The sequence below is a fragment of the Lathyrus oleraceus genome, chromosome 5 (genome assembly GCF_024323335.1).
Source record: "Lathyrus oleraceus cultivar Zhongwan6 chromosome 5, CAAS_Psat_ZW6_1.0, whole genome shotgun sequence".
In the NCBI taxonomy this organism is placed as follows: domain Eukaryota; kingdom Viridiplantae; phylum Streptophyta; class Magnoliopsida; order Fabales; family Fabaceae; genus Lathyrus; species Lathyrus oleraceus.
The window spans coordinates 2,135,866-2,280,044 of NC_066583.1; the positions used below are offsets into that span (position 1 = coordinate 2,135,866).

A 144,179-nucleotide genomic window follows, 5' to 3' on the forward strand; every position below is an offset into this window, starting at 1 on the left:
ATCAACCTCGATTCCTTTCTCACTTACAATGAACCCCAGCAATTTACCGGACCGCACTCCGAACGTGCACTTATTCGGATTCAACCTCAGTCCGAACTGTCTCAGCCGGTCAAACAACTTGGCCAGATCTACCAAATGCCCCTCTTCTGTCTGGGACTTTGCTATCATGTCATCAACATAGCATTCAATTTCATGATGAATCATATCATGAAACAAAGTCACCATGGCCCTCTGATAAGTAGCACCGGCGTTCTTGAGACCAAATGGCATCACCTTGTAACAAAAAGTACCCCATGGTGTAATGAACGTTGTTTTCTCCATATCATCTGGCGACATTTTGATTTGATTATAGCCAGAAAAGCCATCCATGAAGGAAAACACCGAGAATTGAGCTGTATTGTCTACCAACACGTCAATGTGAGGTAATGGAAAATCATCTTTTGGACTAGCTCTATTCAGATCTCGGTAGTCCACACACATTCTCACTTTCCCATCCTTCTTCGGGACTGGCACAATGTTTGCAACCCATGGCGGATAATTAGTGACAGCAAGGAAACCAGCATCCCACTGCTTCTGCACTTCCTCTTTAATTTTCATTGCCATATCAGGTCGAGTTCTGCGCAATTTCTGCTTCACTGGAGGACAATCTGTTCTCAACGGTAGCTTGTGCACAACAATATCGGTATCCAACCCTGGCATATCTTGATAAGACCAGGCAAAGATGTCGACATACTCTTTCAACAACACTACCAATCTGCTCTTGACACTTTCCTCCAAAGCAGCCCCGATTTTCACTTCTTTCTTAACCTCGTCGGTACCCAGATTTACCACCTCAATATGTTCCTCATGCGGCTGAATCACCTTCTCCTCTTGTTTTAACAACCTGGCTAATTCCCCTGGTAGTTCACAATCTTCTTCGTCTTCTTCTTCAGCAAGATAGATTGGATTGTCGAAGTCATATGAGGGTGTAACAGGATTGTTATCAATGAGATCCGGAGAGGAATCGCATCTGCATGAATGTTGATTCATGCATTGCTTTAGAACCGGTGTGAGGAAACAAAAAGAAAAATGAAAGCATTGCCATTTTTATTTTGTTTTTATTTTTAAACTGCAAAAATAAATGAAAAACAGGGAACACCGCTTTTAACTGAAAAAACATCCTTTTATTAATGATGCAAAATTCTGCAAATTTAAACATGAGGTGGCCCTTACAATGGACCATTACGTGTCGGGCAACACGTATGGCTTTCATGCATATAAAATGAAAACAAGAAAAATATTACTCTTCAAGGAGAGTGACCCGGATGATTTCTTCGGCCTTCCAGTTCTGGATTCCCATCCCTGGTGTGCACGGCTTTATCCACTGGTCAATGTCGCAGTCGCTATCAGCATCTTCACCCATCATGCAGACATGGTCCGGATCCAGCATCCCGGCGCTCGTGAAGGTTACCGACGTACGACGTCCTCTTCCTCGCCCTGAGCCTCGGCCAGGTTGATACCCAACCCCAAATCTGTCTTTCTTCTCCGGGATCTCCATCATTCTGCCCCAACCAGGAGCCTCTCCACTCTTGACCACCTCAGCAGCCTGCTTGTATGAAGCGATGGATGGTTTCTCTTCTTCCTGCTTTGCGAACAGAGCATTCTCCACCTTGACGGTTTCGAAAGCCTGACTCGGCGTTTCCCAGATTTCACCATCCATCTCCACGTACTTAAACGAAGACAAGTGGCTGACAAAAATGTCCTCCTCTCCACAAACCGTGACGACTTGACCTCCCCAGACATATTTCAGCTTCTGGTGCAAAGTCGAGGTAACTGCTCCCGCAGCATGAATCCATGGGCGACCCAACAGGCAACTGTATGCCGGCTGAATATCCATGACATAAAATGTGGACTTAAACACCTCTGGGCCAATCTTCACCGGCAATTCAACCTCCCCGAACACGGCCCTTTTAGACCCATCAAATGCCCGCACTATCAAATCAGTCGGGGTCAAAATCAGCCCATCACAGTTAAGCTTTGCCAAGGCTTTCTTTGGCAACACATTCAATGAGGAGCCGGTATCAACCAGCACATGCGAAAGCACGGCCCCTTTGCATTCCATTGCAATGTGTAGCGCCCTGTTGTGGTTTCTGCCATCCACTGTCAGGTCCATATCCGTAAAGCCCAACCCATGGCTAGCATGCACATTGGATACGACCGTCTCCAGCTGATTGATGGTGATCTCCTAAGGAACATAAGCCTTCTTCAAAATTTTCAATAAGGCCTCCCTATGCCCCTCTGAGCTCACCAACAAAGAAAGAATTGAGATCTTGGACGGAGTTTGCTGTAAATGATCAACCAGTTTGTACTCCGACTTCTTGATGATCCTTAAGAACTCTTCGGCATCATCATCAAGTTTGCCTTCCGACCCCGCAGGCGTCGATGTCACCACAGGAGTACCTCCATTCTCAACCACAGCCTTTCCCTTTGCCCTGGCTAAAGCCTCGGCCTTTTCTTTTTTCCCTTTTTCTTCTTCACCTCTTCTCAACGCATCAGGAGCAAACAGCCTCCCACTGCGAGTGAAACCGCTGGGACCGGAATTATCCACCTTTAGCACGGTGGTTTCACTTGCAGATTGTTCCTCCAACTTCTCCCCGTTGCAATACACCTCCCCACCATAATGCCATGGCACGACATCATCTTTGTCATAGGGAATCGGCCCAGGTACCGTGATGGTAACTGGAGCCTCCTCGCTAAGGTTTGACAAATCCACCGGATCATAATAAATTGTTATGGTGGAGACCTCCTCTATCCCTTCTTCAGCCCTCTCAATCATAATAACCCCTTCGTCCATCAGCCCTTGGACACACTTCCTCAGAAGCTCGCAACCGTTCTGAACAACCCGACATCCAACACAATCAACACCACAGCCCGGGTAAACCCCATTCTTCAACAACTGCCTCTTGACCTCAGCCAGAGGCGTCTTCAACTGACTCACATCAGACAGCCCAACTCTATTCTCCTCGGAGATTGCATTCACCCCCCTCTGACCATGCGCGGGCATGGGATTTGCATTGACGTTGGGAGATGGAGCAAAATTAATTGCCTTTGAATCCACTAAATCCTGAACTGTGTGCTTAAAAGCTTTACAGTTCTCAATATTATGCCCAGGCGCACCTGAGTGGAATTCACACTTGGCATTCTCGTCATAGCTGGCTGGCCTTTGATCAGGTCTCAAAGGTGCCAGGGTTCTGGTTTGCACAAGGCCCAAATCCTGCAACTTTTTGAACAGGAAAGCATAGGTCACCGGAGGCCTATCAAATTGTCTGTCCTGTGCTCTGCCCCTGACCTGATAACCAGCCCTTTGCTGCCTCTGCTGAAAGGGTTGCCTCTGTTGTTGTTGCTGCTGTTGCGGTGCAGATTGAGGCTCAACAGGGATTGTTACCGCAGCAGTGTGCTGGAAGTAACGGTCCCTACTGGGTCCACGTTGAGTATAAACGGCGCTGGTGTCTCCTTCCTTCTTCCTTTGCCCACCATTACCGAATGGTTTCTTCGACCCCGAAGAAGAAGAAGATGCATTACCCTGAATCTTACCCAGCTTCAACCAACTTTCAATTCTTTCCCCTGCCACCACAATGTCAGAGATATTGGTGACAAGACAACCCACCATCCTTTCCGCAAACGGCCCCTGCAGGGTCCCCATAAACAAATCAGACATTTCACGATCAACGAGAGGAGGTTGAACTCTCGCAGCCAGTTCTCTCCACCGCTGGGCATACTCCTTGAATCCTTCATTATTTTTCTGAGACATACCCTGCAGCTGGGTACGGCTCGGAGCCATGTCAGCATTAAACTGGTACTGCTTGAAGAAAGCATCCCCAAGATCCTGCCAGTTCTTTATATCAGACGATTTCAGCTTAGTATACCATTCCAGGGAGCCTCCGGACAGGCTGTCCTGGAAGAAGTACATCCACAATTTCTGGTCCATCGTGTACGCAGATATCTTGCGGACAAAAGCTTGTAAGTGCGTCTCTGGGCAAGAACTCCCGTTATATCTGTCAAAACTGGGCGCCTTGAACTTCTGTGGGATCACAATCCCCTCTACCAGCCCCATGTTAGACATATTCACTACTCCGGGCGTGGCATAACTCTCCAAGACCTTAATCTTTTCAGCCAGCAGCTGAATCTCCTTATTCTGAGGTGGAGCATTATACGGCACAAACGGCTCGTTCTGCATCGAGAACTGGTCAGCCTCCCTGTCTTCCTCCTGATCTTCGTCGAACCCGTAGAACGGAGGCACAAAATTATCCTTCTGATTCTGACCCGGTTGGCCACCCGCACCACCAAGACCACCAGCATTATTCACGAGACCCACAGTCGTCCTCTTTCCGCCGTCTCGAGATCCCTGCCCCTGGTTGGAGACTCCATCCAGGTTAACCCCACTGTTTGCTGCAGAAGCCCGCTCGAGCTTCTCGACTTTGTCTGCTAACGCTTTCTGACCAACTGCGAAACCTTGCATTATGTTGATCAGCTCGTACATTTTATCTTTTAGCTCAAGCATATCTGCGCTGGGAAGTTCCATGAGTCTGGGAGTATTTCTTCTGGTATAATATCTGTGAGGGCGTGTTGAGTGCAAGGGTACTGTTCTTCGAGCGCGAGCAATGATTCCTGTCACAAACAAGCACGTTAGTAACAAACACCTGCAAAATAAAACACAGTTATTATGATTAATGCATGGATGCAGTGTCTATCCATATGAAGGACACTTTGTCTCTCGATCCTGGTATCATTGAGACAAGTAATAATCCGGTCATCAATATTCTGATATTCAGCATCTGATTTTATCGTGCAGATCGGAGATATGTGATTTAGCATGATACCCCCAACCCTGTGTGTGCTTGTGTGAGTGCATACGGTAAAGCAAATAAAGCTTGAAGACCAAATACTGAATGAAAAGAACCATCACATAACCAAAAGCGCACAAACAGTGCCATAGTCATACATCAAGTCAAATAAAGTCAAATACAATCCTCCAGAATAGGAATGAAATACAGACAAGTGAATTCCGTCAACAAGCCTGACGGTAATCCAATACAAATGAAAGATCTAGCTAGACGAGGGTCCCACAGATGGCCCTATCTCATCTTCCATCCTCGCGAACTCTGCGGCGAACCTGAGCTCAGTGTTCTCCTGCTGCAGTCTCCCCACTTCCTTCTGATGAATCTTCATCTGCCTGAAGTAGTGGTCTCTCTCTGCCATGTAGTGATCTCTCTCAGCGGTGATCTTCAGCTTCTCTGCTTCCTTGACTTTCAGCTTTGCCTCCCCCTCAGCAATAATCCTCAGATTCTCTGACTCCTTAACTCTCAGTTTTGCCTCCCACTCAGCAATGAGGACTCGGACTCTGTTATCCCTCTGATCCTTCACCAAGATTTGCCTTCTCTTCTCATCTTCAATGACCTTCGAAGCTCTAGCCAATCTCTCTTTGGTGATGTCATGCTCATTTGCTGAAGATGCCAAGGCCTGACTGACCTTCCCATAATAGGCAGTATCCATCTCGAAGCGCTTTGCTTCCAGGGCATGCCGCTTGTCTTGATCTTCCATCTTCCCCTTGAGCTCCTGATTAACCCTCTGAACCCGAGCCACACTCATCTCCAGTTCAGCTTTCTCTGCAAGTAGCTGATCTCTCTCCCGCTTCATCTCTAAGAACTCGTCCATACTGACAGTAGAAGGAGTCTCTTCAACCAACGGATACCAAGAATCAACCATAGGAAACGGTAGACAAGTAAGCTCCACTCTCTTACTGAGCCAGTCATCAAATGGAGGAAAAGATCTGTTATTAGCTTTACCCCAAGAAACCTTGCCTTTCCTTTGAATGCTGCGCCATGCCTCAGCTACCTGCTTCACCCTGGCTTGATTACCCTCAATTGGGAAGTACACAGATTCCTGAACATCACTCTTGTACGGAGGAAGCTCCATAGCAAATCCCATCTGCCTCTTAAGAAGTGTCGGGTTATAATTAATGCAACCCTGAACTCCTATAAGCGGTACATTGGGAAAACCCCTACAGCTGCAAATGAAATCCTATCCAACTCCATTACTGTGAGTCCAATCTATGTCCTTAGCCCTCAAACCCATCAGCTTGGTCGCCCAATTAACATTCTGACCTAGAAGAACAAAAGCACCCTTGGATGGTAAGTAACCCACAAACCACTTGAATAATAACTGCGCACAGCATCGAATCAATCCCCCACGCCTCTTCTCATTCCGGTTATGAACCGAATAATAGACATCTCCGATCAAGGTAGGGATAGGATTCCTTCGAACAAACAAGCGGATGACATTAATATCCACAAAATTCTTCTGGTTAGGAAACAAAATGATCCCATAAATGCCCGCAGCAACTAGAGCACAGACAGCTTCCCAATTCCCCATCTCTGACTGCTCCTTAGCCTTAGCCTCCAGGAAACTCAGATGAAAACCAGGCAGCTTCCCCTTTTCTTTCAGATTACCCTTCACCACCTCTGGACTCAGATAGAAAGCACGGGAAATCCCATCAATATCAGGTTCTTCCTTAGTAGCATAGAAAGGAACCTGATCCCTGATTTGGATACCCAAAATATCAGCATAATCCTCCATCATAGGCCCTAGCACGTAATCCGGGAAGACAAAACACCTCAGCTCGGGATCATAAAACTGAAGAAGAGTATGAACGGCACTCCTGTCTCTGTCAGTGAGCCTGAAAACCATCCTCAGAATCCCCCCATACATCTCACGAAACAACCCCACATGGTCGGGTGCGATCAATGCAATCATATCCTTCAGCACACTGATATCTGAGTCGAAGAAACTGTAGGCCACATCATCCTTCAAACCGGGTCTTCTCATATCTGGACAGAAAATCTCTCAACCAGGATCTCGATCAAAAGGGTCCCTGCATATGGGTAAACATGTGTTAGATGCAATTAATGCAAGATGTAATGATGCTGATGAATGAATGCAATGCGTTGCCATCCTCCAAGCCATCTGATCCTCTGCACTGAAACTGGTCTCTGAACTGATCATAACCATCTGAGGAACACACAATCACACATCTGATCCACGGGTTCCGAAATAAACGGAAGACAGATACATCATCATCATCACCAGTCTCTGAGCAGACATTCACAATCCTCTGAATCGGCCCGGGGAATCCCGAAATAAACGGATCCCCACTAATAAATAACTCGGCCCGGGGAATCCTGAAATAAACGGATCCCCACTGATAAATACCACGGACAGCACTCCGACATCTCTGAAATAAATGGCCATAAATCCGACTTATAAATATGACTCTGATCCATGGAACAACAAGTCACCATCTGAGTCACTATCTGAACATGCATCTGAAAGAACCACCCTCCCCTCACAGGTAAATTCTAAACAGGTCATCCTAAGGCGGATAATAGTCTCGACAATCGGGCGGAGATACTCAATGGGTTTGCCCTTTCGGGTGTGCCATTGTAGCTCTCCTGAGATCGTCTAAACCAAAGATCCGGGAAATGATCGGTTACCAGAGTCAATAGCTCAAAAGAGATAACCCAACCAAAGTGGAAAACCCCACTGGAAGAGCACTTCTCAGATGAACCTCGTCCGGCTTGTGGTATGTCACGTAGCAACAATATGCCCAACCGGCACATGAGCGACGTGAGACCACGCTAATCCTAGGTGTACACTCGGGCCTGGGTTTTAGCCCCACTCAGAACACCTACCCCACACAGAGGAACCACCTGCACAGAGGACGGCAACAACATGATAGTATGATGCATGCAGACATTAATGCAAATATATATACAGGTTAGAATAATAAATGCAATAAATCACACAACAAGCAACCTAAACTAATCCTAGAACGCTAGGAGAGACTCGCTTAGGGAAGATGGACCAGCACAGGTCTACATCCGATAGTCCCCAGCAGAGTCGCCAGCTGTCGCATCCTGCGAAAAAACAACCGGCGAGGCTCAAATAAAAACACAACACAGAGCCGCCACTGTGCGTTATTTATCCCAAGATAGGGAAAGGAAACGCTCAGAGAAACCTGGAAAGGAAATGGTCTTGCGACCAAAGAGAAAGGGTAAGGGAGTCGGTTACGCAAGGGGAAGGTATTAGCACCCCTCACGTCCGTCGTACTCGACGGGATCCACGTTCTAAAATAAAGAATAGGTTGCTAAAACATCACACACACACGGGAACGCAGGTGGGGTTAAGAGAAGGGAGCTCGATAGGACATCGCATCCTATGCCTACATATCTTGTCTGGAACAAGAATCAGAGCCATTGTAGTTCGGCTTACGCACGCCAAACAACACAAAACATACAAACAAGCAAGGGTGGCAAACATGGAGCCCGACAACCACTGGATGGAATTACGTCAGCATCCGAACCAAAACACGCACAAAACGGCAAACGTGGAGCCCGACTGCCAATCAATGGACTTACGTCGGCATCCGAACCGAAACACGCAATCAGATAACAAGTAAACACACACAAAAAAGAAAAAGGTTGCCCGGAGTGGTCTCACACGACCACCTGCCTACATACCTCGTCTGGAACGAGGATCAGGGCGATGTAGTTCCCCCTCAAGGGAAAGAAAGAACATGCAAACTAGTAGGGAGTCGGGAACTCGAGCCTACAAGTCATCAAGCAAGCCAGAAGAGACGCTGAGACGTCAGAAGAAACGGCACACACAGACTAACAGGGAGTCGGGAACTCGAGCCTGATAGCTGCCAAACAAAACACACGCAAAAAAGAAAAGGGTGCCCGGAGAGACCTCGCGCGGTCTCCTGCCTACATACCTCGTCTGGAACGAGGATCAGGGCGATGTAGTTCCCCTGAAAGGGACTGAATTGCTAGCCAGAAACCAGGGAAAGACACACTACTAGGGAGCTGGACTCGAGCCTAGTGTTGTCATGCATCGTTTACCCTAAGTTCGGTTTTCTATCCTACTTGCATAAGCAAACTACTCCTATCCAGGAAAGAAGCAAGCACACAAGCATACAGAATAATTCAAGCATACATCCAATGAGAACAAGCATCTCAAACAGATATCCACATAGCACGCACTATAACCAAACAAGTGGCTCACACAATAGGTTTGACTGCCTCAGCAAGTCGTCTGTACGGGCTGTGTTTGCTCTTAACCTTGCCATTACGAGGCTAAGGTGAAGCAGATGAAAGGATGAAGTGAGGATCAGACCTCACAGCTCTTATCCCTGACCAGGGAGAGCTTCTGACAAATGAGCATGGGTCCAGAATGGGGGAACCCTTCTATACTCAGAGACTCTGACACAATGTGCACTGCACAAGATCTTGGGCTTGTGATCTCAATGCTACAACCATGTAATGGGAGCAAGGAGAAGACTCAACTGAATAGTGGGGGATAGATTGCATATCCCTACCTTCCACCAATTGCCTTGATTAAGAACTTTACCTGCTTAGGCACAATATTAAACAATCACAATCATCGCCTCTTAAGGAGGACTTCAGACATTTATTTGCCCGGCCAAATAACAGACCGGGTCTCCAGACTACATGAAGTCAAGAGGACCTACCTCAAATGGTTTACACAACCAAGCAGCGGCTAGCAAGCAAGTTCTTAAAAGAACTAGAAGCGGCTAAATGTACCTGGAATGGCAGTGGTGATGTTGATGCTCTTTGCGCATGGAAGTCCAAAACAGTTGTAGTAGAAGGTTTGGAAGAGTGAATTCAACTTGCAGTTTGATCCAACACGGTTCCACGCATGAGCAATCTCAATTCGCCATTGATGAGTGCACTTTGGACAGTCACGATTGGTGGTGAATTTGAGGTGGATCTTCACAAACAGATGAAGAAGATGATGATTAGAGACCAAACCAAAAAGAACTTCACCAATTGATCAAGAATTGGAAGAGATTGAAGGCTTTTTGTGTTGTGTGTTCTTGAGGGATTCTTGGAGAATTTGAAGAATTTTGATCTGATTTTGGGGAATTGTGTATTCTGTTATGATTTAGATGTGATTAGGATTATATACTCAAGCTTAATCCATGTTTAATCACACTAAATAATCAAATGCCAATGATTAGTAAAATGGTTATTTTTCAAGCAAGGGGCAAAAGTGTACTTTCACATATAAGCCAATGCCAGCTCATTGACAGCTCACACACTCTCAAAATGACATGTGTGAGCTGCTGCAACTTGTTTCACCTTCATTGGATGAGTATTTTGGAAATTCCACATGTGATGGCTATGTATTCAATTATTCAAGTTCATTTCAAAAGCCATTTTCCAAACCATGAAGCCTTAGCATATTATGATGATTCCAACAACTTTCAAATGCCATTTATGAAGTGTTGCAAAAATCCCCACTCAAAAATTCCAATTATTTCACAAGTTGGACAATTTTGCCCCTGGTTCATTTAACTGTCCAGTTGAAATTTGACTTTTTGCATTGACCATTTTTGGGAAAATCCAATTATGCACCATGAAAGTACATGTCAAATGGAGTTTGTGCATATAAAGAACTTCCACTTTGGACACTCCATGTGGAAGTTATGGCCTCCTGATTATGGGTCATTTCTGAAATTCACTGAGCCATAATTTTCCAACCATACATGGGAATTTCAAGTTCTTGGACTTTTTGGAAAGGTGAGAACAAGATCTATAACTTTCATGTTGAACAAATTTTCATTTGAAGCTTCCTTGGACACGTGGTCTTGAGGTCAAAAACTTTCCATTTTTGGAAACTTCCATTACAAGTCACTTTCTATTTTTGGCAGTTTTTGTCCTGACTTGATTTTCTTCATTTTTAAGCTTTGAGATGTCAAATAACACTTGTTCCAACATGAATGAAGTGCATCTAACTCATTTCCACCTCCAAATCCATCAGATTATGTACAGTTGACCGCAGTTGACTTTTCAACTGATAGATGAATCTGGCCATGCATAGATCAATCTGAACCCCAATTTTCTGATGAAATGGCTCAGGGATGAAACCCTAGCTTCAATAAGCTCCATATAATCATATAATGAACCCCATAGCCATCATAGACCCCATCTCCTGATTATGCCCTGACTGGCCCAATGCAACTGATTAGGGTTGACCAGTGGTCAAAACCCTAATCTCAAGGAATCTGCCTCAACACTTGATGAAATCCAACCATGATGATGATGATGTATCACTTCAATCAAGATGAAGACCAACATCCATTGAGAACCATGAAACCCTAATTCACAGCCCAATCCTCAGATGGCCAATGATCAGTCAATAAAACCCCAGCTTTGCTCTTTGACTTCCTCATCTTCTGACCAAGACTTGGGAGGATGACTTGCACAATGTAACCACATGATATGCAATATGCAATGCCTAATGACCTAAAAATGATATGCAAATATGTTAAGCTAGTCCCAAGAGAGGATGGCAAATTTTGAGGTGTTACACTGCCCCTATTCAATCAACTGGAGACCTGGAAAGAAGATATCAGCGGCTTTCGTGCTTTCGAGGTATCAAGGGATTGAATACAATAAAAGCCCGAAACTTTGCACTGAAGTGAAGTGAAGTAACAATGCTTGTCAGAATCGGCAAAGAGGTGGTCTTGAAAGAAGAATCTGTCTGGTACGGTGAGAGTCAGTCTGAATACCGAAAAAGAATGTTAACCTGGATACCAAAATAAATGGTAACACAGAAATAACCATGGCCTGAATGCTGCTCATCAGTCTGAATACCGAAAAAGAATGTTAACCTGGATACCAAAATAAATGGTAACACAGAAATGACCATGGCTTGAATGCCGCTCATCAGTCTGAATACTGGAAATAACTTCGATCTGAACATCGGGAGATATGAGATTATTAATATCGGTCTGAACACCGAGAGGCTGGCCTGAATGCCACAAGTTGTGTCGACCTGAACGTCGGAAACTTCTTCGATCTGAACATCGGAAAATTGGCCTGAATGCCACAAGTTGCATTGACCTGAACGTCGGAAACTTCTTCGATCTGAACATCAGAAAACTGGCCTGAACGCCACAAGTTACATCGACCTGAACGTCGGAAGCTTCTTCGATCTAAACATCGGAAAATTGGCCTGAATGCCACAAGTTGCATCGACCTGAATGTCGGAAACTTCTTCGATCTGAACATCGGAAAACTGGACTGAATGCCACAAGTTGCATCGACCTGAATGTCGGAAACTTCTTCGATCTGAACATCGGAAAACTGGCCTGAACGCCACTTCGGTCTGAATACCGGAAACTTCATGCCTGTCAGCATCGGCATAAATAGGGAACGATAATAGAGGCGGTGTATGGGCCAATGACACTTGTTGGGGATAAAAAGGTAAGTCATGAACAATCTTCAGTCTGAGTACTGGAAACAACTTCTGGCTTATCACTTGGGATACCGAGAATGTTTTATGCTTACATGCGTATGTTTGAATTTTCAATGGCGTAATGCTCCATGAAAATGGAAATGCTACGCGATTTGGGAGGATGCAATGCAATATGATTCTACATGCAGGGATGCGAAATGGTGGGTAGAATGTCAAGCTGAGACAAGGGGATCTGCTGGGGAAATGATCACCATCTTCTGGACCCTGGCAATGCTGCTGGAGATGCACAGCGCAAAGAATTCTGTGGGGAAATGACCCACCACACGGTGTTCTAGCAATGACGAAATACCGAGATTCTGACTGGGGAGAGAACGGCACTGAAAACATGCTGTTGGGGAAAGCGATAGTGGTTCTGGCAACCACGATCTGCGAGAGATGACTCAGCAGGGGAAGCAAACACCGATACGGTACCGAGGTTCTACTTCAAGGAAAGAAACCATGGATCTGGCATTGGGATTATCGATCTGGCATCGAACCCTGAGGAGTAGCCGCTTCTGCTGGGAAGATACAGTCTGGCACTGTCAACTCTGCTGGGGGTATATAGTCTGACACTATCAACTCTACTGGGGAGTGTATAATCTGAAACCACCGCTTGGGAGGAGGTACAGTGGTGAGAACCTGCTGGGGATTGAAGAATCCAACGCTCTGATCAGCTCTGCAGGGATAAGATACCGAATTCGTCTGTTGGCGGAAAAACATTCACGATCATCTGCAGGGGATTTTAAGGAAATGCCCTGAGGGTACCTGTTCTGAATAGACGATCCAAAGCACTTAAAATTTACAGCAATTTTAAATGTTTATTAAGCATGTACCTGTAAAGCTCTTATGTGTCATGATGAAATGTTTATCAAAAAATTCGGACGTCATTTTTGCAAACAAAACAGAAAAATGAAAATGAAAACAGAGATACACTGAATAACATGATTTTATTGACTGAACGGCCTCTGAATAGGCATTTACATCAGGAAGCAATCCCTGGAAAGAGGTAATCGCACAACAGATAAAAACAGACATTAATCTAATGGCAATGTGAAATGGATTTCTATTGGGTTCCAATTCTGCTATGACTTGCTCGTCTTCAAGATCCTCCAGATGATCAGCTTTCTGAAAGAGTAATTGGACTGTTTCCTATCCTTCAAAAGTTTCCAGTCATTGACACAAGATGAGATTCAGAACTACTCAGAACGCAGTCATTCGCTTAATCCCTAACTTTTGCCTGGATCGCCCTTTTCGGGTTTTCAATCCACCGGGATACCCATTTTTGCCTAAGTTGCCTTTTCAGGTTTTCAACTTACCGGGTGTACAATCTTTTCACTTTTAATCCCTAATTTTTGCCCGAACCTTTTTCATTTTCTTGGTTCGCCGGGATGCCCATTTTTGCCTGGACTACTCTTTTTATTGTCCAGCGGGTCTATTTCATGCGAAGTATTTTTTAACTGCGTCTGAGTTCACCGGGGAAGTGAAGTTTTCACCATCCATCGTTGCAAGCATTAAGGCCCCATCATCAAAAACCTTGGTGACAATATACGGTCCATCATAGTTAGGAGTCCACTTGCCCCTGTGATCTGTCTGAGGAGGAAGGATCCTTTTCAACACCAAATCTCTGACCTGGAAGCATCGAGGATGCACTTTTTGATCAAAGGCTCTCTTCATCCGACTTTGATACAACTGCCCATGATAAATGGCTGCGATTCGCTTCTCTTCGATAAGACTCAACTCATTGAACCTTGTCCAAATCCATTCAGCTTCGTCTAACTTGACATCCAACAGGACTCTTAGAGAAGGAATCTCCACTTCAACAGGTAGGACTGCTTCCATACCATACACAAGGGAGTAAGGGGTTGCCCCGGTCGATGTACGTACTGAAGTACGGTACCCATGCAAGGCGAAGGGTAGCATATCATGCCAATCTCTGTACGTAACGACCATCTTCTGCACAATCTTCTTTATGTTCTTATTTGCTGCCTCAACAGCGTCGTTCATCTTAGGGCGGTAAGGGGAAGAATTGTGATGCTGAATGTTGAAGTTCTAGCACAACTCCTTCATCATTTTGTTGTTGAGATTAGAACCATTATCAGTAATGATTCTTTCGGGAATCCCATAGCGACAAATGATTTCTTTCTTGATGAATCAGGCAACCATAAGTCTAGTGACCTTCGCAAATGACGTTGCTTCGACCCACTTGGTGAAATAGTCGATGGCAACAAGGATGAAGCGATGCCCATTGGAAGCGGTCGGCTCAATCTTTCCAATCATATCGATGCCCCCACATAGCGAAAGGCCACGGCGAAGACATCACATTCAAAGGATTTGGCGGCACATGCACCTTATCAGCATAAATCTGGCATTTATGGCACTTCCGAGCATATTTGAAACAATCAGATTCCATGGTCATCCAGTAATAATCTGCTCTCAACAATTTCTTAGCCATTGCATGTCCGTCGGCATGAGTACCGAAGGAGCCTTCATGAACTTCCTAAATTAACATGTTTGCTTCGTGTCTGTCCACGCATCTGAGCAAAACCATGTCGAAGTTCCTCTTATACAGAACATCGTCTTTGTTCAAGAAGAAACTGCCTGCCAATCTTCTCAAAGTCTTTCTATCATTGTTGGATGCCCCTGCAGGGTACTCTTGATTCTTCAGAAAGCACTTGATGTCGTGATACCATAGCTTGTCATCAACTACCCGTTCAGCAGCAAACACATACGCGGCCCTATCAAGGCGCATCACGTCGATCTTGGGAGCATGGTTCCAACGGATCACCGTGATCATGGAGGATAGAGTAGCAAGAGCATCTGCCATCTGGTTCTCATCACGAGGTATATGGTACATCTTTACTGTTGTGAAGAAAGTCAACAGTCTTCTCGTGTAATCTCTGTAGGGGACCAGAGTAGGCTGGAGAGTGTTCCAATCACCACTCACTTGATTGATTACCATAGCTGAATCTCCGAAGATGTCCAAAGTCTTGATTCTCAAATCAATGGCTTGCTCAATACCCAAGATACAAGCTTCATACTCAGCTTCATTATTGGTGCACTCGAAAGTCAGACGAGCGGTGAAAGGCATGTGGGCACCTTTCGGAGTTGTAATGACAACACCAATTCCACTTCCTCTGGCGTTGACGGCCCCATCAAACATTAAAGTCCACTTTTTGTCTGGATCAGGTCCCTCTTCAACAACTGGCTCTTCACAGTCTTTCATCTTGAGGAACATGATGTCTTCATCTGGAAAATCAAACTTCATCGGCTCATAATCTTCAACCGGCTGTTGAGCAAGATAGTCTGACAGAATACTCCCCTTGATGGCTTTCTGGGAAGTATACTGGATGCCGTACTCTGTCAGTACCATTTGCCAACGAGCAACTCTTCCAGTGAGAGCTGGCTTCTCAAATATATACTTGACTGGATCCATTTTGAAGATCAGTAAGGTTGTGTGAGACAACATGTATTGTCTCAATCGCTTAGCAGCCCATGCAAGTGCACAACATGTTTTTTCAAGCATTGAGTATCTCGACTCGCAATCTGTGAATTTCTTACTTAGGTAGTAGATGGCATGCTCTTTCCTACCTGTCTCGTCGTGTTGACCGAGAACACAACCCATGGAATTGTCCAGTACTGTCAAATACATAATCAGCGGTCTCCCTGGGACCGGAGGCACAAGGATAGGAGGATTATGCAAATACTCTTTTATCTTCTTGAACGCCCTTTGACAATCATCATTCCACCTGATAGCCTGATCTTTTCTCAACAATTTGAATATTGGCTCACACGTGGCTGTTAGGTGAGAGATGAACCTTGCAATGTAGTTCAACCTCCTAAGAAACCACGGACTTGTTTCTCTGTTCTTGGCTCAGGCATTTCCTGTATCGCTTTCACTTTGGCCGGATCCACCTCAATCCCTTTTCCGCTAACAACAAAACCCAGTAGTTTTCCAGATCTCACCCCAAAAGTACACTTGTTCGGATTAAGCCTCAGCTTGAATTTCCTCAAACGCTCAAACAGTTTCTGCAAATTCACCAAATGTTCTTCTTCTATCTGAGATTTGGCAATCATATCATCAACATAAACCTCGATTTCAAGATGAATCATATCATGGAACAGAGTCACCATCGCTCGCTGATATGTTGCTCCGGCATTTTTCAGACCAAACGAAATCACCTTGTAGCAGAAGGTGCCCCATGGGGTTATGAATGTTGTCTTCTCTATGTCTTCTGGTGCCATCTTAATTTGATTATAGCCAGAAAAGCCATCCATGAAGGAGAATACCGAGAACTGAGCCGTGTTATCCACCAAAACGTCAATGTGAGGTAAGGGGAAATCATCTTTAGGACTAACCCTGTTCAGATCCCGGTAGTCAACACACATTCGTACCTTTCCATCCTTCTTAGGTACCGGAACGATATTTGCCACCCATGGCGGATAATTTGTGACTGCTAGAAACCCTGCATCCAACTATTTTTGCACTTCTTCCTTTATCTTGACAGCCATCTTTGGTCTTGTTCTTCTGAGCTTCTGCTTGACCGGAGGGCAACCTTCTTTGAGCGGCAAGCGATGTACCACGATGTCTGTGTCAAGCCCTGGCATGTCCTGATAAGACCAAGCGAAGATGTCAACATACTCTTGCAGCAATTCAATCAACCCCTTCTTCACATTGTCTTCCAAAGCAGCCCCTATCTTGATTTCTCTCTTGGCGTCCTCGGTGCCGAGATTAATCACTTCAACAAACTCTTGATGCGGTTGAATGACCCTTTCCTCTTGTTTTAATAACTTGGTAAGTTCTTCAGGGAGTTCACAGTCTTCATCACCCTCTTCTTCAGCTTGAAAGATTGGATTTTCAAAGTCGAAGCGAGCCATAGCAGAACCATTATCAATAGGATCCTGTGATGTGCATCTGCATGAGTGATGATATGTGCTTATGAGTGTGAAAAAAAAAGTGGAAACTAAACAAAACATTGCCATTTTTTTTGAAAAACTGCAAAAATAGAAAGACAGGGAACGGAATATTTGAATGCAAAAAGACGTCCTTTATTTATGATAAAAAATGCAAGTGTCACATAGATGAGCCCTACAATGAGTAATTACGCCCTGGCGGAACGTAAGACTTGGATATGCATGAACAAACAAAGAAAATTACTCCTCCAGACAAGTGGCTTGGACAATCTCCTCAGAAGACCAATTGTTGAGAACTTCACCCGGGATCCTCGGACGCACCCAGTTATCGATGTCGCAATCACTATCCCAGTCTTCATTGTTGACCGCAGAGACTACTTTGACTTCTCCTTCAACCATGTTAATGTTGGCTCCACCATGCTGGGGCATGGGATTGTTGACGACATTAGGAGCTGGTGCAAAGTTAATGGCCTTTGAATCAATGAGGTCCTGAACTACGTGCTTAAAAGCTTTGCAGTTCTCAATATTGTGGCCAGGTGCCCCAGAGTGGAAGCTACACCTAGCGTTGGCGTCATAACCCACCGGAAGCCTACCAACGGGAGGAGCCAGAGTGTGCAACTGCACAAGTTGTAGTTGTTGAAGACTAGAAAGCAACTGAGCGTACGACATTGGAAGAGTGTCGAAACGCCGGTCCATCGTCCTTGGCCTCAGTTGATAGACGGGTCTGTTACCCAGTTGTTGCGATTGGTACTGAGCTGGTTGACGCTGTGGTTGTTGTTGTAGTGGTGCTGCAGTTGGAATGGTCACAGCCGCAACATACGGTTGCTGATGATAGTTCTGAAAGTTATTCCTCCGGTTATCCCTGTCCTGATAAGAAGATATGGCACTTGCATCCCCTTCTGTCCTCTTCTGTCCCTGAATGAACGGCTTCTTCACCCCTGATGATGATCCACCTCCACTCTGGGTCTTGTATGTCCTCAGGTAATTCTCCACCCTCTCTCCGGTAGAGACTACATAAGTAAAATTGGAGGCATTGCAACCCACCAGGCGCTCCAAATAAGGTCTTGGCAGAGTGTTCATGAACATGTTAGCCATTTCCTTCTCCAACATAGGAGGTTGAACACGGGAAGCTGTTTCTCTCCAGCGTTGAGCGTATTCTCTGAAGCACTCATTGCTTTTAAGAGACAGATTTTGAAGTTGAGTTCTGTCCGGAGCCATGTCTGCATTATACTGATACTGCTTCACGAAAGCCTCAGCCAAATCCCTCCAGCAACGGATGTGGGCTCTGTCCAGTCTCATATACCATTCCAGGGATGCCCCAGCTAGGTTGTCCTGGAAACAGTACATAAGCAACTTTTCGTCATCGGAGTATGCAACCATTTTACGGAAATAGGCTTGCACATGGGTCTTCGGGCAAGAGTTGCCATTGTATTTGTCAAATATCGGGACCTTGAATTTCGGTGGCACTCTCACACATGGGACCAGCCCCAAGTCAGCAACATCTACTCCCAGAGGATTCCGTCCTTCCACTGCCTTCAACCTCTCTTCCAATCTTCTAAACATGGAATCCACACCATGACCCATACCAAAGTCTTCCTGCAGCAGGGGGAACTGATCGTCCTGATCATCATGAACGGGCTGTTGACCGGAGGTGACATGTAGGATTGGGATAGGCCCCGGTCCATTGGGTCCATTAGCCTCTCCAGCTGGAGGATCAGTCACCGTCTCTGGTTGAGCAGGGGGATTCCTCTGTATCATCTGCCTGAGCTCTTGTTGTCCCTGAGCCACCCCTTGAACCACATCCATGAATTTATTCATGCGGATTTTCATCTCGACGAACTCTGCCTATAGGCTTTCCATTATTCTCTGTTGGTTTCTGCGGGTACCGTACCGGTGAATGCCTGGGTCAGCTATCCTGCTGATGGAACACCAAACAAACTGAGAACACTGTGGCGGTACCTGTTATGCAAGACATGCTAATGAATATGTAAATGCAATGACATGTTTATCAATCCCAAAGGTATTCTACCCATTTGATTCCAGTCTCTTAATAGATAAACGATGTAAAAAAAAGACTAAGCCGTTGATGAGAACAGAGAAAATTCCGACTAGAATCAAGTAGAAGATATAAACCCCACAGAAATGGATAAACATGTGTGAATGATTATGAATGCAAAATGATGTGATGCAAAATGATGTGAATGCAGTGCAGTGGCATGGGAATCAGGATCGCTGTATCTGCTTGAACATCTGTCAGGTTGCACTATCTGGAGAAAAATTAAGAGCACACCAAACAAAGGTCATGGGATGGATCATGTTATCCTTAATATCAACCACCCATTTTGGTGGATTATGGTTTACACCTTATCAACACCCAAGTTTCATTGATATTAAGGATACCTGATCGGATCAACCATGAATCAAGGGTTTGTTGCAAGTCACGAGCATGGAGTTTACGTTAAGAACCACCCAAAAGGAGTGTACTAAGGTTTAAACCTGCCAAACATGTTCTACAAAAGGTTCCCATAGTCATAATCCCATCTTTCGGATATTATCGGAGGAACGACTACTCGTATTCCAAAAATATTCTCAAGAGAGACTCTTATGAGTGTAGTATCGCGTAACAATCGTATCAAATCTTACACTTGAACGACTTTCGCACTACGTCCTACGAATAGGCCAAGATGGGTTTGGTAAACTAAGGTCCTCGGCTTCTAAGGTCTATATTGGAAAAAGTAATGTCTAACCACAACTTACTTGTGTGACATTATTGATCTCAACATGACCTCCACCAAGTGAATGGGCTTGCAAGTCAACTTACTAAGGAATAACTCCACACAAGTCGACAAGACTATGCCATTCTCCTATCCTAAGTGCACTCGAGTTCGGGTATAGAACTCATCTCACAAAGATCACCAAGCAGCCATAGCCAGCCAACAGATACAGCAATGATATGTACACCATGCAATAAGGTAAAGCAGGTAAATAAATAACTGTACAAAAGCATGAACACCCAATAAACAAACAAACTACAAAAGCTAGGAGGGACTCGCTTAGGGAAACCGTTTTCCCCAGCAGATTCGCCAGCTGTCGCAACCTGAAAAATACAGTGTACGAAAAAACAACCGGCGAAAGAAAATGACAGAAGAGTCGCCACCGTGAGTTATTTATCCCAAAGGAGGGAAAGGAAACGCTCGAAGTAAACCTGAAAAGAGGAAAGGAAAAGACAAGGTCTCGCAACCAAATCTTGGGTTCGGGAGTCGGTTATGCGAAGGGAAGGTATTAACACCCCTACGCATCCGTAGTACTCTACGGGATCCACTTTTATAGTTCTTGTCTAAAGGGTGTGAGTCTATCTTGTGTTGTTTACTAAAAAAGGGGTTAAATGAAAATGACTCGCGCGGATGTCGCATCCACTGCATACGTATCTCATTTGAATATGAGAATCAGAGTCTTCGTAGCTCGGCTGACCTATGGGTTGGGGGGATGTGTGCTCGCTAAGACATCGCGTCTTATGCCTACGTATCTCATCTGAAATGAGAATCAGAGCAAGCCGTAGTTCGGCTAACTACGGGGTTATGGATTGGGTTTTGGACGAACGACGTTACTACGCAATCTACCGGATGCTCGACCTTTGAAGACTTACTCGCCTGTAGTAGAAGGAATAAACGTGTGTTTAGGAGAAGAAAAATCAATGAAGGGTTAGAGTTTGGTAAACTCATGCAAAAAGGCAGTCCTTGACGAAGGAATCGCGCTACCTGCGGGGATACGAACACATACAAAACAAACATGTAAAAAGTAAATGTGCCAACAAGGCAATCATAATAAATCTCCCAAATGGTATCCCAAAAGCAAAGTTGAATATCCAGCGAGCTATACCTCTAAAAGTCATGTGAGCCTTCACAAAAACTCAACAAAAGGGTTAGTGAAACAAGATAAGGATTAGGAGAAAACATGCTATGACAAACGTAAGTCAGATTAGAGCAAAACAGTATGGTTATTCATGGATAACAGTATGGCTTCAGAAACCTCAAACCCTGCGGCATATACTTCAGAAATTAAACGATTAAGCATTCAAGGCATTATTTATACATTCATACATAATTATGAACCCGTGGGCAAAAACCTAATGAAATTCATCCATCATACCTCAAACATTCAGAGTATTCAACTTCAAAGCACAAAGGTAATGGGAATAAAGGCAAACCTGATTGGAGAGATCAGTTGAAGTCAAATGGCACGGCTGGATTTGCAAACCAATGTTAGGGTTTGCTTGAGCAGAAAGTGTGTGAGTCAGAATGAACCTTTCAGAGTTGCCTGGAGGTTGCTCTGAACTCTGTTAGCTCTTCTCTCACTATCTTTTTCCCCATGGTTCTCCTCTCACTATCTTTTTCCCAGACAGGGTAATAGGAATAGAATGCCTTTTGTTTCACTGAAACTCTGAATTTATAACCTGATTTTTGTGGACCTGTGGGCTCAAATGAGAGAGGTCCAAGTCCAAGATTTTTTCTTTTATTTATTTATTTATTTATTTATTTATTTATTCATTTTCCGTTTTTTTTCAAAACACGTGGGCTTCGCCTAGCGAGCATGACAGCTCATGAACAAACCTTTGCTCCTTCAAGATTAACGTTTTGACTAACGAATAGACCCCTGTTGGAAGTAACTCAAGTATTTCCCTTGTGTTGACTGATCATCTAAATAGAGCCCACAAAGTGTCCTGGGCGATGTTCAAGCTTCTTGGATCCGATTCCGATTGCCATGATGAAATGCAAATGCTAAATGACCTAAAAATGAATGCATGCATGAGGTGTAAAGCGTATGCTTCCAGGAAAATGAAGGGTAAATTTTGGGGTATTACAGTCATCGGAATTGGATCGAAGGTGACCCTCTTCCTCTCGTAGCTGGTACTGGCATTGTTGTTGTTGTTTCGAGGCTGGTAGGCCTGCTGTTGTGGACACTGTTGTTGTTGCTGATATTGATGACTTTGTGGTTATTGTTGATAATGTTGAGCTTCCCTAAAAACGGGTGCTATATGAGCCACCTGATGCTGACTGTTGACTGGGCGAGCAGTCTTCCTCTTCACAGAGGGTCTTCTCTTGATATGGGAGGACACAACATGTGCCTCTCCCTTCTTCTTCTTTGCAAAGCTTCCATATCTGTTTGCTGAAGATCCTTCATCTCGGGTTAATCGTCCTTCACGGACCCCCTCTTCCAGTCTCATTCCCATATTCACCATCTCGGTGAAGTCTGAGGGAGCACTGACTATCATTCTCTCGTAGTAAAACGAGCTCAAGGTCTTCAAGAAGATCTTGGTCATCTCTTTCTCCTCAAGGGGAGGCACTATTTGAGCTGCCAATTCGCGCCACCTCTGGGCGTACTCTTTGAAGGTCTCCTTATCCTTTTGCGACATTGCTCTCAATTGGTCCCTATCGGGAGCCATATCCACATTGTATTTATATTGCTTTACGAAAGCCTCGCCAAGATCGTTGAAAGATCGGATGTTTGAACTCTCCAAACCCATGTACCACCGGAGAGCGGCACCGGACAGATTGTCCTGGAAATAGTGGATGAGCAGTTGATCATTATCAGTTTGCGTCGACATCTTGCGAGCATACATCACAAGATGGCTGAATGGGCATGTATTTCCCTTATACTTCTCAAAGTCAGGTACTTTGAATTTAATAGGGATCTTCACGTTGGGCACAAGGCACAACTCAGCAGTACTTTTACCAAAGAGGTCCTTCCCCCTCAAAGTCTTCAGTTCCTTGCGAAGCTCAAGGAATTGATCCTTCATATCATCCATCTTCTCATAAACGTTTGGCCCCTCAGATGGCTCAGAATGATAGATGGTATCTTCAACTCTTGGTAGCGTGTGCACAACAGGAGGTGGCACTGACATGACCGGGCTAGATGCCGGCAAAGAAGCAAGAGTTGGAGCAAAACCCTCTGGCACAAAGTTGGCGGGCATTCCCCACGGGAACCCGGCTGGCATAGATGGTGCAAAGTGAGCTGTTGCAGCAGGCACAGTAGAAGTTACGATCTCAGAAATGACCGTCCTCTGGGGAGGAGTTGAGGGTGTTGGAGAAGACTGGCTTTGGGAAGCTAAGAATGACTCCATCAGGGCAGTCAATCTGGCTACCTCCTCCTTCAGCTCGCGGTTCTCTTGCTCTAGATGATCCATCAGTCTTGAAGAGTTGGCTCGAGTGTAGTATCGGTGAGTCAGCTTGTCTTTGAAATAAATGAAGAACACAGAGTTAGACCATAGGACAAGAAGCCTGGAGCAAAACCTGCTTATGCATATGATGCATGCAATGTTTGTGCATATGATTAGTTTTTGTTTCAGAGGAACTTTAGAGTTCTATTTGCAAATTTGGAAAATATTACATTTTTATCACATATGGAAACATATCATAATATCTGGAAAATATTCTTTTACACCAAAGAAGTACAGTATTGGTAACCAGAATACAATATAAGAGAAAAGGAAAATGATCATCCTATGGATCCCTAGAAACAATCATCTAAAGCTCGGGACACAGGAAGATATGATGCATGAAGCCTCTTCACCTCCTCCTCATAGGCTGCCTCCATATCTGCCTTCTCTTTGGCGAATCGATCGTACTTCCTCTTCCAGAACCTAGAAGACTGAGGAAGTAGAGAAGTCCATGCATCATCAGGATCATCAATAACTTGATGCTCGAGAAACTCTATCAAAGCATCCTTCTCCTTAATCTGCTGAAGCAACTCTTCTCGCTCACGGATCCAAGCACGTGAACGGTCTTCGTCTCTCAACTCCTCTACTCCTTGGTCAGGGAGGGTTGATGGCCCAGCCACAACCAAAGGTGTAGGTTTCGGATACTCGTACGGCATGAGGTACTCAGAAGCTCTCCTCCTAACCCAAGCAGTGTAAGGTTCCAAATCGATGCAATTCTTTGGACCCAACTCCTTCCTTCCTTTCCTATGAACCTTGCGCCAAGCGTGGACCATCCTAGCTTTCAAGCCTTGGGGATCTTTACCCTCCTGAAAGAACACACCCTCTAACAAAATGTTATTGGGTTTATCCTTTAGGGGGAACCCAAGCTGACGACGTGCCAAAACAGGGTTGTAGTTAATCCCACCACATGTACCAAGAAGAGGCACATTGGAGAATTCACCACAAGAGTCGATAATCTGCACGCCATCATACACACGGTTGTACCAAGAGATATCATCATTAGTGAGAGACATAAGTCTCGTGGACCACCGTAGACATCCCTTATTCTCCTTGAAAGCGACCGTCTGCGGTAAGTGAGAAATAAACCACTTATACAACAGAGGCAAACATCACACAATGGCACCACCACCCTTTGCATTCCTCATATGCAAAGAAAAATAAGCGTCACCCAACAGAGTCAGAACGGGATTAAGAGTAGAGAAAATCCTAATAGCGTTCACATCCACAAACTTATCCATATTGGGGAACAACACTAGCCCATAGATGAGAAGTACAAATATGGCCTCAAAGGCGTCCTCACTCATGGTCTTCCCATACATAGTAGCTTGAGCAATGAGGAACTCAGAAGGGAGACCTCGAATTCCACCTTTGGTAGTCATATGAGCACCAACCAGAGATTCATCTATATGCAACATATCAGCTATCTCTCGAGAAGTAGGAATACTCTCCAAGCCACTGAACGGCAACCGGTCTAGAATAGGTATACCTACAAGGTAGGCATACTCCTCAAGCGTAGGCAAAAGCTGAAAATTCGGGAACGTGAAGCAACGGTACAAGGGATCATAGAACTGTACTAATACACTCATCAATCCTTCATCCACCTGAGTAGTCAGAAGAGGAAGAAGCTTCCCAAAACGAGCTTTGAAACCCAAAGGATCTAGTACATAGGATGTCAAATTCCTTAGCTCTTTCAAATCTGGTTGTCTGAAGCTGTACTTCTTTGTATTCCTTCTTTGTCTTTCCATGTCTGAAAATTTGCAAATAGACCTCTTAAGTTCCTTGAAAATTTTCTTATTATTTTGATGATATGGATGCAAATGGGTGCATGAATGCATGAATGCAACAACCACACTCAAGGATCAAACAAAACACACCAAACAAAGGTCGTGGGATGGATCATGGCATCCTTAATATCAATCATCCATTTTGGCGGATTATGGTTTACACCCTATCAACACCCAAGTTCCATTGATATTAAGGATACATGAACAGATCAACCACTAATCAAGGGTTTGTTGGAAGTCACGAGCATGGAGTCTCAGTTTAGAACCACCCAAAGGGAGTGTACTAGGGTTTAACCTGCCAAACATGTTCTACAAGAGGTTCCCATAGTCATCATCCCATCTTTCGGATATTATCAGAGAAACGACTACTCGTATTCCAAAAATATTCTCAAGAGAGACTCTTATGAGTGTAGTATCGCGAAACAATCGTATCAAATCTTACACTTGAACGACTTTCGCACTACATCCTAAGAATAGGCCAAGATGGGCTTGGTAAGCTAAGGTCCTTGGCTTCTAAGGTCTATATTGGAAAGAGTAATGTCTAACCACAACTACTTGTGTGACATTATTGATCCCAACATGACCTCCACCAAGTGAATGGGCTTGCAAGTCAACTTGCTAAGGAATAACTCCACACAAGTCAACAAGACTATGCCATTCTCCTATCCTAAGTTCACTCGAGTTTGGGTATAGAACTCATCTCACAAAGATCACCAAGCATCCAAGGAATTAATATTCAAGCAATTCAATCATTACATACAATACAGTAATCCCAAATTGCACAAAAATATGTCACAAGACAATATACAATACAATACAACAATATGAAAAGTAGGCAAAACCCACTAGGCAAATCTTCCCCAGCAGAGTCACCACTTTTCTGTAGCGGGGTATTCGTTACCCTTAGAGATATTGACTAAATCTAAGGTAAACCATACAAGTCGAATCGCCACCGCACTTCTATTTATCCAAAGGAATGGTTAGAAAGCGAACAAAAACCTAAAAGTTTTATCGAATCAAAAACTAGTAAAAATGTCAGAGATCTGGGTAAGGGGGTTGGTTATGCAATGGGAAGGTTTTAAGCACCCAAAACATCCTAGGTACTCCTAGGGATCCCTTTTCGTACTGGTTGTAAGGTTGGTATTTGTGAAAATTTATTTGTGCAAACATGATTGAAGAGATGAGAAAAGAATATACAAGTTAATTACAATTTGTGTTTGGATGGATGAACCCATTGCCTACGTACCATCTTAAAAAAAGATTAGGATCAAAACCTCGTAGTTCGGGGTAAAAATCTTAAAAGAAGTTGGTGAATTGATTGGTCCAAAAGCCTTAAGGTCTTTTGTTATCCAAGGGAGAAAACTCAACCTAAAACCACAAATCCACCATGTGAGGATAGCTTCAACATGCTAGTGAGGGGTTAACCCTATAATAAACATGGAAGACTCATTGTTCATCACTAAGGATATAGGAGAGTATTAAATCTACCTCAAGGATAACTCAAACCTAATAGCTAAAGGTTATGAAAAAGTTTGATTAAGAAAATGGCCATTGAAACCACAAAAAGATATTTGGATGAGTTATATTTACCAATGAAAAGTATGTACAAAAATGGTCAAAGTTGACTTAGAAGTTCAATTCAAAATAAGTGTTAAGAAGAGAAAATTTGAAAATCAAAAGCATAAGGCTTAGGTTTCTAATGTTTGAAAAGAAGTGATAAATGTTTGCACAAAAGTTTTGGCTTGGGTTAGAATGGAGAGAAGAAGAAGAAAGGCTAAATCCTAAACATACAAGAGGTGAGGGATAAGAAGTAAAACCACAAATGGAGTTCCTCTCTTGAGATCATATTGATGATCCAAGTAGCTCCCATCCTTTGGAATAAGCAATCACATAAGCATAAACTCAAGCAATCAACGATCAAATGAACTCTGGAAAAGCTCCTCAATGTAACTTGGGTCCCTCTCTCTTAGAAGCTCATGGTAATGATTCCTCAATTTGAATCAAGTTGGAATCCCTAGCACAAGAACACACACATTAAAAGATTCTAGCATACAAACAAGGAATGGACAAGAAGAGTTTAGAAATTGGTCCTTTCAAGGTTATCTTCAACATTAAGCATTCTAAAGGCCCAATGCCTAGTTGCTCTTTGACTTTTATAGCACTCTAAAGGCCCAATGCCTAGTCGCTCTTTGACTCCAAATTTGCATAGGGAAAGTCCTAAAGTCTAAGTCCATTTTGTCCAATTCTTTGCATTTAGTCAACAACAAACAAACAAAACACAAGCACAAAAGTATATACACAATTATATGCTCAAGTGAGCAAAAGGAAAATTGCATTAACATAAACATGTGCTCCAATGAGCAAAGGAAAAAGCAAATGAATAATATGTACAAGAATAATAAATTGCATAAATGTAGAGTGCAAAAAGTAAATGTTGATGGTTAATAGTTAATGTTAGTAGTTAGTGTGCCATAAGGCAAATTTAGCGCTATGTTAAGCAATCGTAATTGGACTTATGTAGAAGTCACAACTATCTGAGGCCGGTCAATAATAATGTAGGCAACAACACAAGTTAGAAGTCTTGATTAGTGAACCAAGTTCCCACAACTTGCCATGCCAAAAGAAAAAGAGAATTGATCTTGTATTGGTTTAAGTCCTTTGCATGATTTAGGAAGCAACCTATCCTTAATCCAAAGCCATTCACTTGATCATTTAATCAAGATGAATTAGATTTGAATCAAGGAAGATTAAGCCTTCCTAATCAATGCTAACTTATCAACCTTTAACTCATTGATCAAAAGGAAAAAGAAGAAGAAGAAGAAGAAGAAGAAGAAGAAGAAGATGGATAATGGATAATGGAAATGGAAAAGAATGAAGTGCATTAAAGGAAATAGAATGTACCAATCAAGTGTTGACCAATGACATTGAGGATCATGGTCAAACAATCAAAAACAGAAGTGAGATGAATATTGGAAGTCAAGAAATGAACAAAATATTTTTGGCATTTTTAATATTTGAAAATAAACTTAATTAAAATATTAAAGAAAGGTCAAACTTCAAAATCACTTCAAATCAACTTTGAAAAGTTCAAGTGATTTATCCTAAGTTCAACAAGGTCAAACAAAGTTTGACAAAAAATTTCAGCATTTTTAAAAGTCAGAAACTATTTTTAATCAATTAAAAATGAATAAAAATGACTTAATTGAACTAAAATCTCAAATAAATCTCAAATCAATTAAAAAATTGATGAGAATATTTTTCATAGATCCATCATCATTCAAATAGGTTGAGAAAATATTTTTGTATTTTTTGAATATTAACAACTAATTAAAATGAATTAAAAATAACTAGAAAAGAGAAAATTCACAAAAAATATCAAATGACAAAATAAAAAATGTTAAAAATCATTTTCAGAAACTAGAATTTAAATGGAGAAAAATGCAATTGGTCCCATATTTTTTGGATTAAAAATGAAGAAGTTATGAATTTTTGAAAATAAATGGAATAAAAGAAAATAAAACAGAAATTAGAAAAAGAGAAAAATCCAGGAGCGTCTGATCCATTTCATTAAATGACGTGGACATGATCAATGGATCAGAAGCGCGCGCGTACCGTGTTCATGAGTCAAACGCGAAGCATTATGAATTAAAATAAGTCAGCTGAATCATTGGCCAGGATTAGAACGCTGGAGCCTCATCCAAGGGCCAGGAAATCGTCCACGTGGGGACGGTGGTGGAAACCACCATCTTCTCCGGTGAGACTCACTGTTCCGGCCAAAACTTGCAGGTTTCAAAACCTTCACCAAAATGCACGATCTATACACCGTTCGAAAGAGGAAGTGATGTACATCACTCCTGTATCACCTACTTCCACTCTAGATTTCTATTAAGAGAGAAATCAGAGGTGGAATTTTGGTGATGTCCAATTGGACTTGCTTGATTTACAAAATTAAACACTCAGCAATGGTGCCTCTATAGAGAGGACTTCAGACAACACATTATCAAGGCCAATAGATCAAGGAATAAGGAGTTTTGAGGAAAAAACCAGTTGATGAGCACCTTTGAATTGTGAAGCTTTGAGTCACTTTCCTTGCTTCCTTTTGCCAAACAGAACTTCAATGGACTAGATGATGAAGGTTTAGGAACTTTAGATCTGAAGATTCAACCAAATTCAATTGAATTTCAGATCTGAAATTTTGAAGAAAAATGAACTTAGTTCCTTTGGTATGGTTGGGAATTGATTTCTGCAGAGCTTTAGGCGCCTTTAGGTTGAAGAATAATGAAGCTGGGCTCATGTATTTATAGCAAGGCAAGGTGGAAGCATGGGAAAATCATGTGCATGAGTGGAGAGGGCCTCCATGCATGGGCCTGTACAGGCGCATGGAGGGCCCAAATCCAATGCCAAATGCAAGCTGAAGTATAATTGAGCTGAAATGGACGTGTACATGCAATTGGTTTGGAGTGTGCATGAAGTTTGAAACAAGTTTCCATATTTGCACATAAACCTTCTCCTCTTCGAAAATGCCAATTAGAAAATCCAAACATAAGCATGTGGGTAATGGTTAGAAAGGTCTTGACATAAGGGACAAATGTTATGTTGGCCCAAAACTTATTTGAAGTGTGGAAATTTATGAAAACAGGCCATGAAGTTCATAGTACAAAACATGCCTTTGAGAATTTTGCCAAATTGGTCCAACTTTAAGCCCCTTTGTTTTGATGATTCAAGCCTCAAATGAAAACACCTACAAAATCAAAGTTGTATATCTTTTCAAGACAATTAAAATGGACTTAAATTTTGCATAATTTGTATTTTTTATGAAGAAGTTATGGGCACTTGAAGTTGGACTTTTTTGCCTTTCAATGCATTTGGTCCAGAGTGACCTATAATGTTTTGCATTATCACATGTATTTACTTTGAGATTATGAAATTGTTTTCAACATAACATTTGAAGTAGACACAACAGGATTTCCAATTCATTTGATCCCACCTCAAAATCATAAAAAATGAATGAGTTATGTTCTTGGGAAGTTGACCCAAAATTAGGGTTTCAGTCAAAATGACCTATAATGTCTTGGAATGGGAGATGACCTTCCAAGCTTCAAATAAATTTTTGATGAACATGAAAGTTGTTCATATTGTCCTTAAGAATATTTTTTCATTTGGGATCATCTCCATTTGACCCACACATAAAAAGTTAGGTCTCAGTGCATTTCAAAATAGTCAGGTGAATTGACTGATCAACTTCTTAAGTCCACAACTCATATATTGATGAATTGATGGTTTATGACACTCAAATAAGTTCAAATATGCATGAAATGATGAATTAAAGAACTTCCCTTGATTGTATTTGACCATGGGCTGAGGTTGCTTCATGAGCAAGGCACACTTTGTACACAGATGAATTAGGGTTTCCTTGGGAACAAACCTCAAACCCTTTGACTTGTTTTGATCAAAATGATGAATTGAGATACTAGGGAGGCATATTTTATGGATGAGAGCTTTGGGAACCATTACCATGCTTGCTTTCATCTTCTCTTGGCCATATCTTTGCACAAAGGATCTCCTAGAAGCTTTGGACCTTGTGGTTGCTCAAGCTACAAATAAGAGATGTTAGTGACATATTTTTGTGTGTTTGGTTAGTAAATAAAAATGAGAAAAGCAATAATATACAAATCAAGCATGCTTGGTGACTTCAAACCAATCACAAGAGATCCCACCCAAAGGCAAAGGGAACCAAGATGCTTATGATCCTTGAGGCTTTGCAAATGCAATATTATGATGCCATGAGGGATCTTAGGGCCAAAATTGGGGTCTTACAACAAGCATTTATATTTAGAAAATTAACGTTTTTCTGAAAATCAACGTTTTTCAATCAATTTGCTAGATTATCCCAAAATAAAAAGAATTTGAAAATTGTTGTTATCCGAAGCGATCATGAAGGTGAGTTTCAAAATCATCTCTATGAGAAGTATTATGACAAACATGGCATTGAGCATAACTCCTCCGCTCCTAGAACTTCACAACAAAATGGTGTTGTGGAGCGGTAAATTTGTATTTTAGAGGAGTTGGCTAAGGTTATGCTCAATGAAGGAAATCTACCTAAGTATATTTGGGTTGATGCCATTAGCACGACATGTTATGACTTGAATAGGATACTAATACTGAAGGAGAATAGCGATCCAAAATGCAGCGGAAATAAAAAATTTCTCCTTTAGTGATCCTTACGAATGGGCATGATCAGTGATAGAAATCGTTACCTCTTATGGTGATTGAAACCTTTGATGCAGATCTATGGAGTGATCACGAACATTGAATGGTGACAACGCCTCTACTCAGTCCACACGAACGGATTCCTTCAGTCTCAATGCTAGCTGCTACGAATGAAGGCTTTGTGTATGTGTGTGTGTGTGTGTGTGTGTGTGTGTGTGTGAGAGAGAGAGAGAGAGAGAGAGAGAAACAAAATTTCATCTAACCAAATGCTTCTGCACAAGGGTTCTATTTATAGAACCACTTGTGTGAGCTGCAAGCTAAAAAGCCCACTTAAGTGTATGTGGCCCATATCTTATGATATATCAAAATCACTTAAGCGTGTGATACCTTACCATATTTTACATTCTACTTAAGTGCATCCGACCTTACGATGTTCTACAATTCACTTAAGTGCACTATACCTTACGGTGTTCCTTATTTACTCTATCTCTCATCAAACCGTCATTTTATGTGTGAACCTGTAGGTTTTCACGATATTGGCAATTATATTAAATCATGTATTTAACATAATAAACAGTGAGCGGTATCTAGCAACACATCACTGCTACCCAAGACACGAAAATTTCATATAATTTGACAAATCCTTTTGTGATAATACTTATGTGTACAATTATCCTTTTGCCCTTATGTCTATATTGAGCACAAGGCATAGACCGTGTCATCCTTGTCCAGTTCAATATTGGGCCCTTAGACATTTATCCTATCATGTAGGATGGGAAAATTCCATCTAGGTCACTCATGTCCCTCAGCATGCTTCGTGGAGTACCCATCAACTGTCTTTATGGTCATCCAGTTACGGACAATGTTTGATCAGCAATAAAGCCCTCGACTCTACATCTAGGGTCCATAATGGTTTCAGGTCGAAGGGTGGTATACACCAATATCACCATGAGAAAAAATTATGAAACTTTGCATAACATTATATATAGTATTCTCATAGCGGGTCCATCCAGTATAAATATTACTCCTAATATTCGTACCTATGTTTAAGACTTGGTAACTCCTTATCCATGATCCATGAGATGTGATCATCAGTCTATATACATAATAGTCTTAATGCTTTAATGTTATCCCACTTCATAACAAAGCTCGACTATGGATACTTTAAGAATAATGTCCTTATGTTTAATGGGATCTCATGATTAAGTCACACTTGATAGATTAAATGGACTAGCTATTCTAGAGACTTTATTAAACAAACATGATAAAGAAAAAAGCCTTTTTATTATTAATAAATAATTTAATACAAGTACCAAAAGTATTTGCCTCTAGGGCTTACACCAACAATCTTCCACTAGCCCTATAGTCAATCAAGCATACCCTTTATACCCATAGATTTAGTATGGCCATCATGCTTCTGCTGCGCAAGAGGCTTTGTCAGTGGGTCAACAATATTGTCAAGTGTAGGTACTCTTCATATTTTCACGTCTCCTCTATCTATTATCTCTCGAATTAGGTGATAACGCCTAAGTATATGTTTGGATCGTTTGTGAGATCTAGGCTCCTTAGCTTGTGCGATAGCACCATTGTTATCACAATAGAGATCAATGGGATCCACAATGCTAGGAACTATGCCAAGTTCACTAGTGAACTTTTTGATCCAAACAACTTCCTTTCCTGCACTTGAGGCAGCAATATACTTGGCCTCGGTTGTAGAATTAGCAACTGTATCTTGCTTTGAACTTTTCCAACTCACAACGCCACCGTTTAAGCAGAACACATAACCATATTGCGATCTAAAGTCATCCTTATATCTCTGGAAGTTAGCATCGGTGTATCCAATTACAGCAAACTCTTCCTGACCTCCATATATCAAGAATGAGTCCTTAGTCCTTCTCAAATACTTAAGGATATTCTTTATATCTACCTAATGAGCATCACCAGGATCAGATTGTTACCTACTTGTTGCACTTAAAGCATATGAGACATCTGGTCGAGTGCATAACATGGCATATATGATAGATCCTATTGCAGATGCATATGGAATCTTATTCATGTGATCCCTTTCTTCCTTAGTTGAAGGGGATTGTGTTTTTGATAGACACGGGTCATGTTGCATAGGTATGAATCCTTTCTTGGAATCATGTATATTAAAGCGTCTCATCACTTTGTCTATGTATGTACTCTGACTTAGGCCAAGCAGTTTTTGTGATCTATCTCTATTGATCCTAATTCCTTATATATAGGTTGCTTCACCTAGGTCCTTCATAGAAAAGCATTTCCCAAACCAAGACTTTACTTATTGCAAGGTAAGGACATCGTTTCCAATGAGTAATATGTCATCTACATATAATACCAGGAAGACGATCATGCTCCCACTAACCTTCTTGTAGACACAAGGCTCATCATCATTCTTGATGAATCCATATTTTTTTACTGTTTCATCAAAACAAAGATTCCAGCTTCTGGAAGCTTGCTTCAATCCATAGATTGATCTTTGTAACTTATATATCTTTTGGGCTTCTTCTGGTATGTCAAATCCATAGATGCCATGAACATGAGGTTCTTTTATTTTATGTTATTTTACTTATGCCAATATTATTTGGCCTATAATGTTGCAACTTTCTATCTCTATGTACACATTATATACTCATGGAAATTTTATTATATTTATTTTTTGTTTTATGTTCATTTCACATTGAATTGTCATGATATAGCTTCTGTTTTGGGCTGCTCAAAATTGTCCCAAGAGCAACTTATATACACGATTCATCCATTTAAATTCAACTATGCATCTTTTTACAAAGATAAGTGTCGCATCTAGAAAAATACGATTTCTCGCGATGGTCGCGGAAAATATTTATGTTCGAACAGAGTCGCCACCGAACTTTATTTATCCCAGTGAAGGGATAGGAAAATATCGATAAAACCTTAAGGAAATGGAATAATGGTCGTCGCAACCATATTCAGGTTCGGGAGTGGATTACGTAAGGGGAAGGTATTAGCACCCCTTACGTCCGTTGTACTCAACGGGAACCTTTTAGTTCTAGTGTACGTTTCGTGTGTTAATTTATGTTTGTTTGTTATATTTAGGTTATTAAAAATAGAAATGGATGAGAACCTCAGAAAGGGAAAGGGGAGGTTTTTTATTAGTGTGCTCGCGAAGATACAGCAATCTCCTGCCTACGTATCCTTATGGTATAATAAGGAAATCAGAGCATTCATAGTTCGGGGAACTACGGTTGGTTGGTGTTTTTTAATGGACAACTATTTATATCGCATCCTAAAGGCTAAACACTGGCTTGTCTACTCTCGGCGGAGGCTTAAGCATTGGTTTGTTATGCGCATTAGAAAGGATTAAATTGTGTTCTTTTTGAAAGGAGTTTTGGTCATACGAAAGTGACAAGTTGAATTAATATGTTGGATGTTTTGATTGGTTGATATGTTTTTGGTTGGATGACGATTACTCGGATAGTCGAGTAAGACAACTCGTATCCTAATAGTCGGGAAAGGGAATAGAAGACTCTAAACCGCTTTCTGTTTCATCTGAGTAATTATGAAAAGGATTGGATAATAATTAGGGTGTTTTGAATGGATGAAGATTACTCGGATAATCGAGTAAGACAACTCGTATCCTAATAATTGGGAAAGGGAAAAAGACTCTAGACCACTTTCTATTTCATCTAAATATTTATGAAAATAAGGTTGTATATAGTTGATGTTTTTTTAGAATAAACGACAAGTACTTGAATGACTGAGTAAAACAACTCATATCCAAGCATTTGAGGAGAGGAGTTGAAAGCTCAAAACCATCTCCTTTTCGTATATTTCGTTGTGAAAATAATTTGATTAAGTTGTAAGTTGGTGGAAAAATGACAATTGTTCGACTGACCGAGTAAGAGAACTCGTATTCAAACAATTGAGGAGTGAAATTGAAAACTCAAAGTCAACTCCCTTTTCATTTAGCTTATTGTGAAAATATTTCGATTTAATCGGAGTTTGGAAGTTGGTATAGGAACGACAATTATTTGACTAACCAAGTAAGAGAACTTGTATTCAAATAGTCGAGGAGAAAAATGGAAGACTCAAAGTTATCTCCCTTTTGGTTTCTTGTTATAAAAGGATTTGATTTGTTTGTGCTTAAATGGATTAGAAATGACGACCATTTGACTAACCGAGTAAGAAAACTCGTATTCAAATAATCGAGGAGAGGAGTTGAAAACTCAAAACCATCCCTTTTTTCGTTTTCAAATGAAGTATTGTTTATATGTGATTAGGTATTTTAATTTAACTTTCGATGTCGGATCGAGGTTTTAAAATTTGCATTCTTGTGAATGAATTGAATTTATTTGGTGAATAATCCATTTAATCGATTAATTAAAACCGAATAGGTCTCATTGTAAGAAAGCCCAAGAGTAAGCCATGTGAGGTTGATGGCGATGCTTTTTCAAGCGATTGACTTACAAAGGCATTTAAAATGGGCTCAACTTTGAATCGAGAAGTTTTATTTGTTTTAAAAATTGGTTTGAATTGATGGCATGGGAATTATAATCTTTTTGTATTTTTAAGTCTTTATCATTTGTAGGTTCATTTTAAGATGAGATGAAGAATGTACAATGATATAGCATAAAGCGAATTAAAGTAAATATACAAAAAAAAATGTTAGAAGCGGAATTTAAAAGAGTTAGATGTAAATTGCAGAAATTAAAAAAAAGTTAGAGTTAATCGTTAAATGTTAGGTGTTAATTGAAATCAACATGAAATAACAAGAGAATTGCAATAAAATATTAAATCTAAAACAAATAACTAAAGTTTAAACAATTAACAAAAGTATCATTAAATTAAAACTCAAAACAATATTAAACAATCGAAAATCTCAATTCTAAACTATTATCCAAAATATTAATTTTAAAATATTAATAAAGATTAAATTCTAAAATCATTCTAAATAAAAAATTCTAAAATAATTCTAAATCAACTTATAATTCTAATTAATCTACAATTATTTCTAAAAAAAAGATCTAATTAAATTCTAAAATATTTTCAAAGATTAAAATCTAAAATCATTCTAAATTAAATTAAAAAATCTTAAATAATTCTAAATCATCTTATAATTCTAATTAATCTACAATTATTTCTAATAAAAAAAAAGATCTAATTAAATTCAAAAATATTTTCAAAGATTAAAATCTAAAATCATTCTAAATTAAATTAAAAATTATAAAATAATTCTAAATCAACTTATAATTCTAATTAATCTACAATTATTTCTATAAAAAAAAGATCTAATTAAATTCTAAAATATTTTCAAAGATTTAAATCTAAAATCATTCTAAATTAAATTAAAGATTCTAAAATAATTCTAAATCAACTTATAATTCTAATTAATCTACAATTATTTCTATAAAAAAAGATCTAATTAAATTCTAAAATATTTTCAAAGATTAAAATCTAAAATTATTCTAAATTAAATTAAAAATTCTAAAATAATTCTAAATCAACTTATAATTCTAATTAATCTACAATTATTTCTTAAAAAAAAGATCTTATTAAATTCTAAAATATTTTCAAAGATTAAAATCTAAAATTATTCTAAATTAAATTAAAAATTCTAAAATAATTCTAAATCAACTTATAATTCTAATTAATCTACAATTATTTCTAAAAAAAAGATCTAATTAAATTCTAAAATATTTTCAAAGATTAAAATCTAAAATCATTCTAAATTAAAATTAAAAATTCTAAAATAATTCTAAATCAACTTATAATTCTAATTAACATATGAAATTATTCTAATATAATCCTAACATTAATCAAGATAGTGTCCTAATTCTTTAAAGTGATACTAATTAATCCTAAGATTATATCTAATACATTTCTAATCATGAGCCTAACAAATGGACCCAAAAAAACAAAAAAAACCATAGGATGGGCCTACTGCCACTTACTAAGCCCAATACATGGGGTGTATGGACAATGGAGTGGGTATGTGAGATAGCAAACTCACTTGGGCTTGTGAAAGCCCGAAAGTGAAAAATGAATAAACAGATACCCTAATCCTTTCGCATGCATTCAACATCTTCACTAAGATGAAGATCTGGTAGCGACGATGAATCCGGCCGCGTTGAGTCTCGTCACCGGCGACGGAGACTCGAACCTCCGTGATGCTCTCCGCTTCTACTCTCCTCCACCGTCGTGACTACGTATTCCACAAACCAATCCCCGACGTCGGGTTGCAACGATATCAAAAAAATCGGATTAAACGCGAAGTAGAGAAAAGTCTTACTAATTCTGATGTGGAGGCGCTTCGATTCGTGCTCCCGTGGCTCCGGTTTCTTGCTCTTCCAAGATTTCACCGAATCGTGATGAGGAATCGACTAAGATGTACTGAGTGCTCGCGTTGGTGTGGGATTCCGCTGAATTCGCCCTGCCGTAAGTTTCGTCTCCACTTATGCTCGGTGCTTTTCTTCTTTCTTTTGTTCTGTTAAGCGTATGTATTCTCTTGTTGTTAACTTGTTAGGGCTTTCAGAAAAATTGCTTTTGTTCTTACTGTTGTGTTTATGTTGTTCTGGTTTAAGGTTTTTGTTTTTGAGAAAAAAAATTGCTTTGCTGTGTTGTTGCTGTTTAGGTTTTGAGAAGAATTCTTACTGTGTTGTCTCTTTGGAGTTAACAAAGAAAAAATTACTTTGAAAATTTCTTCTGGATTTTATCAAAAAAAACATGTTACTGTTAATTAGTTTTATGGTTTATATACATGAATGTTGGTTTCTGTGAGATAACTTGTTGGATCCTATTTCCAGATTTTGTGGGACGATTAATCTATGGATTTAAAGTTGTTTATTTGGATAATACAGTGTGTTTCTGAGCGCTTCCTTTGATTCATTGTGTAACATATTAATCTGCTCTTTCTATTAATTATTTTTCAGCTTTTTAAGTGCTTATTTGATAAGCTGTTTTTGATTTTGAATTGGTTTTTGCAGGTGAAGTGATGTTGATGTTGATTGATTGAAAAAGGGGCGTTGTTATTCAACAGGTTTTTTTGAAAAAGTACTTAAGAGTTGCTTTTGAATTGGGAACTTCCAAAAGAGCTTTTGGAAGAGTCTGTGAAATTTGCTTCAAACTGCTGTGTTTACAGCTTATTCCAATTTTTAATAAAATTATTTCTGATGTAACAAAGACCTTTTGGATTATGAACTTAGGGATTGCTTGTAACATGTACAAACTTAATTTGGAATTTCTCTTTTTGGCCAGTTATGCAATTGTTTTGGATTATTAGGAATTTTTGGATTAGTTAGGATATATTAAACTCTAAGAAAAATTGGGTTAGACGTGTAACCCTTTGGATCATTTGCAAAATTTACATAATTTTAATTTAAGTTTTTTTGTTATTTATGTGGATACTTTTGGGTTATTATGTAACATTTGAATTAAATTGGAATATCACTTGGAGCATTATTTGGAATATGATTTGGGAATATTATTTGTGTAATTAGTCTCTCTTTCTTTTTTTCTTTTCTTTTTAAAATTAAACTTTGTCTTAACAATTTAATTGTATTAACCAGAAGAATATTTAAATTATAATTCAAACCAAAAATGAATTGGGCCCTACAATGCAATTTAATGGACTTTTAATTTGATTGATTTTAAAACATTAATATTATTGAAAAACACATTAATATTATCGAAAATAAAATATGCCAAAAAGGCCTAAGATAAAAACATGTCACAAAATGTTGCACTTTCAAACTTTGATCATAGAAAACTAATTAAATACTCATGCACGCAATATCTTTATCCTAAACCAACATACTCACTTAGCTTAAGGATTTTTATGAATGGTTTAAAGATTTGGCATATGTACTTGGGACGTGCAAATAGGTTTAATGATGAGTGATCATAAAAACATTCATGGCTCTTAATACCTTACTAATAATCAAATGCATTTTGAATTAGTAGTGTAAAAAGGTTCAAACCACATTTTAAATTATGGACACATTTATGCAAATGGGCTTTTGAAACAAATAGATCTCATGGGTAAACCACAAATGGCCGGACAAAATTGGGGTATGACAGTTGCCCCTATTTAATTACCTCAAACCGGTAAGTGATAATGACAGCAGTCTTTACGCATTCACGGTGGGAGATAATTAAATACAAGAAAACCCAAATTTTGTCCTAGGCAATGAAAGGAAGAAAATACAGGAAGAAAATGCGGTGAGAAATGGCAAAAGACATTATCCCACAGTAAAATGGAACAGTCAAGACTTTCTAGGAGTCGTCAGAACAGTATCTTGGACATCTTAGTCGAGATATGTTAGAAATAGAATGACATCCCTAGCTAAAACTCAAGATTTTTCAAGATGCTAGAGCAATATAAAGAAAATCTGGCATGAGACTCCTCATATCGATGAAGCAGCATCTCAACAGTAAAAGGTGAGATTCTCTGTATCGAGTCGAAACAGCATCTTATATGATAGAATTAAGGTGTTCCAGTAAGGGAATGATACCTTAATTGAATCTAAGACTCTCTGAGGATACTTAGAGCAGTATCTCTAAAAAATCTGAAATGAGACTCTTCATATTGATGAAGCAGTATCTCAAACAGTAAAAATGAGATTCTCTGTATCGAGTCGAAGCAACATCTTACATGATAGAATTAAAATATTCCAGCAAGGGAAAGATATCTTAATTGAATCTAAGACTCTTTGAGGATACTTAGAGCAGTATCTCTAAAGAAAACCTGAAATGAGACTCTTCATATTGATGAAGCAGTATCTCAAACAGTAAAAATGAGATTCTCTGTATTGAGTCGAAACAGCATCTTATATGATAGAATTAAAATATTCCAGCAAGGGAAAGATACCTTAATTGAATTTAAGATTCTTCGAGGATACTTAGAGCAGTATCTCTAAAGAAAACCTGAAATGAGACTCTTCATATTGATGAAGCAGTATCTCAAACATTAAAAATGAGATTCTCTGTATCGAGTCGAAGCAGCATCTTACATGATAGAATTAAAATATTCCAGCAAGGGAAAGATACCTTAATTGAATCTAAGACTCTTCGAGGATACTTAGAGCAGTATCTCTAAAGAAAACCTGAAATGAGACTCTTCATATTGATGAAGCAGTATCTCAAACAGTAAAAATGAGATTCTCTATATCGAGTCGAAGCAGCATCTTATATGATAAAATTAAAATATTCCAGCAAGGGAAAAATACTTTAGTTGAATCTAAGACTCTCCGAGGAAACTTAGAGCAGTATCTCAAACAGAGAAATGAGATTCTTCAGATAAATGAAGCAGTATCTCGAATATTCGTCTGTTGGGGGAATTTTTTGAAAAGACTCCTTTTGGGAGATTTACTAGAAATGCTCTGCAGGGGAAAAGCTCATAAGAGACTTTTTAGGGTAACCTCTGCTTGGAGAGAAATGACTATAAAGAAAAATGTTGGGAATATCATTTTTTTTAAAATGTTGAAAAATGATTTACTGAGAAATAACCCTACGAGCCTATGTAGGGTAATAACTTTATTTGGAAATGAGGAATGTCTGAGACATATACGAATGACCTTGGATCCTGTTATTTTATATTTATTTATTTTTTGTATAATGTCCCCACTTTAGGTGGGAATTCCATGTATGGGATGATGCATGGGATGTATGCAAGTATGCCATTGTTGGGGATATTTGGTTGTGCATGTAGGAATGCGAATGATTTTTATTTTGTTGAAATTCCCATTTTGTGGGAGTGTTATGCATGAGTATGCTGATGATTGATATGACTGTGTTTTCTTTTGAATTCCCTTATTTGGCAGGAAATTATGCATGAAATGATGCATGTGATGCATGTTGGAATGCAACTGGGGAATTGGATATGCCCCGGTTAGGACATTTCGCTTTGAGGTATGATGCCAACATCATAGATTTTTTTATCATTGGGGCTATCAATGGATATCAAATTTTAATGCCCCTGCTCGTTTGGTTTTGGGAATATATTTGGGTTGTTTCGAGTCATTGAAAGGTTCATACTTTTCGACACGCGATACTCCATCCATGATTTATCAATGTTTCTGTTGGAAAGGTGATGGAGCCTTGCCCCGGTTTGGCTATACCGTGAGTACATTTATGAGAGGTATGAATCAGTAGTTGAAAGGAACATAATTGTGTGAAATCAGTCCTACACCTTTATGAAAGACAAGAGTGAATCTTGAGGACCAAAGGATTCGTCCGCTTACTGTTTCAAAAGCAATTTTACCACTTTATTCAAACATGCATTTTATTTTCTCCAATAGTTTTTAAAAGTGATGTTTATAAAAAATAAAAGGTTCTTTGCAAATAAACAGATAAAATAAAAAATGATTCGGGCACACTTTGTTGAGAAAAATTCTCTTTTATTGATTTGACCCTTAAATGGGTGATTGTACATAAAGACGCAATTCCTTAATGAGGTAATTGTTGTGCATAGAAAACAAAATGGCAATGAGAATTGAGTTCTTATTGAGTTTCCACACTGCTATGATCCTTATGTCTTCGATAGCCCGAGCACTTTATTTTGAAAAGTGAGGTAGATCGATTCTTTGTCTTCGAGGGTATGTCAGATGTCTGTAAGTACAACTTTTGCCTTGGAATTAATCCCTAACTTTTGCCTGGGCCGCCCTTTCGGGTTTTCGATCCACCGGGATACCCATTTTTGCCTGAGTCGCCCTTTCGGGTTTTCAACTCAGCGGGTCGAATTCTTTTATTTTTATCCCTAATTTTTGCCTGGATCGCCCTTTCGGGTTTTTGATCCACCGGGATAGCCATTTTTTGCCTAAATCGCCCTTTCAGGTTTTCGATTTAGCGACTTTTATTATTCCACTTTTTTAGGCGAAGTACTTTTTAACAGCATCAGTATTGGTGGGAAGCGGCAACTCATCACCGTCCATAGTTGCTAGAATTAGAGCGCCTCCAGAAAAGGCTCTAACCACCACAAACGGGCCTTCATAATTTGGTGTCCATTTCCCTCTAGAGTCTTTGTGAATGGGCAAGATTTTCTTCAGTACTAAATCTCCTTCTTAAAACACTCTGGGACGAACTTTCTTGTCGAATGCCTTTTTAAGACGCCTCTGATAGAGTTGACCGTGACCTAACGCTTTCAAGCATTTCTCCCCAATGAGGTTGAGCTCGTCGTACCTTGATTGAACCCATTCTGCCTCATCTAGCTTAGCCTCCATCGGGACTCTCATCGAGGGGATCTCTACTTCTATAGGGAGAACTGCTTCCATACTGTATACCAAGGAATAAGGGGTTGCCCCTGTTGAAGTTCGTATCGACGTGCGATAGCCATGTAACGCAAAAGGTAACATATCGTGCCAATCCTTGTACGTAACAACCATCTTTTGGATGATTTTCTTGATATTTTTATTTTCAGCTTCAACAGCCCCATTCATCTTAGGTCGATAGGGTGATGAGTTATGGTGCTCGATCTTGAATGTTGCGCATAACTCATCCATGGATTTGTTGTTGAGATTGGACCCATTATCAGTGATGATTTTGTTGGGAATCCCATATAGACATATGATGTTATTTTTCAAGAAACGGGCGACTATATGCTTTGTGACATTCGCAAAAGACGCGGCTTCCACCCATTTGGTAAAATAATCTATGGGCACCAAGATAAATTTGTGTCCATTTTACGCTTTGGGTTCTATCATTCCAATCATGTCGATGCCCCACATAGAGAAAGGCCAAGGTGATGCTATGACTTTTAACTGAGTAGGTGGTACATGTATTTTGTCAGCATAGATTTGGCACATGTGGCATGTTCTGGTGTAATGATAACAGTCGGTTTCCATCGTCAACCAGTAGTAACCTGCCCTTAGAATCTTCTTGGCCATGGCATGCCCATTGGCGTGCGTACCGAAAGAACCTTCGTGTATGTCTCTCATAAGTTGATCTGCTTCATGTTTGTCCACACACCTCAACAAAACAATGTCGTAGTTTTGCTTGTACAATACCTCCCTATTCAAGAGAAACTTTGATGCCAACCTCCGGAGGGTCCTTTTGTCAAGGCTGGAAGCCTCTTCCGGATATTCCCGCTTCTCCAAATATTATTTGATATCAAAGAACTAGGGTTTACCATATGGTTCTTCTACTGTTGTCAGGCAATGAGCAGGTTCATCAAAACGCCTAATCTCAATATGAGGTTGATGGTTAGGCCATATCAATTTGTACATGGAGGCCAGAGTTGCTAAGGCATCTGCCATCTGATTCACTTCTCGAGGAATATGAGAGAAAGTGATTTCGTCAAACTTTGGGAGTAGCTTCAGCACATAATCCCGGTATGGAATTAGGTTAGCATGTCTTGTTTCTCAATCGCCTCTGATCTGATGTATGACTAGAGCGGAGTCCCCGAATACTTCTCGTATCTTGATCTTCAACTCAATAGCTTCTTCCAACCCTAGTATGCAAGCTTCATACTCGGCCATGTTATTTGTGCAGGTAAAACAGAGCTTTGCGGTGAATGGTATATGGAAATTCTTAGGAGACATCAGCACTGCCCCAATTCCATGGCCTATTGCATTTGAGGCACCATCAAACATGAGCGTCCAGCCTGCTCTTGGCTCGAGGCTTTCCTCTAGTTCGGAGTCTTCAACATCCTTAACAACCATGATGTCCTCATCTGGAAAGTCAAATTTCAAAGATTGGTAATCTTCCAGTGGTTGGTGAGCAAGATGGTCTGCTAGTATGCTTCCCTTGATCGCTTTTTGTGCAACATATTGGATATCATATTCTGACAATAACATCTGCCATCGAGCAATCCTACCCGTGAGAGCTGGTTTCTCGAATATGTACTTGATGGGATCCATTTTAGATACCAGCCAAGTCGTGTGAGTTAGCATGTACTGCCTGAGATGCTTAGCAGCCCATGCGAGTGCACAACAAGTCTTCTCGACTAATGAATATTTGGTCTCAAAATCATTAAATTTCTTGCTCAGATAGTAGATGGCATGCTCTTTTCTACCAGTCTCATCTTATTGTCCCAATACACAACCCATGGATTCATCGAGCACGGTTAGATACTGTCGCAACGCAAAAAACAACCGGCGGAAAAAGACACAGAACCGCCACCATGCGTTATTTATCCCAAAGGAGGGAAAGGAAACGCTCGAAGTAAACCTAAGAAAGGGGAAAGGAATGGTCTTACGACCAGAGATTGCAAGGTACGGGAGTCGGTTACGAGAGGGGAAGGTATTAGCACCCCTCACGTCCGCCGTACTCGACGGGATCCACGCTCAAAAGAATAGAATAAGGTTGCTAAGAAACTGCTCAAAGAATGCACACACACTGGGATAAAACACAAATGGAAAGAGATAGAGGAAGCGGACTCGGCAGAATGTCGCATCCTGGGCCTATGTAGTTTGTCAGAAACAAACATCAGAGTCGACGTAGTTCGGGGAAATGGAAAACGGGCTCGCTAGGATATCGCATCCCATGCCTACGTATCTCATCTGGAATGAGAATTAGAGCTACCGTAGTTCGGCTAACGCACGCCGAAACAAAACACAACACAAAGACGCTGAGACGTCAAAAGAAACACACAACAGGAAATGGAATTCCAATCAATGGACTTACATCCAACTCCGAACAAAACAAACAAACGGGAAACCGAATGCCAATGGTTGGACTTACATCAGACTCCAAGCACACAACAAATAGGAAACGGAATGCCAATCGCTGGTCTTACATCCAACTCCTAACACACACAAAATGAAAAGGTTATCAAACAGACAAACTAATAGGGAGCCTGGAACTCGAGCCTAATAGCTGTCAAGCAAACACACACAAAAAGAAAAGGTTTGCCCGGAGAGATCTCGCACGATCTCTTGCCTACGTACCTCATCTGGTATGAGGATCAGGGCGACGTAGTTCCCCTTAACAGGGGAGAAACTTTCTCTTAACCAGACACCGGGAAATAACAAACTAAAAGGGAGACTGACTCGAGCCTAATAGTTGTCATGCAATCCACAATAGTCCTAGGTTGAGGTATCTAAACAAAACCTAACTCGCACAGGAAGCAAGTTGAAACAGCAAATAAACAAGCACAGGTGAACATGTATCACACACTATATGCAAACAAGGAGGCTCACACAACATGGTTGGGCTTTAGTCAAGGGGTCATATCAACCTCGACAAACAAGCCAAAACTGTATGGGTGTCTGAAGCTCTTAACCAATGACATTGACCGTCATGGTGAGCAGATGAAAGGTAATGAGGGTTAGACCTCATAGCTCTTAACCCGGGCCTGGGTGAGCTTAAATCAAAGAAGTTGTGGGGATCCAGAATGTGGGACCCTACTCCACTTGACTGACTCTATGTACAAGGATCTTGGGTTAGGTTCAAGAGCATCAGCACGTAGTGCAAGCATAATGAACGACTCAACGATTAACAGGGGATTGATTTCTAATCCCTTCTATCTGTCAATTGCCTCTTCACTTAGGAGGACTTGAAGTACATGGCACAAATATAAACAATCACAGTAATTGCCTCTTAAGGAGGACTTCAGCCAAATGCCTGCCAAAAGAAACGACAGGGCTTCCAGACTACATGGAGTTAGAAGATGATTACCTAGGTGGTATGCCAACCACAAGCAAAGCAAAGCTCAAGCAATGAGCTAAAGCAACTAAAGTACCTGTAAGAAAGTCAAACAGGTCAATATTCACATTCAGACAAATCAAACAGACAACAGTGGTTCTATATGTACACAAGTCAAGCTCTATGTGCAAGTATTCAAGTGATTCCACCAATGAACCTACAACACAATCAAGGTTAGTGGGCAATGTAATTTGCATCTCAAGTCATGAGATCAACATCAATCATTAGGACTAGAAGCTTGAACCTGAAATGCAAAGCTCAAATGGTGAGTACAAGCCACTAGTGCAAAGACTAGGGTCAAAGGCAAGGCAAAAAGTCAAAACAGCAACCAATATTCAACATGAAGCATATTTATTCAAGTAAGAACATGTCCTAAAAAGCACCAGGTCTAAATCATAAGGCAAATACCTCATATGAGCAGGATAAGGCAAAGGCATACAATGTGATCAACAATTGGATATACAAATGAGAAAATGCACATTAAATCAGAAGCACATCCAATGATCATGAAAATTTATATGTGATATCAACATGTTGAACAAAAGCATGATGCAAAAAATTAGAATCAGAAGAGCCTAATTGGCCTAGGAATGAAAGTGAACAAGATCAACATCAAAATGTGTGACACAAATTGTCACACCATACATTCATGTGTCCGAAACAGAAATGAAAAATGCTAAAAATGCCAAACCAATTCTCAAAAATCAAGCAACATGTTAGGATCAATCATGTTAAATTTCATGGCAATTGGACAATGTATGAGCATTTCACAATCAATTGAATGAAGCATGGTACATTTGCATACATGTTCAAATAAGCCAACACAATTAAAAATCCAGAAATGATAAAATCAGAAAATCAACACCACAAAATACTAGACATCAAGATAAACATATAGCAAAAAATTTGGATTTATTTGGAGTCGTTTTCTATTTTTTATGATTTTTCCAATTTAAAGAAAATAAGATGGAATAAATGGAAAAAACAAGTGGAAAATGCTAATTGAAAATGAAATGAGAACAAAAGCATCATGTGAGGATCGAACCAGGTTCACATTAAAATAGAGGCGCTGGGGAAAAAAATAAATCCAATATGCTGTGGCCAGGAATCGAAGGGAGGTATGCGCTTGGAATCAAAATAAATTCACAAAGTGACACAGCCAGGAATCGAACCGTGTATGAAGGTTGGAGGCGCGCTACCATGGGCAAAACGACGTCGTTTTGCTGAAGCCCTGGCCTCATAACAGGCGGTGGCGCTACAGTGTAGGGACGGTGGTTTCCACCGTCTTCTTCAATGAGACGGTGGTGCTACAGTAACGTCCATAAATTTTTTTGCAGAATTTTAAAACAAATACACCAATCGAACCGTCTCAACATGAGGAACACAAATCCAGCATTCATTTAGTCTAAAAGTCCATGGATCATGTAAATCGATTGAAAACATCTTTAACACACAAACTTCAAATCAACATAACTCAACCAATATTCATCCATTTTCCATGAAATCTATATCAGAATTCTCAGCATGAAAATCTCTATAAGTCTATGCACATAAAAAGAAGAATCAAGAGTTTCGAATTTCCAACCTCTTGAAGAGAAGAATGAGGAAACAGCGTATTCAAGGCCTAGCAATGTCCAGATCTCCTCTATCACTTGTATACTGAAGCTTTAGGCACGAATCAAAGCTTGAAATGGCTTGGATCTTGATCAGATTGCAACTTCCATCTTCATGTTCTTGAGCTTGATGTGCTTGATTCTGGCTCGAATTCTTGAAATTAAAGTTTGATCCATACTCAATGAAGCTTAGTGATCATGATTATGCAATAAAATTAAGGTGTTATGTGAAAGAAATTGAAATTTGAGATGAGAGCAAAAATGGAGGGAAAGCAAATTTGATATCTAGAATGTGATGTTATGAGCAAATTCTGTTAGGGTTTACTATTTATACCATGTACTAATCACAATTCTAATCCATATTAAGCTTGGCTAATTATGATTAGTGAAAATTGAAATGCCTTGCCAAAAATGAATAATGGACTTGTATGGCCATGCACCACGTGAATTTTCTCATGCAAATATCCAAAGCCACTTAAAATCATCTCATAAACACAATGGAAGTGGAATTTTACTCATGTGATTCACTCAATTTGAATTCCCCAATTTCCCTCCAAAATGCATATGAATGAACACATGATCCCATGAGCATTTTTCATGCAATGCAATGGTTGATTTGGAAAATATATGTCATGAGAAGAAATTTGCAAAAGGAGTGGCTTCATTTGGAGTTTTGAGTCAAAAGTTATGCCACTTTGAAGTTCCATGCACACTTTGTGATTATTTGAGCATAACTCGTCAACCATTCATCAAAAATTCATGAAATAGGACTTTTTGGAAAGAGGAGAGAAAGATCTTCAACTTTCATGTTGACAAAAATCTCATTTGAAGCTTCTTTGATGTTGGAAAGTCAATTTGAATGTGGTCCAAAAACTTGCCATTTTTGGAAACTTGAAATTATAGGTCACTTTCCATTTTTGGAAACTTTTGATCTGGCTTCAAATTCTTCAAGATAGGTGTTTGTAATGACAAATGAACCTCTTTTGGACATTAATGAGATGTTGAAACTCATTTCTCCACCTCCTAGCCCTCAGTTGACTTTTCAGCTGATTGTATAGGCCTCAGTTGACCTGGAAATGCTCTGATCAGCTTGAGCCTCTACCACTTGAGGAAATGGCTCAGAAATGAACCCCTAGATCTTGTAAGCTCAATATAATGATCATGTGATCCTCATTATCAACACATACCTCATCTCCTTGATAAACCCTGACTGGAAGAATGCATTGATTAGGGTTGACCAGAGGTCAAAACCCTAATCCCAAGGAACTTGAGCATGCACAGTGAAGCCCTTGAGGATGACATAACCATGATAATGGTGATGTACCCTTGAAAACAAGATAATGCTCAACCTCCTTGAAGAACCAAGAAAACCCTAATTGAAGCACAAACCCTCAGATGGTTGATCACCAATTCATGAACCCTCAGGCTTGAATCATGTGACTTCCAATCTTCTAAAAAGACTTTGGAGGATGATCTCTTATTTCACATGATATGAAATATGCAAATGCCTAATGCCCTAATATATGGGATGCAATATGCTAAGCTAGTCCCAAGGAGAGGAGGGCAAATTTTGAGGTGTTACAGCTGCCCCTATTCAATCCACTGTGAACCTGTCGATATGAACAGCCTCGGCTTTCAGATGATCAGGGTGAAGAGTGATTGAATACAAAGAACAGACGAATAATTTGCGCTCCGCTGGGAAAATAATTAACAATGCCTGTCAGAATCGGCAACGAGGCGATCTCAAAAGAAGAATCCGTCTGGTACGGTGCAAGTCGGCCTGAATACCGAAAAGGAATGTTGACCTGGATATCAAAATAAATGGTAACACAGGAATAACCATGGCCTGAATGCCGCTCATCATTCTGAAGACTGGGCTTTTGAATACGAGATGACTAATATCGGTCTGAACACCGAGAGACTGGCCTGAATGCCTACTTCGGTCTGGATACCGGGAGATTGGCTTGAATGCCTACTTCGGTCTGGATACCGGGAGATTGGCCTGAATGCCTACTTCGGTCTGGATACCGGGAGATTGGCCTGAGTGCCTACTTCGGTCTGGATACCGGGAGATTGGCCTGAGTGCCACAAGCGCTTCGACCTGAATGTCGGAAAAACTGGCCTGAACACCACAAGTACTTCGACCTGAATGTCGGAAACTTCTTCGATCTGAACATCAGAAAACTGGCCTGAGTGCCACAAGTGCTTCGACCTGAACGTCGGAAACTTCTTCGATCTGAACATCGGAAAACTTCATGCCTGTCGGCATCGGCAGAAATAAGGAAAAGTGATAAACGAGGCGGCATGCGGGCCAACGACCTACGCTGGGGATAACAAGCCATGAGTATGCTATCCTTATTCAACCCTAGCAAACAAAGAATTTGCACTCAGCTGGGGATTTTTTCTCTCTTTATTTGTTTTTCTTTGGACCCCGAAACTTCTTTGATTATCATTTCCATCTCCGTCCGACAGAAATTTCCTCCAGTATCGCACTACTGGGGAACATTATTGATCTGACTTCACGATGCTAAACTCCTCAGAGTAACATCTTCACCATCCGGCGAAACCAACTCTCAAACGGTAACCACAGCTTGAGACTAGCTTATGCTTGCAATGCTGATGCATGATAATTTTTCAGTGTAATGCTCCATAACCATGGAAATGCTACGCAACCAGATATGCAATATGCTATGCTTATCTAAATGATGAATGCATAAAAAGTATCCCCCTCAAGGGACTCTACTGGGGAGCTCGAGGAACTCCGCTGAGGAACCTGCCACCATTCCAATCTCCACCCTGTTGGGGGAAAGCACTGCTACTGGGGAATAGACAATCCTCACCAGGGATGACCTCCCCTGAACCTGATCCACTTGGGGACTTCGCTGGGGAAGCAACCACCAACGCACTCTGCGGGGAAAACAGCAATCTTCGACTCGCTGGGGATAAAAAAATCTCCACCCTGATAGGGGAAACAACAACCTTCAGACCTGGCTGCTGAGGACACACCGATCTCGAGCCTGCTGGGGGAGATACGGAACACTTGACACGGAACACCTGTCAACTCGTCGACCGCTGACATTCACCATCTAACTAAAGTATCAATTTTCTATTTTTCTAGACTTTGAAGAGTCTTCTTGATTAACACTATAGGATCGTCGTACGTCTTTCGCCGTCCTTTCACCATTCTCAACTCCTTGTCCCTGATCGGACTCCACGGGGATCTTTTATCAAAAGCTTCACATCACAACCTGCAAGTGAGTGAAAATATCTAACAGCACCTGCAAAAGATCGTTAGATAAAAACGTTCCCCAGGTGTGCCAAAATTTCAACACCTAGGTCACTCAACCTTCCGAATAAGATTTCAAGTTTTCAATCTTATGAACATGCATTGGAAGGGATCTCCATGTCTCAAAATGCAAAGATTCTTTATCAAAATAAACGGATGTTTTTGCAATCAAAGCAGTAATGAAACAAAAACAAAATTATTTGACTGAATATGCATTTTATTGATTGAAAAAGGTGGCTCATAACTGAGCAATACACAGGAAGCAATCCCTGACAAGAGGTAATTGCGCACAAAAGGAAAATCTATCCTAATGGCAATGTGGACCCGTGACCTCATCGAGTTCCAACTCAGTTACACCCCATATGTCCTCAGACTCTTCGTGCTTTCTGCCTTCTGAACAAGACGCTTCCGACCGATCTCTGCCGGGAATTATCCTGGTGTCATAACCAAAGTACAAACGATCATGCTAGACGCAGTTGTTCATTCCATTCCCTCTTTTTCCTGGACCGCCCTTTTGGGTTTTCAGTCCACCGGGATACCCTTTTTTGCCCAAGCCGCCCTTGTGGGGTTTTCGACCTGCCGGGTGTACAGTTTTTTCTCTTTTTATCACAAATTTTTTCCCGAATCTTTCTTTTTTTTTTGTTCGCCGGGATGCCCATTTTTGCCTGGACTATTTTATTCTTTTCGTCCAGCGGGTCTCTTATACGAAGTATTTTTTAACTGTGGCCGCATTCACAGGGGATGGAAAATCCTCGCCATCCATGGTCATTAACAACAAGGCTCCGCCAGAGAAAACCTTCTTGACCACGAATGGACCTTCATAATTGGGTGTCCACTTGCCCCGACGATCGTTCTGAGGAGGAAGGATCCTTTTCAACACCATATCTCCCACATGATATACACGAGGTCGCACCTTTCGGTCAAAAGCACGCTTCATCCGCTGTTGGTACAACTGCGCATGATAAATGGCCGCCAGCCTCTTCTCCTCAATCAGGCTCAACTCTTCGTACCGAGTCCTTACCCATTCAGCCTCTTGCAATTTCACATCCATCAAGACTCTCAAAGAAGGAATCTGGACCTCGACTGGTAACACGGCTTCCATTCCATATACAAGCGAGAACGGCGTTGCCCCAGTAGATGTACGCACCGAGGTTCGATACCCATGCAATGCAAACGGCAACATCTCGTGCCAATCCTTATAGGTTACGACCATCTTCTGCACAATCTTCTTAATATTCTTATTAGCTGCCTCGACCGCCCCATTCATCTTTGGACGATAAGGAGAAGAATTGTGATGCTCGATTTTAAATTCCCGGCACAGTTCTGCCATCATCTTATTGTTGAGATTAGAACCATTATCAGTAATGATTCTTTCGGGAACCCCATATCTGCAAATGATGTCTCTCTTCAGGAATCTGGCCACGACCTGCTTCGTCACATTCGCATAAGAGGCTGCTTCCACCCACTTGGTGAAGTAATCGATAGCCACTAATATGAACCGGTGCCCATTCGAAGCCGCATGCTCAATCTTCCCAATCATATCAATGCCCCACATAGCAAACGGCCATGGGGACGACATTAAGCTCAATGGATTTGGAGGTACGTGCACCTTGTCAGCATAAATCTGGCATTTATGACACTTCCGCACGAAATTGAAACACTGGGCCTCCATTGTCATCCAATAATAACCAACCCTTAGCAGCTTTTTCACCATTGCATTCCCACTGGCATGGGTACCAAACGACCCCTCGTGTACCTCTTTCATTAATTGGCTTGCTTCTCTGTCATCGACACATCTGAGCAACACCCAATCGAAATTCCGCTTGTACAAAACCCCATCTTTGTTCAGATAGAACACCATGGCCAACCTCCTCAGAGTCTTTCGGTCCTTCTTGGATGCTCCCTCAGGATACTCTTGGGTCTCCAGATAGCGCTTGATATCAAAATACCACGGCTTCTCATCATCAGGAGATGTGTCAACAACAAACACATAAGCCGGTCTATCCAGACGTCCCACCACAACACTGGGAAACTGATTCCACCACTGCACCTTAATCAAGGCAGCCAGAGTAGCCAAAGCGCCTGCTAACGGATTCTCTTCTCTCGGCACATGATGTAATTCCACCTTGGTGAAAAACGTCAACAACCTCCTCGTATAATCCCGGTATGGAATTAAATGAGATTGATGTGTATACCATTTTCCGTTAACCTGATTCACAACCAAAGTTGAATCTCCATAGATAACAAGGTTTTTGATCCGTAAATCAATCGCCTCTTCAATCCCCAGAATACAAGCTCCGTATTCAGCCACGTTGTTGGTGCACTCAAATGTTAGCCGGGAAGCAAAAGGAATGTTGGATCCTTTCGGCGTAACCAAAACAGCACCAACTCCGCTACCATTCACGTTAACGGCCCCATCAAACATCAGAATCCATTCGGATTCAGGGTCAGGCCCCTCCTCCGGGATTGGTTCCTCACAATCCTTCGATTTGAGAAACATGATGTCCTCATCAGGGAATTCAAACTTCATTGGTTGATAATCCTCAATGGGTTGTTGGGCGAGGTAATCAGACAATACACTCCCCTTGATCGCTTTCTGAGAGGTATACTGGATATCATATTCAGTCAAAATCATTTGCCATCTCACAACCCGTCCGGTCAATGCTGGCTTCTCAAAGATATACTTGATCGGATCCATCTTGGAAATCAACAAAGTGGTATGAACCAGCATATACTGTCTCAGTCGGCGAGCAGCCCATACCAAAGCGCAACAAGTTTTCTCGAGCAGTGAATATCTTGTTTCACAGTCGGTAAACTTTTTGCTAAGGTAGTAAATCGCATGCTCTTTTCGACCAGACTCGTCATGCTGCCCCAGTACACACCCCAGAGACCCCTCGAGGACTGTCAAGTACAGAATTAACGGTCGTCCCTCCACAGGAGGCATCAGAATCGGAGGCTCCTGCAAATACTCTTTTATTTTTTCAAATGCCGTTTGGCAATCATTATTCCACCTGACCGTTTGATCTTTTCTCAACAACTTGAATATGGGTTCACACGTGGCTGTTAGATGAGATATAAACCGTGAAATGTAGTTCAATCTACCTAAGAAACCACGAACCTCCTTTTCTGTTCTCGGTTCAGGCATTTCTCGTATTGCTTTTACTTTAGCAGGATCAACCTTGATTCCTCTTTCACTTACAATAACCCCCAGCAACTTACCGGACCGCACTCCGAAAATGCACTTATTCGGATTCAACCTCAGTCTGAATTGTCTCAATCGGTCAAACAACTTGGCCAGATCTACCAGATGCCCCTCTTCTGTTTGTGTAGGTGTTTAATTGGCTGCATTGTATGGTAAAACACTAGCTGGATTCTAATGTCTTGACTGATGTCATGACATGTTGTGAAGGCGTTTGTGTAACTGCATTGTAGGTTAGAATATCTAACTGTACTCTGATGTCTTGACTAATGTCATGACATACTTGAGTAGCTTAATGCAGGATTAGCTAATACAGGATTTATTGAATGTCAAATTGGATGTGGTGACATTCATCCCTGTCAGCAGATACTGAGGAACAGAACAGTTGGTGTTCTGTTAGAGCTCAGTATTCATTTCCAGTCTGGTTATCAAGGAAGTACCAGACCTGGCATAAGGCCTACTATCTGAATATCAAACTGGATGTTATGACATTCATCATGGACATCATATACTGAACAATAGACAAAGTGGTGTTCTGCTACACTTCAGTATGCTTCTCAGTCTGTTCTTCAAAAGGTTAACAGAACTGACTTAAGGCTAAATGTGTAAATGTAAAATTGGATACTTTGACATGTATTAATGTAAGCTGCTACTGTAAAATGGACAGTTTGGTCCTGTACAGTTCAGCAAACTTGTACAGTCTGTTTTCAGGAAAAACAGACTTAGCATATGGTCCTTGATGTCAAGCTGAATGTTGTGACATTCATTCCTGACAGCATATGTTTTATTGTAGGTTGTTTAGTTTTCTGTTTCAGCTTTTTCTCAGGCTATTCTTCAGGGATTCAACAACTGAGAGAAAATCCAGGAAAACAACAACCAAGCTACATTTAAAGAACCTAACAAATAGCCTATTTGTTAGTAACCTAGATGTGGAATTTAGGGGAACTCGCGTGACCTTAAATTCAGGAGAATACAAGTGCAAAGGCCCAAGTACTGCAATATAAAAGGAAGTCGTTCCTTCATTCAGAACTGGGGATTTTGAGGCGTGAAGATTTAGTGTGTCCATCATACTTCACTGCTGTATTTTTGTGAGTCTTGTATTAGACATATCTTGTAAACCAAGCTGCTATCTCGTAGATGATTGCTTTGGTGTAGGGTGTTCATTGAGTTGTAAGTGTTGTGTCACTCTAAGCTTTTAAGCGTGAGTGCTGTGTATCTTGATTAAAGCTGTTAAGCACAATCAAGAATTGTTTGAAGTGTGACTTCAAAATTGTCTTTAATATTGATTAAAGGTAGTAATCACTGAGGTGATTGAGGGGGAGTGAGTAGGAACTCTGATCTTAGTGTAAGATTGAAATTGCATTGGGTAGGGATTAAGTGAAGAGTTGTAAACGGGTGAGTTTAGCTTTGAATTAATACTACTGATAGTGGATTTCCTCCCTGGCTTGGTACCCCTCAGACGTAGGTCATGTTGGACTGAATTGGGTAAACAATTACTTGTGTTATTTACTGCACTTACTTTTAAGTTCTGCATAATTCTTGTCTGTGCAGAATTGGATATCATAACAACCCGTGTGACATCGAAAGTCTGATAACTAGAATTTCAATTGGCATCAGAGCAGGCACCCTGCCTGTTAATTTCTGGGTGAGATCTAGGGAAGTTACTTTCTAGTACCATGGACAAGGATATAGGACACTCAAATAGACCACCCATGTTGGATGGCTCTAACTATGATGACTGGAAGCCTCGTATGATAGCCTTCTTAAGGTCTCTAGATAGCAAAGTCTGGAGAGCTGTCAACAAAGGATGGGAACATCCAACGAAGACAGGTGAAGATGGAGTCAGTGTGCAAATTCCTGAAGAAGAATGGGACAAGGAACAAGAGGCATTAGCCCTTGGAAATTCTAAGGCCTTGAATGCATTGTTCAATGGAATCAGTAAGAACATCTTCAGGCTGGTACACCACTGTGAGCTAGCTAAGGAAGTTTGGGATACCCTCAAGATAACTCATGAAGGTACTTCCAAGGTGAAGATGTCCAAACTTCAGATGCTGACCACCAAGTTTGAAAATCTGAGGATGAAAGAGGATGAGACTATTCATGACTTTCACATGAATATTCTTGAAATTGCAAACACCTATGGTGGATTAGGTGAGAAAATGGCTGAAGAGAAACTTGTAAGAAAGATTCTCAGGTCCTTGCCTAAGAGATTTACTATGAAGGTCACAGCCATAGAGGAGGCTCAGGACATCTGCAATATGAAGGTGGATGAGCTCATTGGTTCTCTCCAAACCTTTGAAATGGGCTTGTGTGAGAATGCAGAAAAGAAAAACAAAAGCGTAGCTTTTGTATCTAATGCTGAAAAGGAGTCAGAAGCAGGATATACTGGAGGTGATGAAAGCATATCAGAAGCCTTAGCCATGCTTGGGAGACAGTTCAACAAGTTCGTGAAGAAGATTGATCAAAGAGGTAGACCTAATGTCAAGAACATCTCGTCTGACATCAAGAAAAGATCAAATTCTGAAGAAAAGTTCAACCAAGGCAAGGGAATCCAGTGTCATGGTTGTGAAGGGTATGGACACGTCAGAGCTGAATGCCCTACTTACCTCAAGATGCAAAAGAAGGGGCTAGCTATCACATGGTCTGAAGGAGATTCTGAAAGTGAATCTGAAGGAGAATCTGCTAAACATGTCACTGCACTAACCAGTGTTTGTGCCTCTGATGATGACTCAATTGCAGATGAACTGACCTTTGATGAACTTGCTGCAGCTTATAAGAAGTTGTGTGTCACCAGTGCAGAAGTGCGTGTACAAGGAGAAAAGCAGAAGAAACTCATCAAGGAGCTGGAAGATGAGAGACAGAAGCATCTGACGGCCATAGAGGGTCTAAATGGTGAGATAACCCTGCTGACCTCCAAGCTGAATCAGATGACTAAATCCATCAGAATGATGAATAAAGGAACTGACACCTTGGAAGAGATCCTAAAGGTGGGACAGAAGTCTGGAACCACATCTGGTTTAGGCTTTGGGAAAAGATCCTCAGCTGAACGCAAACGCCCAAAGGCTAAAGTTCAGAATTCAAGCGGAGGTCACATCCAATGTCTCAACATCGGGGAGCCAGGATGAATAATCATCAGAAGAGGAAATTCCAGAGATGGAGATGTCACCACTGTGGTAGGCTTGGGCATATAAAAGCCTTCTGCTACAGGCTTCAGGGCTACCCGAACCAAGTCCCCCATGTCAGGCCTAAGCATAAGACATATAGGCACCATGTCTCCAACAAGAAGAGACAATGGTATGCTAGGTTAGCTCACACAGCTCTAAGGGCTTCTACCAAAGAAGACTGGTACTTTGACAGTGGATGCTCAAGACATATGACTGGTATGGAAAATCTATTGGTAGATATTCAACCTCACACTACCAGCTATGTGACCTTTGGTGATGGTGCTAAAGGAAAAATAAAAGGTGTGGGTAAGCTGGACTGCTCTGGAGTTCCAAAACTGAATAATGTGTTGTTAGTAAGAGGACTAACTGTAAACCTCATCAGCATAAGCCAGCTGTGTGATCAAGGGTTCTATGTTCAGTTTACTAAGGAGCTATGTATTGTGACGAATGGTGACAATCAGGAAGTTATGAGAGGATCCAGGTCCAAAGATAACTGCTATCTGTGGGAACCTAAAGTCTCAAACTTCTCCACAATCTGCTCTCCAGCCAAGGAAGAACAGGAGGTGAAGCTGTGGCATAGACGCCTTGGACATCTCCACTTACGGGGAATGAAGAAGATCATATCCAAGGAAGCAGTCAGAGGAATTCCAAAGCTGCTTATTGATGAAGGAAGAGTCTGTGGAGAATGCCAGGTGGGCAAGCAAACCAAGATGTCACATCCGAAGCTGGGACATCCTACAACTTCCAGAGTTCTGGAACTGTTGCACATGGACTTAATGGGACCTATGCAGGTTGAAAGTCTGGGTGGAAAGAGATATGCATACGTGGTGGTTGATGATCATTTCCAGATACACGTGGATAAGCTTTATCAGAGAGAAGTCAGATACATTTGATGTCTTCAAAGACCTGCACATCAGACTCCAAAGGGAAAAGGACAGTTGTGTTGTCCGAATTAGGAGTGATCATGGTACGGAATTCAAAAATTCCAAGTTTGATGAGTTTTGCTCGTCTGAAGGAATAAGTCATGAGTTCTCCTCCCCTATAACTCCCCAGCAGAATGGAATAGTTGAAAGGAAAAATAGAACTATTCAAGAATCTTCCAGAGCTATGATTCATGCAAAGAAGCTCCCTATGCACTTTTGGGCTGAAGCTATGAATACCGCGTGCTATGTTCACAAAAGAGTCACCTTGAGAAAAGGAACCTCCTCCACTCTGTATGAAATATGGAAAGGCAGAAAACCCACTGTGAAGTACTTTCATATCTTTGGAAGTAAATGTTACATTCTCACAGATCGTGAACAGAGAAGGAAACTGGACCCCAAAAGTGATGAGGGTATATTTCTAGGATACTCCACTAACAGCAGAGCTTACAGAGTGTTCAACTACAGGACCAATGTCCTGATGGAATCCATAAATGTTATTGTGGATGATAAAGAGGAAGGAATCGATGTCATAGAGGATGTTGAAACATTCCTTGACAATTCAACAGACATTCCAGTCAAGTCTGAAGAAGTACAGGAACCTCCGCCTGAATGTGAAGTAGATGCAACCACCAAAATACCATCTATCAGAAAAAGACCATCCTAAGGATCTTATCATAGGGGATCCCAATAGTGGGGTGACTACCAGGTCAAGGGGAATAAGCTCAAATTCCTGTTTTGTATCCAAGGTTGAACCAAAGAATGTGAAAGAAGCCCTGATTGACGAATACTGGATCAATGCCATGCAAGAGGAACTTGAGCAGTTTAAAAGGAATGAAGTATGGGAGCTAGTTCCAAGACCTGAAGGGACCAATATCATTGGTACCAAGTGGATCTACAAAAACAAGTCTGATGAGAAAGGAGTAATTACTAGGAATAAAGCAAGACTAGTAGCTCAAGGATATACTCAAGTTGAAGGGGTTGATTTTGATGAGACGTTTGCCCATGTTGCTAGGCTTGAGTCCATCAGATTGCTGTTAGGTGTAGCATGTATTCTGAAGTTTAAACTGTTCCAAGTGGATGTGAAGAGTGCATTCTTGAATGGCTACTTGAATGAAGAAGTCTATGTGGAACAACCTAAAGGGTTCTGTGATCCTAACCAACCTAAGCACGTGTACAAGTTGAAGAAAGCCTTGTATGGGTTGAAGCAAGCTCCTAGAGCATGGTATGAGAGGTTGACTGAATTTCTAACCTCAAATGGATACAGAAAAGGTGGGATAGATAAAACCCTGTTTGTGAAAGATGAAGAAGGGAAAATCATGATTGCTCAAATCTATGTGGATGATATAGTCTTTGGTGGAATGTCAGAACAAATGGTAAAACATTTTGTTCACCAAATGCAATCTGAGTTTGAAATGAGTCTGGTTGGGGAGCTGACTTATTTTCTTGGAATGCAAGTCAACCAAATGGAGGACTCTATGTTTCTCTCTCAAAGCAAGTATGCCAAAAACATAGTCAAGAAGTTTGGTATGGATAATGCTAGGCACAAGAGAACTCCTGCTCCTACTCATCTAAAGTTAACCAAAGATGATGGAGGGGCTAGTGTTAATCAATGTCTGTATAGAAGCATGATAGGCAGTCTACTATACCTAACTGCAAGTAGACCTGACATTTCTTATGCAGTTGGAGTGTGTGCTAGATACCAAGCAGAGCCTAAAGTGAGCCACTTGAATCAAGTCAAAAGGATTCTCAAGTACATCAATGGGACTTGTGACTATGGGATGTTGTACTCACATGGTTCTGAGCCTGTCCTATCTGGGTACTGTGATGCTGATTGGGCTGGGAGTGCTGATGACAGAAAAAGCACATCAGGGGGTTGTTTCTTCTTGGGAGACAATCTCATATCTTGGTTCAGCAAGAAGCAGAATTGTGTATCCCTGTCCACTGCTGAGGCTGAATACATAGCTGCTGGAAGCAGTTGTTCCCAACTGGTTTGGATGAAACAGATGCTCACTGAGTACAATGTCACTCAAAATGTCATGACATTGTTCTGTGACAATATCAGTGCCATCAATATTTCCAAGAATCCCATCCAACACAGCAGGACCAAACATATTGACATTAGACATCATTTCATCAGAGATCTGGTGGAAGACAAGGTGATTACCTTGGTACATGTAGCCACTTAACTTCAACTGGCTGACATATTTACAAAGGCTCTAGATGCTACTCAGTTTGAAAACCTAAGGGGCAAACTGGGAATATGTCTCTCTGAGAACTTATAACAACCAATGATGTTTGGAATGTATTGTTTAATATCTCTGCCTATTAAACAATTCGAACTATGCTCTGATTGGTCACCAGATCATAGTTATGCCACTTACAACAAGTGTGGCAACAAGAGGATAAGGAGATATCCTAACATGACGCGGCCTATGCACCTGCAGGAGTTCAAGGACGCTGTTCATGCAGGCGTGGTTCTGGATGTCAGAAACAAAGTCATGGCATCTGATATGGCTGTACCTACTGTAAAGCAAAAGTGGGTGATTACCTGATCAAAGCTGTGAAGCAAGATCAAATGGGTGCTAACTTGGTTGAAACTATGAGGCAAAACCAAGTCTGTAACTCTGTCATTTGTGTGTAATTCTGTTTTTTTCTGTGGTCTGAAATTTAAAGTGTTGCTTTGGCAACATTTTTGACAAAAAGGGGGAGTAACAGGTGATACCCCAGGACAACAGGTTATTGTGTTAAAACAGATATTCATGACAGATTCAACATCCCCTCCCCTGCAGCTGATGTGTGATGAAGTTTTTATTTAACTTCTGTATGTGTGCTGTTATGTGAAGTTTTTACTTAACTTCCATATGTGTGAGTGTGCTACCACTCTGAGTGTATTAGCTAGGTCTATTTCCTGCTAGATGTGTGATTTCCGCTGCTATGAACTCTGTTGTGGGATCAAAGTGTTTTAGCCAAAAATTTGCCAAATGGGGAGTTTGTAGGTGTTTAATTAGCTGCATTGTATGGTAAAACACTAGCTGGATTCTAATGTCTTGACTGATGTCATGACATGTTGTGAAGGCGTTTGTGTAACTGCATTGTAGGTTAGAATATCTAACTGTACTCTGATGTCTTGACTAATGTCATGACATACTTGAGTAGCTTAATGCAGGATTAGCTAATACAGGATTTATTGAATGTCAAATTGGATGTGGTGAAATTCATCCTTGTCAGCAGATACTGAGGAACAAAACAGTTGGTGTTCTGTTAGAGCTCAGTATTCATTTCCAGTCTGGTTATCAAGGAAGTACCAGACCTGGCATAAGGCCTACTATCTGAATGTCAAACTGGATGTTATGACATTCATCATGGACAGCATATACTGAACAATAGACAGAGTGGTGTTCTGCTACACTTCAGTATGCTTCTCAGTCTGTTCTTCAAAAGGTTAATAGAACTGACTTAAGGCTAAATGTGTAAATGTCAAATTGGATACTTTGACATGTATTAATGTAAGTTGCTACTGTAGAATGGACAGTTTGGTCCTGTACAGTTCAGCAAACTTGTACAGTCTGTTTTCAGGAAAAACAGACTTAGCATATGGTCCTTGATGTCAAGTTGAATGTTGTGGCATTCATTCCTTACAGCATATGCTATATTATAGGTTGTTTAGTTTTCTGTTTCAGCTTTTTCTCAGGCTATTCTTCAGGGATTCAACAGCTGAGAGAAAATCCAGGAAAACAACAACCAAGCTACATTTAATGAACCTAACAAATAGCCTATTTGTTAGTAACCTAGATGTGGAATTTAGGGGAACTCGCGTGACCTTAAATTCAGGAGAATACAAGTGCAAAGGCCCAAGTACTGCAATATAAAAGGAAGTCGTTCCTTCATTCAGAACTGGGGATTTTGAGGCATGAAGATTTAGTGTGTCCATCATACTTCACTGCTGTATTTTTGTGAGTCTTGTATTAGACATATCTTGTAAACCAAGTTGTTATCTCGTAGATGATTGCTTTGGTGTAGGGTGTTCATTGAGTTGTAAGTGTTGTGTCACTCTAAGCTTTTAAGCGTGAGTGCTGTGTATCTTAATTAAAGCTGTTAAGCACAATCAAGAATTGTTTGAAGTGTGACTTCAAAATTGTCTTTATTATTGATTAAAGGTAGTAATCACTGAGGTGATTGAGGGGGAGTGAGTAGGAACTCTGATCTTAGTGTAAGATTGAAATTGCATTGGGTAGGGATTAAGTGAAGAGTTGTAAACGGGTGAGTTTAGCTTTGAATTAATACTACTGATAGTGGATTTCCTCCCTGGCTTGGTAGCCCCCAGACGTAGGTCATGTTGGACTGAACTGGGTAAGCAATTACTTGTGTTATTTACTGCACTTACTTTTAAGTTCTGCATAATTCTTGTCTGTGCAGAATTGGATGTCATAACAACCCGTGTGACATCGAAAGTCTGATAACTAGAATTTCAGTTTGGGACATTGCTATCATGTCATCAACATAGCATTCGATTTCATGATGAATCATATCATGAAACAAAGTCACCATAGCCCTCTGGTAGGTAGCACCGGCGTTCTTGAGACCGAATGGCATCACCTTATAGCAGAAAGTGCCCCATGGTGTGATGAACGTTGTCTTCTCCATATCATCTTGCGACATTTTGATTTGATTATAGCCAGAAAAGCCATCCATGAAGGAAAACACCGAGAATTGAGCTGTATTATCCACCAACACATCGATGTGAGGTAACGGAAAATCATCTTTCGGGCTAGCTCTGTTCAAATCCCGTTAGTCCACACACATTCTCACCTTTCCATCCTTCTTCGGCACCGGCACAATGTTCGCGACCCAAGGCGGATAATTGGTGACAGCGAGGAAACCAGCATCCAACTGCTTCTGAACTTCCTCTTTAATTTTCATGGCCATTTCAGGTCGAGTTCTGCGCAACTTCTGCTTCACTGGAGGAAAATTTGCTCTCAATGGTAACTTGTGCACAACGATATCGGTATCCAACCCTGGCATATCTTGATAAGACCAGGCGAAGATATCAACATACTCATTCAACAAGGCTACCATTCTACTCTTAACATTTACCTCCAAAGCGGCCCCAACTTTCACTTCTTTCTTGACCTCTTCGGTACCCAGATTCATAACCTCAACTTGCTCTTCGTGCGATTGAATCACCTTCTCCTCTTGCTTCAACAACCTGGTTAATTCCTCCGGTAGTTCACAATCTTCTTTGCCTTCTTCTTCTGCATGATAGATCAGATTGTCGAAGTCATATGAGGGTGTAACAGGATTGTTATCAATGAGATTCAGAGAATCATCGCATCTGCATGAATGTTGATTCATGCATTGCTTTAGAACCGGAGCGAAGCAAATTAAAAGAAGGAGAATGAAAACAAACATTGCCATTTTTAATTTTTTGTTAAACTGCAAAAATAAATGAAAAACAGGGAACGCCGCTTTTAATGAAAAACATCCTTTTACTAATGATGCAAATATTGCAAAATGAAACACATGAGGTGGCCCTTACAATGAACCATTACGTTTCGGGCAAAACGTATGGCTTTCATGCAGTCAGAATTGAAAAACAGGAAATATTACTCTTCACGTAGAGTGACAGTGATGATCTTTTCGGCCTTCCAGTTCTGGATCTCCATCCCTGGTACGGACGGTTTTATCCACTGATCAAGCTCGCAGTCACTATCGACCTCTTCACCCACCATACAGATGTGATCTGGATCTAACATTCCAGCACTGGTGAACGTGAACGGCTGACGACGTCCTCTGCTCTGACCAGACGAGCCTCGGCCCGGCTGATAACCAACCCCAAATCTGTCTTTCTTGGCGGCAATATCCATCGTCCTTCCCCAACCTAGGGCTTCTCCATTCTTTACCACCTCGGCGGCCTGCTTGTACGAAGAAATGGACGGCTTCTTCTCTTCTTTAGCAAAAAGGGCATTCTCCACCTTGACGGTTTCGAATGCTTGACTCGGTGTCTCAAATATTTCACCGTCCATTTCAACATACTTGAACGATGACAGGTGGCTGACAAAGATGTCCTCCTCTCCACAAACTGTTACGACCTGCCCGTCCCAGATATACTTCAGTTTCTGGTGCAAAGTCGAAGTTACTGCCCTAGCAGCGTGTATCCATGGCCGACCCAACAAGCAACTGTATGCCGGCTGAATATCCATGACATAAAATACCGACTTAAACACCTCGGGCCCGATCTTCACCGGGAGCTCCACTTCCCCAAACACAGCCCGCTTCGAACCATCAAAGGCTCTAACCACCAGGTCAGTTGGCCTCAGGACCAATCCTTCACAGTCCAGCTTTGCCAGGGCCTTCTTAGGCAACACATTGAGTGATGAGCCGGTATCCACCAACACGTGCGAAAGCACTGCTCCTTTACACTCCATTGCAATGTGTAATGCCCTATTGTGATTACGCCCATCCACAGTCAAATCGAGATCAGTGAAACCCAGCCCATGGTTGGCATTGACGTTTGACACCACTGTCTCCAGTTGATTAATCGTTATCTCTTGCGGGACATAGGCTCTCTTCAATATTTTCAACAAAGCCTCTCTATGCCCCTCGGAGCTTAACAACAATGACAGGATTGAGATCTTAGACGGTGTCTGCTGCAGATGGTCAACAAGCTTATACTCTGACTTCTTGATGATCCTCAGAAATTCCTCAGCTTCATCATCAAGTTCTTTCTCCAACCCACCAGGCACCGGTGTCGCCACAGGATTACCCTCTCTCACCACCTGCTTCCCTCTTGCCCTGGCTAAAGCCTCGGCCTTATCTTTCTTTTCTTTTTCTCCCTCTCCACTTCTCAAAGTGTCCGGTGCAAACAACCTTCCACTGCAAGTGAAACCACTAGGTTCGGCATTATCCACCTTTGAAATGGTGGTTTCCCCTGCAACCTGATCTTCCTGCTTCTCCCCATTACAGTAAACCTCCCCACCATAGTGTCATGGTACAGCATCGTCGTTGTCATAAGAAATAGGCCCAGGTACCGTGATGGTAACTGGAGCCGCATCTGCCAGTGTTGACAAATCGACCGGATCAAAGTAAATGGTTATGGTGGAGACATCTTCCCTCTCCAAACCAACCTTCTCAAATCTGAGGCTTCCCTCATCCATCATCCTCTGGACAGCCTCCCTCAGCAGAACACACCCATTAGGGGCAACAGTGCACGCAGCACTGCAATCACCACAACCCGGAAAGACCTCATTCATCAACAGTCGTCTCCTGACCTCAGTCAATGGAGTCTTCAACTGATCTACATTCATCACCGAGGTTCGGCCCTTATCCTCAGAAATTGCATTCACCCCCATCTGACCATGCGCGGGCATGGGATTAGCATTAACATTGGGAGATGGTGCAAAATTGATTGCCTTAGAATCCACCAGGTCCTGGACAACATGCTTAAAAGCTTTACAATTCTCCACATTGTGTCCAGGGGCACCAGAGTGGAATTCACATTTGGCATTCTCATCATAACTGGCCGGCCTCTGATCGGGTCTCACTGGAGCTAATGTTCTCAGCTGAACCAACCCCAAATCTTTTAACTTCTTCAGCAAGAATGAGTATGTCACAGGTGGCCTATCAAATTGACGATCAGTCATTCGTCCTCTTACTTGATACCCGGCCCTCTGCGGTCTCTGTTGAAACGGCTGTCGTTGCTGTTGCAGTTGTTATTGTTGCTGTTGCTGATGATTATCAGCAGGAATTGTTACCGCAGCAGTGTGCTGGTAGTAACGATCCCTACTTTGTCCTCTCTGGGCATACACAGCACTGGTGTCACCCTCCTTCTTTCGCTGGCCATTACCGAAGGGCTTCTTCGATCCAGACGACGAAGCGCTACCCTGTATCTTTCCCATCTTCAACCAGCTCTCTATTCTTTCCCCAGCCACTACAATATCAGCAAAGTTGGTAACCGGGCATCCCACCATTCTTTCAGCAAAGGTCCCCTGAAGGGTACCCATAAACAGATCAGACATCTCCCGATCTACCAACGGAGGTTGGACTCGGGCAGCCAACTCCCTTCATCTCTGTGCGTATTCTTTAAACCCCTCATTAGGCTTCTGAGACATACCTTGCAATTGGGTACGGCTAGGAGCCATATCAGCATTAAATTGGTACTGTTTAAAGAACGCATCCCCCAGATCCTGCCAGCTCTTGATATCCGACGACCTCAATTTGGTATACCATTCCAGAGACCCACCAGACAGACTGTCCTGGAAGAAGTACATCCAAAGCTTCTGGTCCATTGTATAAGCAGAAATATTTCGGACGAAAGCCTGGAGATGAGTTTCCGGGCAAGAACTCCCATTATACTTGTCAAACGCAGGCGCTTTAAACTTCTGCGGGATCACAATCCCCTCAACTAGCCCCATGTTTGACATGTTGACAACCCCCGGAGTAGCATAGCTTTCTAGAGCCCTGATTTTCTCCGCCAGCACCTGAATTTCTTTATTCGGCGGTTGGACACCATATTGACCAAATTGTTCATTCAGTACGGAGAACTGGTCTTCTTCTCTATCCTCCTCGGCCCCAAAGAAAGGAGGAAACAGACTATCCTTCAGATTGTTACCCACCAGACCTGGTCCACCGCCTGTGGCAACACCAAAACCACCCCCATTGTTGATCACTACACCAGCAGTAGTCTTCTTTCTAAGATCTCCTCCATCCCTAGAACCACCGAGACCATTGTTGGACACCCCCTCTTGATTATTACCACTGTTGGCAGCCGAAGCCCGCTCGAGCTTTTCCACCTTATCAGCAAGTGCTTTCTGCCCCAAGGCAAACCCTTGCATGACGTTTATCAGCTCACCCATTTTCTCCTTCAACTCGAGAATATCTGCGTTGGGTAGATCCATCAGCTTGGATTTGTTGCGCCTGGTAGGGTATCTGTGTGGACGGGCTACGTGCAAGGGAATGATTCTACGTGCGCGAGCAATGATTCCTGAAACAATCAAGCACGTTAGAAACCGACACCTACAAAATAGAAGACAAGTTATTATGATTCATGCATGAATGCAATGTCTATCCATATGAGGAACACTCTGTCTTTCAATCCTGGTTTCATCGAGACAGATAATAATCCGACAAAAATATTCTGACATCAATCATCTGGCTTCACCATACGGATCAGAGAATTTTAGCAAAGATATCACCCGACCATGTGTGTGTTATGTGAGTGCGTGCAGAAAAGCAAATAAAGCTTGAAGATTAATCATCAACTGATAATAACCACTGTATATCGAAAGTGCACCATACGTGCAAAAGTTATACATCAAGCTGATACAAATCAAATTACAATTCTCCAGAATCAGAAAGAAAATACAAGCAAGTGAATTCCGTCAACAGGCCTGACGATAATCCAACATATAACAACAAAAGTCTACACTGAAGAAGGTCCCACAGACGGCTTTGCATCATCAACCATCTTGGTAAACTTCACGGCGAACCTGAGCTCAGTGTTCTCCTGCTGCAGTCTTCCTATCTCCTTCTGGTGAATCTTCATCTGTCAAAAATAATGGTCCCTCTCAGCCAGATAATGATCTCTCTCAGCAACAATCTTCACTTTCTCCGCTTCCCATTTTGTGGCAAGAACTTTGGCTCTAGCCTCCCTCTGAGTCTTCACAAGGATATGTCTCCTCTTCTCATCCTCAATGACCTTTAAAGCTCTAGCCAACTTCTCCTTGGTAATGTCGTGCTCCTTCGTAGATGACTCAAAAGCTTGGCTGATCTTGCGGTAAAAGGTGGTGTCTATCTCAAAGCGCTTCACTTCCAGAGCATGCCTCCTAGCCTGGTCTTCAGCTTTCTCCTTGACTTCCTGACTAGCCATCTGGATTCTAGCAACACTCATCTCCAACTCAGTCTTCTCTACTTGCAGCTGATCCATCTCCCTCTTCATTTCAAGGAATTCTTCCATACTGACAGAAGAACGTGGCCCCTCAATCAATGGACACCAAGGATCACCCCCGGGAAATGGTAGATGCGTGAGCTCAATCCTCCTTCTGAGCCAATCATCAAATGGAGGAAAAAACCTGTTATTAACCTTACCAAAAGGAACCTTGCCCTTCCTCTGAATGTCGCGCCATTCACCAAGCACTTGTCTCAACTTTGGCTGATTACCCTCAATCGGGAAATAGAAAGACTCCTGAATCTCTCGCCCGAGAGGAGGACCCTCCACAGCAAACCCCATATGTCTCCTAAGCAGCACCGGGTTGTAATTAATGCAACCTTGAACTCCTATAAGAGGCACATTGGGCAGACTCCCACAACTGTAAATGAAATCTTGTCCAGCCATACCATTGTGAGTCCAAGCTATGTATTTGGCTCGCAAACCCATCAACCTGATTGACCACTTGACAGTAGAATCAAGAAAGACAAAGGCACCTCTGGAAGGCAAATACCCCATGAACCATATGTACAACAGTTGAGCACAACATCTGATCAAACCCCCACGCCGCTTCTTGTTCCGATTATGGACCGAGTAATAAACATCCCCAACCAAGGTAGGAATAGGATTCCCCTGCACAAACAACTGGATGGCATTAATGTCTACAAAGCTCTTCTGATTAGGGAACATGATGATTCCATAAATGCTCGCAGCAATCACAGCACAGACAGCCTTCCAATCACCCAAAATAGCATGCTCCTTGGCCTTAGCCTCCAAGAAACTCAGATGAAAACCGGGTAACTTTCCTTTCTCCTTCAGACCCCCCTTTGTCACTTCTGGGCTCAAATAAAGAGTATGAGAGATCTCAGCAACATCAAGTTCTTCCTTAATGACATAGAATGGAACCTGATCTCTGATCTGAATACCCAGGATGCTGGCATAGTCCTCCATCAAAGGTCCCAACAGGTAATCCGGGAAAACAAAGCACCTCAAACCCGGGTCATAAAACTGGAGAAAAGTATGGATGGCGCTCCTATCATCATCTGTAAGCCTGAAAACCACCTTCAGAATACCCCCATAAGTCTCACGGAACATCCCCACACGGTCAGGTGTAATCAATGCTATCATATCTCTCAGCACACTAATCTCTGGATCAAAGAAACTGTAGACGACGTCATCTTTCACGCCAATCCTCATATCTGGAACAAAGAAGTCTCTCAACTAGGATCTCAATCAAGAATGTCCCCTGCATATGGATAAACATGAGTTAGATGCGGATAAATGCAAAATGTGAATGATGCTGATGCATGAATGCAATGCACTGCGCCATCCTCCAAGTCATCTGAACATCAACTGCACTGGATTCTGCTCTCTGAACTGATCACAACCATCTGAGGTACGGAGTAACCATAAATCCAACTTGAGAGTTCCGAAATAAACGGAACCTGAGGATATACCACCATCATCACTGGAGAACCATTGATCTGATAGCAACATGATCATCTATACCAACCCAGGGAATCCTGAAATAAACGGATTCCCACTGATAAATACCACGGACCGAACTCCGGCGTCTCAGATATAAATCCATAAATCCGACTCATAAATAAGACCTCGATCAAGAACTGAACCATTAGTCACCATCAGAAAGTCACCATCAGAACATGCATCTGTAAGAATCAACCCTCCCCTCACAGGTGAATTCTAATCAGGTCATCCTAAGGCGGATGATGGTCTCGACAATCAGACAAGAACTCAACGGGTTTTCCCTTTCGGGTGTGCCGTTGCAGCTCTCATAAGATCATCTAAACCAAAGATCCGGGAAAGAACGGTCACCGAAGTCAACAGCTCAAAAGAGGTAATCCAACCAAAGTGGATACTCCACAATGGAAGGACTCTCTCAGATGAACCTCGTCTGGCTTGTGGTATGTCACATCGCCGAAAACATGTTGACCTAACATGAGAGGCAACATAAGACCACGCTAATCCTAGGTGTATACTCGGGCCTGGGTTTTATCCCCACTCAGAACACCCACCCCAAATCAGAGGAACCAACCTGTACAGAATCCAGCACAATGATAATATGATGCATGCAAACATATATGCAAATATATACACAGTAATAATAATCATAAATGCAATAAATAGAGCAGCAAAAGCAACCAAAACTATCCTAGAGAGCGCTAGGAATGACTCGCTTAGGGAAGATGGACCAGCAAAAGGTCAACTTCTATGTCCCCAGCAGAGTCGCCAGCTGTCGCAACGCGAAAAAAAATCGGCGGAAAAAGACACAGAGCCGCCACCATGCGTTATTTATCCCAAAGGAGGGAAAGGAAACGCTCGAAGTAAACCTAAGAAAGGGGAAAGGAATGGTCTTACGACCAGAGATTGCAAGGTACGGGAGTCGGTTACGAGAGGGGAAGATATTAGCACCCCTCACGTCCGCCGTACTCGACAGGATCCACGCTCAAAAGAATAGAATAAGGTTGCTAAGACACTGCTCAAAGAATGCACACACACTGGGATAAAACACATATGGAAAGAGATAGAGGAAGCGAACTCGGCAGGATGTCGCATCCTGGGCCTACGTAGTTTGTCAAAAATAAACATCAGAGTCGACGTAGTTCGGGGAAATGGGAAACGGGCTCGCTAGGATATCGCATCCCATGCCTACGTATCTCATCTGGAATGAGAATCAGAGCTACCGTAGTTCGGCTAACGCACGCCGAAACAAAACACATTACAAAGACGCTGAGACGTCAAAAGAAACACACAACAGGAAATGGAATGCCAATCAATGGACTTACATCCAACTCCGAACAAAACAAACAAACGGGAAATCGAATGCCAATGGCTGGACTTACATCAGACTCCAAGCACACAACAAATAGGAAACGGAATGCCAATCGCTGGTCTTACATCCAACTCCTAACACACACAAAAAGAAAAGGTTATCAAACAGACAAACTAATAGGGAGCCTGGAACTCGAGCCTAATAGTTGTCAAGCAAACACACACAAAAAGAAAAGGTTTGCCCGGAGAGATCTCGCACAATCTCCTGCCTACGTACCTCATCTGGTATGAGGATCAGGGCGACGTAGTTCCCCTTAACAAGGGAGAAACTTTCTCCTAACCAGAGACCGAGAAATAACAAACTAAAAGGGAGACTGACTTGAGCCTAATAGTTGTCATGCAATCCACAATAGTCCTATGTTGAGGTATCTAAACAGAACCTAACTCGCACAGGAAGCAAGTTGAAACAGCAAATAAACAAGCACAGGTGAACAGGTATCACACACTATATGCAAACAAGGAGGCTCACACAACATGGTTGGGCTTTAGTCAAGGGGTCATATCAACCTCGACAAATAAGTCAAAACTGTATGGGTGTCTGAAGCTCTTAACCAATGACATTGACCGTCATGGTGAGCAGATGAAAGGTAATGAGGGTTAGACCTCATAGCTCTTAACCCGGGCCTGGGTGAGCTTAAATCAAAGAAGGTGTGGGGATCCAGAATGTGGGACCCTACTCCACTTGACTGACTCTATGTACAAGGATCTTGGGTTAGGTTCAAGAGCATCAGCACGTAGTGCGAGCATAATGAATGACTCAATGATTAACAGGGGATTGATTGCTAATCCCTTCTATCTGTCAATTGCCTCTTCACTTAGGAGGACTTGAAGTACATGGCACAAATATAAACAATCACAGTCATTGCCTCTTAGGGAGGACTTCAGCCAAATGCCTGACTAAAGAAACGACAGGGCTTCCAGACTACATGGAGTTAGAAGATGATTACCTAGGTGGTATGCCAACTACAAGAAAAGTAAAGCTCAAGCAATGAGCTAAAGCAACTAAAGTACCTGTAAGAAAGTCAAACAGGTCAATATTCACATTCAGACAAATCAAACAGACAACAGTGGTTCTATATGTACACAAGTCAAGCTCTATGTGCAAGTATTCAAGTGATTCCACCAATGAACCTACAACACAATCAAGGTTAGTGGACAATGTAATTTGCATCTCAAGTCATGAGATCAACATCAATCATTAGGACTAGAAGCTTGAACCTGAAATGCAAAGCTTAAATGGTGAGTACAAGCCACTAGTGCAAAGACTAGGGTCAAAGCCAAGGCAAAAAGTCAAAACAGCAACCAATATTCAACATGAAGCACATTTATTCAAGTAAGAACATGTCCTAAAAAGGACCAGGTCTAAATCATAAGGCAAATCCCTCATATGAGCAAGATAAGGCAAAGGCATACAATGTGATCAACAATTGGATATACAAATGAGAAAATGCACATTAAATCAGAAGCACATCCAATGATCATGAAAATTTATATGTGATATCAACATGTTGAACACAAGCAAGATGCAAAAAATTAGAATCAGAAGAGCCTAATTGGCCTAGGAATGAAAGTGAACAAGATCAACATCAAAATGTGTGACACAAATTGTCACACCATACATTCATGTGTCCAAAACAGAAATGAAAAATGCTAAAAATGCCAAACCAATTCTCAAAAATCAAGCAACATGTTAGGATCAATCATGTTAAATTTCATGGCAATTGGACAATGTATGAGCATTTCACAATCAATTGAATGAAGCATGGTACCTTTTCATACATGTTCAAATAAGCCAACACAGTTAAAAATCTAGAAATGATAAAATCAGAAAATCAACACCACAAAATACTAGACATCAAGATGAACATATAGCAAAAAAATTGGATTTATTTGGAGTCGTTTTCTATTTTTTATGATTTTTCTAATTTAAAGAAAATAAGATGGAATAAATGGAAAAAACAAGTGGAAAATGCTAATTGAAAATGAAATGAGAACAAAAGCATCATGTGAGGATCGAACCAGGTTCACATTAAAATAGAGGCGCTGGGGAAAAAAACTAAATCCAATATGTTGTGGCCAGGAATCGAAGGGAGGTATGCGCTTGGAATCAAAATAAATTCACAAAGTGACACAGCCAGGAATCGAACCGTGTATGAAGGTTGGAGGCACGCTACCAGGGGCAAAACGACATCGTTTTGCTGAAGCCCTAGCCTCATAACAGGCGGTGGCGCTACAGTGCAGGGACGGTGGTTTCCACCGTCTTCTTCAATGAGACGGTGGTGCTACAGTAACGTCCATAAATTTTTTTGCAGAATTTTAAAACAAATACACCAATCGAACCGTCTCAACATAAGGAACACAAATCCAGCATTTATTTAGTCTAAAAGTCCATGGATCATGTAAATCGATTGAAAACATCTTTAACACACAAACTTCAAATCAACATAACTCAACCAATATTCATCCATTTTCCATGAAATCTATATCAGAATTCTCAGCATGAAAAGCTCTATAAGTCTATGCACATAAAAAGAAGAATCAAGAGTTTCGAATTTCCAACCTCTTGAAGAGCAGAATGAGGAAACAGCATATTCAAGGCCTAGCAATGTCCAGATCTCCTCTATCACTTGTATACTGAAGCTTTATGCACGAATCAAAGCTTGAAATGGCTTGGATCTTGATCAGATTGCAACTTCCATCTTCATGTTCTTAAGCTTGATGTGCTTGATTCTGGCTCGAATTCTTCAAATCAAAGCTTGATCCATACTCAATGAAGCTTAGTGATCATGATTATGCAATAAAATCAAGGTGTTATGTGAAAGAAATTGAAATTTGAGATGAGAGCAAAAATGGAGGGAAAGCAAATTTGAGATCTAGAATGTGATGTTATGAGCAAATTCTGTTAGGGTTTACTATTTATACCATGTACTAATCACAATTCTAATCCATATTAAGCTTGGCTAACTATGATTAGTGAAAATTGAAATGCCTTGCCAAAAATGAATAATGGACTTGTATGACCATGCACCACGTGAATTTTCTCATGCAAATATCCAAAGCCACTTAAAATCATCTCATAAACACAATGGAAGTGGAATTTTACTCATGTGATTCACCCAATTTGAATTCCCCAATTTCCCTCCAAAATGCATATGAATGAACACATGATCCCATGAGCATTTTTCATGCAATGCAATGGTTGATTTGGAAAATATATGTCATGAGAAGAAATTTGCAAAAAGAGTGGCTTCATTTGGAGTTTTGAGTCAAAAGTTATGCCACTTTGAAGTTTCATGCACACTTTGTGATCATTTGAGCATAACTCCTCAACCATTCATCAGAAATTCATGAAATAGGACTTTTTGGAAAGAGGAGAGAAAGATATTCAACTTTCATGTTTACCAAAATCTCATTTGAAGCTTCTTTGATGTTGGAAAGTCAAGTTGAATGTGGTCCAAAAACTTGCCATTTTTGGAAACTTGAAATTACAGGTCACTTTCCATTTTTGGAAACTTTTGATATGGCTTCAAATTCTTCAAGATAGGTGTTTGTAATGACAAATGAACCTCTTTTGGACGTGAATTAGATGTTGAAACTCATTTCTCCACCTCCTAGCCCTCAGTTGACTTTTCAGCTGACTGTATAGGCCTCAGTTGACCTGGAAATGCTCTGATCAGCTTGAGCCTCTACCACTTGAGGAAATGGCTCAGAAATGAACCCCTAGCTCTTGTAAGCTCAATATAATGATCATGTGATCCTTATTATCAACACATACCTCATCTCCTTGATAAACCCTGACTGGAAGAATGCATTGATTAGGGTTGACCAGAGGTCAAAACCCTAATCCCAAGGAACTTGAGCATACACGGTGAAGCCCTTGAGGATGACATAACCATGACGATGGTGATGTACCCTTGCAAACAAGATAATGCTCAACCTCCTTGAAGAACCAAGAAAACCCTAATTGAAGCACAAACCCTCAGATGGTTGATCACCAATTCATGAACCCTCAGGCTTGAATCATGTGACTTCCAATCTTCTGAAAAGACTTTGGAGGATGATCTCTTATTTCAAATGATATGCAATATGCAAATGCCTAATGCCCTAATATATGGGATGCAATATGCTAAGCTAGTCCCAAGGAGAGGAGGGCAAATTTTTAGGTGTTACAGATACATGATAAGAGGTCTTCCTTCGGCAGGTGGCATTAGAATCGATGGCTCTTGCAAGTATTCTTTGATTTTGTCAAAGGCTATCTGACAGTCCTCATTCCACTCCACGGCTTGATTCTTCCTCAAAATCTTGAATATTGGTTTGCATGTCGGAGTAAGGTGAGAAATAAACCTGGCGATGTAATTTAGTCTCCCTAAGAAACCACGAACCTCTTTCTCAGTCTTTGGTGCAGGCATGTTCTGAATGGCTCGAACCTTGTCAGGATCTAATTCAATTCCCTTTTGGCTTACAATAAAGCCTAAAATCTTCCCAGATCGAACCCCAAATGTGCACTTATTAGGATTAAGTCTCAACCTAAACTTCCTCAAACGAGTGAATAGTTTCTCCAGGTTGGTGATGTGCTCTTCTTCTGTCTGGGATTTGGCAATCATGTCATCGACATACACCTCAATCTCTTCATGAATCATGGCACGTTGATATGTTGCCCCATCGTTTTTTAAACCAAACGACATTACTTTATAACAAAAGGTTCCCCAAGGAGTAATGAACGTGGTCTTCTCCATGTCTTCGGGATCCATTTTAATTTGATTGTATCCTGAGAAACCATCCATGAAGGAAAACACGGAGAATTGAGCTGTGTTATCCACCAGTACATCGATGTGAGGTAATGGGAAATCGTCTTTGGGACTGGCTCTGTTTAAGTCTCGGTAGTCCATGCACATGTGGACTTTTCCATCTTTCTTCGGCACTGGTACAATGTTGGCAACCCATTGTGGGTATTTAGCGACTTCCAGGAAACCAGCGTCAAACTTCTTTCTCACCTCTTCTCTGATCTTGAGAGCCATATCTGGTCGAGTTCTTCTTAGCTTTTGTTTGACAACAGGGCATTCTTCTTTAAGGGGAAGCTTGTAGGTCACGATGTCAGTGTCTAATCCGGGCATGTCTTGGTATGACCAAGCAAACACGTCGTCATATTCGTGGAGGAGCTCTATCAGTCTTGTCTTCATTGTATCTTGAAGCACCGCGCCTACCTTTACTTCTCTCTTATCTTCTTCTGTTCCCAGATTGATAACTTCAACGTCTTCCTGGTGTGGTTGAATGACCTTTTCTTCTTATCTGAGTAATCTGGCCAACTCTTAAGGGAGTTCGCAATATTCCCCTACTTCGTCTTCAACTTGGTAGATTGGACAATCAAAGTCATATTGGACCATAGCAGTGTCGTTATCAACGGTCTCGGTGGTGTTTCTGCATGTTATGATTTATGCAGTTTATTTAGAAAGTGCGTGCATAAAAATTGATTGCCATTTTCATAAATAGATCGAAACGAAAGGAAAGGAACAAAAATTTGAATGCAAAACGTCATTTCATTAATGATAAAAATTCTTGAAAAAGATAAAGGAGGCCCTACAACATGCCACTGTGCCTTGGGCAGAGCACAGGTTTTTGTCTAAAAATGATAAAATTACTTTTGAAATATTTGGGGAACTTCCACAACCTTCCAGTTTGTTAGTTCTTCATTAGGTACGGCTTGACGCATCCAGCTGGACACCCCCTCCTTGCGGTCTTCTTCACTGATCATTGCCACCTGCTTGCCAAAGATGTGGCCAGTGCTGGTGAACATTTTCTCCACATAAGGAATCTTCTCTTTGTCAGATTGGTTACCAACTTTGTATGCTGATGGGTCATATCCCAAGCCAAATTTGTCTCGTTTCTCTTTCAATTCCACCACTTTGCCCCAACCTTGTGCATCTTCACTTTCCATAACAGCTTTAGCTCCTTGCCATGAGGCCATGGATGGTCCGGATTTCGGGACCTCCAAGGTCTGCTGAATGGCCATCATGTTTACTACTTCCAACGATTGGAAGGGTGTCTAAGTGATTTCACCATCCACCTCGATATATCAGAAATATGTCAAGTGACTAACCAGGATATCTTCTTCTCCTCCAACCACAATCATCTTGTCATTTGTGATGAATTTTAGTTTTTGATGCAGAGTGGAGGTGACAGCACCTGCGGAGTGAATCCAGGGTCTCCCAAGTAGGAAATTGTAACCAGGATGTATATCCATGACCTGGAATGTAATATTAAAAATTGTTGGACCTATCTTGGTTGGTAAGTCAACCTCTCCTATCACTGCTCGCCTTGAGCCATCAAATGCTTTTACGATTAGGGTGTTGGGCTTCATGCTTATCCCTTCTATTGGAAACTTTATCAACGCCGTCTTTGGCATGACGTTCAATGAGGAACCTGTGTCTACCAACACCCTTGACAGTATAGTATCCATGCACTTTAAGGAAATGTGGAGAGCCTTGTTATGGTTCTTTCCTTCAATCGGTAGTTCGTCATCATTAAAACCCAAGAAATTTCCAGTAGTCACACAAGCTATCACGCCATCAAACTGTTCTATTGTTATGTCCTTGGTGATATGAGCGGCGCTCAATACCTTCAACAGCGAATTCTTGTATGCTTCTGAGTTAAGTAGGAGAGATAACATGGAAATTTTGGAAAGTGTTTGGTTTAGCTGGTCCACCACCTTGTAATCGCTCTTCTTGGATATTCTCAAAAACTCCTCAGCCTCCTCACGAGTGACACCAGTTTTAGGAGACAGATGCGTGTCTTGCATCCCCTGATTAGGGATGGGGATCTGGACAGCAGCCTCCTTCCCTTTAGCTCTCTCAGAAGTGTCAACAGTTCTTGGTGCGAACACTCGGTCGCTGCGCGTCATTCCTTCTAGGCCCACAATTGAAGTGACATTTGGTTTGTTAATCATTAGAGGTTTATCTTCCCGCCCCTGCTTAAAAGCTCTAGGCTTATATATCCATGGGACTGCCTTCTCATCTTTATATTCGAATGGTGCTGGGAACTCTATAACCAACGGGATTATAGGTATTTCTACTTTGACCTCATCATAGGGGATATCTACCACGGCTATCTCTTCCTGACGCTTGTTCTTGACACGGTAAGTTATCTGTAACTCGCCTCGATCCAGCATTTGTTGTATAAAACTCCTCAACTCTTCATTATTCTCCTCCTCAACCAACTCTTCCAGGATCAGACCACTCTTCAGCAATTGTGCTCCTATCATGGTGATAGGGGTTTGAATCTCTTCAACCTTACAGATCAGTTTGCCTTTATCACTCTCCTTAATGGCACTGACGGAAGCATTCTTATGCGTCGGCATAGGGTTGGTATTCACGTTCGGGCGTCTTGGAGTGAAAGAAACGGCCTTGGCTTCGATCAAGTCTTGTACTCGATTCTGAAATGCGAAACAGTTTTCCAAAGTATGACCAGGTGATCCCATGTGAAATTCACAATGGGCGTTAGCGTCGTATCCAGGTGGATACGGAAAAACAACTGGTTTTCATTCCCTCAATGTTAGAAGGCCCTCCTTCTGCAGATATGGGAATATATGACTATAGGGTACTGGTAGAGGATCAAGTTGTCTTCTTGGAGGTCTTGGCTTGAACTGTCTTGGTGGTGCGGTATTTTGCTGCTGATGATGTTGTTGATGTTGTGGTTGATACATTTGTTGTTGCTGCATTGGCTGTTGATAGGGTATAGGTACCACGGCAACGACTTGACCAAATGAAGCTTGTTGCTTTCCTTTATAGTTTCTGGATATGGCGTTTGTTTCGCCTTCTCTTTTCTTCGGGAAACCTCCAGAATATTTCTTTGGTGCGCTAGGTGCTGTCACTGCTCCAGGAATCTTTCCACCTCTCAACCCCTTCTCTATGTGGTCTCCAATTGTAACTAGATGTGCAAAGTCAGATGCGGCACTGCTCACTAATCAATCAAAGAATGGGTCCTTCAAGGTGTCCACAAATATACCGGTCATTTCCTTCTCAGACAATGGTGGCACTACCTGAGCAGCCAACTCTCTCCACCGCTGGGCGTATTCTTTGAATGACTCACTCTCCTTCATAGCCATCCCTTGCAACTGCATTCGGTTGGGTGCCATATCTAAGTTGTATTTGTACTGACGGAGAAATGCGTCAGCCAAATCCTCCCAACTTTGAATTCGGCCCTGTTATAAACTCATATACCATCTCAGAGATGCTCCACTCAAACTGTCTTGGAAACAGTGTACGAGTAGTTTGTCATTTTCGGTATGAGCAGCCACTTTCCTGAAATACATCACCAAGTGACTTCTTAGACAAGTCTGTCCTTTGTATTTCTCGAAATCAGGGGTTTTAAATTTAGCTGGGATGACTAAATTCGATACCAAACGCATGTTCATGGCAGAAGCACCGAAGATGTTGTTTCCTTCTATGGCTTTGATTTTCTTTTCCAGGGCACGAAGCCTATCTGCAGCGGGATCTGAAAGTATCTTAGGCTTTGGTTGATCAGGCATATAGAATGCATCATACTGGTCATCTCCAATTTCGGATCCATGATGAGTAGACGTATCAGAAGGTTCTGCACGGTCTCCATCTCCTTTGCCTCCTACTGGTATCTGAACCAATCTCTTCTTGGTGGGGACGTAACTTTCATCTTGGGGATTCGGACCTGGCGTGCCATCATTCCTTTTTGCCCTAGCTTCTTCCTCTTCGCTCCTCTCTCTCTGAGCGATCACCAGCATTGTCTCCAACAGTTGATCCATCTTCTCCTGGATCATATTGATGTCTGTCCTCATGGTAACCTGGTTGGCCTCAACTTGTTCCAATGTCATCTTGTATTTGCTTTGCGTCTCGTATCGGTGTTGATTAGTCAGTGTGGCTGGATAAAGGGTAAAAAGGTTAGGTAAGTTTTTTTTTTCATGAAGTGTGATGCATAATGAAGATGCAAATGTTATGCATATTTTACTTCCAGGGAGTCATTCGAGTTTCATTAGTTGTTAGTAATTCGAAGAAACAAAAAAAAATACTTATAATAGCAATAACTGAGTAATTTTTAAACGTCATTCATTCCCATACATAACATAGAGGTCCAAAAAGTCATAGTTCAAAAGTACATTTGTTTAAAGGAACAAAAATACAAGACATAAGCAAATTAAACAGCTGGCTTTCTGGCCTGAAGCTCTTCTAGTTCCTCATTGAATCTCTTTAACAACCCTTTGCAGAGCAGAACAAAATTGATTATGGCTGGAGGAGTGTTATCTTCTTTCAACTCTTCGATTGCGTCTCTCAACCTCCATGGAAATTCTTTAGCTGCCCAATTACAGAATCCTACTAGCCCATCGAGTTTTGCACGAAACGTATCCCTATCTCCTTGTAAGAAGCTTATGGTCTTCTTAAAGGATTCATAATCTTCAATCACATAGTCTCGCTCTTTCAACCATATGGAGCTGTCCTGGCGTAATGACTCTAGCTAGTTCTTCCAATAGCTTACAGACTCCCTGGCATCTCTTACTTCTCGACACTTCTCCTCCCATGTCACGGGTGACACCCTAGAAGCTTCAGTGGCTATCTTCTTGAGTCGGCGCTCCTGATCTACTTCAGCTTTTGCATGACGAACAGAATTGGTGAGTTCTTTTATCTGAGCCCCAAGTGTATCCCTTATTGTCTTGTTCTCCTTTGTGGCTAGATGCCACCAACGTTCATTGTCTTGACATTCTTTCTGAGCTTGTCGTAGTTGACCCTTAAGAGTATCCAAACAATGATCAGCCTGTTCTAATCCCACTTTGATCTTCTTTCTCTTATGCTCCTCCTTGTTGAACTTTTCCACGTGGGCTTGAAGTTGTGCTTCTTTTCTCTCAAGCTCCCACTTCATATTATTTTTCTCATTGATGGTTTGTTGGATTTTTGTCTGCAGCTCTTCATTCTCTTTTTCTAGCTTTGCCATGGTGGTCTTGAGTTCCTCCATTTCTTCAATAGGGACATGGGTGAGCTTAGGTTCAGGAAGAGGTATAGGTGTCCAAATGACAAATGGCATTTTAATTATTTGCACCCTTTCCTTTACCCACTGAAAATATGGTTCTTTTGTAATCCCATTTGCTCTCCCTAACTCAGCTTTTCATTTTCGATCGATATTTTTCCAAGCTTCTTTGATTCGCTGGAATAAGCTAGGATTCTCAGCCCCAAAGTCAAGTAACAAGAAAGCTTCCAAAGAATTTTCCTTTGGAGGGCCTTCCATTGGGTAGCCAAGTTGTCTGAGCGATAGAACTGGATTAGCATTTACACATCCTTGAGTTCCAATGAGCGGTAGATTTGGGAAATCTCCACAATTGGATATGATGTCTACGTTGATATATTATTTGGAGTACCAAGAGAGATCTTCAGATCGGAGTGATCCCAATCTCTGAGGCCAACTAACATCTGACTGTTCAACCCAAGCACCTGTCTTCGGAAGATGTTCCAGAAACCACTGATACAATAAAGGAGCACAACAAGCAATCAATCCTTTCTTCTTAGTATACCTAGGACTTATATGATAATAGACATCGGCTAACAAAGTGGGTACTGGGTTCCCAGTAAGGAAAACACAAATGGCAGTCATGTCTACAAAACCATCCATATTCGGGAATAGGACGATGTCATAGATAGCCAATGCAATAGCAGAGTAACAAGCATCCCAACTTTCTGCCTTCAACAGGGTATGAGCTCTTTCCAAAAGAAAACTTAGTGAAAACCCTTTGGTATTCCCTTTGGTCTCTAAGTTGTATTTTGCTTCCTTTTCATCCATGTGAAGCGCACTAGCAATGACCTCGAGGGGCAAAGATTCATCTGTCCCTTCAAATAGTGACTTGTCCTTCATAGGAATCCTAACAAGGCGCTCGAATTCTTCCAACATTGGTGCTAGCTAGAAGTCTTGGAATGTGAAGCATCTTAAAGATAAGTCATAAAATTGGGCTAAAGTGATCAAGGCTGTATGGTCCACTTGTTGATTGAGGATGCTGAGCAAATTGCCATAATTCTTTCCAAAGTTGATTCTGTATACAGGGTGCATCTGAGAGACCAAGTTACGTAAATTCTTCAGATCGGGATCCTTGAACTTGAAGAAGTAAATGTTTCTTTTGCTTGATTCCATGTTTCTTGAATTCATGCAACTCATGATACTCAGATTCCTTGGAAATAAAATAATATGAATGCTATGCTATGAATGATATTATGTGTGTCACATGTAGGTTGATATATAGGTCATGCGAGTGAGTACTCTTGGTTACTAAACAAAACCCTTTTGGTAGAATGCTAAAGGTAAGAAGTTCCCAAAATCATCAATCAATATCTAGGAAAGTTATTGTCATGATGAAAACTCATCTGCAAATAACATCCTCAAACAAAGTTTTATCTGGGTGAGGCCTTCGTATAGTCCCAAAGAGGAAAACTCCTAGTGGGCCCATACTACACAACTCTCGAATCCAAGGTTCTAAGGTTCTCAGAGTCATAGATCGAGGTTGGAAATATTACTGTAAGGTAGTAATACGTTCAAGGGATCTCATCTGATTGGGGCTTTCGTATTAACCCAATGAGACTGAGACTTTTCAGGTAAATACTACATAACCACCGGATATAATGGGTTAAAAGGTCCCTAGAGTCATTGATCCAACTTGAGAATACTATCTTCGTGACGAAAACTCGTCGGGCAATAATATTTCAAGAGAATCTCCTCTAGGCGGGGTCTTCGTTTCTTCCCAACAAGGAAGACTCCTTGTGGGCGCCCACTACGCAACCACCAACTTAATCTTATGGTTTTTCTCAGACTCGGGTGGAGAGCCTATCTCACAAAGTATCATCAACCAGAGCACCCCCAATAAGACATAGTCAATAAATCACAATATAATAGTTATGACAGAATAATAATAGCAAAATAAAAACTAACAGATAAACAAACAAGATTAACACACAATACAGAAACTGAACTAAATTAGGCTTCACTCTCTTTTGCTTGGAGCTAGTCCCCAGCAGAGTCGCCATCTGTCGCATCTCGAAAAATACGATTCCTCGCGATGGTCGCGGTAAATATTTATGTTCGAACAGAGTCGCCAACGAACTTTATTTATCCCAATGAAGGGATAGGAAAATATCGATAAAACCTTAAGGAAATGGAATAATGGTCGTCGCAACCATATTCGGGTTCGGGAATGGATTACGTAAGGGGAAGGTATTAGCACCCCTTACGTCCATTATACTCAACGGGAACCTTTTAGTTCTAATGTACGTTTCGTGTGTTAATTTATGTTTGTTTGTTATATTTAGGTTATTAAAAATAGAAATGGATGAGAACCTCAGAAAGGGAAAGGGGAGGTTTTTTATTAGTGTGCTCGCAAAGATACAACAATCTCCTGCCTACGTATCCTTATGGTATAATAAGGAAATCAGAGCATTCGTAGTTCGGGGAACTACGGTTGGTTGGTGTTTTTTAATGGACAACTATTTATATCGCATCCTAAAGGCTAAACACTGGCTTGTCTACTCTCGGCGGAGGCTTAAGCATTGGTTTGTTATACGCATTAGAAAGGATTAAATTGTGTTCTTTTTTAAAGGAGTTTTGGTCATACGGAAGTGACAAGTTGAATTAATATGTTGGATGTTTTGATTGGTTGAGATGTTTTTGGTTGGATGACGATTACTCGGATAGTCGAGTAAGACAACTCGTATCCTAATAGTCGGGAAAGGGAATAGAAGACTCTAGACCGCTTTCTGTTTCATCTGAGTAATTATGAAAAGGATTGGATAATAATTAAGGTGTTTTCAATGGATGAAGATTACTCGGATATTCGAGTAAGACAACTCGTATCCTAATAATTGGGAAAGGGAATAGAAGACTCTAGACCACTTTCTGTTTCATCTGAATATTTATGAAAATAAGGTTGTATATAGTTGATGTATTTTTTAGAATAAACGAAAAGTACTTGAATGACTGAGTAAAACAACTCATATCCAAGCATTTGAGGAGAGGAGTTAAAAGCTCAAAACCATCTCCTTTTCGTATATTTCATTGTGAAAATAATTTGATTAAGTTGTAAGTTGGTGGAAAAATGACAATTGTTCGACTGACCGAGTAAGAGAACTCGTATTCAAACAATTGAGGAGAAAAATGGAAGACTCAAAGTTATCTCCCTTTTGGTTCCTTGTTATAAAAGGATTTGATTTGTTTGTGCTTAAATGGATTAGAAATGACGACCATTTGACTAACCGAGTAAGAAAACTCGTATTCAAATAATCGAGGAGAGGAGTTGAAAACTCAAAACCATCCCTTTTTTCGTTTTCAAATGAAGTATTGTTTAGATGTGATTAGATATTTTAATTTAACTTTCGATGTCGGATCGAGGTTTTAAAATTTGCATTCTTGTGAATGAATTGAATTTATTTGGTGAATAATCAATTTAATCGGTTAATTAAAACCGAATAGGTCTCATTGTAAGAAAGTCCAAGAGTAAGCCATGTGAGGTTGATGGCGATGCTTTTTCAAGCGATTGACTTACAAAGGCATTTAAAATGGGCTCGACTTTGAATCGAGAAGTTTTATTTGTTTTAAAAATTGGTTTGAATTGATGGCATGGGAATTATAATCTTTTTGTATTTTTAAGTCTTTATCATTTTTAGGTTCATTTTAAGATGAGATGAAGAATGTACAATGATATACCATAAAGCGAAGTAAAGTAAATATACAAAAAAAATGCTAGAAGCGGAATTTAAAAGAGTTAGATGTAAATTGCGGAAATTAAAAAAAAAAATTAGAGTTAATCGTTAAATGTTAGGTGTTAATTGAAATCAACATGAAATAACAAGAGAATTGCAATAAAATATTAAATCTAAAACAAATAACTAAAGTTTAAACAATTAACAAAAGTATCATTAAATTAAAACTCAAAACAATATTAAACAATCGAAAATCTCAATTCTAAACTATTATCCAAAATATTAATTTTAAAATATTAATAAAGATTAAATTCTAAAATCATTCTAAATTAAAAATTCTAAAATAATTCTAAATCAACTTATAATTCTAATTAATCTACAATTATTTCTAAAAAAAAGATCTAATTAAATTCTAAAATATTTTCAAAGATAAAAATCTAAAATCATTCTAAATTAAATTAAAAAATCTTAAATAATTATAAATCATCTTATAATTCTAATTAATCTACAATTATTTCTATAAAAAAAAGATCTAATTAAATTCTAAAATATTTTCAAAGATTAAAATCTAAAATCATTCTAAATTAAATTAAAAATTCTAAAATAATTCTAAATCAACTTATAATTCTAATTAATCTACAATTATTTCTAAAAAGAAAGATCTAATTAAATTCTAAAATATTTTCAAAGATTAAAATCTAAAATCATTCTAAATTAAATTAAAGATTCTAAAATAATTCTAAATCAACTTATAATTCTAATTAATCTACAATTATTTCTATAAAAAAATATCTAATTAAATTCTAAAATATTTTCAAAGATTAAAATCTAAAATTATTCTAAATTAAATTAAAAATTCTAAAATAATTCTAAATCAACTTATAATTCTAATTAATCTACAATTATTTCTAAAAAAAAGATCTCATTAAATTCTAAAATATTTTCAAAGATTAAAATCTAAAATTATTCTAAATTAAATTAAAAATTCTAAAATAATTCTAAATCAACTTATAATTCTAATTAATCTACAATTATTTCTAAAAAAAAGATCTAATTAAATTCTAAAATATTTTCAAAGATTAAAATCTAAACTCATTCTAAATTAAAATTAAAAATTCTAAAATAATTCTAAATCAACTTATAATTCTAATTAACATATGAAATTATTCTAATATAATCCTAACATTAATCAAGATAGTGTCCTAATTCTTTAAAGTGATACTAATTAATCCTAAGATTATATCTAACACATTTCTAATCATGAGCCTAACAAATGGACCAAAAAAAACAAAAAAAAACACAGGATGTGCCTACTGCCACTTACTAAGCCCAATACATGGGGTGTATGGACAATGGAGTGGGTATGTGAGATAGCAAACTCACTTGGGCTTGTGAAAGCCCGAAAGTGAAAAATGAATAAACAGATACCCTCATTCTATCGCATGCATTCAACATCTTCACTAAGATGAAGATCTGGTAGCGACGGCGAATCCGGCCGCGCTGAGTCTCGTCACCGGTGACGGAGACTCGAACCTCTGTGATGCTCTCCGCTTCTACTCTCCTCCACCGTCGTGACTACGTATTCCACAAACCAATCCCCGACGCCGGGTTGCAACGATATCAAAAAAAATCGGATTAAACGCGAAGTAGAGAAAAGTCTTACTGATTCTGATGTGGAGGCGCTTCGATTCGTGCTCCCGTGGCTCCGGTTTCTTGTTCTTCCAAGATTTCACCGAATCGTGATGAGGAATCGACTGAGATGTACTGAGTGCTCGCGTTGGTGTGGGATTCCGCCGAATTCTCCCTGCCGTAAGTTTCGTCTCCACTTATGCTCTGTGCTTTTCTTCTTTCTTTTGTTCTGTTAAGCGTGTGTATTCTCTTGTTGTTAACTTGTTAGGGCTTTCAGAAAAATTGCTTTTGTTCTTGCTGTTGTGTTTATGTTGTTCTGGTTTAAGGTTTTTGTTTTTGAGAAAAAAAATTGCTTTGTTGTGTTGTTGCTGTTTAGGTTTTGAGAAGAATTCTTACTGTGTTGTCTCTTTGGAGTTAACAGAGAAAAAATTACTTTGAAAATTTCTTCTGGATTTTATCAAAAAAAACCTGTTATTATTAATTAGTTTTATGGTTTATATACATGAATGTTGGTTTCTGTGAGATAACTTGTCGGATCCTATTTCCAGATTTTGTGGGATGATTAATCTATGGATTTAAAGTTGTTTATTTGGATAATGCAATGTGTTTCTGAGCGCTTCCTTTGATTCATTGTGTAACATATTAATCTGCTCTTTCTATTAATTATTTTCCAACTTTTTAAGTGCTTATTTGATAAGCTGTTTTTGATTTTGAATTGGTTTTTGCAGGTGAAGTGATGTTGATGTTGATTGATCGAAAAAGGGGCGCTGTTATTCAACAGTTTTTTTTGAAAAAGTTCTGAAGAGTTGCTTTTGAATTGGGAACTTCCAAAAGAGCTTTTGGAAGAGTCTGTGAAATTTGCTTCAAACTGCTGTGTTTACAGCTTATTCCAATTTTTTAATAAAATTATTTCTGATGTAACAGAGACCTTTTGGATTATGAACTTAGGGATTGCTTGTAACATGTACAAACTTAATTTGGAATTTCTCTTTTTGGCCAGTTATGCAATTGTTTTGGATTAGTTAGGATATATTAAACTGTAAGAAAAATTGGGTTAGACGTGTAACCCTTTGGATCATTTGCAAAATTTACATAATTTTAATTTAAGTTTTTTTGTTATTTATGTGGATACTTTTGGGTTATTATGTAACATTTGGATTAAATTGGAATATCACTTGGAGCATTATTTGGAATATGATTTGGGAATATTATTTGTGTAATTAGTCTCTCTTTCTTTTTTTCTTTTATTTTGTAAATTAAACTTTGTCTTAACAATTTAATTGTATTAACCAGAAGAATATTTAAATTATAATTCAAACCAAAAATGAATTGGGCCCAACAATGCAATTTAATGGACTTTTAATTTGATTGATTTTAAAACATTAATATTATCGAAAAACACATTAATATTATCGAAAATAAAATATGCCAAAAAGGCCTAAGATAAAAACATGTCACAAAATGTTGCACTTTCAAACTTTGATCATAGAAAACTACTTAAATATCCATGCATGCAATATCTTAATCCTAAACCAACATACTCACTTAGCTTAAGGATTTTTATGAATGGTTTAAAGATTTGGCATATGTACTTGGGACGTGCAAATAGGTTTAATGATGAGTGATCATAAAAACATCCATGGCTCTTAATACCTTACTAATAATCAAATGCATTTTGAATTAGTAGTGTAAAAAGGTTCAGACCACATTTTAAATTATGGACACATTTATGCAAATGGGCTTTTGAAACAAAGAGATCTCATGGGTAAACCACAAATGGCCGGACAAAATTGGGGTATGACAGTTGCCCCTATTTAATTACCTCAAACCGGTAAGTGATAATGACAACAGTCTTTACGCATTCACGGTGGGAGATAATTAAATACAAGAAAACCCAAATTTTGTCCTAGGCAATGAAAGGAAGAAAATACAGGAAGAAAATGCGGTGAGAAATGGCAAAAGACATTATCCCACAGTAAAATGGAACAGTCAAGACTTTCTAGGAGTCGTCAGAACAATATCTTGGACATCTTAGTCGAGATATGTTAGCAATAGAATGACATCCCTAGCTAAAACTCAAGATTTTTTAAGATGCTAGAGTAGTATAAAGAAAATCTGGCATGAGACTCCTCATATCGATGAAGCAGCATCTCAACAGTAAAAGGTGAGATTCTCTGTATCGAGTCGAAACAGCATCTTATATGATAGAATTAAGGTGTTCAAGTAAGGGAATGATACCTTAATTGAATCTAAGACTCTCCAAGGATACTTAGAGCAGTATCTCTAAAAAATCTGAAATGAGACTCTTCATATTGATGAAGCAGTATCTCAAACAGTAAAAATGAGATTCTCTGTATCGAGTCGAAGCAGCATCTTACATGATAGAATTAAAATATTCCAGCAAGGGAAAGATACCTTAATTGAATCTAAGACTCTTTGAGGATACTTAGAGCAGTATCTCTAAAGAAAACTTGAAATGAGACTCTTCATATTGATGAAGCAGTATCTCAAACAGTAAAAATGAGATTCTCTGTATCGAGTTGAAGCAGCATCTTACATGATAGAATTAAAATATTCCAGCAAGGGAAAGATACCTTAATTGAATCTAAGACTCTTCGAGGATACTTAGAGCAGTATCTCTAAAGAAAACCTGAAATGAGACTCTTCATATTGATGAAGCAGTATCTCAAGTAGTAAAAATGAGATTCTCTGTATCGAGTCGAAGCAGCATCTTATATGATAAAATTAAAATATTCCAGCAAGGGAAAAATACTTTAGTTGAATCTAAGACTCTCCGAGGATACTTAGAGCAGTATCTCAAACAGAGAAATGAGATTCTTCAGATAAATGAAGCAGTATCTCGAATATTCGTCTGTTGGGGGAATTTTTTGAAAAGACTCCTTTTGGGAGATTTACTAGAAATGCTCTGCAGGGGAAAAGCTCATAAGAGACTTTTTAGGGTAACCTCTGCTTGGAGAGCAATGACTATAAAGAAAAATGTTGGGAATATCATTTTTTTTTAAAAGTTGAAAAATGATTTGCTGAGAAATAACCCTACGAGCCTATGTAGGGTAATAACTTTATTTGGAAATGAGGAATGTCTGAGACATATACGAATGACCTTGGATCCTGTTATTTTATATTTGTTTTTTTTGTATAATGTCCCCACTTTAGGTGGGAATTCCATGTATGGGATGTATGCAAGTATGCCATTGTTGGGGATATTTGGCTGTGCATGTAGGAATGCGAATGATTTTTATTTTGTTGAAATTCCCATTTTGTGGGAGTGTTATGCATGAGTATGATGATGATTGATATGACTGTGTTTTCTTTTGAATTCCCTTGTTTGGCAGGAAATTATGCATGAAATGATGCCTGTGATGCATGTTGGAATGCAACTGGGTAATTGGATATGCCCCGGTTAGGACATTTCGCTTTGAGGTATGATGCCAACAGCATAGATTTTTTTATCATTGGGGCTATCAATGGAAATCAAATTTTAATGCCCCTGCTCGGTTGGTTTTGGGAATATATTTGGGTTATTTCGAGTCATTGAAAGGTTTAGACTTTTCGACACGCGATACTCCGTCCATGATTTATCAATGTTTCTGTTGGAAAGGTGATGGAGCCTTGCCCCGGTCTGGCTATACCGTGAGTACATTTATGAGAGGTATGAATCAGTAGTTGAAAGGAACATAATTGTCTGAAATCAGTCCTGCACCTTTATGAAAGACAAGAGTGAATCTTGAGGACTAAAGGATTCGTCCGCTTACTGTTTCAAAAGCAATTTTACCACTTTATTCAAACATGCATTTTATTTTCTCCAATAGTTTTTAAAAGTGATGTTTATCAAAAATAAAAGGTTCTTTGCAAACAAACAGATAAAATAAAAAATGATTCGGGCACACTTTGTTGAGAAAAATTCTCTTTTATTGATTTAACCCTTACATGTTATTTTGACCAAGGAAACCCTATATCCTACACTTTTTATCATATGGAAATTATTCCAAGATCAAAGTTACTCTAAATGACATTACAAATAACTTTCATGTTGAGGTCAAGAGCTAGTTTTGCTTGGAAAGTCATTTTTTATGGTGAAAGATTATAGGTCATTTTGTCTAAACCCTAATTTGAAGGTCAACTTCCCAAGACCATAACTTGCTCAATTTTTATGATATGAAAGCCATTAAAATTGCATGAACAAATTAAATGTGTCTAATTCAACTTTAACGTTTGGAGGAAGTGTAGATTTAACTCGAAAATGTATGTGCCAAGAGGAAACATTATAGGTCATTTTGGGCCAATACCATTGAACAAGTGATTTTCCTCAACTTATAAAATGCACAACTCCTTCATGCCAAATCCAAATAAGGTCAAATTTGTGACCAAATTTAAGGTATTTGAATTATATGCAACTTTAATGAAGGAACTTTTATCATTTGAAATACATAGAAAAAGTTATTCAAGGTGGAAGAAGTGAACATATGGCTTGGTACTTAGAATTTGTTTTGATATATTTGATTTTCCAAACTTCCACCTCAAAATTTGTCATGATCTAAGCTTCAAATGAAAACGTGTTCAACATGAAAGTTATTCCTCTTGATCTAACCTTTCCAAAAAGTCCAAAATCATCTCATCTGGACAAAGTATGAATGACTTGCGCATGGCTTAAAGTTGAAGGACCATTTGTATAATTTGAAGTTCCACTTTTCATACACGAATGCATGGCTTGTCAACATGATTTCAGCATTGCTTACACACAATTTTGGACATAAGTGCATCATTTGATGGGCCTATCGCACGTCCATGCAAGCATGCAAGTGAGATTTTCAACTTTGGCCAAAAATGGAAATGTGCAATTATCAATCTCTTTGGCTATAAATAGAAGCTTTCTTTCTCAGAATTAAGGACCCTGGCGTGCAAGCTTTGAATCAGCAACCCTAAACCCTCACCATTAAAGGATAAGCTTGAAGAATTTCTTTGAAAATCGAGTTTGAATCTCCTACTATTTTTGAGATTGAAACTCCAAGAGTCCATCCCTTTATTTGATCCATTTCCATTCCATCAAGCATATGAAGCAAGGCCAAGCATAATTAAGAGCAAGATCGTGCCAATTTGAAGCTGCAGTTAAGGTGATTTTTCAGAATTTTTCATCTCTTCGATTGTCACTCAATTCTCCACTATTCTTGTTGATTTTTGGTTGTCTGAAGTCCTACCAATGTAGGAAAGAAGATTGAGTTGCTTTGAGGTCAAATCGAAGCAACTCAAATCATAATCCTCAAAATTCAACTTCATTTATCTTTCTATATACTTGGAGTTAGACAAAATTGAGGCCAGATTCGAGCTCCTGAGCATTTTTTCTTTAAATTCATGTCCTCCTTTTTCATTTTGGTGATGGTTGAAGGTTGACCAGTCCGGTGAGGTCCACTGGAGAAGAAGACCGGAGCTCTGGCTCCGGCGATCTGTTGGCGTGTCTCTGAACCACATGATCCATTCATTTTGTTTTAATCTTAGGTGTTGGTTTTGATTACCACATGTGCAACGTTGTTGACTCAAGACCACATGGAACGCGCGCTAGAGACCATCTGATCTGCCACCTCAATTAATGAAGGAGCTCAGATGGTCCACGTATTTTTGTAATTTCTGATTTTCATTTTAATTGCTTTATTTTCATTAATTCATATTAATTTTAATATTGATCCAAAAAATATGGGACTTTCACCAAAAAAATTCAAATATTTTTCTCTTTCATTTTCTTAATTAAAATCATTTTTTGGATCAATATTAATATTTTTCATGATTTAATTGTTTTTGTGCATATTTTTAATTGTTTAAAAATACTTTTACATTTCCAAAAATAATGAATTTTTTTCTCCAATGTCCTTTGACCTTGTTTGACCTATGATAAATCTTTTGACCATTTATTTGATGTTTTGAAGAGGTTTTAGGTTTTTGATCAAATATAATTTGATTTAATGCATTTTTTAATTAATTTTTAGAGTTCTTCCGCATTCTCTTTTTTGTCCATCAAAGAAGCCTCTAAGATATACATATTTTAAATTTATCAAAATTCACGAATCAACATGTTACATATTATCTCTTTTCTCCGTAAAAAAAATCTCTAAAACATAAATAATTTAGATTTATAAATAACCACAAACCAATAAATGTTTGATATTCTCTTATATTTATTTGTATTTTATTGTGTTTTAAAATCATCGTTGTCATTGTTTAGAAACCTTTTTGGTTTTTTTTAAATATTTTTATAACCTTTAATAGATTTTATTTATATACATGTTCCTATTATTTATTTTGCTTTCACACAAAAATGTATAATTATACTTTTAGTCCTTGTTGTCTAGTACTAATAGTATACCTTATATAATTCCAACATTTAAAATAAAATTCTATAAAATTATTGGATAAAATTTAATTGCATAATCATGAAACCAAGTATTTGTGTGAATAACCAACAAAAACGAATAATCATGAAACCGTAACTTTACTTATGATATGATGGGTGAAGATGCTCTTACAACTCTCCCTTTGAAGTTGAAACGCAATGGTGAATGTAGGGCCACTGACCCACTAGCTAGTAGACATGGAATGGAGACATGTGATCTTGTTCTGATAAAGAGAAATACACGTGTCCATCCATGCATAATTGGTGCTATTTCTTCAACCCTGGCCTCTTCACTTTCACCCTTACGTTTTACTTTTTCCCCAACTTTTAAGCTGTGTAGTTTAAGGAGGACAAGTTCCAACTTTTTCGAAAAGAGTGAAGCCTCTTCTCTTTTTCTAACAATTCAAACACTTTCGATAAAGAGTCTCAGGCCACCCTCCCATATTGCCCTATAATGGAATGGTCTACACTTTCTTTTTTCTAGCTACAACTCACGGACTCACCAAGGTATAATAATTTCTGTCACTCTGAGTAACGTTAACAAATAAAGTAGGGGAAAACGGTTGGAAAATTACTTACCACAAAATATGTAAATTTAAGTATTTTTTTAGGCCAACGTTTGGAATCGCTTCCTTTAAATTTAAACGATTTTTCAAAGACAAGTATTACTCCCTTAAACTATTCATTAAAATGTAATCTAAACAAGGTGAGTTTTTTTTAAATGAAATGCACATTCTTTATATAAAATGAAATAAACTAACAAAAATATGTAATCCGGTGAGATTTATAATTTCCCTTTTTCTTATATATTCTTCGGAGTTAATTTTAGTGTGAAAATTAAGTAATATGGGACATAAAGTTTCCTCGATTAACACATAAATATACAAAGTTTTTTTGACAATGTGGGCTAAGATTTTTTTTTTCAAATTCATTGATCTATTGGAATTTTGACATTAACCGACAAATTACACAACACTTTTTTAGTTTGCAAAATCAATCTATCTAAAAACAATGCTCATAACGTTAGGACACTGTTGAATTGTAATTTCTTGTGTCGAAACGAATTGTTCGACAGAAGTAAGAAAGTTGTCGAAATGCATTATGTTGTCAAAACGTCGAAGTAGTATACCCCGACAGGAATTTCGACTTAGGTCTAATTTTGTATTGTTATAGCATAATTGTGTATTCTGAGCTTTATTTAAGAAGTAAGCAAATTCAAATCTATAAATAGAGAGTAATCTCTATTATTGTAAAAATAAAAGAACTTGCAGTTACAAAGAATAAAAATTTTAGTTTGGAAGCAAAGAGAAGCTCTGCAAAAAATGTTTTCTTCTTCCCTTATTTTGTCTAAACCCTAATTTCTTTCTTCTCCAATTTTATTTTTTCTTTCTTCTTCCATTAACAATTGTGCAGCGAGAATCATCTTGCAACCAAAATTGGTTTATTCACTCGAGTGAAGAGTAAAGAACAAGAGAGAATTCGATCAGTGTGATTGAATCTTGTTCATCAAGATTGTAGCGGAATTCTCCATAGGTTTTGGTAAATTTCCAACATCTGGTATCTAGAGAACTGACTGAGCAATTCGTGGGAAGCAAAACACGATGACGTTGAATCATCCTAATGGACATTTTCCAGCGAGTCTCCCAATTCTGAAGGGTTAGAATTTTGAGAATTGGTGTAAACATATGAAGGTTATTTTCTGTTGTCATGATCTTTAGGATCTTGTGAAGGAGAGAGTGATGTCGCTTGCAAAAAACGCGTCAGATGAAGAAAAAGATGCACACAAAGAATTGAAGAAGAAAGATTATAAATCTCTCTTTATAATTCATTAGTGTGTTGATTCCGATCATTTTGAAAAGTCGAGTTATGTTCATTCAGCAAAAGAAGCATGAGAAATTCTCAAAAGTATCATGTGGAGGTGCTGAGAAGGTGAATGAGATGAGGTTATAAACTCATAAAAGAACGTATGAATTGCTTCAGATGGAAGACAATGAAATCATAAATGAATTTTTTTACTAGGGTTACGAAACTGGTGAATCAAATCAAGGTATGTGGAAAAGTGTTGACATCAAGATCGATCTTAAGTTCATTGCCTCCAAAGTTCAACCATGTGGTAGTAGTAATAGAAGAGTCGAAAGATTTGTCATCATTGACAAAGGAAGAGCTTCAAGGGATGCTTGAATTTCATGAGCAAAGAATGACTGAAAGAGTTGCAAGCAAGTCAAAGAGTGATGTGGCTTTGCAAGTGCAATCAACAAGAGAAAAGAAAGAAAAGGGAAGTGGTTCAACAACAAAGGTAGATGAGGCTACAACTATTTGACTGGCCGAAATCAGTAAGAATGAGGTTGGTCGAATCAGAGAAAGTCATCATACCAAAGCAACCAAAGAGGTGGTGTTGTAGTTAGAGGGAGAAGATATGGTCAAAAACCTGACAAAAGTCACATTCAATGTTTCAATTGTCAGAAGTATGGTCACTACTCAAGTGATTGTCATGAAAAACAGAAGAATAGGAAAAATGATGCAAATTTTGCAAAGCATGAAGAAGAAGAGATGTTGTTGATGGTCACAACAAGAGATAAAGAAATATTCCAGGACCAATGGTACTTGGAATCATGATGCTCATCACACGTGACTGGTAGGAAAGATTGATTTGTCAACATAAACCCTCAATGAAGAACATGGTAAAATTTGCAAACGACAATACTCTAGCAACTGAAGGTATTGGTGATGTTATGATCATGAGGAAAGATGGCATTAGGTCAGCAATTTACAATATACTGTATATACCAGGCATGAAAAGTAATTTGCTTAGCCTATGGAAGTTGGTCAAAAATAATTACAAAATGTCGATCGAAGACAAGATGATGAGAGTTCTCGACTCAGATGAAATGTTATTCTTGAAGGCACATATGTCTCAGAATAGAACCTTCAAGATTGAACTTAATGTGATGAAGCATAAGTGCCTTACAACTGCAGCTAGCAGGGATGAATGGATATGACACTATAGACTTGGCCATATCAATTTCAAAGACATCATAGATCTGAAAAGAAGAAATATGGTTTCAGGGTTACCAGAAATCGACATTCCAAACTAAGTGTGTGAGGAATGTATGCAGACGAAGCAGCACAAGAATAACTTCAACAAGGATGCAGTAAGCAAGTCGAAGGCAATCTGAAAGTCATATACTCTGATATGTGTAAACCTATTCAGGTGGATTCGATTGAAGGTAACAAATACTTTACCACATTCATAGATGATTTCATTCAAAAACTGCGGACTTACTTGATCAATAAGAAAAATTAAGTGATCGAGGTATTTGCCAAGTTTAAATCTATGGTCGAAACACAAAGTGGTCGAAAGCTCGAGATTCCGAGGACTGGTGGTGGTGGAGAATATGTGTCGAAAGACTTCGACATGTTATGTGAGAAAGAAGGGATTGTGCATGAGGTGGTGTCACTCTACACTCCACATCTGAATGGAACTGTAGAAAGGAAGAATATAACCATCTTGAATATGGTTAGAAGTATGTTGAAAGGCAATCATCTACCCAAAGAATCATGAGGAGAAGCTGTGTCGAGTGCGGCATACATCTTGAACATATGTTTGACAAAAAGGCTAGAAGGAATCACGCCAGAGGAATGTTGGTCTGATGTCAAGCCTAGCTTGAGTCATCTAAAGGTATTTGGATATGTAGTACATAGACAGATGTCGGATCAGTTGAGAAGAAAACTTGATGAATAGGATATCATATAACTGGGGTTTAAAAGTTGTTCGACTCAGTGAACAAGTAAGTAATGATCAACAGGGACATGATCATAGATGAGCTTAAGGAATGGGACTGGACTGAAAATACCAAGAAGGATTCGGTGAGAATCTTATGTGAAGAACCAACACGTGAAGTCGAAAGAGAAGTTCGACAAAAAGAAGTTAGAGGTTAGGCAAACACAAGTAGACCTCAAAGAACAAGACACATGCTTGCAAGGTTGCAAGAATGTGTGATTACATCAGATGATGTGGTCGATGATGAAGGTGAGCTGGTGCATTAGGATTTCTATGAAGATGTAGAACCAGTTAATGTAGCTGGGACATTGAAGGATTTGAAGTGGGTGAAAGCAATGAATGAGGAACTGGAGTCCATCGAAGTTAACAACACCTGGTCACTTGTCAAATTACCTCAAGGTAAGAAGGAAATTGATGTGAAATGGGTATACAAGGTGAAGTTAAATCCAAAAGGAGAAGTAACTCGACACAAGGCAAGACTCGTGGATAAAGGATTTCTTCAGAAAGAAGGGATCGACTTCGACGAAGTTTTTGCACCTATTTCTATTATCGAAACAATTAGGTTGGTTTTTAGTCTAGCAAACATGAACAACTGACACACATGTCAGATGGATGTGAAATGTGCATTCTTGAATGGCCCCTTAGATAAAGAAGTTTATGTTGCACAACCAGGTGGGTTTATGAAACCTGGCGAAGAAAGCAAGGTATACATGGTGCATAAAGCCTTGTATGGACTTAAACAAGCTCCAAGCGCTTGGAATAAGAAGATAGACAGTTTCCTAAGAGAGAGAGAGAAATTCTGAAATGCACTATTGAGCATGGAGTATATGTAAGAAGAAGCAATAGTTAATCGCTTATACTATATATCTATGTCGATGACCTGTTGATAACAGGAAGTTACAAGAAGGAGATTGGAGACTTTAAACATGACCTAAGTGAGGAGTTTGAAATGTCAGACTTAGGAAATCTCTCATACTTCCTTGGTATTGAATTCTCCAAGAGTAGTAGAGGCTTTATGATGCACCAAAAAAGATATGCAGGTGAAATACTCAAGAGATTTGAGATACAAGGTTTCAACCAAACTTCGACTCCGGTTGAGCCTATATTGCAACTGTCGAAAAAATCAAAAGAAGATGATGTCGATCAAACGCAATATAGAAAACTCATTTGATCACTTCGATGTCTTTGTCATACAAGGCCTGATCTAGCATACAATGTAGTTATGGTGAGCATATTCATGCATAAGCCAAAGGTATCACACCTAGCAGCGATGAAGAGGATACTAAGGTATCTGAAAGGAACTTTTGATTATGATACTTTGTTTCCTGCAGCTAATAAAGGAAAAGAATGCAAGCTAGTGGGACACATCGACTCAAGTTGGTGTGGTGATGCTAAGGATAGAAAATTCACAACTGGATACATGTTTATGCTAGGTGGTAAACCATTTTCTTGAAGTTCAAGAATGGAACCAGTAGTGGCATTGTAGTCATGTAAAGTAGAGTACATAGTTGCTTCTCTCTGTGCATGTAATGCAACGTAGGTGATGAATTTGGTCGAAGAGATTACAGGAAAGAATCATGGATCAATTACCATGAAGATCGACATCATGTCTGCTATCAATCTGGAGAAAAACCCGATAACACATGGACGAAACAAGCACATCGAAATTAAGTTCCATTATCTTCGAGAACAAGCAGCTGAAGCAAAGCTGAACTTGGAATATTGCAGAACAGATAATCAGATTGCAGACATCATGACAAAATGAATGCATGTCGAAGTATTCAAGAAATTAAGATATATGATGAATGTGGATAGCTTAGACACAATGAATTGGGTAATGTGTTGAATTGTAATTCCTTGTGTCGAAGCAGGTTGCTCGACATAGGCAAAGAAGTTGTCGAACTGCATTGTGTTGTCGAAATGTCGAAGTAATATACCTCAACAGGAACTTCGACTTAGATCTAATTTTGTAGTGTTAGTAGAATTAGGTATTTTGGGTTTTGCTTAAGGAGCAAGCAAATCCAAATCTATAATTAGGGAGTAACCCCTATCATTGTAAAAAAAAAAGAACTTGAAGATGCAAAGAATAAAAATTCCAGTTTGGAAGCAGTGAGAAGCTCTGTAGAAAATCTTTTCTTCTTCCCTTATTTTGTCAAAACCCTAATTACTTTCTTCTCTAATTTTATCTTTTCTTTCATCCTCCATTAACAATTGTGCAGTGAGATTAATCTTGCAACCAAGGTTGGTTGATTCACTCGAGTGGAGAGTGAAGAACAAGAGATAATTCGATCGGTGTGATTGAATCTTGTTCATCAAAATTGCAGTGGAATTCTCCATAAATTTTGGTGAATTTCCAACAAAGACGACATTGTTATTGTTATGGATGAGTCTATGGACTCTTCGTAAAAGATCTACAAACTCTAATACTACGAAGACAAAAGTGTAAAATGTAATGTTGATTGTCAATACATATTTTTTCGTATTTGAGCATTTGTACTTAAAGTTACTTTGATAATTGTTTTTCCAGTAGAAAAATCTCCAATTCTTAATCCCACGAGTGAAGAAAGTTCTTAATCTTATAAATAAGGAAATCTCAAATGAAAATCACATGTTTTTCTCCTGCTTAATAATTCATTAAAACATTTATGTGTTAGATCTTTTCTATTGTAAGTTCCTCAAGAAATAATATTGAAAAATAGTTTTGAAGAATTTAAATAAAAACTAGAATATGGACATCTTGGGCGTCAAACAACACACGCATCCGAATCATCCATCGACTTCAATTCTTTCCATAAAATACTAGAAACTTTGTGTTTAAGCTACCGTTTCCACCATTCATATTCGATCTTACAAGAATTCACTCAAATCTCACCAAACACTCATGATTTCTCAATCCCTCATAATCAGAAAATGCAAATTCAAGAAACGAAATCAATCACACACGCATCACATTCACTCAGTGTTTCCTTTTGTATTTCTCGTGGATTCGAACCAAAGTTCTAGATACCAATTATTGATGCACAAAAAAAGAAGATGAAGATGATAAAAATGGAAAGAAGAGAGAGAAACTAAATTCGTAACTAGCTTTTCTCTAATACTCTCTCCATTCCACAATAAGTGACCAATTTGAAATAAAAGAGTGTCCTAAAATAAATGACTCATTTCAACTTTCAATGTATATTTTCTAATTTTATCCTTTAATTAATATTATTTTCATCATTCTTAATACATAATAAATGTATTTTAGTAAAAATATCATTACTTCTCTTATATTTTTTTCTTCTAATTAATATCATTATGTCTCACAATGTTGAATTGGATCACTAGTTGTGAAAGTGAGGAAGTAGAATTTTGGAATTGATTACACAATGATTCTCTTTCAAATTGAAAACTAGCTGAAATGAATTACAACAATCTCAAAGATCAATTTGGATATTTCCTCTTGGTACAATATTGTCATAGGGTCACGTTAGCGGCATGATTACTAATCACAAATTACTAGTGTGGAAGAATAAAACAGATTGTAAATAATAAATTGTAATTATAATATAAATAGTAATATGAAATGAAAAGTGAGTATCACATGCATCATCTCATACAAACAAACCGAATAATAAATAAATAAAAATAGTAAAATACAAATTAATCAATCTCATCATAGTAGCCATACAAATAAACACATAATCTATGCATCATTAGTTGGTTGGATTGCTTCTGAACGACCCCAACGCCTTGATAGCCGCCGCTCTCAGAATATACTGATGGTACGCAGCCGCCGCCGCTGCTCCGACGAACGGTCCAACCCAGAAAATCCACTGCAACATTAATCCAAACCATGCACGTTAATTAACACACACTTAATACACAGTCTCTTTATATTGCATTGTATTGCATGAGAAAATAAATAAATAAATTATATTATTAGACTTACTTGGTCATCCCAAACTTTGCCATTGTTAAAGATAACCGCAGCACCAAAGCTTCTAGCAGGGTTAATTCCGGTGCCGGTGATAGGTATAGTTGCGAGATGAACCATGAAAACAGCAAAACCAATAGGCAAAGGAGCCAAAACAGGAATATGCGAGTCACGTGCGCTTCTCTTAGGGTCAGTAGCAGAGAAAACGGTGTAAACAAGCACAAAAGTTCCGATAATTTCAGCACCGAGTGCGGAGCCTTTGGTATAACCAGAAGCAACAGAGTTAGCACCACCACCGAGACTGTTGTAAGGGTGCTTCATGAAAGCCTTCACCAACCCAACACCGCAAATAGCCCCTAAGCACTGTGATATAATGTATAAAACAGCTCTTATAAGAGAAACCTTACGAGCTAAGAAGAGGCCAAATGTGACGGCAGGGTTGATATGGCCACCGGAGATACCCGCGGTGCAGTAGACAAGGACAAATATCATGCCACCGAAGGACCATGCTATGCCGAGAAGGCCAACACCGTCGCATGGTCCGGTTTGTTTCTTGTGGCCAATGACAGTGGCGACGGTGACGTAGAGGAAGAGGAGAGTGGCTATGAACTCAGCGATGAGAGCTCTGTAGAAAGACCAGAGCTTAATCTCAGCGAAGTCGAGAAGTGGTGCTGGCGGTGGGTCAACATAGTCTTTTCCACTATGATGATGAGGTTGGTGACCTTCTTCACTCACTTCTTTCGACATTTTTGAGTGTTTTTTGTTTTTTGTTGTTGTTGTGGGAGTGGTTAGAGGGAGTGAGGGTCTTTTTATGGAGGGATGAAATGTAAGGATAAAGGAACAGTGGTGTTGAGTTGAGTGTAGATGTGGAGAAGTTAAGGGTAAATATGTAAATTTGGGTTGATAGTATTGTGTTGGAATAAAAGTAAAAACAGTTGGAAAGAGAGAAAGAGTGGGACAGGGTAAGGATAGACTAGGGTTGAAGAACAGCAGGGAGCATGTGAAAGGTAATGATCTAACCACCGCAGAAGAGGCCCACATTGTCAGCCTGGAAACCATTTTACCTGCCAAGACAACAACGGTCATTTCTTTTCAAATTCTATGTTTACTTTCAACCATTACTACAATCATTATTTGTTAAAGTTTTTCTCTGAATTCGTTTAAAATGAGCCTCTTTTGTTTTTTTTTCAAGCAGAGGGAAAAAATAGGAGGACATAATCAAAATCCTCAAAAAGGAAAAGAAAAACTAGAACAAATAGAATATATTGAGGGACAACCAAAGAAAATATAATAAGAAAACGGTTGAAGACACCCACGTTAAATTATTTGTTGGTCTCAAACCGCTTCTTTTTGTTTTTCCTCTTTCTTTTATCGATTGAAATAACTTACTAGTGTTTTCATCAACATCGACAATCTCACATTTTTAAATCATGTTAGTTCATGATTCACTCAGAAACTACATACTCCTACTAATTTGTTAGGCCTTAAAACACGTTTCTTATGAATAACAGTCATTTAAGTTTGACAAATTAGAGTTTGTCACCACCGCTACTTCGCAAAGGAAATGAATTTACTATTACTTCTTCATGTTCCTCTTCAAAAAAGATGTTAGTACAATTTGATTTTCTCATGATTTTTGTCAATTTTATCTTTATTAGAATTTTTTATATTTATTAAACAACTTAAAATCTCATTATCTTGAGCACTCATGTCTTCTGGATAAAAGTCATGAATACTCAAAACCCTCTCATCAACAATGACTTTCAAACAAATCATAAATCTCTCATCAACAATGACTTTCAAATAAACCAAAAATCTCAAAAGAGAATTATTATCAACTCACCTTTTAGTAGCATTATTTTTTACATGTTCTTTTCTTAAATCATCCTTCCGAATATGCATAGATTTTTCTCTCCATGCCTTTATGGTTTTCATTAGTTATGGTTTTCATTAGTTATGGTTTTTTGTTGATCATCTTTAATGAGTTTACAAGATGAAAAACTATGATCAATATTATGTCACTGCGAACAAAAACGTGACAAATTTTCTTAATCAACTGAAATAAGAAAAGCATAGCATTTTCTTTTGACCTACAATTTTTTTTTTAGCTAATAAATCAATATCAACCCGAACTCTTGCAAAATGTTGAACAAATTTCTCAAAAGGACACTTACCCAGAGAAGTAGCAATTGCAAAGATAATATTATGACTCCAATTTTCCTTAGGTATTTCCAAAAAAGCATGACCTCTTTAATGTGATTGTTCAGATTAAAATAAAAATTCTAAGTGAATAATATAAGTGTAGAATGCACCTAAGAGAGGGGGACTAATGTACTTTTATTGATTTTTGGTTTAGTAAAACTCTGTTTTTAACTTTTTGATTTGATAGTGTTTAGAAAGCGGTAAAATACGGATATGTAAAGAACACCGACGATATATCCTGGTTCTCCTCTCAATCCGAGAGTACTTCCGTCCCCTTACGCAGTAAGAGATTTTAATAAGTGTTCGAATCTTGTACAAGTCTATCCTAGTCTCTATACACAATTTACTAACAAATCACTAAGACAAATCATCTTGTGATACAATCAAGTAGAAATAGAGAACAATCCTCTCTATCTTACTCTCTTGCTTCCAACAAATCTGGACAACAAGGTATACAAAACATAATATGAATTTTTGTAAGATATTTGAAGTTGTAAGACATTTATCAATTGCTAGAATTGATCTTCTCTTTCTCAAGTATACAATTCACAAGATGTTATACACAAAGTACTTAGATGAAATATGATGAAACCTTTATGATGCAGTGAAATTTGAATGCAAAGTGTTTCACACAAAAATTTGCAACACAAAGCATTTTGATGAAATTTGAAAATAAGTTTCAATTGATAAGAAAGAGGTGAGAAATAAAATCTGATGTAAAGGTATTTATATCAACATAAAACCTTTTCTAAACAAGCATGAACTTGTGAAAAGATGTCATGATTGAAAGATGTAATAACAAATTCGTTGGAATCATATTTTGAATGAAAAAATGTCACTACTTCAGTGGTAGTCGGTTAACACATAATGGTCGGTTACAACTGAAGCGTTTCTAAAAAAATCAAAATTTTCGTTTGCGTAACGGTTAACCAAAATGGTGTACCCGATTACACCTGATGTTGCATGCCAAAGAAGTTAAAAACATGTTTGTGTAATCGGTTAACCAAAAGGGTGTAATCGGTTACACCTTATGCAAAACAGAAAAATGCCTTAGAAAAATGATTGAAACACTTATTTTTAATGTCAAAATTTTGGTAATGCATCAAGATGAGATGAGCAACATATTTTGAGCACTATGGTACAAAAAATTATAGAAATGCATCTTGTACCTCTAAAAAGATGTGATCAAACTTTAAGCTCCAAAGCCATCCTTGATAATGTTGAATGAGATATAACACTTGATGCTTTAACTTTGACCAGGAGACTTTTCCATCCTTTGACTATGAGCATTATCTTCTAAGTTATCTTCATCAAAATCTATAGTTGGAGAAGCTGGACTTAACAATCTTCCCCTTTTTTATTATGACAAACTGTTGAAATTTTGACAGGCTTTGTTCCCCCTAACAATGTAAAAGCTCACTTGATCAATGCTCTCCATGATCTTTGAATGTGAGTGTTTAAAATCTTGTTGTTGCTGCAAAAGTTAGAGAAACAAGCACAATATATGTTGGTGCAAAGGTAGAATAAAAGATGAATATTCTATTAAGAATGACGGCTACAAAACATGATTAAAAGTTACAATGATTGACACCCTATTTATAAGCCTCTAACAAACTTAAATATGAATCAAATCTAATATTTAAATCTAATATCTAACAAACTTAAATATGAATCAAATCTAATATTTAAATCTAATATCTAACAAACTTAAATATGAATTAAATCTAATAATTAAATCTAATACCATCCCTTAATTCATATTCCATCAAAACTTGTAACACCAATTCCATCCCTTAATCTGAGAAATTGATCAGTCTTGATAGCTTTCGTCAGAACATCTGCCAACTGCTTCTGAGTGCTGCAGTGTACAACTTCTAACACTCCCCTCTGAACTTGATGTCTCAGAAAATGATACTTGGTCTCAATGTGCTTGCTTCTCCCATGCAACACTGGGTTTCTGGCAAGATTGATTGCAGACTTGTTGTCAATCATCAGCTTCAGAGGTTTGTTTACTTTAATCTTCAGATCCTGCAATAGATTCAGAATCCATACAGCTTGGCATGCAGTAACAGCACCTGCAATATATTCAGCTTCACAAGTTGACAATGCCACAACAGGTTGCTTCTTGGAACACCAAGAAATGGGACCTCCCAGAAATTTGAATAAGTACCCAGACGTACTTCTTCTGTCAACTCTGTCTCCACACCAATCAGAATCTGAATAACTCTGAAGTTCTGACTCATCCTTTCTTCCAGAAGGAAATAATACTCCATACTTCAGAGTTCCCTTGATATACCTCAGAATCCTGACTGCAGCTTGGTAATGGGACCACTTAGGTTTACTCATGAACCTACTAACCATCCCAACTGAATAGCAAATATCAGGTCTGGTATTGCACAAATACCTCAGAGAACCAACCAACTGTTTGAAGGTTGTAGCGTCCACATCCTTTCCATCAGAGTCAGAATCCAGTTTCTGATTTGTATCAGAAGGTGTGACAACAATCTTACAATTCTCCAGTTCAAATCTCTTCAGAAGTTCTAATTCATACTTGAGCTGATGCAAAATAATACCTTTCTCAGAGTATCTGAATTCCATCCCTAGAAAGTATGTCATTTTGCCTAGATCAGTCATTTCGAATTCATTCATCAGAACTTTCTTGAACTTGGCTATCTCCTGTTCAGAACTTCCAGTCAGCAGTATATCATCAACATATAAACATACCAGAGTCATATTTCCTTCAGAAGTATGCTGAACATAGACACCGTACTCCATCTCACATTTCTGAAAGCCTTGCTTCTTGAAAAATGAATCAATCTTCTTATTCCAAGCTCTGGGCGCTTGTTTCAATCCATATAGAGCTTTGTATAATCTGTACACCATCCCTTCCTGATTCTTTTTCACAAATCCAGGAGGTTGTGACACGTAAACTTCTTCTTCTAATGGACCGTTCAGAAATGCAGATTTTACATCTAAATGCATCAGAGGCCAATTCCTGTTAGCAGCTATTGCAATCACCATTCTGATTGTTTCATGTCTTGCTACAGGTGCAAACACTTCAGAGTAATCTAGCCCAGGTTTCTGTAGAAATCCTCTGGCTACCAACCTTGCTTTATGTTTGCCAATTGAACCATCTGGCTTTAACTTCTGCTTGAAAACCCATCTGACGCTGATGACTTTCTTGTCTTTTGGAAGTTCTGTCAGCTTCCAAGTCTTGTTCCTCTCTATAGCATCAAGTTCTTCTTTCATGGCCTTCAGCCAGAGCTTCTGCTTAAGAGCCTCTTCTGTACTTATGAGTTTAGAGTCTACTAACATGGCACACTGAATAACTTCTCCTTCAGAGTCTACTTCAGTGTCTTGCAGCATGTCAAATTCTGCATATCTTCTGGGGATGTTTTTGACTCTTTGTGGTCTCTGAACTTGTTCAGAGTCTTCAACTTCAGAGTTTCTACCTTCAGATGGTTGACTTCCTCCAGAACTTTGACCATCTGAAGGTTCTGGCATATTTCCAAAGTCTGAATTGCCACCAGAATCTGGATTACCATCAGGGTCTGGGTCATCAGAGTCAGGATCATCAGAGTCTGAAACATCAGAGTCTGCAACATCAGAGTCTGGAACATCAGAGTCTGGAACATCAGATTCTGGATCACTATCAGAGTCAGAATCAACGTCAGAATTTACTCCAACCTCAGAAATTCTGAACTCTGACCTTTCTTCAGAAGTTCTAACATCAGAATCAGATTGAGACTTATCCCAATTCCAAACTTCTGATTCCTTCACAATCACATCTCTGCTGAATTCAATTTTATTGGTTTCTGGACAATAGAGCTTGTATGCACTTGTACTGTGGTACCCTATCAGAATCATCACTTTGCTTCTATCATCCAGCTTCTGTCTTCTGGCTTCTGGAACATGTTTATAGCAAACAGAACCAAACACCTTCAGATGACTAACACTTTGCTTATCTCCAGTCCACTTCTGTATTGGAACTATTTCCTTCAACTTCTTCGTAGGACATCGGTTGAGTACATACGTTGCAGTGGCAACAGCTTCTCCCCAGAGCTTCTGAGGAAGTTTCTTCTCCTTTAGCATGCTTCTCACCATATCAAGCAAAGTGCGGTTTCTTCTTTCAGCAAGACCATTGTGTTGAGGGGTATAAGGAGCAGTAACCTCATGCTCAATTCCATTCTCCTCACAGAATTTCTGGAATTCTTTGGAGTTATACTCACCTCCACCGTCAGTTCTAAGAATCTTCAACTTCTGACCACTCTGATTCTCAGCCTTCATTCTGAACTTCTTGAATTCATCAAACACCTCGTGTTTAAACTTAATAAGGGATACCCATGTCATTCTTGTGAATTCATCAACAAATAACACAAGGTATTTATTCCCTCCAATCGATGCTACTGGAAATGGACCACACACATCAGAATGTACAACTCCCAAGGCATGTTTTGCTCTTGGAGCAGTTTCTGACACAAATGGCAATCGTGGTTGTTTTCCTTCCATGCAAACTTTGCATGACTTTTCAGGCTTCTTAATTGCAGGAATTCCATGTACCAACTTCTTTGAATTCAGATGTTTTAAGCTTCTGAAATTCAAATGACCAAATCTTCTGTGCCACAGCTCACTCTCCTTCTCAGCACTTGTTGCACTAAGACATTCTGAGTCTGCAGTTCTGACATTCACCTTGAATGTTCTATTCCTTCCCTGTTCTGACTCCATAATCAACTTCTGATTACAGTCGTACAGCTTCAGAAGATTGTCCTTCATGGTAACTGAGAAACCTTTCTCAATTAATTGTCCCACACTCATCAGATTGCTTCTGATGCCAGGTACATACCACACGTTCTGAATCAATGCTGTTTTCCCATTGTTCAGAGTCACTCTGACATTTCCCATACCTTCTGCATTAAGATATTTGTCATCAGCACATCTGATCTTTGTCCTCTTTTCAGAGTCAAAGTCAACCAGCCATTTCTTGTTTCCAGTAAGATGATTTGAACAACCAGTGTCCATATACCACCAGTCTATCAGATCCATATCATCAGATTCAGAGGCCATCAATAGCACAGATTCGTCATCAGAACTTCTGGCTATATTTGCTTCTTCTGATTTTCTCTCCTTGTTTGACCAACAGTCTCTAGCAAAGTGACCAAACTTCTTACAGCAGTAACATTGGATTTTCTTCTTGTCATACTTCTCTTTTCCCTTCTGAGCATTTTTTTGTCTATCAGAGGTTGAGCTTTCTGACTTCTGACCACCATCAGATCTTCTCCTGGCTTCTGACTGCTTCTGATACCTCCTATCAGAAGTTGCTTTCAGAGCCTGCTGCTCTACTTCCCTTTCAGAAGTTCTCTCAGTCAAACGCAACTCTTGCGCTTCTAGACTGCCCTGCAGCTCTTCAATTCTCATGGTGCTCAGATCTTTGGAATGTTCTATTGCTACCACAATGTAATCAAATTGAGAGGTAAGGGATCTCAATACCTTCTCCATGATTGTTTCTTCAGAAAGAGTTTCTCCACACGCTTTCATCTCATTAGTGATCAGAATCACTCTGGAGATGTATTCAGAAACTTTCTCATTATTCTTCATGTTGAGATTCTCATATTGCTTTCTCAAGGACTGAAGCTTCACCTTCTTCACTGATGCGTCACCACCATAACATCTAACCAGTGTGTCCCACGCAGCCTTTGCTGTCGTTGAATCTGCAATCTTCTCAAACACATTTACATCAACACATTGATGAATGAAGAACAATGCTTTCTGATCCTTCTTCCTTACTTCCTTCTGCGTGTTTTTCTGTTCATCCGTCGCATCTGCTGCTACCGGAACATAACCATCAGTGACAAGATCTAGAACATCTTGAGCACCGAACAGTACACGCATTTGGATCATCCAACGATTCCAGTTTTTACCGTCAAATACTGGAAGTTTGGTGTTCATGTTGCCGTTTCCGTTCATCTTTCTACCTTGCACAATACACTCAGATTTCTCACACAGTGTTTCCCAACCCACAGAATTAAAATTCTGATCAGATTTTGTTCAAGATTCAACACGAATCTAAGAATCAAAATCAAACACACAAGACCTCACGTTCACTCGTGTTTCCCGTGTTTCCCAATGAATCTGAACCGGAGCTCTAGATACCAATTGTTGGTGCAAAGGTAGAATAAAAGATGAATATTCTATTAAGAATGACGGCTACAAAACATGATTAAAAGTTACAATGATTGACACCCTATTTATAAGCCTCTAACAAACTTAAATATGAATCAAATCTAATATTTAAATCTAATATCTAACAAACTTAAATATGAATCAAATCTAATATTTAAATCTAATATCTAACAAACTTAAATATGAATTAAATCTAATAATTAAATCTAATAATATACACATACATTCTTCTCCCCCTTTTCCATTAGCAAAAATGATGGGAAAAGACTTGAAAATTTATGTACATACATTAAAAAACAGAAACTTTACAATGAAAACACATCATACTACTATGACACAACCAAACATAACGAAAACAATATAGTAGTCTTATATAAGGAAGCATAACGATACAACAACCACATAATATGATACATAAGAAACGAAACATAAATGGAAGGAACAAAACATCATAATAGTTCTAAAACATAAAGAAGTAAAGACTAAAACAACATAATACTACATTATGGCTTTTAGTCACTTTCATCTTCGTCCATATCTTCATCATCATCCTCAATTTCCTCATCTTGGTTTTGGTTCCTATGTTGAGCTATCTCCAGGCGGAGGTCACGAAAGCCGGTAGTAACAAGGGTGTCAGTAGAGCATATTTTGTTATAGAAAACCTCATTGGTATAGCCGTCTTCGGGAATTGGAGGAGCCGATGAAGAGGAATGAGCAACATCTTTATGCTTAAAGAGTCCATCATTATCTTTGAAAATACCCATGTTTTTACCTGTTGCCCCAATATTGATTTCACATTTGTTGGAGCTCACTTTCTTCTTTAGTTCATCTCTTAAGTCAATACCACAATACTCCATGATTTTTGTGACCAACCTATCATAAGGAAGTCCTCCACTAAGACCTCTTTGATGGTGCATAGGATGTATGATACATATACCCAATTCACTTGTAATTGATTCTTTACCATATAAATGACTTGCATCTCAGTGTCATTTATTTGTGAGTGGTTGGAGTGTCTGGGCATAAGGATATATGTTATGAAATAGTGATGCATCTTATCACTAACGGACAAGTTAGAGGAGTAAAAAATAAGTTGGTTGGAGGAAGTGTTTCAAGCTCTCTTGTTGTAAATATCATGCTCAATTAACTTGCTTATGCTGAAATAATAATTAACCTTGCTATAGCCAGTCCAATTAATAGTGTACCCATGACATATTCTTTCACATATATAAGGAACTTCTAAATATTTTCCAAATTCTTCCATTTCAACAAAATCTCTTTTCTTTGACAATGGAAGAAACAATAAAACCTTTTCTAATAGACAAATTAGGATAAAAAAAACTCTAACTAAATCAGGATATATAGGTCCAGACTCAACAGTCAAAGCATCCAATTCTTGAAAGTGAAACAAAGCTGGAAAATCAAAACTTGAAGATAGAAAAGTTGATAAATTACCATACTTTGGAGAAGTTAAAGAATGATTTTTGAAGTTGAGCAACAACTTTTTCTCCCTTTGAGTGTCTACCAATCTTCCAAGGTTAAGTGGATATGGAGTTGAGGAATTTTCATCAGCTTTTCCCTTTTCTTTGTCTCTCTTAGATGGAGCCATTGATGGAGCTTGAGAGGGAGGATAAAAAATGTTAGGGTTGGTTTGAGGGTTTAATTGATTTTCTGATAAGGTCTTTTAAGTGTTGTGGGTTTTGATTTGCGAAGTGAAAATAATTTATAATGGGTTTTGATAAGTGGGAAATAAATCGGTTGTGTTGGTATTTGTTGAGCTATGATTGGGTAATAAAATATTGGTTATTTCCAAGAGGAAAGTGGGTGGAAGAGAAACTTTGATAAAAAAATAAAAGCCATTAAAGCTAATAAAAAGTGATTTTTGGAATAGTGTAACCGGTTACAGGGTTCTTGTTAACCGGTTACCACAGTGCGCAGGCAAAAAAATATTAACTAAGAAACGAAATTTTTGAATTAGTAACCGGTTACATGTAGTAAAATTTTGAAAAATACCTTAAAAGGGACTGCATAATGTAACACAAAAATATTTTAACACATACATAACAATTAAAAGAGTAGACACAAGATATCTAACACATAAAAACCATATATAAGCAATAAAGAAAACATACTTCATGCTAATAAACGAGGAATCATCATAATAGAAAGAATAATTCACAAATGGAATTGTGAATTAACATTAAAATTGTACGAGATAGCATGTACCTTAATGAATGATAGTTTTTTTTCTTAAAGATGATTGAAGAAAGTATTTGTATTGAGAGTTACACATCATGCTCATCCAATATGTCGAGTCCTCTTCGAATCTTGTAGAATGATTCCTTTGCAAGCGGTTTTGTGAAAATATATGCAAGTTGGTTATGCGTATTCACAAATTTAACTTCAACATCACCTTTAAGCACATGGTCTCAGAGAAAGTGATGTCGGATGTCTATATGCTTTGTTCTCGAGTGCATGACTGGATTCTTGGCTATGTTTATGTCACTCGTATTATCACACTTCAACGGAATACATCCAAGGTTCACGCCGTAGTCGCAAAGTTTTTGTTTCAACCAAAGGATTTATGCATAACAACTTCTTGTAACAATGTATTCTGCTTCAGTCGTACTAGGAGACACACATGCTTGCTTTTTGCAGAACCACGAATGAGAGTGTTTCCTAAGATATGACATGTGGCGCTTATGCTTTACCATTCTGTTTTACAAGCTGCATAATCTGAGTCAAAGTAATCAATTAAGTCACATACACTACCTTTAGGATACCATAAGCTGACGTTTGTTGTTCCTTTGAGGTACTTCATAATTCTCTTCACAGAGGCAAGATATGATTCCTTCGGATTGACTTGAAATCTCGCACAAAGACAAACACTAAACGTTATGTTAGGATGGCTTGTCGTTAAATACAATAATGAACCAATCATACTTCGATATTTTGTGATATCAATTGAAACACCATATTCATCTTGATCTACATATATTCTGAATCCCGTTGGAGTAGTCATCACTTTACAATTGTCCATATCAAATATTTACAACAATTCTTTGCAATGCTTTGATTGGTGGATGGAGATGCCATTATTTAGTTGCTTAATTTGAAGTCTAATAAAAGAGTTCATCTTACCCATCATAGACATTTCAAACTCTTTTTGCATCATCAATGAAAATTCTTCACAAAGTTCTTTGTTTGTTGAACCGAATATGATGTAGTCAACATAGACTTGAACCAATAAATTATGTTTTTTAATTCTCTTGATAAACAAAGTGTTATTAAACTTTACATTTTTCAAATGTTTTTCACATGGAAAGTTGCTAAGTCTATCATACCATTCTCTTGGTGTTTGCTTTAAGCCATAAAGAGTCTTTTTCAACTTGAATACATGTGAAGGATTCTTGAAGTCTTCAAAACTGGGAGGTTGTTTGACATAGACTTCCTCATTGACGTATCCATTCAAGTAGGCGATTTTGACATTGTCAAACCCCAATTTTGTTCGGGTATTTTAAATTCATCTGATACATGTCCATTTATCAAGTTTTTTATTTTTAGCCATATGCATTTTTATCATAAAAAAAAGTCACCATAGTCATGCATATATGCATTATAGTAAAAAAGTCAACATAAAATCAATATTTTACATATCGAAGAAATTGACTAAAATTGCATTTTTTTATTATGTATTTTGAAAAATAAATTCATAATCATTTGGTTTATCATCAAAATATAAATTTGAATTTTATTAATCATTCTCATGCATCATAAAACAAAAATCAATGTTTCTAGAAGGACCAAAATATCTCTAATTTATTACATCATTATTTCATGCATATATTACATCATTATTCACTATTTAATTAAATAAGTTTTTAGAAGACACTCACACTCTTTACATAATTCATAAACTACCATTTTTAGAGTTTATAAATAAAATCATTCTCATTCACAAATCTCACAAAGAATCACTCACATGAATAAGTAAAAACTTTGCACAAATTTCTCTCCAATTTTTAAGTTATATTTTTTCTTTAATTAGGTTGGCTTTTAATTTTGGTGTATTTAATTTTATTTGTATTATTATTCTTGTTGTACTTGATTAGTATCATAATTATCGTCATTTTGTCTGAAAACTCCATTGATTCAAAATCAAGAGTTTAAAGTGTTCTTGAACCTCCATGAGCAAAAGTGATTAAATATGATTTAATTTTCGGTTATTTACATTATTATTCATGTTACACTTATTAGCATCCTAATCATCACCATTTTGCATAAAAACTCCATTGATTCAAAATCAAGAGTTTAAAGTATTCTTGAACCTCCATGAGCAAAAGTGATTCAATATGATTTAATTTTTGTTTATTTAATTTTATTTTCATTATTATTCTTGTTGCACTTAATTAGTATATTAATCACCACTATTTTGTATAGAAACTCAATTAGTTCAAAATCTGGACTTTAAAGTGTTATAGAACTTTCATAAACAAAAAGGGTAAAATACAAATTGATGCTTGTTTTATATAAATAATATATCCAATAATTTTTCAACATCATGCCGAACATGAATCCATTGTTCGTTTGTCATAAGGGTGAATAAGATAAGATGACCGAGTCAAACAAATATATGTTGCTATATTTTTGTTGATTTTCGATGTTTTGTTGTTGTTTATTTCCTGATTCTAAATACACAATTATGTTTTTGAGATCGAGTAGATAAATTTTCATTATTTATTTGCTTAATTCCGTGAAACATTGAGAAAGTTATGGTGTTTTTACATTTTCGTTGAAACTTTTTTCTTCCATTTTTGTTGCTACGGGGATAATAACCAAATATGGGATTGGTGAAGATGAAGTCTCTCCCACACCCTTTAATAATTCGGTGCATCCGTGAGAGACTCCCTCATTTGCACCTAAAGTATCTTCCTAGCTACACCCCTAATTTTTTAGCTTATTTTTGTCTTTGACATATTTTTTATTTTTTATTTTCTTATTATTGCTTTATTTATTTATTTTTGTTTTTATTTTAGTTTTTTAGTTTTTTTAGTTCTTTTACCTCTTGTATTGATAGTGCGTCTCTCCCTTTTATTATTTTTTTTATTTTTTATTTTATTTTTATTATTGCTTTTAGTTTATTTTTTTGTATTTTTAGTTGATGTATAATTGTTAATCCAAAAAAATAAAATGACTCTTAAAATTAACCTTTTAAAAAAAACTAAAAATCAAAGGTGCTTGATCAACATCAAGTACATATTTGAAAATCACACCAAAATCTTTCCAAACCAAAATCAATCGCTTAACATCCGTTAACCTTCACAAATAAAATCAATCCTTTAAAAAATTTAACTTGGTCAACCCCAAACTCTTTTCTTTGATAAGCACCTCAAGTCGTTTCTCAAACTATTTCATTTTCGTATCACAAACAAAACGTTTGATCCAACGTCAGACAATTTTCCCAATCAAATTCAAAAACACTTAATTCTTACTAAATATTTTTCAATAAAGATGGAAAAGGAATGTGGTTGTTACCACGAGCTCCAAAGATAGGATTCGAGATGGTTATCTCACTCATCCAAGCTCTCACAATCTATAAAACTTGTATTGTGACTTTCGCGTAAAACTTTTCTCAATCAAAACCTCAAAAACATCTAGAAATATCAAATCATTTTGCAAATAAGATGGAAAAGCAACATGTTAGTTACCACGAGCTCTTGAGGCTAGGATTCAAGATGTTTATCTCTCTCATCAAAGTTCTCACCATCATCCAAAATACATCAAACAAATCAAACTTTTTTTCTCACCGTCGTGCAATCTTTTAACTCTTTCACAAACATAAGATATTGTGTCTTGAGATGATGCAAAACCTTGCTTCATCCACATATATTTGAATGGAGATAAATGGCGTTTTCCCGTGAATTTTGATGTGTAGAAATCTATTTAATGTGATGCAAACGTCCTCTCCTTACCTTTTTTGGGTAAATTAATGTTTTCTGTTGAAAGCGACTAAATATCTTTAGCTAAAATCAACCAACAAACGATCATTTTTTATCCAGAACTACGTAGCCTTGAATTCTCTTTTGCATGTTGTGATGGCCAATTAGAAAAGCTTGGCGAGTAGAACTTCAAATCAAATCCAAGTAAAACTTGTGCCTCAAGAAAATCAAATTCCATCATTGATGAAGATTTCACCAAATCCTGAAATATTTGATAATCTAATCGATTAGATCCCTTAGCTAATCGATTAGCTCACTCGATCTGGAAAGATTTGGATTTGATTTTTAATCAGCATAATCTACATTAAATGATTTCCAAGAATACACAATCGAATATTTATATGGAACACTATAAATAAGTATACTTCTCTTCACTAAGTCTTGCATCTCATTCCTTCTTGCATCTCTTCTTGTGTGGGTTCTTTCTCTTGCTATAAGTATCATCATGGTTTCCTCAAGCCAAAAACTCAGAGAAATACCGAGAAGAAATGCCTTCATCCCAAGTTTGATTAATAACAAGCAAGAAGAAAATATGATAATTCTAGACAATAAACTAATTCAATCTTGGTACTTCAGTCTGAGACTCTTGAAAATTCATAAGCCCTATCACCAAATTTTCCAAGTCTCCCTCAAAGAGCTCTTCATCAAAATTTTGGATAGGACCTTCCCAAATTTAGTAAAAGTGTTCTACCTAAAACTGAAACACTTAGGATCTTCCTTGAGATCATCTGTGAGAGGAGTGGAAATTGCACTTCACAAAGATCATTTTGGGTTGATGGTATGTTCAACCACATGATTTGATGCAAAACCCTATTAACAGGGCTACCCTATGGACCAATAATCATAAGACTTCTGGACACCTTCAACATTGACACAATGGAGGAAACAAAAGATCCAACAAACCATAAAATCACCTACTCTTCCCTAAAAGATATTAAAGTTCACATAAAGCATGGATAACTTGAGGAATATTCTTCATTTAAGAAATAAGCAGAATATGAATTAACTGAGGAAGAAGAAACTAAGATAGACAAGGTGCTGAAATTTTTTCAAACTCTAACTAAGGACATGAACAAATTCATGGAAAGGAATGTCGATACTTATGGCATAGAATAGTCTCACCTACGTGTGCGTAAACTTCTTGTTATTTCCTTATTTTTGTAATTTCAATTAAGCAACTTCAATTCTTGTACTTTGAATTCCACAAATTTCCCTTCTGTAATGTGAATTCTTAATAAAAATATGAGTGACATTTTCCATTCTCTATATATCTTAATTTCCCATGTTTGCATATTTATTTTTTGCAATGCACTTTTACTCGCTTTTTTTTTATTTTGACAAATGGGAAGAAGTATACTCTTAGGGGAGGAATATACTCTATATTTAACTCAAGGGGAGTTCAATTACACCAATTATATTTGTGTTGTTTTCTTTTGCCACCTCCCCTTGGAGATGTGTTCTCATCATAAAAAAAAGGGAGAATGTAGAACCTTATTTTGCAAGTGATATGCTTTTGACAAGGAAAAGTATTTTACTTTTGATGATGATAACTTTTGTAAAAAATGGTGACAACTAATAAGAACAAGTCAAACATAAGCGGTAAGCGGTTAAAGATGCAATTCTAAGTATTTGGGCTTGATGAACTTGACTATCTGAGGATGACAACTAAATGGAATATAAGCTTAATCCTTATCTTAATTGAACTCAAGAAAGTGTATAATAAAGAAAGCATCTGACAAAGCCTTGAAGTGCAAGAAATCTCTATCTTAGTTAATATGAGTGAATTCTTTGTAAGTCAAAAGGGTGTTGTCATGAAAGTACATGGCTAAAGTATACACACACTGAAAACATATTTTCAAACTGATTTTTTTTCTAGAAAATGCCCTAAAAAATATCTTTAGGTTGTGCTAGATGAATCGTGAACTGTTAGAATTGTTGTGGGCAAAGTTTTGCCTTTTCTAATCGATTGGTACATGTGTCTAATCAATTATATCAATTAAAAATTGAGTCCTAAACGATTAGGATAACATATTAATGATATGCAACAACTAGATATCCATTGTTTCCTATTTTGAACTTATAAACATTTATATTTTGAATATCTAATTGATTAGAATTAGGCACTAATCAATTAGATTGTCTTAAAAGGTATTAATTTCAATTTTCTTTTTGAGCCAACCTCTAGACCATAAATATAGGTCATTTCCCTCATTTTATTGCATCCAGAAACATGTTTTGACACTTCTCACACACTCTCTCTCTAAACATTTTGTTTATGTTTTGAAATTCTGTTCCTCGTGATACAGATGTCAAACACGATGTCTTAGACAACTTGTTCGACAACTTTAACCAAAATTACCATAAATAATACATATTAACTTTTGCAAGATGATGGATTAGAAAATCAATAAATAACACGACAATTGGTAACCCATTTTGATGCAAACAACACCTACTTCTAGATGGTTGACTTCCAACCGAAGAAAGGATATTCATTATTAGTAGCTTAGTACAATTAGTCTTACAAGTAACAATAAATCCTATGTTGTTCAATGTCTCTTCCTAACACCACCCTATGAATTTCTATTTAGGACTCCCCCTAAATATTAGAAACCATCTCGCTTTCCCTAAATCACTAACCCGTAGAGATTGGTGATTCACCCAATTATCAATGTCGAATATTACAACTCAACTAGACAAATATTCTATGCCAAGTTATTTAAATATAGATGTGTACATAGAGATTTTGAATATACAACTCAACTAAATAAAAATTATTATGTCAAGTTACTGAAACATAGATGTGTACATAAAGATGTTGAATATACAACTCAACTAGACAAACCTTTGATGTCAAGTTACTGAAACATAGAGGTGTACATAAAATAGAAAGGACTCTTGTAAATCCTAGTTGTCATACCCTAATTTTTAACCCTAAAATCCCATATCTCATTTGCATCTTTTGCATGCAAGCAAGGTCACATCTTGGCCCTTCCCCTATCCATATTTGGGTTTACTTCTTACAAGGATCACCAAGCCCCTCTTGATGTTTTAATTGAGTTTATTTATTATCTAACGACTAATCAAAATACCAAAAAATGTCTTGTTTTCCTTAAGTTTATTGTGCAAGGTAGCGCTTCCCAAATCAAGAGCATCTAAAAGTTTGGTGGCTTACTTCTCAAGAAAAGTCAAAGGTTCATGTGTTTATTTCCATGCCTTCTTCAACAAGTAACTTCAATATTTGAGAAATTTAATCAAGAGGCTATAAAGTACACCTTATCTTGAGTTCATATGATCATCCATGTGCTTTGAAGTGCAAGAAAAGTCCAAGTGCACAAGCTTGTTCCAAGTGGTTTGACCTAAAAGTCAACATTTTGAAGTCAAAGTTCCAAGAATCACAACTCCTTCATTTCTCAACATTTTTAATTCCCCCTTTTGCATATGACTTTTCTCAACATCCTCTACAACTTCTATTTACATGAAAAGAGCCAATTATGCTTTGAGGATCATCAAATGTTTGGAGACATTATAGGTCATTTGTGGACTTAGTGAAATTTGACATATTTTCAAGTGACTTTTTCCCAACTTTCAAAGATAATAACTTCTTAATTTTTCAACATATGAAGCTGATTCATTTTTCAAATTTTCATTTGTGGTGCCATCTACATTTTTTATTCAACGACCAAGGTCAAAATATGCTTGGAAGGCCATGGAATTCATTGAGACATTATAGGTCATTTTCAGCCATTAAACACTCAAATTTTTCTAAGGTATGTGATTAGTATTTTATGCCAACTTCAATAGACCATAACTTTGTGCTCAAACATCCAAATTCAACCTTTCTTGGCACATTGTAATCTTGTCCATGATGTTAACACATTGCAAAATGAATGGGATCAAAAAGCCTCTTGAGTAGGATGCCTCATTGAGTTGAACATGGTGACTTGAAACTGAAGAAATCATCATTGCCCGAAATTTGATCATGACTAAACTCAATTCCAAGCCAAATTAGCAAGTTCTTTAGACCTAAACATGTTTAATCAAACCTCTAGAAGTTAATTGGCACTTAAAAATCATCATTTGATTGAGTTTTGAGGAGTTTCAAGTCACGCCTTTCAAACACTTGGATCAAATTCGTTTTGCATGAATTCTGCATCATTCCACATGTATTTGGATCCAAACACATTCCCTATATATAGAGGAAGTTATTGCCTTCATTTGCAAGCTTTGGAGAGCTAAGAAACCCCTGCTGCAACTTGAAGTTTTTCCAAAAAATCCAACTATCATGTTTTGAGTTTCAGCCTGCTTCAATTCATTTTCTTGAGTCTATTAGCTCCATCGGATTCCTCTGAAACTTTTGCAATAATTCCCAAGCTCTGAGACCTTCTGAATTGGTCCAACCAAACCGAGCTTCATCAACTTCTGATCACCATCTGGACAAGGTAGTTTTGAGCATCATTTAAACTCAATCAAGTTACCACAATGTAGTCCTTCACTCTCTGATGTTTTCCCCTAACTTATATGGTTTTGATTGATCATGTTCATCATTTAGTTTTATTTTTTGTGGCTTGCTTGTTTCTGAAACTTCTTTGAAATTCCCTTTTGCTCAGTTCACATGAATGAATTTTAGGCATAAGGTTGAATTCATGATGAGAAGAGGATCACAATGGTGGTGGTCTCGTGTCTTAAAGTTACCAAACGATGAAACTCCGGTGGAAGCTCATCGAAGAAGATAACCAGAGTATTTCTCAGGTGGCCTAATTTTGGACCAGACATGTTGGCATTTTGAAATATTTTGATTGGTTAAATTCAAATTGGATCTTGTACTTTACTTGCAGCGTGTTCCATCGTGTTTCTCATCATTTGAAATGTTGGATCTACTACATTAATTAATGAGGCGTGATCCAACGCTCCTAGTTTTTTCTGATTTTAATTCTTTTTATTTTATTACTTTAAATTGCTTTTTCTTTAAAAATTCGTAGTAATTTCATTTTTTATCCAAAAAATCCTAAAATAATTTATAAAATTCTTTTTTATTTTTCTTCATCTGATTTTTATTTTTCCACATTTTATTTCATTGATTTTCTATTTTTCATGAACTTTTCTCTTTTCTCTTTTGTTTTAATTGGTTTAAAAATATTTTCCTGCATTTTAAAATTCTTAAAATTTTATTATATGTTTCTCATTTTATTTCCAACCTTCCATAATTTTCTTGGCCATTTATTTGGGGTTTTGAATGATTTTATGAATCTTCCATTTTATTTCCATTTTAAAAATCATTTAAAAATACCTTTAATTCATTTTTATTTCATTTAATTGCATTTTAATTTTGTTTGACCTTGTGGACATCTGTTGGCCTTGGATCATGATGATTTTGACTTCAAGTCTCATCAAACTCAATGGATCTTGGGTGTTGATGGGGTGAAAACCCTAATCCACCAAAATGGATGATTGATTTTGATGATGACTTGATCTAATTTATGATTCAATTTGGGTTTAACCACTCTTGTCCCCTTTCTTCTCCATCCCTTCTTTTCCCTTTGATCAATTGGATGGATTTGTGTTCATCTTGTTCATGATGTTGGATTGGTGTTTGATGATCTTTCATCATTTCCAATCTACCTTCTAAGTGATCATGAATCATTTAAGGTACTTTGAATTGATGCATAAGTTTGTCCCAAGTGTCATGAAATGTGTATTGAAGTAATCGACCATCCTCATAGCCTCTGTGCTTGATCATCCCCTTTCTTTTTCTTTTTCTTCTGTGGCACAGCTTTAGGAGAATGATTTACATATCATTTCTCTAGCATGTATTAATACAAATATTATTATTGACCGACCTCAGATAGTTGTGACTTCTATATAAGTCCAATTACAATTGCTTAACATAACACTAAATTTATCCCAAAGGCAATGACATTTTTATAAGTGAGATTGTAAGTCTCCTATTCCTCATGGTATTGTGTGAAAATATTGCTCCTTTTCCATTTGTGAGAGCTAGTGGAATACTTGTTGATTTTTATCCAGGTTGGAGCCTTTCTCACAAATGATGTATAAGCTCATATTTTCATGCTTGTGATTGGATAGTTGAGTGTTCTCCAAAAAATGACCAAAGACATCTTTTCATCTTTACTAACACCCCTTAATAACTTTTCACTTGTATTAACCTCTATTTTAATTCCATTTACTTTATGCTTTTAATTTATGTCAATTACTCTATACTTTATGTTTAGCATTTCATATCTTATTCTTTGTGTTTATGTCATTTTGTTCTTTGTCCATTTGGACCTTTCTTTATATCCTTGTAAAGAAAACACTAATAAAGAAAAAACCTAAAAAGATCTTGTTACTCCTAACTCATGGACTTGTGGTTACTATCATTGGCATCATTGTGAAGTTATGGACTTAGAATTAGGATCTTGACCTTTTCTTTGGTAATTGTGACTTGAGACCTTGGAATTCATCTGATAGCTTTGATTTGGGATCTCTTTTGAGGAATTAGATTGGTTACTTTGGTTTCATCTGACATCTGGATTACTATTTGCTTATTTTGCTTGCTTAAGGTTTAATCCAAAGGAGGGAAATTCTTGCTATCTCTTTGTTAGATCTTTCTTCTTTATGCTTTAGGATAGTCTCTCCTTCTTCTCCCCTTCTTTAATTTTCAAAATCTTCTCTCTTTTTCAAAACCTTCTTATTTTTTAACTTGAACTGCTTTCTCAAAAAACCTTGACTTTTGTAAAGTGATTTTAAAAACATTTTTACTAATAAATGTCAATCCATCTTAAGCATACTTAGACCAATTTTAAAAATACTAAAAACGCCTAACTCATTCAAACCATTTTGTGCCCTTTGTGCCCTTTTCTTTTTTTAAACTTTTTCTCAAGGCACTAGACATGAATCATTTCCATATTTAAGTTATAATTCCCCTATCTCCATAGTATTGATGATAATTCTTTTCCAGTTGTGGGAGCTAGTGACATACTTGTTGATCCTTATCCAAGTTGGAGTCATTCTCATGATGATGCAAAGTTCTCATACTTGTGGGTGACTAGCTAGGTATTCTTCTTAAAATGACAAAATGTCTTTTTCCATAAAAATAAATCAAAACAAACTCCTTTTGTTATTTTTCCATAAACTACGAGGTTTTGATCCTCCATTGCATTTTGTTGGTACGTAGGCATGAGACTTTAAAAGTCATGTCAAACACCAAATCATAATGAAAACGCTTCTTTTCCCATCCCTCAAATCTTTTAACAAACAACACCTTTTTCAAACCAAAATGTTCATATTTTCAAAGAGGTTCCCATGGAGTACCATGGATGTTTAGGGTGCTAATACCTTCCCTTTGCATAACTAACCCCCGAACCCTTATCTCTTTGTTTAGTTTTATTTTAAAACTTCTTTGGGTTTTGTTCGTATTTTTTCCCTTTTTCTTTTGGAAAAAATAAAAGCGTGGTGGCAAATCTTGCCTTGTGAGTTAAGTTAATCAATAGCCTAATCTCAAAAAATTTACCTCTACAGAAAAGTGGCGACTCTGCTGGGGAGTAGTCCCTAGTGGGTTAAGCCCACCTTTGTTTTTGTGTATATATTATATTTGTTGTTGTTTGCTATTGTTTTTTTCGTCTGGTGATTGGTGATCTTTGTGTGGTGAGATAAATCATATACCCGGACTTGAGAGCTCTTATGATAGGAGGGTGGTATAGTCATGTTTGGCTTATGTTGAGTTAATCCTTAATAAGTTGACTTGAGATCCCCCATTCAGTGGAGGCCCCTTTGGGATTACCGATGTCACACGAGTAGTCGTAGTTGACATTAATTTTTATGATCTGGGAGCCCGAGAACTTGAGGACCTTAGAACCCTTAACCCATCTTGGTCTTTTAGGACATAATGCGGTGGTTATTCAGGTGTACACTTGAATTAGTTATTACGTGATACTACATTCGGACGAGTTTCTCTTGAGAATATTATTAGTTGACGAGTAGTCGTATAAACCGATAATATTCAAAAGATGGAATTATGAATCTGGGAACTTTTTAGAACCTTGTTCTACAGGTGATTATACCCTTAGTACATACGTTATAGGTTGGTTCCTACCCTTGACTCCATGCTCATGACTCCGAACCTTTGGACCTTGTTTGTGTGGCCTTGTTTGTGATTGTTGCATCATGCACTCATGACATTCATAAGAATTTTACTCAATTTTTAAGGAACTTAGAGACTCTTGTTGCAAACATCGCATATATTTTGATCATGGATTTTGGAAGAAGGAATACTCTGAAATACAATTTCAAATGTCCCAATCTCATGGAATTAAGTAAGCTAGCATCTTTTGTGGATGATCCTAAGGGTTTCAGAGACCGTTTTGGAAGACATTTATATGTGATATCAGCTGATGTTGAGGATGGTCTTTTCTGCACTTTGGTCCAGTTCTATGATCCTGTCTACCTGTGTTTCACTTTTCCTGATTATCAGTTGTTGCCTACCATGGAGAAGTATGCTTATATTTTGGGTATACCAGTTTCTGATAGAGTTTCTTTTAGTGGGATGGAAGGAATTCTTGAATCTCGGGTTATTTCCAAAGCCATTCATCTGAGGAAGTCTGACATATATGCCAATCTCACTATCAAAGGAGGTATCAGAGTGTTGACTTTGAAGTTTCTATTGGAAAAGGCCTTTTCTTTTGCTAATGCTAATAGTATGGTGGCATTCAAGACCATTCTTGCCTTACTCGTCTATGGTTTGGTCTTGTTTCCTAACATTGAAAATTTTGTTGATGTTAATGTTATGAGGATTTTCTTGATTAGGAATCTGGTTTCAACTTTGCTCGACGATACTTATTTGTCCATTCATCATAGGACTTCTAAAGAAGGTGGAACTATAGTTTGTTGTATGCCTTTACTGTACAAGTGGTTTATTTTTCACTTGCCGCAATCTCCTATCTTCCAAGAAAACAAGGATTGTTTAAGGTGGTATCGAAGACTTATGTCTCTCATCAATGATGACATCACTTGGTATTCTTCTGTTTATGACAACTTCGATATTATTGATAGTTGTGGGGAGTTCTCTAATGTGCCTCTTCTTGGTACATAAGGAGGAAAAAACTACAATTCGGCTTTGGCAAGACGTCAACTTGGGTTCGCTATGAAAGACAAACCTAACAACACTTTGTTAGAAGGTTTATTTTTCCAAGAAGGGAAATACACTCAAGTGTTGAAAGCTAAGATAGTGCATGCTAGACCTATGTAGCTTTGGAGCCTTACACTAGTTGGGTGAAGAAGAGAGCAAAAGAGTTCAAGATGTCATACGCTTATGAAAGACCTATGTCTTTAGTAATGGTCAAATCTCCCAATATTAAAGGTATAGAGGAGTTGCAAGACTCTCTGGATAGGATGAATCAAGAGAGGGATGCTTGGGAAAGCAAATTTCACACCTCACACCTTAAGAAAGGACGACTTGATAGAATTGCTCGAGCAATGTGATATGAAGAGATCTAGAGGCCAAAAGGATTTATTTTACTTTAATAGTTCATCATCTACTCATCTCCGTACTTCCGGCGTTTGGAATGGCATTATAGACCAGCTCGTGATAGAGAAAGATGCTATGAAAAATAGCCACGAAAGAGAGATTAACAGGCTTCACAAGAAGTGTCATCTTGGAGTCGGGTCGTTATTGGACATGATTCCATAGATCTAGTTTCTTTCCGCTTATGATCATTGAAATTATATTTCCAAATGTAATCCTTTTTATTATTAATAAAATGAGATTTTTTACATTGAAATGTGTTATTCTTATGTTTGTAACTTATGTCTTAAAGTTCCTTGGAAAATAACAATAATAACATACACATTTACATTTGCATATTATGCATTATGTTGCATCTTGGTCTTACTTTGAGCAAGTTCTCCAGGTGTTTTATTTCTTTCTTGGTCTCCATTCAGACAAGTTGTCTCACCGGTACAATACTCGAGCTAATAAGTTGAAAAAGATGGACCGCCTAGGGCAAGAGAATCGTGAGCTCTGTGAAGATGTGATAACTTTGAGGGACGGTTACGAAAGGCTTACTGCTATGATGGAAGATTTGACGGCTGCTCAGAATCAGCCTCTACCTCTTCCTCCGACTCCGCTTTAGAGGACCGTGATTTTCGAGATTGTCTTTATGCCCGTCTCAGTGGCTCCCATCAGTGCTTCGCAGCACCACATGCCTTCTGGTTTCCCTTGGGGTATGCCTCCCAACTTTGTGTATGAGGGGTACCAACCCGAAGTTCCAGTGGCTCAACCTGTGATGTCAGTACCACCTCCCGTGGTTCATGATGTTCCTTATATCGAAGAACCTGTTTTTCACGCTGACCAAAGCGATACTGTTGATGTTTATGAGAGAATGAACGAGTTCCAAGATTAATTTCAGGCTATGCAGAAAGAGATTCAAGCTTTGGTGGGGAAAGATCTGTTTGGGAAGAATGCTCATGATTTGTGTTTGGTTCATAATGTGAAGATTCTACATAAGTTCAAGGTTCTGGATTTTGAAAAGTACAAAGGCAACTCCTGTCCTCTGAGTCATCTGGTGATGTACTTTCGTAAGATGTCGACTCAGACCGACAATCATCAATTGCTAATCCACTACTTTCAAGGCAATTTGACTGGGTTCGCTCTGAAATGGTATATGGGGCTCGACGGTACTCAGATCCAAATGTTCAATGACCTAGGTGAAGCTTTTGTTCGCCTGTACAAATATAATATTGACATGGCACCAAACAGATATCAACTTCGTGCTATGTTCCGCAAAGAAAAAGAAACCTTTAAGGAATACGTGCAAAGGAGGAGAAAGAAATGACAAAGTTGTTCTTGAAAACATTGAGTATCGGATGGTCGCAAGTGCGCCTAGTGACTTTACTGAAATTGTGAATATGGGTTTGAGGTTAGAAAAAGGTGTCTATGAAGGACGGTTGAAAGAAGGTAGTTCGTCCGATGGTTCCAGAAAGTATGGGAGTGGGTTACCCAAGAAGAAGGAATGCGATGCTAACGCTATCTCGTAAAAGAGACATAAAAGGATTTCGAGAAACAATCAACATCACCAGCACGTGGCGTCTGTAACTCCAGTGATTAATTATGCTTCAGTTGCTCAAGCAGCATCGAGTTATCAACCGTGTTTCCAACAACGCGTGAATCAACCAAACAGCAAAATTGTACCCAAAGACATGTATAGTTTGACCCCATTCGGATGACTTATACAAAGTTGTTTTCGACTTTAATTCAGAAGAATTTGGTGCAAACAAGGACTCCACTGGCTGTTCCAAAAGAGCTTTTGTGGTGCTATAAACCTGACCAACACCGTGCATTCCACCAAGGAGCACCTGGCATGATATTGAAAATTGTTTCACCTTGAAGGCTGAGGTAAGAAGGCTAATGCAAAGTGGTATCTTATCATTTGAATATTCTAATCCCAATGTACTAGCTAATTCGCTGCCCAAACATGGCAATACAACCGTGAATATGGTTGAGGGATGTTTTGGGAAGTACCGAGTTTTTAACGTCAATTTAATAAGAAGATCCTTGGTTGAAATCCATGCAATTTTTTGTGAATTGAGCTATTATAAGCATGACTATGCTTCTTGCCAAGTTTGTTCCAGAGATCCTCGAGGATGTGCTATTGTGAAAAGAGACTTCAAAGAGATGTTAGATCAAAATCTTATTCAAGTTACGAGGGATAAAAATGAAGATGAGCATGAGGTGAATGTCATAGTTCCCTGTTTTAATATCCCAAAACTGGTTGTGATTGCATATGATGGTCAGAAGACTACTGTTTCTCCGTTGATTATCCATTTGGCGGGCCTTACATCTTACGAGTCTGATAAAGTTGTGCCTTACAAGTATAATGCTACTATGGTGGAAGACGACAAGGAAATACCTATTCCCGCTCTTCTGTCTATTGTGAACATCACCGATGTAAGTGGTGTGACCCGAAGTGGTCAGACATTTGCTGTCGTAGCTCCTAAGAGGACTGAAGATGTGGTGATAGAGAAATCAAATTTAGAGAAAACTCATATTGTACAAGTCGGCCAACCCAATATTATGAATCAGAATGCTAATCAATATGAAGTGTTGAAATTGATCAAGAAGAGTGATTTCAATGTGGTGGACCAGTTGTTGCATACTCCGTCCAAGATATCCGTGTTATCCCTACTGATGAGTTCGGAAGCACACCGAGAAGCTTTGCAGAAGGTCCTAGAGCAGGCCTATATGGACCATGACGTGACAATTGATCAATTCGATGGCATTATGGCCAATATTACCGCGTGTAACAATTTGAGCTTCAGTGATGAAGAACTTCTCGAGCAGAGGAGAAATCACAATTTGGCCCTGCATATCTCTATGAACTGTCAAGAAGATACTTTGTCCAATATGCTAGTGAATACTGAATCCTCTTTGAATGTTTTGCCCAAGTCTACACTGTCCAAACTTTCTTACCAAGGTGCTCCAATGAGATTCAGTGGAGTTGTTGTGAAGGCCTTCGATGGCTCGAAGAAGACTGTAATTGTAGCGGTTGATCTCCCGATAAAGATAGGTTCGTGCCTATTTCAGATCACTTTTCAAGTAATGGATATTCATCCCACCTACATTTGTCTCTTAGGAGGTCCGTGGATTCATGAGGATGAGGCAGTTACATCAACTCTGCACCAGAAGCTGAAGTTTGTGAAGAATGGGAAGTTAGTGATCGTAGGTGGCGAGCAGGCCTTGTCAGTGAGTCATCTCTCCTCGTTTTCCTACATTGATGCTGACGAAGCTGAAGGAATGTTATTTCAAGCCCTTTCTATTGATAATGTTGTTATTAAGAAGAGAGGTGAATCCATGTCATCTTTGAAAGATGCCCAATTTGTGATAGAAAATGGTCAATCTGCTAAGTGGGGACAAATTGTTGAGCTTGTTGAAAACAAGAATAGAGTTGGTATGGGTTTCTCTCCTGGTGCAACCCAAAGAGATCTAAAGAGAATTTAGGAAGTGTTTCATAGTGATGGCTTCATTCATTCCAAAGATCAGTCTACTGTCGCCATCTTAGAAGACAATGAAGAGCAACAAGTGTCAGACTTTGTGACACCTGGATCGATGTATCAGAACTGCATTGCTGTTGATCTTCCTTCTTTTATTCACTCATCGAAGTAATATGTTTATTTTTTTATTTTCAAAATCCTTTCACTATGCCCAAGGTGAAAGTGAATCTATGTGGGTTTTTTTTTTCAAATTTCATTATCATTAATAAAATGTTATTTCGTTTATCCATATTGTGTTTTTCCTTTTTGCTTATTCTGGAAAATGGTAACATAAAAAACAAAATAATAATTATTTTTATATCTGCATCACAATGTATGTTTATTTGTTCATATTCTAAAATCACGCATAAAATCATTGTGCAAATTAATTGTTAAACCCATTAAAAATAATGACCTTATGCCCTCTCCCAACTTTGAATTTCCTATGTTCGAAATGGAAGAAAAGGATGACGAAGAGATTCCTGATGAGATTTCTCGGTTGCTTGAGCACGAAGAGAAGACCATTCAGCCTCATAAAGAGTCGTTGGAAGTGATTGATTTGGGTTCCAAAGATGTCAAGAAAGAATTCAAGATTGGGGCACTATTTTGTCCAAATGTTAATAAGAGGATGGTAGAGCTACTTAGAGATTACATGGATGTGTTCACTGGTCTTATCAAGATATTCTAGGTCTTGATACCGATATTGTGGAGCATCGATTACTATTAAAGCCAAAGTGTCCTCTAGTTAAGCAGAAGTTGAGAAGAACTCACCCTAATATAGCTGTCAAGATTAAAGAAGAAGTTCAAAAGCAGATTGATATTGGGTTTCTTGTTACTGCTGAGTATCCTATGTGGGTGGCCAACATTGTGCATGTTCTAAAGAAAGATGGTAAAGTTCACATGTGTGTTGATTATAGAGACTTAAATAAATCCAGTTTAAAAGATGACTTTCCTCTGCCACACATTGACATGTTGGTAGATAATACAGATAAATTCAATGTCTTCTCCTTTATGGATGGATTCTTCAGTTATAATCAGATCAAGATGGCACCTGAGGACATGGAAAAAACAACATTTATTAGACCTTGGGGAACATTCCGTTATAGAGTGATGCCTTTCTGTTTAAAGAATGTTGGTGCAACGTACCAAAGAGCCATGACTACTCTTGTCCATGACATGATGCACAAAGAGATAGAAGCCTATGTCGATAATATGATGGCTAAGTCGAAGACTGAAGAAGATCATGTGGAGTATTTGTTGAAGCTATTTCAACAGTTGAGAAAGTTTAAACTCCGGTTGAATCCTTGTAAATGTACTTTCGGTGTCCGTTCAGGAAAGATGTTAGGTTTCATTGTCAGCCAAAAAGGTATTGAAGTAGATCTTGATAAAGTCATATCTATTCAAAAAATTCCAGCACCGAAGATAGAAAAGCAAGTCAGAGGGTTCCTTGGGCGTCTGAATTATATATCCAGATTCATATCTCACATGACTGCCACGTGTGGGCCAATTTGCAAGCTCCTCCGCAAGGTCAAGGTTGTGTTTGGACAGAGGACTGCCAAAATGCTTTTGACAACATCAAGGAGTATTTACTTGCACCCTCTATCTTGTCTCCTCTAGTGGAAGAAAGACCATTGATTATGTCTTTGGTTGTGTTAGAAGAGTCCATGGGCTATGTGATTGGACAACAAAATGAAACTAGTAGAAATGAGCATGCCATCTACTATCTGAGTAAGAAATTTACAGACTGTGAGTCTCGTTACTCCGTGCTTGAGAAGACTTGTTGTGGTTTATCCTGGGATGCCAAACGTTTACGCAAGTATATGATCAATCATACCACTTGGTTGATATCCAAAATGGATCCAATCAAGTATATCTTTGAAAAGCCTGCTTTGACAAGAAGGATAGCTCGTTGGCAGATTTTATTGTCTGAATATGAAATTGAGTACTGTACTCAGAAAGTAATTAAAGGGAGTATTCTTGCAGGTCATTTGGCTCACCAGCCAATCAATGATTATCAATCATCAGATGTTATGTACTTGAAAGCTAAAGATTGCGATGAACCGTTGCCTGGAGAAGGGTCGGAGCCTGGATCCCGGTGGGGTTTAGTGTTTGATGGATCTGTTAATGCTTATGGAAATGGAATTGGGGCAATCATTATTACTCTTAAGGGTTCTCATATCCCTTTCACTGCAAGATTGATGTTTGATTATACGAATAATATGGCAGAATATGAAGCTTGTATCATGGGTCTTGAAGAAGCCATTGATTTGAGAGTTAAGATCCTGGATGTATACGAAGATTCGGCCTTGGTGGTCAATCAAATTAAAGGAGAATGGGAAACTCGTCATCCCAGCCTGATTCCTTACAAAGATTATGCAAGGAGGTTGTTAACCTTCTTCAACAAAATAGAGTTTCATCATATACCTCGTGAAGAGAATCAGATGTTGGACGCTCTGGCTACTTTGTCTTCTATGTACAAAGTAAATCGTTTGAATGATGCACCCAGTATCACAATTATGTGCCTTGATAGGCCTGCTCATGTGTTTGCAGCAGAAGAAGTTACGAATGATAAGCCTTGGTATTATGATATCAAATATGTCCTCCAAATTCAGGAATACCCGCTTGGGGCATCCAACAAAGATAAGAAGACTTTGAGAAGACTGGCTGACAATTTCTTTTTGAATGAAGAAGTGTTGTACAAGAGAAATTTTGACATGGTTTTGCTCAGATGCGTGGATAGACACTAAGCATACATGTTAACGTTATAGGTTCATGAAGGATCCTTTGGTACTCATACCAATGGATATGCAATGGTTAAAAAGATGTTAAGAGCAGGTTACTATTGGCTGATAATAGAATCTGACTGCTGTAAATATGTGAAGAAGTGCCATAAATGTCAGATTTATGCTGATAATATTCATGTGCCTCCAACGCTTCTTAATGTTATTTCATCCCCATGGTCTTTCTCTATGATTGGTATGATTGAGCCCAAAGCTTTAAATGGACATTGTTTCATCCTGGTAGTTATTGATTACTTCACCAAGTGGGTTGAAGCAGCATCCTATGCTAATATGACCAAGCGGGTTATGGTCCGATTTATCAAGAATCAGATTTTTTGCCGATACAGTATTCCTAGTAAGATCATTACTGATAATGGGTCGAACTTGAATAACAAGATGATGAAAGAGCTTTGTGTCGACTTCAAGATTGAACATCATAACTTTTCTCCTTACATACCTAAGATGAATGGGGTTATTGAAGTTGCGAATAAGAATATTAAGAAGAACATCCAGAAGATGGTTGTGACGTATAAAGATTGGCATGCGATGCTCCCGTTTTCTTTGCATGGATATTGTACATCTGAACGCACTTCAACAAGGTCAACCCCTTTCTCTCTTGTGTATGGAATGAAAGAAGTGCTCCCTGTGGAGGTTGAGATCCCATCAATGTGAGTCCTGATGGAAGCCAGCTTGTCTGAGGTTGAATGGTGTCAAAGCAGATATGATCAGTTGAATTTGATTAAAGAGAAAAGAATGACGACCTTGTGTCATGGTCAGTTATATCATAGGAGAATGAAGAAAGCATTTGACAAGAAGGTTCGACCTCGTGTATTTAGAGAAGATGACCTTGTGCTCAAGAAGATCTTGTCTTTCAATACTAATTGTAGGGGCAAGTGGACTCCTAATTACGAAGGCAGATATGTTGTCAAGAGAGCTTTCTCTGGTGGTGTATGGATTCTTACAACTATGGATGGTGAGGAGATCCATTGTCTTATGAATACCGATGCAGTCAAGAAATATTTCGCCTAGAAAATAAAAGAAAAACTCGCTAAGTTGAAAACCCAAAAGGGCGACTTAGGCAAAAAAAAAAGAGCGTCTCGGTGGATTGAAAACCCGAAAGGGAGGTCTAGGCAAAAGTTAGAGACATAAAACACAGAAAATAATCATCCCGGTAGATTAATCCTGAAAAGGCAATCTAGGCAAAAGTTAGGGATTATGGCAAGTTACTGCATCATGCCAGACTTGATCGTTTGAAGCAACATTGCCCATCACAGTTTCCTTTTCCGTCATCCTCGACCGAAGACTAGAGCATAGCGCAATTCAAAGTTGTTAGGGAGAATAGTGGCCATTATATTTCAATGTATCCCTTTCCATGTATTTACCATTTTCCAACTTTATAATGATCCATAGATTCACGCCTTTTGTGGACTACCATTCTATCAATAAAATTTGAGTCTTTTGCCCATTTTTTATTATTCTTATTTTGTTCCAGTTAACGAAATTTCATTTATTTTTTATGATCACGTTTGAAACAAAAATATATATTTAAACAATCATAATTTTAAAAAAAATGACAAAACAAAAGATATGTGTTTTCCTCGACTTGTGAATACAAAAGAGGAATGTTAATGGCGATTCCAAGGATGGTAAGATCCTGAAGAGTGGAATTCAGTGACTTCCCCAAGCCATATTTTCTTTTACAACAGTTTCCCCAGCATCATATTACAATATTGGTGTGATCCCAAATGTGTCTCTTCCAGCATCTCCATCTTGTTGAGATTAGCTTAGTATCTTTTTGTACTGTGTTATCAGTATCACGCCTTTGCGTTTGTTTTGTCAGCATAATCATACACGTACGCATAGCATCATGATGTTTATTTGCGTATTTTTTATTTGCAATAATTCCTCACCACTCTTTGGAACTTTTCTCCCCGCAGAGTGTGTGCGTCCTCTCTCCAATAGAGTGTTGACCTTTAAGCAGAAAGAGTTTACCCTTTCTAGTTCCCCACTGAGTCTGATCCTTGTGGAAGATTTTGATTCGGTTTCCCCCTCCATCCCATTATCTGGATGGGATCAATCCACCATTGAGTTGGTGCCCTAATTGGATTGAGTCCCTTTTGACCGCTTCTCTCCAGTTCATTCCTGGTCTGAACTTTGGTCCCTATTTGATTGATTACCTTTATTAAGTTATCACTTGGCCAATAGTTGGTAATCATTCCCTTTGGCTTATTAACTTTGTTAAGCTATCACTTGGCTAATATTAGGTAATATTCCTTTTACCTTTGATTGATTACCTTTGTTAAGCTACCACTTGGCTAGTAGTTGGTAATCATTCTGTTTGAGTTTATTACCTTTGTTAAGCTATAACTTGGCTGATAGTAGGTAATATTCCTCTTACCTTCGGTTGGTTACCTTTGTTAAGTTACCACTTGTTGGTAGTTCGTAATCATTCTGTTTGAGTTTACTATCTTTGTTAAGCTATCACTTGGCTTATAGTAGGTAATATTCCTTTTATCTTTGATTGGTTACCTTTGTTAAGCTACCACTTGGCTGGTAGTTGGTAATCATTATGTTTGAGTTTATTACCTGTCGCATCACGCGAAAAACCGGCGGGAAAACAAAGAACAACAGAGCCGCCACCGTGCGTTATTTATCCCAAAAGAGGGAAAGGAAACGCTCAGAGTAAACCTGGGAAAAGACATGGTCTCACGACCAAAGAGTATGGGTTCGGGAGTCGGTTATGCGAAGGGAAGGTATTAGCACCCCTACGCATCCGTAGTACTCTACGGGATCCACGCACAAAAGGAAGGATAAATTGGTTGCTAAACACTGCTCAAGTACTCACACACACTGGCTGAAAGAGACAAAAGAAAACTGACTGAAACCGACTCGGCAGGATATCGCATCCTGGGCCTACTTAGTCTATCAGGCATAGACATCAGAGTCCAAGTAGTTCGGACTGGGGAAACGACACATGCTCGCTAGGATGTCGCATCCTATGCATACGTATCTTCTCGGACGAGAGAAGAATCAGAGCATTCGTAGCTCGGCTGACACGCACACAAACAAACAAGACACACACAGGCAAACGTGGAGCCCGACTGCCAATCACTGGACTTATGTCAGCATCCGAACCAAGCACACGCACACTGGAACCCAAATGCCACTCGATGGACTTACATCGGCCTCCAAGCACACAACAACACAACAAGTTAATAGGGAGTCGGGGACTCGAGCCTATAACTGTCAAGCACACACTCAAACAGACAGACAACAAATTGCTAAGGAGTCAGGCACTCGAGCCTAGCAACTGTCAAACAACACACACAAAAAAGAAAAAGGGCGCCCGGAGAGATCAGCTCAATCTCCTGCCTACATACTTCATCTGGTATGAAGATCAGGGCGATGTAGTTCCCCTACGGAGGGATAAAGGACTAGCCTAACCAGATAACAGAGGGAGACACAACTAGGGAGACTACGACTCGAGCCTAGATGTTATCATGCAAATCATCCCTAAGTTAAGGTTTCTAGCTAACTGGCACAGAGAGCCAGCCTATCCTAGACATGACTTGCACAGGAAGCAAGCCACACACACACTTAACTTGCACAGGAAGCAAGCCAAGCAAAACCTAACTTGCACAGGAAGCAAGTCAAACAATCCTAACTTGCACAGGAAGCAAGTCAAACAATCCTACAAGCACAGATAGCACACACTATACACAAGCAAGTGGCTCAAACAAGGCTAGGTTTTAGTCGAGGGGTCATATCAACCTCAACAAACAAACCTCTGGAACTGGGTGAAGTTAGCTCTTAACCTTGCCATTGAGGGGCTAAGGTGAAGCTGATGAAAGGTGAGTGAAGATAAGACTTCACAACTCTTATCCCTGGCCTGGGAGAGCTCAAGACAAGAATGTGTGGGTTCAGAAAGTGGGAACCCTTCTACACATTTAAAACTGACTCAACTGTACAATTGTACAAGATCTTGGGTTTGTATCTGCAATGCATCAACACAGTGGTGTGAGCAAAGCAGATGACACACTGAATAGCAGGGGATAGGTTGCATATCCCTTGGGTTCTGCCAATTGCCTCTTCACTTAGGAGGACTTTGACTCTATGCAAGGACAAAAGTAAACATCCACAAACATTGCCTCTTAAGGAGGACTTCAGACAGTTGCCTGGCCAAGTAACAGGCCAGGTCTTCCAGACTACATGGAGTAAAAGAGACATACCTCAATGCAAATTGCTTATACAAGCAAAGCAAAGCAAAAAGTTCACAAGGAACTAAGCAACTAAAAGCACCTGAAATAGTCAAGCAGATGTTAGTATGCAACTTCAAACAAAACAAACAGAAACAGACACCAACAGTTAATTGGAGGCACATGGATGTGCAAGGCACAAGGCTTAAGGCATGTGAGCCAAGCCACCTACAAAACAAATAGGTTAGACAATGATACTTGAGTAAGCTCAATCAAAAGAATTGGTCTTAATGGCCATTTGATGGTCAACCTGAAATCACAGACTCAAAGGTGAGTAACAGGACCACTAGGGCTAGCCTAGGGTCAAAAGTGAATGAGAAAGTCCAAACAGCAAGGGGTAAGTATCCAAAATCATGTTCAAACAATTAGGAAACAAAACCAATTGGGTTCACATTCATATCAATCATCATCATCATTTCATGAACCATTTAGGTCAAAACATGGCAAACAGGAGCTTATAGAAGTCAACAGCAAGACTTGCATCAAAAGCAATCTAAACATTTTCCAAAAATCATCAAATAAATCATGATCAAAACTAACACATAGCATGGTAAGCATGTCAAATTTCATCCCATTTGGGCAAGTGGAAGGCAGTCAATGAAAATCAGAAAGTCAAAGCCAATTTGAACATGCTCAAAGAAGTCAACCAAACATGCATCAACTTAGAAAAATCATAAGTCAAGAATTGTGTATGATAAATGAATGGGACTAAAGCCATGGCAAAGATGAGGATGTCTAGTTATCTCATGCAAAATTTCATGTCCATCCAATAAAGTATGAGAATTTCACAAATGAAATGGGAACATGTGTCACACAAAGTCAACATTTGACTAGGCAGGGAGGAAAAATCTCAAACAAATGGAAAATAGTTCAATTAAATCCAAGAAAATTCACAAGTCAACTAGACATACAAGAGTAGGCTCATGCAAAATTTCAATCCATTTGGAGGTCAAGAAGCATAGCAATGAAAATCATGAAGTTGGACATCAATGGTGTGACACAAATTGTCACACCCTAATTCAAAAAATCATATCTCACAAACCACAAATGATAAATTCACAAACTCTACACCAAAATCACCATGAGTGTGTCTATTTTAAGCACAAAAAATTTGAGAGCCATTGGATAAAGTATCATCATTTCACAATTGATTTGGCAGGGTGTACAAAATTTGGTCACATGTCACAAACCCTAGCACCATTTAAAAACCACTCATCCAAAAATTCTGGAAAAATAATGATAAAAAAGTAGAGATCATGATGAACACAACATAAAAAATCCCATTGAATTTGGATCAAAAATGAGCAAGTTATGATTTTTGGAAGATTGGATATAAAATGTGAAATTAAAATAGAATAAATGAGGCAAGAATGGCAAAGTTGTAATATCATGATTCACTTAACCAAACACAGTCGTTTTGGGCACAAAACGAAATGTTTTGATTGGATGAGGGAGTTTAAACCAGGCAGCACGAAAATGGGGAAAAATCTGGGAAATTCAAAGCTAGGGTTTCATGAACAGTGGCATCCCAAATCGTGATTTTCAAACTTGCCTAAAAATTGCAATTGGCTATACCATTGTGATCATCAAACAACATACAACATGAGTCCAACATTGGTTTTCATTAAATCAAGCTAGGCAAAGAGAAATAGGTAAGACAAGTTTGGATCATCAATGTTCATTTCAAAATATCTCAACCATTACTTGACCATTCTCAAAACTACAACCATCCATGAAATCAGCATCAAAAGATCTACATTAAGCATGCATCAATTTGTCAAAATAGGGAGGTTGAAAATTTACCAATTTTGAAGCAGAACGAGAAACAGTGGTTGTTTGGTCCTTCTAGCCTGGAACAGATGCTCTTTAGGTCTTCAAGTGATGAGTGTTTGAAGTGCTTTGCTTATTGATGCTTGAAATGGAGGGATACGAGTGCTGTTATGGAAATTTGCTTTGAGGAAAACCAGTTGCTCCAAAGCTGCTTGCAGGTATGAAAATGCAATTGTAACCAGTTCAAAATGATGCTTGGACTGTGTTTTAGGCAAGGCAGGGTTTGGCCCTTTGAAAGTTTTGGATAGTTTTAGAAAATGGCCAAAATGTGGTTTTGAGCATGAGTGAATTTTCTGTTGGTTTGATGTGTTTGTGGTGTTAATGGTGTTTCAAATGACAGCAAAATGGTGAGGAAATGTTGTCTCAATCAAAGCAAGGTTTTGTTCCTTCTGTGAGTTTGGACTCATTTGGTAAATGCAAGTGAGAGGGATTTTTAGAGAGTGAGAGAACCAATGCCTCCTGCTGTATGATGTGTTTGATGCTGCTGCTGGTTTTGTTTTTTTGACAGAAAAAGGAAGTTACCATTTTCTGTTTTGATGTTGTTTCTGTTTGTGAACAGAATTTGCCATTTGGGTGAAGAAATCCAATGAGAGAGAGTGAGGATTTCTTTGTGTGGTTAAAGGCTGCTCTTACTGGTTTTTTATGACAGGAAATGGTGGAAATGTTGCCAAGCCAGGCTTAGGTTACTTGTGAGCTTGGACAGAAAATCCTGTGCTGTTGGATGTTGCTTCTTGGACAGCTTTTGCAAGTGTGCCAAAAGCAAGGTCTTTAGCATGAGTCAAAAATGGTTAGTCATGTGTTTGTTGGTTGCAAGGCAAGGTTGGTTTTTTTTCTGAAATGCAAAGCAAATAGCAAGGGTGAGGTTTTGAGAATGCTGTATGCAGTGTGGTTAGAGGGTTTGGTTCTTTTGTTTGGGCAGAAAATAGCAAAGTGAGGGCAAGGTCCTTTTTTAGTTTGAGTGAAGTTCTATGGTTCTTTTTCTGTTGGGTGTTGTGACAGCATTCTTTGAAATGCAAGAGCCAATTGCCAGGTCAAGTTTGAGAGAGTGCATGCTGCTACTTGTTGGTCTGTGGTGCTTGACAGAAAGTTTGGAAATGCAAAGAGAATAGCAAGGTGAGCTAGGCTTTGGTTATGGACAGGACTCTTTGAAAAATGCAAAGCAAGATGGTGCATCAAAATGGTTTTTTTCTCCTGCTATTGGCATTACTCATGACAGAAAAAATGGATTTGAAAGTCTTGTTTGATGTCTTTGTGTGGGGGAGCCAGGGCCAAGGTTTAGTCTTTTGGTCTTTTACAGCAAAACTGGAGTATGCAAGATGTATGGTGTGATGGTTGCAGCTAGGTTGCTTCTATTGGGGTGTTGGCTGCAGTTCATGACAGACAATGTGTTTGGTTATTGTCACCAGCCAGGCCAGGTTCATAGAGACTTTTGGACAGGAAATTGGGAAGTGCAACAATGTGATTTTAGTGAGAATGATTTCTGTTTATGATGGATGCTGGCTAGAAGCTTCATTTGACAGTAAATATCATGCAACCAACTGCTATGTCATGTTGCTTTGTGGCCAGGCAGAGATGTTTTGTGCTTGACAGGGAATTTAAGATGCCAAAGCCAAAGGTCAAATGCAGGTTCTTTTTAGGATGAGTGAAGGAAATCAGTGTTGCAATGCTTGATGCTTTTGTGTTTTTGACAGCCAAAATCAAATGCCAATAGCAAGCAAGGATGAGGTTGAAAAAAATGAGTGAAGGTGTTTTGTTTGTTACTGGTTTTGGACAGAAGAAAAATGAGATGCAAATAGTTAGGTCAGTTGAGAGAGTGTATGCTGTTGGCAGTTTTTTTCTCATGACAGGAACATGGTGTTTTTTTCATTTGCTGCTCTATGTTTCTCTGTGGTTTGGCCAGGTTTTTGACAGAAAAAATGTGCCAAAGGGTAAGAGCTTGGTTGGCCTCAAGAGTGAAGGTGATTGTGGTAAGGCCAAATGCAGTTCAAAATGGCAGCAGGAACATGTACAAGGTACGGTTGGTTTGTCCTTTTTCTGCTTTCCCTTGACAGTCCTTTTTTCTTGAAGAATGGCCAAAAGGTGAAACTCTATTGATGAGTGAAAGGAATGGTTAGCCTACTGTGCTGCTACTGTCCTCCATCTGCAGAAAATATGATGAGGAGGTATGTTGTTATGGTCATGGTACAAATATGGTTGTGGAAGCATGGTGAACACATGTACTTTTGCCCAATTTTTAGCAACTAAGCATGGCCTTCTATTGTTGTTGGTTTAGGCTGCAAGATGAGGCTCCAATGACAGAAAAAATGCTGCATAATTGCTGTCCTTTTGAGGTGCAAGGCAAGGCATGGTGGAAGCATAGACAAGTATGGTGAAATTGTACCTTTCTTACAATTCAAGCAACCAAGCAATGGCCTTGTGTACTGCATATTTTGACTTTGCAAACACATTCTAAATGACATTCCTGAGCTGTTCCAATTGGCCAAATGTTAGAAAAATGTTTATATCAAAAAGTCAACTCTTGGTCAAACTTGCATTTAAATGAAATAGGTCAAAAAATGCCATTTTGATTGGTGAAGTTTTGGCTCATGAAATTTATATTTTTGGAAAGAGGGGATCAAATGTGACTTGTAGGGAAAAACCCCACCAAAATTGGCCAAACGGTTTGAGAGATATGGCCCTTTGAAGTTCAAGATTTTCTGAAATCGATTCGATCATAACTTGCCAACCACACATGGGAATTGAGAGTTCTAGGACTTTTTGGAAATGGGAGAACAAGATCTTCAACTTTCATGTTGGGCAAAAATTCATTTGAGGCTTGTATCAAAAGGTAAGTTTGAGGATCAAGACTTTCCATTTATGGCAGGTTTCAGTTACAGGCCCAATTTCCATTTTGGGAAATTTTGATCTGGCTTCGAATTCTTCCATGATGGTGTTTGGCATGATGTATGATGACTATTTGGACATGAATGAACTCTCACAAACCAATTCCAATCATCAAATCACTGATTAAATGGACAGTTGACCAACAGTTGACTTTTAGGGTTTTGGATGACTGAGCCTCTTCTGATGAATTCCAAACCCTAATTCCTTGAGAACTTGACTTCAAATGATGTCCCAAGACATATGAACTCTTGATTAATGAGCATGGTGCCCAAATTCCACAAGAATGGCCACCATCCACTATTTTGACTGACCGTTGACTTTCTTTGACTTTTGACTGTCTGTGTATGAACTGATGATCTCCAAGCCCTCAACCCTTGACCAAAATACTTCAAATAGACCTCCAAACCATGCGAACTTGTTGGACAAACCCCAAGGCCTTGGTTCAATGAGAAATTCCTTGCTTGCTTGATTGACTGATCTCCTGATCAGTTTGACCTAATTCCTTGATTGGCTTGCACTTGAGGCAAAAGAGGCAATGCAATGCTATGCAATGGACCATGATATGCTATGACCTAACATGCAAATGTATGTACAATGATAGGTGCAAATTTGAGGTGCTACAGCTGCCCCTATTCAATCAGCTGGGAACCCGAATGGATGAGAGCAACGGCTGTCAGACTTTCAGGGTAAACAGGGATTGAATACCAAAGAACCGTAGAATTTGCACAATACAGGGATCCGCCAATGGAAACGTCCACTGGGATTTGATATTTATTACTGGGTATTTTTTGTTTTTGTTTTCAAAGGGTACGGCCACATCCAGACATCGCAACGACGATGAATGGGAAAAGAAATCACAACTAGATGCCAACGGACAACTAGGAAAAACTCGACGTTTATCGGGACCAACGGAGAGGTAACCAGACGCTATTGAATAACTGGGAGGGATACAACCATACGTCAACGGACGAAATGGGAAAAACTCAACGTTTACCAAGACCAACGGAGAGGTAACCAAACATTAATGAATGAATGGAAGGGATACAACCATACGTCAACGGACGAAACGGGAAAAACTCAACGTTTACCAAGACCAACGGAGAGGTAACCAAACATTAATGAATGAATGGAAGGGATACAACCATACGTCAACGGACGAAATGGGAAAAACTCAACGTTTACCAAGACCAACGGAGAGGTAACCAACTGGGGACGACCAGGAAAAACTCGACGTTTATCGAAACCAACGGAGAGGTAACCAACTGGGGACGACCAGGAAAAACTCGACGTTTATCGAAACCAACGGAGAGGTAACCAGACATTAATGAATGACTGGGGGGACTCGACCAGACATCAACGGATGAATGGGAGAAAACTCGACGTTTACAGACATCGGAAGATGATGTTTACAGACACCAAAAAGATCGACCAGACATTTACAGATGAATGGGAATGAGAGAAACACAACCAGACGTCAGCGGACGACTGGGAAAAACTCGTCGTTTATCGAAACCAACGGAGAGGTAGGTCCACATGGGGAAGGTACAACTAGACATCACCGGATGACTAGGAAAAACTCGACGTTTATCGACACCAACGGAGAGGAGGAAACTCTACTGGGGAGAGTGAACACAACCAAATCATCAACGGATGATCGGGAAAAACTCGACGTTTATCGACACCAACGGAGAGGAGAATACTCTACTGGGGAGAGTGAACACAACCAAATCATCAACGGATGATCGGGAAAAACTCGACGTTTATCGACACCAACGGAGAGGAGAATACTTCTTCGGTCTGAATACCGGAAATTTGGCCTTGTGCCATGAGTACATCGACCTGATCGTCGGAAACTCCTTCGGTCTGAATACCGGAAAATTGGCCTTGTGCCATGAGTACATCGACCTGATCGTCGGAAACTCCTTCGGTCTGAATACCGGAAAATTGGCCTTGTGCCATGAGTACATCGACCTGATCGTCGGAAACTCCTTCGGTCTGAATACCGGAAAATTGGCCTTGTGCCATGAGTACATCGACCTGATCGTCGGAAACTCCTTCGGTCTGAATACCGGAAAAACATGAGACATATTATCTAAAGCCGTCAAAACGTAGATAATACACTCGCATGGAAGATTATCCATAACCGGGTTGTAGGTTGTTAAATGAATAATCGACCGAAAAGAAAGGCATCTGGGTACCAGACTAGGTATGCAAAAGATGACCAATCAAAAGAGGATAAAGCTGCTTACTCGGAGCAAGTATCCAAAAAGAAGGGGAAGACCCAATGGGGACAATACTGCTTGATCAAGGCGAGTATCCAGAGGGGAAAGAATATCAGTATCACAAACCGGATACTGATAACTGCAAAGAGGGGATTACATCTACCGGTTAGTAGGCAGAAAACCACGGAAAAGTAGCCAGTCATCGATAGGATGAGCACAAAGGGTTAATTCCAACAAGGGGAGGAAAGTGGGATTTTACAACTACCAGCTAGTGGGTAGAAAACCACAAAGATAGGACTTACAGCTACCGGTTTGGTGGTAGAGGCCAACAAATTCTGCTGAGGATGAAATGAATGAGTGTCGGTTAGTGAGCGACTATTCATTTATGCCCCCGGGAAGTACAGGAGACAGCCAACTGGAAGCCAATTTAGAATCGATTCAAAAAGGCAGACTGAAACAAGACTCATCCTAATGAGGAAAGAACTCAATAGGGAAAACCCATCCCATTAGGGAGGGAACGGAAGCAACCGTCATCCACGAGGATGTATCTCAGTGGGGAAATGGCAGGAAAAGATTGACACTTTCTGCTTAAGGGGTAGACTCTACATGGAGAGATCAGACACACCCATATCTGCTTAAGGAAAAAAGACCCAAGCCGGCAAGACGCTAACAATTGGGAGTAACACTGATGGGGATACCCACTCGACCGAGGGATCACTTGTTGGGAAAACACCAACCTCTCAACCATGCTGATGAACCCGATTCTGAAGCCGATCCAATGGCGCAATGCTAAACTCTTTCCAACAACCCAACCTCGGCTGGTCGCCACGGCCTAGGGCTAATGAATATGCTTGCTATGTTGATGCATGAGTTTTTTTTGTTTTACACAATGCCCCGTGATCATGGAAATGCTATGCACTAATGATGCGATATGCTATGCTTATCTAAATGCTGAATGCATAAACACACGTCTCCTTCAGAGACAACACCGGGGAACTCTGGGAACTGTGCTGGGGATCCTATAACCAAGTCAACTTCCATTCTGCATGGGGAAAGACAAACCTTGCTGGGGAAAAACCATCAACACAACCTCCGCTGTGAAGACAACTTCAGACTTGGAAAACAGTCACAACTCCGCCGGGGATACAGATATCAGTCTATTACAGAAACCCGTCCAATCCACTGGTAGGATGAACTCTGCTGGAGAAATAAATGCTACTTCATTAGGGACGACCCAACCAATCCATATGTAGGAGAATCACTGCTGGAGATGTATTTCATGAGACCCGCTCCACTCGGGGAACTTGCTGAGGAAAACCACACCATTCTGCTGAGGAGAACAATCCTAGTGGAGAGAACAACCATAGTGGTGAGAGTAACAACTCTGTCGAGGATGATAGCACGTCATATCATACTGGAGATGAATTCCCACAAACCTGCTTGGGATAAGCACTCACGGCCACACTGGAGATGATAGCATCACAAAACCAATTGTTGGGGAACACATCAACAGTCTACTGATAACTCCACTGGGGTGCTCCCGGGGAAAATAACTGCCAGGCGCTCAGCGGGGATTCTCAACTGGGGAAATCTGCAATCACAGGACTGCTGGGGAGAAGCAATCCTTAGATCTGTTGGGGAAAGGAGGTACTGTCCACAGGTATCTCTGTAGGGGAAATAACTCTGATAGCTTCAATACTGACTTGGGCTGGGGACGTGATAACCTTCAGGCTTGCTGAGGAGACAACGATCTCGAATCGGCCAGGGAGATCACACTTTTAATCCTCTGGGGAGATACAGCTTGTTTGACAGGGATATCGGTCGCCTCGTCGAACACTAGTATCCATCATCCACCCATAGTGTCGACTTTCCACTTTTAAGAACTCCCAGACTCTTCTGGACTTTTCTGCTCCATCATCTTGTATTTCCAACTCGTTCGTACTTCACGGAGGTTGAACTCTTGGGGTTCATACATACTTTCCAATCATCAGACTTTGAAGAGTCTTCTTGATTAACTTTCCAGGATCGTCGTTGTAATCCTTCACCGTCTTTTCACGGTTCATCTATCCCTTGCCCCTGGTTGGACTCTGAGGGGATCTTTTGTCAAAAAGGTTCATATTACAACTGGCAAGTGAATGAAGATGTCTAGCAGCACCTGCACAAGAGATCGTCAGATAAAAACGTGCCCCAGGTATGCCCCAGGTGTTCTGATATTTCAACACTTAGGTCACTCAGACTTCCAAGTAAGATTTCCAGATTTCAATCTCACAAGCATGCATCAGAAGGGACCTCTATGTTTCAAAAG

The 144,179-nt window shown here is 39.1% G+C and overlaps 2 protein-coding genes and 1 long non-coding RNA gene across 3 annotated transcripts; 2 read left to right on the top strand and 1 right to left on the bottom strand.

The window, feature by feature from the left end:
- The first annotated feature begins 37,532 nt into the window (after positions 1–37,532).
- Positions 37,533–87,542, top strand: LOC127086459 (uncharacterized). Its single transcript, XR_007789486.1, has 3 exons — positions 37,533–37,911; positions 38,460–38,512; positions 87,178–87,542. It is a non-coding gene; the product is annotated as an uncharacterized LOC127086459 (long non-coding RNA).
- Positions 87,543–100,101: 12,559 nt separating this feature from the next.
- LOC127086460 (aquaporin PIP2-7) lies at positions 100,102–101,335 on the bottom strand. The gene is made up of 2 exons (XM_051027222.1): positions 100,512–101,335; positions 100,102–100,395 (listed from the first exon to the last, which is right to left on the bottom strand). Exons 1-2 carry the CDS (start codon positions 101,241–101,243, stop codon positions 100,276–100,278), a joined length of 852 nt encoding a protein of 283 aa, XP_050883179.1. The 5' UTR covers positions 101,244–101,335; the 3' UTR covers positions 100,102–100,275.
- Positions 101,336–126,368: 25,033 nt separating this feature from the next.
- On the top strand, positions 126,369–127,871 carry LOC127087629 (uncharacterized). The gene has a single exon (XM_051028550.1). The coding sequence runs from the start codon at positions 126,369–126,371 to the stop codon at positions 127,869–127,871; it is 1,503 nt and encodes a 500-aa protein (XP_050884507.1).
- Positions 127,872–144,179: the final 16,308 nt, after the last annotated feature.

Bases quoted from the DNA above. Each gene is read 5' to 3' on its own strand.
- LOC127086460 (XM_051027222.1), bottom strand. From the start codon at position 101,243: ATGTCGAAAGAAGTGAGTGAAGAAGGTCACCAACCTCATCATCATAGT. The intron at 100,396-100,511 runs GTAAGTCTAATA...TTAATGTTGCAG, and splicing joins GCAAAGTTTGGGATGACCAA to TGGATTTTCTGGGTTGGACC.
- LOC127087629 (XM_051028550.1), top strand. From the start codon at position 126,369: ATGGTTGAGGGATGTTTTGGGAAGTACCGAGTTTTTAACGTCAATTTA.